The 144179-nt window shown below is 37.0% G+C and overlaps 2 protein-coding genes across 8 annotated transcripts; both read left to right on the top strand.

The window, feature by feature from the left end:
- The first annotated feature begins 29565 nt into the window (after positions 1–29565).
- Positions 29566–34813, top strand: LOC104609425 (uncharacterized). Its single transcript, XM_010275739.3, has 2 exons — positions 29566–30387; positions 32839–34813. The coding sequence occupies exons 1-2, from the start codon at positions 30102–30104 to the stop codon at positions 33207–33209; spliced, it is 657 nt and encodes a 218-aa protein (XP_010274041.1). The 5' UTR covers positions 29566–30101; the 3' UTR covers positions 33210–34813.
- Positions 34814–53116: 18303 nt separating this feature from the next.
- On the top strand, positions 53117–119434 carry LOC104609424 (Sec14p-like phosphatidylinositol transfer family protein). 7 transcript variants are annotated; one of them, XM_088899843.1, is made up of 17 exons: positions 53117–53198; positions 61277–61325; positions 61423–61720; positions 77460–77559; positions 81909–81989; positions 88478–88744; positions 88833–88910; positions 88997–89098; positions 89189–89238; positions 89358–89457; positions 92459–92548; positions 92652–92765; positions 94154–94238; positions 98781–99178; positions 99310–99384; positions 118877–119107; positions 119200–119434. In XM_088899843.1, exons 2-16 carry the CDS (start codon positions 61319–61321, stop codon positions 119069–119071), a joined length of 2040 nt encoding a protein of 679 aa, XP_088755969.1. In that variant the 5' UTR covers positions 53117–53198; positions 61277–61318; the 3' UTR covers positions 119072–119107; positions 119200–119434. The 7 variants fall into 7 exon arrangements, with proteins under 7 accessions (XP_088755969.1, XP_088755968.1, XP_088755972.1 ...); XM_088899842.1 differs by lacking the exon at positions 53117–53198 and adding an exon at positions 60586–60948; XM_088899845.1 differs by lacking the exon at positions 53117–53198 and adding an exon at positions 60594–60948 and having other exon boundaries at positions 118921–119107.
- Positions 119435–144179: the final 24745 nt, after the last annotated feature.

The raw sequence follows: 144179 nt of genomic DNA, 5'->3' as shown, positions 1-144179 counted from the left end.
GTAAAAGATAAAAGAATTCTTTGTATTGCTTGACCTATCAACCAGGTTGAGATGGGTATGGTATATATACACAAAGAACAAAAATAATAAAAGAAAGTAAGAATAGAATAGGCAGTTGCCTATGTACAAAGATTATAATTAATTCTCTTTCTAATTTAGTGGTTGCCAAATCTGTTTGAGAGCCTTCATTAATAACTGCTATTCTTGGAGGAGAGCTTTCATTGGTAGCTGCTAAAGATCCTTTATTGGTAGCTGCTAAGCTGGACTAAGAGCCTTCATTGGTAACTACCAGACTTGTGGAGTTACCTTCTGGAGAGCTTTCCTTAATACGCCCCCTCAAGCGAAATTGGGTTGGAAACACATAAAGTTTGGACCGGAAAAAATCATATCGAGCCGGAGCAAGAGGTTTGGTAACGATATCAGCCAACTGATCATCAGTAGAAATATATCATACGTCCAGATTTTTACGGAGAATATGATCACACAAAAAATGAAAGTCCACTTCGATGTGCTTGGTACGAGCATGAAACACCGGTTGCACTGCCAAATATGTGGCGCCAATATTATCATAGTAAAGAATAGGCGGAACAGACTGACAAATACCCAAATCCCACAGTAGAGACTGAAGCCACAATAATTCAGTGATGGTGTTAGCTAATGAGCGAAATTCGGCTTCAGTGCTAGAACAGGCAATGGTGGGTTGTTTCTTCACACTCCAAGAAATTAAATGAGACCCAAGAAAAAAACACCATAGCCGCCAGTAGATCGGCGGTCATCAGGGCAACCGGCCCAGTCAGCATCTGAAAAAGCGACTAAATACCCAAGAGAATTAGATGCAAAAAATAGCCCATACTCAATTGTGCCTTTGAGATAACGTAGAATGCGTTTCACTATCGTCCAATGATCATTGGTCAGGTTCTGAAGGAATTGGCAAGCCTTGTTCACAGCAAATGCCACATCTAGTCATGTGAGTGTAACATACTACAAGGCCCCAACAATGCTATGATACTGAGTAGGATCAGGAAGCGGGTCCTCTTGAAATTTAGACAATTTGGACGTGGGAGCCATAGGCGTGGTCAAGGGTTTAGAGGCTTCCAGATTAGTTTTTTTGTAAGAGGTCCAAAATGTAACGCCTCTGAGAAAGAAACAACCCAATCTTGTCTCGATGAGCTTCTACTCCAAGAAAATAGTGTAGAGATCCGAGGTCCTTAAGAGAGAAACTCATGAGATAGATCCAAAATGAGTTGAGAAATATGAGCAATAAAAGAACCAGTAACAATAATATCATCAACATAAACCAAAATATGTAGAGAAATATTATTTTTTGTGTAAATGAAGAGAGAGGGATCACATTGAGAGCTTTTGAAGCCAAGATCATGAAGTCTGCTATTGAGTCGAGAGAACCAAGCCCGAGGGACTTGATGAAGACCATAGAGAGCTTTTTTAATCTTGCAAACATAATCTAGACGTGTCTGATCCTCGAAACACTCGGGCTGTTTCATATAAATATTTTCTTGAATAAATCCATTCAAGAAGGCATTGTAAACATCTAGCTGCTTAATATCCCATCCTTGTGAGGTGGCCAAAGATAAAACCGTACAAACAGTGGCTGGCTTAACAACAGGGCTGAAAGTGTCAGTGAAGTCGACACTAGAAACTTGAGAGAAACCCTGAGCTACTAGTCTGGCTTTGTATCATTCCACAAAACCATCAGGTTTTCTCTTAATTTTGTAAATTCACTTAGAGCCAACAACATTCGTAGATGGATCATAAGGAACAAGTTGCCACGTAGCATTCTGTATGAGAGCAGTTTGCGCATGGTGGGAATTCATGGAACTAGTAGTCATAGAATGTAATTGTATAGCCATCTGATATACAAAAGGTAACTCCCCATTGTCAAGACACTCTATCCCATCCCCGCCCCATCCCTAGTGTCACGCGGGTTTAGAGCAAGGTAACCACTTCTCAATGTCGGGCGAGTTCAGGGGCAAGGCACCCCACTCCTCATCAAGGATGGAGAATCTTTGAACTTCCCTGCCCTATCCCTAGTATTGGGCAGGTTCAAGTAGAAGAGTAAATTGGGTTGTGCTGGGTCGACACGACACGACCCGCATGTGGCCCGCACAAAGTGCGAGTTGTGTCGTGCTGGCCCACCAGGCTTCCCGGGCTGTGCCTCCCTCCTCTAAGATAATTTGAGGGATCGGTTCGACACGACCCCCGGCTCGAGCCCGCACGAGCCTGTGTCGTGCCGTGGATCGGGCTGGTCCATGGGCCAGGCCATGCCACACACCAAGCCAAGCTCAAGGCAAAGCACCCACTCCCAGTCCAAGATTTTTAAAATTGGACCGAATAGGGAACTGTTCTAGGGTCGAACAGTCTGTCTGTCGAACGGATGACCCGCTCTGACAAAAAAATAAAAAATTAGAAAAACAAAAAAGGCCAAAAATTGTTGTCCGGGTTGACAATTTGACCGCCCAGGTCGACGATTCACTAACCAAATAAACAATTTTTGGACAAAAAATGGTTTTGAGGTGAAATGGTGTCCAATTCCCAATTTTTTGGTCTAACCATCTATTTTGGTCAAGCTTTAAAAACACTGTCCTCATCAACCCAATATTCAATTTGATGATAAAAATGATCAAAATGATATATTGAGTATCAACCACATGGAAATTTTCTAAACACTCAAAACCCAGATTCTAATATAAACTAATTTATCTTATATTTTCTAATATAAACTAATAAATAATTTCATTTTTCCAATATTATACTAATTTATCTTAACAATCTATGTAATCATTGGTTGAAATTACAGTTTTCCCTTCCCATACTCATTTATCTTTAATAATTTACACTAAAAGTTACATAATTTTTTAATAGTTTTCCAAAATCTATGAAATGCAATATGTTTTCCTAAAATTCCTAAAATATTCCTATAATTTTCAATAATTATTTAATGCATTTTAAATAATCTTTCAAAAATTTTATATCTTTTAATTTCTAAAATGTTATTTTATGATTTTTTTTTTTGAAAAAATTATTACATTTGTGTAGTTATGGAGATTTATTGAAAATTATTTTAAATTGTTTTTAAATATTTATTTTTATTAAGTAGTTTACTAACAAAATTACACTAATTTATCTTTTATTTTCCAATATAAATTATGTAATAATTTCATTTTCCAACATTATAATATTTTATTCCCCCATCTGCATTTGGTTATTAACTATAATAATAGCAATAACTAAAATTGTATACTTTTTTATAACCGTTAAATATAATTCTCAATTTTATAGAAATTAGTTAAAGAGTTTTCAATATGAAATGTTGTTAATTAACATGAATATAACAGTATTTACCCAAAATGCTTTAAAAAGTCATGATGAATTAATTAATAACAATATTTATTAATTTCTGGTAGTTTACTAACCGTACTAATAAGAATATTTAATTTTTGGTAATTTACTAACCGTATTTATTAACTTTTAGTAATAACACTATTTAATAATCATTGAATAAGGGTTAGATTAAATATTAACTGTGTTTAACCATTTGTTAGTTAATATTAATATTTTAAATGAGAGAGTGGATATAGATTGGGGGAGAGATTTTAGGAATTGATTGGAGAGTGGGGTAACACGATATGTTCCTATAATGGCTTAGAGGAGATACCTTAGGAGAGATTCTAAGAATATTTTTAGGTAATTGGATTGGGAATGGTGACATGGCTTAATGGGAGTGGTGGGAAGGGGAGAGCAGAGAGAGTAAAGGAGAATGCAGGGTGGGGTAATGGAGTAAGGAGAGTCATGCCGATGTGGGCCGTCTTTAAATTGATTCAATAACTCTAAGCCAATCGTCTTTAAATTATTGCCTTTTGCTAACAAATATACCTAAGGCAACAATTTATAAGAAAGAATAATGCATCTATGTTGGCAGTTACAATCACCGCCTTAATGACATAAAATATATATCTATGGTGGTGGTTTATATAGTAACTTATTCTTTGGTAAAGTGTAAGCTTGTAAATGGTTTGACTATGTCCCTAAGGCGGTCTTTGTCCTCTAAGCCAACACCCATGACTTAGGACATCACAAACATGGATAGCGGCCATTAAACCGCCAGCTCGTGTCTATGCCGACTGTTTTGTGACCGCCAGCCTAGCGGTCACACCCATGCTCGTGTATTGAATCCAGTCTATGAGCTGGGAGTTTCTTATTGGATCTCCTATTTAGTAATGAGGAAGAGAAAGAATTGATGCTTGACGAGAGGTTAGAGAGAAGGGTATTTTGCGATTTAAAAAAAAAATTAAAGTGCATATGACATCACATGCTCAAGATAAGAGATGGAAGGCTAATGACTAGACTTGAGTGCATATTTCTCAATATTCAGGGTTACTAAATGTTGCACTTGAAAGTTCAAGGCCTTAAGTGTCACTATCCCCAAATTAAAGTATATGATATCTATTTATAATTTATCCTTTTATTTTTTTGATAGTGTAATTTACCCTTTGAAATAAATGAATACATGTGACCGAGTTACACGTATAAGTAGGGGTAAAACTATAATTTCACCTTATGGCTTTCAATCATCATCTCGACCAGAAATAACCACTCCAACAACCAATACTAGAGCGTGGTTATTCATTTTGATTTATCTTTCTTTGATCTATGATTTCTAATTTCTGTTAGTGCATCATTAGACTTGGGGCCTGTTTGTTTGTTCTGAAGTCTGACATCTGAAAGTGCAATAATTACATTAAGAGGTATATTGGTATTGGTAAACTTTTCTTTCCTCTGAACTCTGAATGTAGAGAATGTTGTTTCTGAATTCTGAATTCTGAAAATTATCAAATATCCATTTTGACCCATATATGAGAATTTTTGTTTATCTTTTTGGGGGGTATCATTAGAAAACAAAAAGTTGTATGATTGCACTTTAAGAAATAAGAGATAAGAGGAAACGAACAACCATTTTTCTCTTAAAGTTTAAAAGATTCCTCTTAAGAGATAAAAGTTAAGAGGAAACAAACAAGCCCTTAATCTAATTCCTTTGTCAGATATGTTAATGGATAGCATTCTGAACATTGATTTGTATTCTTACATGTGGTTTCTTTCTTACCAATACTCTATAATAACGAAACTCTTATATGTAATAATGATATTTACCATATACCCTTTCATGGTCCAGTGTCAATTAAAGCCTCAAATTGGACAAGTTTGTTATTTTTCTTTCCCTAAAGAGCAATATTTTGCAACTTGAAAGAAAATCACCATAGTTTTTCATAAAACATTGCCTACTTCATCAACCTACACTAAGGGTTCATTTGGTTCGCAAATAGGATCAGAATCACCTACTCCTATGCATTCCGTTTGGTTGGGAATTGGAATTGGATTACAATTGTTGTTGTTTGGTTCATTTGGAGTTAGAATAGGAATGAATTGAAAATTTTCAATTTTTTATTAGTCTATTTATTACTTTATTAATATTTTATGAATATATAGTTATTATTTAATTAATACTTTGTTATTATTATTTTATTAATATTTTACTAATATTTTATTAATATTTTAATTGTTAATATATTCTTATTTTATTAAATTTTTTATGGAAACCGAAATGTGCTACACAAGACGGGGCGGGGGGAGGGGGGTAGCACGTCCCCACGAGTCTACAAAACAAATGAGAGACAAAGAAGAGGGAAGATTAGAGGGGTCAAGAGAGAGGGAGTCTCCCATGTTATCTAGCGCTAAGTGGGTTAAAAGATCTACCGCTTGATGGTTCTCAGGTCACCCACATTCCTACTAAATGGCAGCTCGGACAAAGGGATGCTGAGGTCAGAAGACCAATATGCAAGACATATGAAGTCAGAGTACCTAGGGTTTGGACCCGGGCTTGGCACTTCGATGCTTAAGTTAGTCGATTTGGTTTCAAGAAAGTAGAGAATATGAGAGCAAGAAAGTATTCTTAGTTTGCACTTAATCGCACATACCTTGTGAAGGAGTGGAGCCTTTATATAGGCTTTGAGGTCCAAGAGCCATGTCCAAGATATCCGAGAGCGATAGGCCTTATCTCAACTTGTTATCTTTGGGGCACATTGCACTGGCACTGGCACTGGCAACAATCCTCATCCAGGGTCACCTTTGCTAGGTGGGCGACATGTCGTTGTCGGTTTTGGAGCCAATAGTTATGCTAACTAGATAAAGACAACTTACCATGTAGGTCGGTACTCCAAAGGTCAATTGGCTACTTAAGTCGTTCGTTGCCCAGGTTGGGGAGGTCAAACAAGCATCCGAAATCATCAACTTGTTCTCCCGTAGTGATGTGCTTCGCTCAACTGAAGGACAACATGCTATTCTTCCTTGTCAAGATGTAGGTCGAGTTAGTCAGTTTAGGTCAACCTATCTCTATCAGACCTATCCCCACATGACACCAAGATGTCAATAGTCATGTGTCCCGTTGTAATTGGTTGGCCAAATCACCCCTCATCAATTATCATATTATTACCTTTCATAATATTTTATTATTTAATTATTAATGGTTTATTATTATTTCTTGAATTGTTTTTATATTATATTATTATTATATTTAATAATTAATATCTTTGTTTGTTATTATTGATTCATTAATATTTTATTAATATTAAGGTTTGGGGTTTTTGTCATGAATTCCTTACTTCTTGATAGACTCTACAATGGGAATCCCTTTCTCTAGGGGGGGCTTGGAATGGCCATTCCTCCAAGAATGAAAATCAAAATTCCATTCCTGCCAGACAAACAGTTGGAATCGGATTCCAATTCCAAGCACCTATTCCAAAAAACCAAATTAATGGACCCTAAATTTTGTAAAACCACAAGGGCAAAAAAATCTATCACATAAAACAATAATCGGAGCAAAAGCAAAATTTTCTAACATTAGATGATATTGTCGTTTGGTATTCACTTTAACACTTAAACAACATTCTCGTCCATGAATTTGGTAATGGAAAGTATAGGAATTTGAATCCATTGTCGGCATTATTTTTCAGATTGAGGTATTGGTATTTTTGTGTGTTCCTCGTTTGAATTGTAAGAAAACATGAAGAAGAAGAAATGAGTAATGCCAAACACCTCACTCAATATATGAATTTTAAGAATTTTCTAGAATTGATGCATAATAGGACTAGCATCTTAATTTGAATTTATCTATATATACTTCCTCCTGTCCCACTTTCTACTCTACCTTGGAGCTTTGTGCTGATTCACTATTTTCAATACTTGGTTTAAGTTTTGCACATCAAGCCCTCGGACGAACCATGCAGTATCATCTGGGCTTTGAGTGCTTCGATATGGTTGTTGGAATCAGTATTCCCGTTGTACTTGTCGAACTGTGGTGCCTGCCACTATGTAGGGGGAGCTCGTCCAAGATCTCTTGGACGAAGGGTGGCTCCTTGACGGGCTGGCCACTTAGTTGCACGGGCTGGTCTACGGGTAGCGCCACGCTCCTCTGGGCTTGACTGCACTCCAACTCGATCAAGCGTTGTCGGAGGTTTCGGATCTCTACATCCCTATCATCTAGAGCTGCGGCGTGTGTGGCTCTTTCCTTCTTGGGCCACGCTAGGCGGTCTTTGACCGAACTGGACTCGACAACAGAGACAACCTAGGGCAGCGTCTGTTTGTCGAGCCTTTCCTTGGCTGGGATCCAGGTAGTCTAGCGAGTCCTGCTACAGTTGTCGGGTTCTCGAGATCGGGTAGAGGAGATGGATCTTCTCACGGTATCTTGCTTTTCTTGGTCATACCACGTTCTCTTCTTGTCCAACCAATGCATTTTGGGGTCCTCGGGGCAAGGATCAGCCTTCGTATGTGTCGGGGCAGGAGGGGGGACAGTCTAAGTGGGCGCCGCCGCAGATCCCAGCAACTGCATCATCACCAAGATTTGGTCGACCTTTTCTTGCATCGCTTGTAATTGAGTGGGGTCAACCATGAATGGTTGTGGTTGTTGGGTTTCCTGGTGCGGAGGGCTGCGACGACAGGATTCCCGAGATGGGCATCGGCCAATTGAACGCTCATAGTGGTTTCTTGGCATCTTGATGGATTCTTGACTACGCAGCGAGAGAGATTTAGGGAAGGATTTTTGTGCGTATCCCACAGACGATGCCAATTTGATGCTGCTCGATCCTAGGTAGTGCAAGAACCGAGGTCACAGTTAGATGATCCTTGCCAACTGGGTGGAGCCGAGGTGGAAGGACGGAACCGTGCACCAAGATCTGCGAACACAAAGTCAGTTAGAGGCCCGAGGAGTTATCCCCGGGTAGATACTCAGATGCTCAAGTCAGTAGAAAAAAAGGGGAATCGGGCCAAACAGTTGGAGGACAGTGCTGGTCCAAGCAAAGTAATAGTCGAGAGTTGGAAATTGGATCATTTACCTTGAGTGGAGGTACCTTTTTATAGCCGAAGATCCGTGTCCTGGTCGGATGAGGCTTCTGGGGTTGTCGGGATGAGGTTAGTTGTTGAGGTCTTTGGGATAAGACTTAATCCCCAACGGAGTTGCCCCCATCCTATCTCCTGTCTTGGTCGTGCTTATCCGCATGTCGTGGGATCGTCGTGGCTGAGGTGATTGGGCAGCCATTTGGTGTCCGGAGCCAGTTCAACCATGACCCAAACAATTATTAATTATAATAATAACAATAACTAAAATTTTATACTTTTTGATAATTGTTAAATATAATTCTCAATTTTATAGAAATTAGTTAAAGAGTTTTCAATTTCTATAAAATGTTGTTAATGAGTTAATTAATAACAATATTTAATATTTGGTAATTTACTAACCGTATTTATTAACTTTTGGTAATAACACTATTTAATACTCATTGAATATGGGTGGGATTAAATATTAACCATATTTAACTATTTATTAATTAATATGAATATTTTAAATGAGGGAGAGTGGATATAAATTGGGGGGATGCATTTTAGGAATTGATTAGGGAGTGGGGAAACATGATACTTTCCTATTGGTTTAAATGAGATACCTTAGGAGAGTAATTATAGGAAGTGGTGGGAAGGGGAGAGGAGAGAAAGTTAAAGAGAATGCAGGGTGGGGATAATTGAGCAAGGTGAGGCATGGTAACAGGGACCCATGTGACGTAGGGGCTTTGTTAAGCGAAAGTTAAACAATAGAAATACATAAGAGTATATAATTGTTTTATATTTTAACTTTTTAATAAACAATCCGATCAAACTCAAAGTTGGTTGGTTTACTGGTATTTCAGATCGGCTTTGGTTTAATAAATACATATTAATATTTTATATTTTAAATTTAATTTTTTAATACGATAAGGTAGGAAAATTCCCATATTTCTTACTCTAAAATATTTTATATCATAGATTTAATTTTTGTAATTTATTTTTTAATAATATCATTGTAATTTATAAAATTTAAAGTTAATTTTTAAGTTTAAATCTTTTGAACAAACAAACTAAACTGAAAATAGACCCAAATCGATACAACTCGAGTTGGTGGGTATTCACTAATGGTCAAACTCAACCCGATTTGGTCGGTTTTCTGGTATTTCAGATCGGCTTTGGTTTAGTAAATATATATTAATATTTTATATTTTAAATTTAATTTTTTAATACGGTAAAGTAGGAAAATTCCATATTTCTTACTCTAAAATATTTTATACCATAGATTTCATTTTTGTAATTTATTTTTTTAATAATATCATTGTAATTTATGACATTTAAAGTTAATTTTTAAGTTTAAATCTTTTGAACAAACAAACTAAATTGAAAATAGACCCAAATCGATACAACTCGAGTTGGTGGGTATTCACTAATGGTCAATCGGTTTTGAGTGACAAACTGCGGACTTGACCAGATCGATTTGGTTGGCGAAACAGCCTGCAATTTTACTGAACCAATCATTGAACACTCCTAATTTCAACTAAATTTATAGTCTAATATATAATAAATAGCAATAGTTTAATCTCCAATAATTATTGAAAATTTATAGTAAACGTACAAAATCATTGAAATAAGTTTATAATGAAAGTATAATAGATATATAATAAAAATACAATAATTACTAAAAATATACTAAATTTGTCAATTAATATTGTAATCTCAAATAATAGTTTAATCTCTAATAAATATTAATCTATAAATTATAAAAAATATATAATTAGTAAAAATGAATTTATAACAAAAATACAATAAATACGATAAATTAAATTTTAAAAGTTAAATCATAGTTGTTTAATCTCCAATAACTATTGATAATTTTATTTTAAATAACAAAATAAAAATAGATTTATAAATAATTACTGAAAGCATATTTATAAAATACAATAAATAATTACTGAAAATAAAATAAATATTAATTATAGTATATATAAATACATAATGAATATACACTATTATTGTAAAATTATTACTAATAAATATAATTTTGTTGATAGTTATTTTCCAAAATTATTAATTGATATAAGTGAAATTAGTTATTTACAATATTATTTAGTTATTGAAATAATATTGTTATTTAAATTCTTAAAATATTAATTATTTATTGAATTTAATAATCCACAAAATTATAATTGTACTATTATTACATAATTCATTGTTAATTTTGTAAAATATTAAATTATTCATATGAATATTATGAATTCTATTATAATCGTTTTTCTACTTTTAAGATTTTTTTTAAATTTATTACATAATTTCGTTATTTTAACTATTTACAATTTTTTCATGTTAAATATTTTGTTATTTAAATATTTAACTAATACGTAAACTATTTAAAAGCTTTCATTATTTTAATGTTATTATGTAATATTAAATATTTTGTTATATTATTTAGCTATTTTTAATGTTTTTTATTTAAGATTTTTAGTTATTGAAATATTAAAATAATGTTCTATATTTTAGTGTTAAATTTTTGTATTATTTGAGTAACATTTAAATTGAATAATTCGTAAAATTATAATTAATATTGTTACTGCATAATTTCAAGATGAATTTTGTAAAAATATTGATTTATTAATAATATGAATATTATTAAATCTATTAATTTTTTGTGTTTTGAATAAATATTTTAAATTTAGTATATAGTTTCCTTATAACCTTTAAATAGTTCTTAATTTTTTCTAATTGAAACTTTCTTTAGATAGATTTAGATAAAAAGTGGGGGAGAGGATAAATAGGAACTAGAGGTAGTTTAGGAGAGAATCTCTCTACTAAATTAGAGATAATTTAAGAGATAAATAGGAGTTAGAGATAATTTTGGAGATAAATAGGAATTAGAGACAATTTTGGAGGAAGTGGTGCCACTTGGCTAAGCATTAGAAAAAACAAATACTTCTTTCTTTATGGTTGTTAGAAATATTTAAGCATGTGTGATTTCCTTATTGGTTTAATGGGTAATTATGTGGAAATAAAAAAATAAAAAATTCAAAAAATGGAGAAAATAGATAAATAGCTTCTCTCAAAGGAGAGACATGATGACATGAACAGACCAATTTATATATATATACTAGCAAGGACCCATGCGATGCACGAGAAAATCTAAAAGATTTAATAATTTTATTTTTCATTTAATGTTAATTTATAAAAAAAAAATTATTGTTAATTGAATATGAACAAATATTTTTAATAAACTTAGTTTTATTAATAATTTGTAGTAATTTTAATAAATTTTATTCTTTTTATTATTTTTAAATGAAATTTTGATTAATTTTAAAATAAATAAAAATAATTATAAAAGTTTTATTAATTCCACTAATAATTAACAATTATATAGGAATGACAACATGGTAGGTTCAAGGCAAGGCACCCCATCCCTTTCCCTGCCCCATTGTCAAGACACTCTATCCCATCCCCGCCCCATCCCTAGTGTCACGCGGGTTTAGAGCAAGGTAACCACTTCTCAATGTCGGGCGAGTTCAGGGGCAAGGCACCCCACTCCTCATCAAGGATGGAAAATCTTCGAACTTCCCTACCCTGTCCCTAGTATTGGGCGGGTTCAAGTAGAGGAGTAAATTGGGTTGTGCTGGGTCGACACAACACGACCCGCATGTGGCCTGCACAAAGTGCGAGTTGTGCCAGCTGGCCCACCAGGCTTCCTGGGTTGTGCCTCCCTCCTCTAGGATAATTTGAGGGGTTGGTTCTACACGACCCATGGCTCGATACCGCACGAGCCTATGCCGTGTCATGGATTGGGCTGGTCCATGGGTCAGGCCATGCCACACACCAAGCCAAGCTCAAGGCAAATCACCCACTCCCAGTCCATGATTTTTAAAATTGGACCGGATAGGGAACTGTTCTAGGGTCGAACGGTCTGTCTGTCGAACGGATGACCCGCTCTGACAAAAAAAATAAAAAATTAGAAAAACATAAAAGGCCAAAAATTGTTGTCCGGGTTAACAGTTCGACCGCCCAGGTCAACGATTCACTAACCAAATAAACGGTTTTTGGACAAAAAACGGTTTTGAGGTGAAATGGTGTCCAATTCCCAATTTTTTGGTCTAACCATCTGGTTTGGTCAAGCTTTAAAAACACTGTCCCCATCAACCCAATATTCAATTTGATGATAGAAATGATCAAAAGGATATATTGAGTATCAACCACATGGCAAATTTCTAAAAGTACACTAAATTGTCTTTAATATTGAAAAATGTAATTTTATAAAAATTTTGAAAATTTATTATGCTTGTGTAATTTTGAAAATTTATTCAAATTTATTTAAATTTTTATTAAATAATTTATTTTCTTTTTAAATGGTTTACTTACAGAATTATACTAATTTATCTTATAATTTCTAATATAAACAAACCAATAATTTCCTTTTTTCAATATTATACTAATTTATCTTAATAATTTGTGTAATTATTTGTTCAAGTTATAGTTTTCCATTTCCCATAGTCATTATTGCAATGAAAATTACATAATTTTTCAATGGTTTTCCAAAATCTATCAAATGTAATAAATTTTCCTAAAATTTCCAAAATATTCTAATATTTTTCAATAATTATTTAATGCATTTTAAATAAACTTCCAAATACTTTACATCTTTTAATTTCAAAAATGTTATTTTACGAAAATGTAGTTTTATATAAATTTTTGAAAAATTTATTACATTTGTGTGACTATGGGGATTTATTGAAATTTTTTTAGGTTGTTATTAAATATATTTTTTTATTTGATAGTTACTAACAAAATTACACTAATTTATTTTTTATTTTTAAATATAAATTAATTAATAATTTCATTTTCTAACATTATAATATTTTATTCCCCCATTTGTATTTGGTTATTAATTATAATAATAACAATAACTAAAATTTTGTACTTTTTGATAATTGTTAAATATAATTCTCGATTTTATAGAAATTAGTTAAGAGTTTTCAATTTCTATAAAATATTGTTTAATGAGTTAATTAATAACAATATTTATTAATTTTTGGTAATTTACTAACCATACTAATAAGAATATTTAAATTTTGGTAATTTACTAAATGTATTTATTAACTTTTGGTAATAACACTATTTAATACTCATTGAATATGGGTGGGATTAAATATTAATCATATTTAACTATTTATTAATTAATGTGAATATTTTAAATGAGGGAGAGTGGATATAGATTGGGGGGATGCATTTTAGGAATTCATTACGGAGTGGAGCAATATGATACTTTCCTATTGGTTTAAATGAGATACCTTAGGAGAGATTATAGGAATATTTTTTTGGTAGTTGGGTGGCATGGCTTAATGGGGGTGGTGGAAAGGTTGAGGAGAAAAAGTCAAAGAGAATGCAGGGGTGGGGATAATGGAGCTAGGAGAGGCATGGTGACGGGACCCCTGCTTTGTTAAGCGAAGTTAAACAATAGAAATACATAAGAGTATATAATTTTATATAATTGTTTTATATTTGAACTTTTTTGATAAACAATCCGATCAAACTCAACCTGAGTTGGTCAGTTTTTTAGTATTTTAGATTGGCTTTGGTCTAATAAATTATATATTAATATTTTATTTTTAATATGAAAAAGTAGGAAAATTCGTTTATTCGTTAGTCTAAAATATTTTATATCATAGATTTAATTTTTGTAATTTATATTTTAATAATATCATTGTAATTTATGAAATTTAAAGTTAACTTTTTAAGTTTAAATTTTTTGAACAAACAAACTAAACCGAAAATAGACCCAAATAGATACAACCCGAGTTGGTGGGTTTTCGTTAATGGTCAATCGGTTTCAAGTGACAAACTACGGACTTGACTAGATCGATTTGGTTGACGAAATAGCTTGCAACTGAACCGAACCAATCATTGAACACTCCTAATTTCAAATAAATTTATAGTCTAATCCTTAATAAATAACAATAGTTTAATCTCCAATAATTACTGAAAATTTATAACAAATGTACATAATCATTGAAAATAAGTTTGTAATGAAAATATAATAGATATATAATAAAAATACAATAATTACAAAAATATAATAAACTAGTCAATAAATAGTGTAATCTTAAATAACAGTTAAAATCTCTAATAAGTATTAATCTGTAAATTATAAAAAATATATAATTACTAAAAATAAATTTATAACAAAAATACAATAAATATGACAAATTAAATTTCAAAAGTTGAATAATAGTTGTTTAATCTCCAATAATTATTGATAATTTTATATTAAATAACAAAAATAAAAATGCATTTATAAATAATTATTGAAAGCATATTTATAAAAAAACAATAAATAATTACTAAAAATAAAATAAATATTAATTATAGTAAATATAAATATATAATGAATACACACTATTATAATTTTGTTGGTAGTTATTTTCTATAATTATTAATTGATATAAGCGAAATTAGTTATTTACAATATTATTTATTATTTAAATAATATTGTTATTTAAATTCTTAAAATATTAATTGTTTATTGAATTTAATAATCCGTAAAATTATAACTGTACTATTATTACATAATTCGTTATTAATTTTGTAAAATTTTAAATTATTATTAATATGAATATTATGAATTATATTATAATTATTTTTCTACTTTTAAGAATTTTTTTAAATTTATTACATAATTTCGTTATTTTAACTATTTAAAATTTTGTCATGTTAAATATTTTGTTATTTAAATATTTACATAATATGTAAATTATTAAAAAAATTTCATTATTTGAATTTTATTTATTTTAATGTTATTACATAATATTAAATATTTTGTTATATTATTTAGCTATTTTTAGTGTTTTTTACTTATGTTTTTTAGTTATTGAAATATTTAAATAATGTTTTATTTTTAATGTTAAATTTTTATTATTTGAATAACATTTAAATTGAATAATTCATAAAATTATAATTTATATTGTTACTACATAATTTCATGATGAATTTTGTAAAGATATTGAATTATTAATAATATGAATATTATTAAATCTATTCATTTTTTGTGTTTTGAATAAATATTTTAAATTTAGTATGTAATTTCATTATACCATTTAAATAGTTCGGAATTTTTTTAATTGAAACTTTTTTAGATAAATATAGATAAAAAGTGGAGGAGATGTTAAATAGGAGTTAGAGATAATTTAGGAGAGAATCTCTCTACTAAATTAGAGATAACTTAAGAGATAAATAAGAGTTAAAGATAATTTAGTTGATAAATAGGAATTAGAGACACTTTAGGAGTAAGTGGAGGAAAGTGGTCCACTTTGCTAAACATTAGAAAAGCAAATCCAATCTTTCTTTATGGTTGTTAGAAATATTTAAGCATATGTGATTTTCTTATTGGTTTAATGGGTAATTATTTGGAATTAAAAATTAAAAAAAAAAACAGAAAATTAGGAAAGGGTGTTTGAAGCAAGGAGAGGGTTGCTGACATGGCAGGACCAATTTTAATATATATACTAGCGGGGACCCATGCGATGCACGGGATTTGGTAAAAAAAGTGAAATAATGCATTTATAAATACTTCTAATTAAATACTGTAATTAATTAATACTGTATTTTTTAAAATAATATTAATTATTAAAAATTAAGAATAATAATGCAATTGTAAATACTTCTAATTAAATCATTTATAGCTTGTAATTTTATGTTATTTATAACATAATAGATATCACCAATGTATTTTACATTAAGCTTAAGGCCATAACCGACTTGAACGAAGTGTTTCTTGGTGGAAAGCGCACCTGAAAACCAAGCTGAAATGGAGAAGAGTTACCAAAGTCTCATTTCAGAATCCAAGGAAGAAGAAAAACAAAAAACAAAGAAAAACCACACTAAAATGAAAAAACGATGCATTTTAAAAGAAAAATGAAAAACAAAGAAAAATGAAACTTATCTCTCCAACTTACTATAAGATGAAAAACAAAAAACAAAGAAAAAATTACTAACCTAAAACTTATCTCCAACGTTCTCACTACCAATATGTAAACCTCTTCAAAACTTTATTTCCAACGTACTTGAAACTATTGAAATAGGATTTATCTCCAACGTTGTCACAGAGTTTACTTTCTGTGAACACAATACAGAATGATAAAAATCTAAAGAACGATACATAGTTTACTTTCAAAAAATAGGATTTAACCCCTAGAAAAATGGAAAACATAATCTAAAACATACCTGATATGTGTTCACTGATAAAAAGCTGGAGGATGTGGCTTTATTCTTCTGTGTTCACCGATCTTAGATTTTTAATACCTGAGGTGGCTTTGTAACTTTGAGTGAGATGCACTGGAAGAAGAAAGGAGAAAAGTGTTGACATGGCATGTCCAATTTTAATATACTGGTAATTTCTTGGCTAAAACTAATTAAATATAATTACCTGATAATTATGTGTAATTTTATGCTATTTATAGCTTAGATTATAATTACTGTTTAATAGTATGAATTATACTACTGTTAATTAATAATTAATGTTAATTAATTAAATGTAATTTTCTGGTAATTATAATTTATAGCTTAACTTATAATTACTGTTAATTACAATAATCAGTGTTAATTACTATTAATTAAAAATATATTATTTTTTAAGATAATGTATTTATTAAATAGTGTAAATCAAATAATGTATTTATTAATACTGTAACTATTTATATGTAAATAAATGTAATTTTTTGAAAATAATTACTGTTAATTATTAAATTACCATATGTTGATTTTTGTTAATTATATAAATAATTACGGTTAATTTTGTGATAATCACTGATTATTATAATTAAATAGTGTAAATTAAATACTGTTAATTAATAGAAACAGTATTTTTTAGAATAATGTTAATTATTCCAAATTATGAAAATACTGTTAATTATAAAAAATAATTACTGTTAATTTTCTTTTTTTGAAAATACTGTTATTTAATAAATACATTGTTTTTAAATAAATAATGTAATTAACAAAATACTTTATTTATTAAAATTACTGTTAATTAATTTAATATTGTAATTAATACTGTTAATTAAGAAATACTGTATTTTTAAAATAACGTTAGTTACTAAAAATTATAAAAATACTGTAATTATGAAAGGTGTTGTAATTAAAATAATAGTGTAATTATTAACGTCAACCAATAAATAATACTGTAATTACAGTTAATTACAGCATTTATTAACGTTTGGACGTTAATTATCTCACAACCAATCCACGTAATCAACATTAAATTTGTTGACGTTAACAAATACTGCAATAATTACAGTATTTATTAACGTTTGGACGTTAATTATCTCACAACAAATCCACGTAACCAACATTAAATTTATTGACGTTAATTATTGTTAATGTTAATCAACATTAACTATCGTAATTAACCGTGTAATGGAGGGTTGGTGGAACCGTCCTAAAATGGTTGGGGTTCGGACGTACCCGATATTCCATCGAAAACCCGTTTTCGTTGTCTTCTTCGCCCGACGGTTGAAACGGGTTCTGCGACGACCCGGTTAACTTTGTTTTTCATTTTTTAATGCTTTTTTTTGTTGTTTTCTCTACTTTTTAATGAATCGATTTTATTTTTGATACTCAGCATCAGAAAAACACATAATAATTCATCCAAAAATGCAAAAAAAAAATCACCTAATCAAATCTATTTTTCGCAAAAAAAGTCTAAACAATCAAATTGGAGATTCGAATCTAATACTTGAATAAAGTCAGAAAGAAAAAACATGCACGAGAGTCCAACGGTTTTTGTAAAGAAGCTTGAAACTCCAAAGTTCATAGGCTTCCTATAAGATAAAATTTAATGGCAGACGTGGGCGGGCGGGGCTTTGGAAGTCCAAACGTTCCCCAGGCTTCCTAAAGACTGATTATTACATGAATTAACAAATTAAGAAAAAAAAAAAACAACACAGTAGAATAAGGGGTTTCCAGCAAGAGAGACCTGACATGACAGCACAGTAGAATATATATATATATATATATATATGGTGGTGGTTTATATAAATGACAAATTCCATCTAAATTGGCGATTGTGACCGAAATCTAATTGTTTAAATAGGAAAGTATGAAACCAATACTGGCGGTCAGAAAGTAATCTGTTTTTTGGTGAAGTGTAAGTTTGTGAATGGTTTGATTAAGTCCCTAAGGCGGTCTTTATCTTCTAAGCAACACCCATGATCAAGGTTTAAAATTTCGATACTATACATTTGATACAGAATATATATGGAAATCGGGGGCGTATTGGAGATGTATGGGGACGTATCGATAGCTTATCGACGAAAAAGATACAGGCAAAAACTAAAAAAAAAAAATTAAAAGGGAAAAGCAACCTTCTTGTCCCTGAAATAAGCCTTCTTTTACCCAAAAATGACTTAAAAACTCCAAACTCCATTCCTAGAGTGTTAGATTTGCAAAACTTTGCAAAAAACAAGTGTGAATTATTAATATTTTAAAGATTTTTCAAAATTTGAAAAAATATGGCAAAAATAGGTAATTTTTTTCAATCTTTTATAATATCTTGTGATTTCTTTTTTTTTCTTGAATGTTTAAATTTATGTTGATCTACATTTCTTACATTCAAAATCACAATTTTTTTTTTGTGTTATCAGTAGATTTATGAAAATTTCGTGAAGATATTTGGGGAAATATAAATTAACAAAAAATTTGAAAATATAATTTTTTCTCTACCTATAAAGATTAAATATATTTTAGATCCATGGATGATATATCATTTCTTCTTTAATATATTTTTAGAATTAAAAAAATAAATAATAATTAATTATCTTTTATAATTTGATCACAATAATTGAATATATTATAATTCTATGGATGATATATCATATCCATAGACCAATTGAAAGTTCTTTAATAATTTTTTTTTATTTTTATATTTTTAGAATTAAAAAATAAATAAACAATTAATTATATTTTATTATTTGATCACAATGATTGAATATACTATAATTCTATGGATGATCAATCATATCCACAAAGCAATTGAAATTTCTTCTTTAATAACTATTTTTTGAATATATTATATAATGTTTATTTATTTTTTAAAATTTTGGAATGAATAATAAATAATAATTATTTAAAAAATAAATAATTATTAATTATATTTTCACATAGAAGTTGTGCCAATGCATGTTTCATGGTTGGATAGGAGAGTTGGGTTTTTCTCATACCATAATACATTGAAACTTAAGAATTATAATTTATAAATTATAATTAAGCATAGGATTTTTAATGAAATTATAATTAGCTATAATATATTTCTTCATAAAACTATTAAAATATAATAGTTTAATGTATATACACCTCATTGAGGTCTTATATTTATTGTTGTTGATGTATTTTTATGATTTATTAAAGTATTTATAGTGTTTCTAAGTGTATCTATGCGTATCTTATTTTTTCTCCGATACGCATGCGTATTCAAAGCGTATCCCGATACATCTCTTAAAATTGTCATTCCAACACACTTGACGTTTCCGATACTTTGAACTTTGCCCATGACTTTGGACGTCACAAACATGGATAGCGGCCACTAAACCACCAGCTCGTATCTATGCCGACGGTTTTGTGACCGCCAACCTATAGGTCATTTTTCTTGTACTGAATCCAGTCTATGAGGTGGAGTTTCTTATTGGATTTACGATTTAGTAATGAGGAAGGGAAAGAATTGATGCTTGACGAGAGGTTAGAGAGAAGGGTATTTTTGGGATTCAAAAAATTTTTAATGTGCATATGACATCACATGTTCAAGATAAGAGATAGAAGGTTAATGACTAGAGTCATTAACGAATACATGTGACCGAGTTACACGTATAGGTAGGGTAAAACTATAGTTTCCACTATAAGTTACAACACAATTCGATCATTTGATTAAAAGCCCTAGTCCCCTTTCTTCTTCTCACAGCACGAGAGACCAAAACTGTACCCTATGGCTCTCAATCATCTTGACCAGAAATAACCACTCCAACAACCAATACTAGAGTGTGGTTATTCATTTTCATTTATCTTTCTTAGATCTATTATTTCTAATATTGTTAGTGCATCATTAGATTTGATATAAGTCCTTTGTTAGATATGTTTATGGACGGAATTTTGAACATCGATTTGTATTATTACATGTGGTTTCTTTTTTACCAATACTCTATAATAATGATACTCTTAGGCCCTGTCTGATTTTTGGTAAGTTATTTATTCGGGTAAATGCAATTATCTAAGTAAGTTTTTTCTAGAAAATATTTACCTGGGTAAGTACGGCCATGTTTGGTTCAATTCTCATTCTTTCTCATTCTTACTCAAGATAAAATTCTAAAATGGAAAAGAATGGGTAAAAATAGGCAGAGTGAGAAAATATTGCTATGAATCAAACACTTTTTTTTTCTAAAAATAAATTCTTTTCAGACTGACAAGTGTCCTATGTTGCTCATTTTCATAAAAGTGCTCTCATAAAAGTACTTCCATAAAGTACTTTCATAAAAGTGCTTTTACAAAAGTACTTCCGTAAAATTGCTTTTATAAAAGTACTTCTATAAAAATGCTTTCATAAAAGTGCTTTCGTGTAAAAGTACTTTTACAAAAGTGCTTTCATAAAAGTACTTTTATAAAAGTGCTTTTGCAAAAGTAAGCATCTATGAAAACAGTTTTATAGGTAGAGTTTCCTCAAAGAATGAAATGAGCAAGATGGGGCATGATTATTTTTCATGCTGCAAGCTAATCAATTTTTGTGCTAGGAGCTGATTTTTCATTCTTAAAGGAATGTGGTCCTTGGAAAGAATTTTATAACCAAACACTAATTTTATTCATTATTGCCTAGAATGAGCAAAAATTAAGAGAATGAGGCCCACAACAGTGAACCAAACATGACCTACATTTACCTATATTCTTTTATTTCCTAGGTAAATAAGGTAATGACCATTTTAACCATAAAAATTCATTACTAAAAGGTGCATTTTTGTCCCATTCAAGTGTTAGCAACTTCCCCCTAGGTGGGAAAGTTATTTACCCGCCTAGGAGATAAACTTTCCCTGCTCCCCACAAAAATCTGAAAAAAGAACATGAGATTCTTGGTAAACTTTCCCCCCTCTCAAAATCCGAAAAAAGAATGCCCCCTCATATGTAATAATGACATTTACCATGTACCCTTTCATGGTCCATTGTCAATTAAAGCCTCAAATTGGACATGTTTGTTATTTTTCTTTCTCTAAAGAGCAATATTTTGCAACTTAAAAGAAAATCACCATACTTTTTCATAAAACATTTCCTACTTCATCAACCTACACTAAGGGCCCATTTGGTTTGCAAATAGGATCAAAATCACCTACTCCTATGCATGTCGTTTGGTTGGGAATTGGAATTGGAATAAATAAAATTGTTGTTAGGTTCATTTGGATTTAGAATAGGAATCAACTGAAAATTTTCAATTTTGTTTTAATCTACTTATTACTTTATTAATATTTTATGAATATATAATTATTATTTAATTAATACTTTGTTATTATTATTTTAAGTATTAATATATTCTTATTTTATTATTATTATTGATGGTACTTAGGTCACCCACGTTCCTACTAGATGAAAGCTCGGACAGAGGGATGTTGAGGTCGGAAGACCGATATGCAAGACAAACAAAGTTAGAGTACCCAAGGTTTGGACCCGGACTATGCACTTTGATTCTTAAGTTAGCCAAGCTGGTTGCAAGAAAGTAGTCTTAGTTTTCACTTAATTGTGAATACCTTGTGAAGGAATGGAGCATTTATATAAGCTTCAGGGTCCAAGAGTCGTGTTCAAGATATCCGAGAGTGATAGGCCTTATCAACTCATTATCTTTGGGGCATGTTGCACCAACACTAGCAATAATCCTCATCCAGGCTCTTCGAAGCATGTGAGGACCAGGGTCACCTCTGCTAGGTGGGTGACATGTCGTTGTCGGTTTTGGAGCCAATAGGTATGATAATTAGATAAGGACATCTTACCACGTAGGTCGGTACTTCAGAGGTCAATTGGCTACTCAAGTCATTCGTTGCCCAGGTTGGGGAGGTCAAGTCAGCATAAGAAATCATCAACTTATTCTCCCAAGTTGATGTGCTCCGCACTCTGTTGAGGGATGACATACTATTCTTCCTTATGTCAAGATGTAGGTTGGGTTAGTCAGTTTAGGCCGACTTGGCTTTGTCCGACCTATCCCCATGTGGCACCAAGATGTCAATAAATGGTTTGGATTAGTCATGTGTCCTGTTGTAATTGGTTAGCCAAATCACCCCTCATCAATTATCATATTATTACTTTCATAATATTTTATTATTTAATTATTAATGGTTTATTACTATTTCATGAATTGTTCGTTTATATTATATTTAATACTTAATATCTTTGTTTGTTATTATTGATTCATTAATATTTTATTATTTTATTAATATTAAGGTTTGGGGGTTTTTGTCATGAGTTCCTTACTTCTTGATATACTCTACAATGGGAATCCCTTTCTCTAGGGGGGCATGGAACGACCATTCCTCTAAGAATAAAAATCAAAATCCCATTCCTGCCAAACAAATAGTTGGAATCAGTTTCCAACTCCAAGCACCTAATCCAAAAAAAAAAAAAAAACAAATTAATGGATCCTAAATTTTGTAAAACCACAAGGGCAAAAAAAATTATCACATAAAACAATAATGGGAACAAAAGCAAAATTTTCTTACATTAGATGATATTGTCGTTTGGTATTCACTTTAACACTTAAACGGCATTTTCATCCATGAAATTGGTAAAGAAAAGTATAGAAACTTGAATCCATTGTTGGCATCATTTTTCAGATTGAGGTGTTAAGAAGAAGAAATGGGTAGTGCCAAACACCTCACTCAATATATGAATTTTAAGATTTTTCTAGAATTGATGCATAACAGGACCATCATCTTAATTAGAATTTATCTATATATACTTCCTCCCGTCTCACTTTCTACTCTACCTTGGAGCTTTGCACTAATTCACTATTCTAAATACATGGTTAAAGTTTTACTAATATTATTATTTAACTCTATGTGTTAATATATATTTAACTATTTGTTAAGTGATACCAGGAAAATGATTGACATTTATTAAAGTGATAATGGTCATACCGGGCTAGGGGTCCAACCTAGCCCAGTCCTTGAGGTGGGAGATTTCTTACTGGATCTCCCATTTAGGGATGAGGAAGAAGGGAAAGAATTGAAGCTTGAAGAGAGGGTGAAGAGAAGTATAATTTTGGGATTTTTTTTTTTTTAAGTGGATATATATGACATCACATTTTGAACATCATTGGATTCGATCTAGCTTCTTTGTTAGATCTATTAATGGCCTCATTTTGAACATCGATTTGTATTCTGAGATGCAATTTCTTTCTTACCAATACTCTATAATAATCATACTCTTATATGTAATAATGGTATTTACCCTATACCCTTTCGTGGTTCATTAATTGTTAACTGAAGTCTAAAATTGGACAGGTTTGTTATTTTTCTTTCTGCAAGGCTGTGTTTGTTTTCAGTGTAAATATTTATGGATGTAAAAATACATCGAAGGAGTTCAACACCGATCGATTTAAATGAGTGAACCATTGTAACTTTGAAAAGTGTGTTATCAATATTTTATTTGTATCGATTATCAATGTAAAACTCTATCCTGAGTGGAGTTTATATTGATTATCAATGTAAAACTCTATCCTAAGTAGAGCTTACATTGATTTTTAATGTAAAACTATACTCCATCCAAACGCCAACAAATATGAACTGAGAGTAGAAATTTACACCGATATGTCTTTACACTGAAAACAAATGCAACCCAAAAAAAAAACAATATTTTGCTACTTAAAAGAAAACCACCATATTCTGTTATAAAACATTGCTTGCTTCGTCAATCTACACTACATTTTGTAAAACCATAAGAACACATTTTAACACTTGAAACAATAATCGGAACAAAAACAAAATTTTTGAAAATTAAATGATAATGCCGTTTCATATTCACTTTAACACTTAAATGGCATTCTCATCCAAGAATTTGGTGAAAGAAAAGCATGGGAACTTGAATCCATTGTCAACGTCATTTTTTAGATCGAGGTTTTGATATTTCAATGACTTTCTCCAATGAATGAGTGTTCTTGGTATTTTGGTATTTTTATGTATTCCACATTTTAATTGTAGAAAAATATGAAGAAGAAATAGGTAGGTAGTGCCAAATGCCCCACTCTTATATGAAAAAATGAATTATAAGGGCATCTGGAAGGCCATGTCTAGGAGTTCTTATGTTAAAAATAAGTGATTAAAAATTAAAAACAAATGCTTATTCGAATAAGCACTTATTTGCATTTGGCACCTAGCTTTCTTCAAGTGCTCATTTTAAAAAAATAAGCATTTATTTTATATTGGGTGTTTTGTTGTCTTTTTTTTTTTCTAATAAACACTTAAATAAGCACTTGTGACTCTTTTGTCCTTCATTTTATTTCAAAATTTCAAAATATCCAATCCAAAGTGAATGAATAAAAGTACATCGATATAAGTGCTTGTGTAAAAGTGCTTTTGTAAAAGTACTTTTATAAGAGTACTTTTGTAAAAGTGCTCTTATAAAAGTACTTTCGTAAAAGTGCTCTTATAAAAGTACTTTCGTACAAGTGCTCTTATAAAAGTACTTTGATAAAATTACTTTTACAAAAGTGCTTTTGTAAAAGTAAGTACTTTCATAAAAGTGTTTTCGTAGTACTTTTATAAAAGTTTTTCATAAAAGTACTTTTATAAAAGTTCTTTCATAAAAGTACTTTTATAAAAGTTCTTTCGTAAAAGTGTTTTCATAAAAATGCTTTCATAAAAGTACTTTGTTTCTTAAAAGTAACAATATTGTTGTTAAAAGTAACAGTATTGAAATGGTATAATTGGTATTCTAAAAATTTTTGGGGGATAATTCTTGGAGAAAAATTTTGAATAAGTACTTATTGTATGAGCACTTAAAAAAACTGTAAATTTGGGCTTAAAAAATAAGCCCTTATTTTTAAAATAAACACTTATTTCAGGCTTATTTCCCAAACACCAATAAGTGCTTAATGATCTGATCCCAACCCAAATAAGCACTTATTTTTAAGCACTCCCAAACATGACTTTAATTTGAATTTAGTTATACCTCCTCAGGTCTCACTTTTTTCTCTATCTTGGAACTTTGCATTACTTCACTATTCTCAATATATATATATATATATATATATAAACTAAATTAGAAACATGCCACCTCATCACACCCTTCTCCCTCTCTCATTTTGACATTTCAACATGCCTGGTCCGTCCCTTTTTCCTCTATGTTTACCCCTTTGGATATCCCTTCCTAAAACTATTCCTAAAATCTCTCTCTACAAAATCTAATCTAATCTAGCCAAGTGGCACCTCTATCCCCCACTTTTCATCTATATTTATCAAAAGAAAGTTTGAATTAAAAAAATTAAGAATTATTTAGATATTATAATGAAATTATGTAATGAAATTTATAACAAAATTATCTACTAACAATATAAATTATAATTTTATGAATTATTCAAATAATAAAAATTAAAAATTAAAAAATATTATTTAAAATTTTCAATAACTAAATAGTATAAATAACAAAATACTAAAAATAGATAAATTTTATATAAAAAATATTTAATATTATGTAATAACTTTAAAATAATGAAAATTTAAAAAAAATGAAATATTTAACATAACTAAATTTTAAATCGTTAAAATAACGAAATTATGTAATAAACTTAAAAATTTTATTAAAAGTAGAAAATCATTATAATAGATTTCATAATATTTGAATTAATAATAATTTTATATTTTACAAAATTAATAGTATAACTTATAATTCTATGGATTATGAAATTCAATAAATAAGTAATATTGAAATAAATAAATAATGATATTATTTAAGTAGATAAATAATATTGTAAATAAATAATTTTAAATATTAAAAAAATTAATAACTAAATAATATTTTAATTATTATTTAAAAAACAAATAAAATATATTACATAGAGAAATTATGTAATAGCCTTAAAAATTGTATCAAAAGCACAAAAACAATTATAATAGATTTAATTATATTTGATAATCTTGTCGGGTTGGTTTGGTTTTTTATCGATTTACAAATGGGTAAACCGAAATTGACCCGACCTGGTTAGGTTGGGAAATTGTTGAACCAAAATCCACCAGAAATACTAAAATTTTGACCAACTCGAGTCGAGTTGGGTCGTGTTGGTTGGTTTCACCGATTTGATGAACAACCTAGCTGAAATTAACTATATTGTTATTTTTGTATTATAAAAAATTATTAAAGTAGTATATAAAATATAACTAATTATTAATTATTTAAATGTTAAATTATAAAACAATTGCCTACTCTTACGTGATTTTATTGTCTAGCCTTCGCTTAACAAAGCATATGCATCACACAGGTCCCTGCTAGGTGCAACTTGAGTGGGTTGGGTTGGGTTGATGGTCAATCCAATCTTAAGTCTCAAACCTGAGTGGCTATTGGGGGCCAACAACCTTTTCTGTTGAGAGAGTTTCTGGGTTGGGCACGTTACCATAAGAGTGGGCAAATTAATAATTGCCTTTTTGAGTAAAAACAAAAGCATTGGCGTGAATTTCCATGAACGTGCCCAACCCAGAAACTCTCTCAATAGGAAAGGTTGTTGGCCCCCAACAACCAAAGTTAACTCGAGTTTACCAACCTAAGCCCAACTCAACCTTAACTAAGCATCGGCTTAGGGGTGGAAATTTCTATCCTACTTGGTGATACCCAACTATCTACCCCTACCTAGCTCGACGGGGCGGGATTTTTTGTTTGAACGATAGGTTTTGGGCAAGGATTGAAATATTGATATGATACGTCTGATACAGGGATACGCTATGACCGGAGATGTATCTTTCCAGTCATGCATATCAGGTCAATACGGGTGTGTATCAGTTCGTATTACACTATATCGGCTGATAGACCCGATACATATCGATACAGACTGATATAGAACGATGCACTACCATCGAGACGCGGATGTGCATGCGCATACTCTTTTATTAAAAAAGAAAGTTGGAAGGATTCAAACCCGCATCAAGAGCTAAAGGAGCGGTTAACATCTACACCTGTAAGCCACTAGGCCACTCCATCTTTTGTGTTCATGAATAAATGAATATAGCTTTTATTTCTTTATTACTTAAATGCAGTTCAAATAAATAATACATATTACAGTTAACTCCAACTAAAAAATTAAAAAAGTAATATTTAAAATCAGTATATTATAAAATAATAGAAATAAATAATATATCAAATCCACATTTATATCAAAATATTATTTGAATCTCACAAAATTTATAAAAATATAATATTAACAAGAGAATAATTATTTTAGTACTTAAAATTTATAAATTTTCACATGATGTGTATATATATATATATTTATACATATATGTATGTATGTATGTATGTATATACTAGTTTACATTACATAAAATCATATTTATTATTAATAAAATAAATAAATTGTTTACAAAATATTGAATATAATCTTAAATTGAATCTATCAAATCTACTAATCTACATTTATACCAAAAAAATATTTTTAATTAGAAAATTATAGAAATAAAAATATAATAATCGAATAATCATTTTAAAAGTTAAAAAGTATGAATTTGCATATGATATGTATCTTAGAAATTTTAATAGATTTGATATATTTTAAGTTGAGATTATACATTTTATAAATTATTAATGGATATCTTAATTTACATAGACAATTAGTAAAAATAGTAAAATAAAAAATAATTGATATAATAATTAAAATATAATAGGAAAATATGTTTTGTAGTTTGGATTTTTGATTGATACATTATCAATAAAATTGTATGATATCTATGCATCATATTATATTAATTGTAATACATTTTTTTCATATACACCATTAAAATATACATTTTCTATATATTTATATATTATTTATGATTATTTGACCTTAAATTTAATATTATTAGTGTATTATGAATTTTATGTGTTACCCTAGTGTATCCATATTTTTCGTCCGTATCCATACCCGTATCCAAGTTGTCCAATATGATACTTGATACCAATACTTTAATACTTGGTTTTGGGATTCTACAACCTGCACATTACGGGTGGGGTATAGTATTAGGATAAACTTGACCCCCCTCAACCTACATATTGTTGGAAAGCATATAAACTTCATGTACTAGGTGTTGAATTTAATAATATTTTGAATTAGATGTAAAGGATAATTGATAGTTTATTTGTTATTTTACATCTTAATCAAATAATTGGAAACTTTGTTGTTTATTTATGTCATTTTACTTATTTATTGCTTTTATATAACAAGAGATAATAGGAAATTAGATGCAGGTTTTAAACCTAACTCACCCCTACCCTTGAATATAGGGAGGGTTTTGCATTTTCATGTGCGGGGATGGTTTGAATTCTCAAAATCCAACCTGCTTGGCAGTTAGAGTCTAGAATTTACAAAACCCTCATTGAACCTATTCTATTGCCATCCCTGCTCGAGCTAGGCTTGAGCTTGGGCATAATGATCTTTGTAGCTCAATTTCCAAATAGAATATACTGATAATATATATTGTAAAATGTTAGACAAACTTAAATTATATTAGATGAATACTCGAGGCCTCAACGTAAGCTCAATCTAAGTTTAGGTTTTTATTTTTTATTTTTAACTCAAAAAGCTCAAAAACTCAAATCCAACTTGTACAAAAATTTTAATTAAATCAAGTCGGACTTGAATTGAATACATCCAGCTTGCACCCCTGACTAGATTGTTTGAAATTGTTTTAATAAAGCCCTTACATCGCACAGATACTTGCTAGTAATTGTTTAAAGTTTTATTAATGTTATCATTCAACTCTATGCGTTAATATTTAACTATTTCTTTGTTGATACCAGGATTCCAGGAAAATGATTAACATTTATTAAAGTGATTATGTTGATTCCACTCGCTTTATTATTTAATTGTGCATACAGCAACATCCTTTATACCGACATTAGTACCATACAATATGAATTTAGTGAGGCTAAATATTATAATCTGCATTAATTTGTTAAACCTAAGAGCAAGATTCTTTTAAAAAAGGCAGGCCAAAGGCAAAAGCAAAAGCTTATTTCGTCAGGAATGAAATGTTCCAACTTCCAGTCGCCCCTCGCCCTCTTTCTCATTCACACACTTCTCTTCTTCACTCACATTTCCTCGACTCCTTTACGCCTACTGTATGTTTTGTTATTTGATTTTCAGTGTTGATCTAACACCCATTTCTTTCTCATCAACCCTTTTGGGCTATTACCAAGAACCCATCTCCAAATCAATCTCTTTGCTCCAAGACCCCATGGGATTTGGAGAAAGCCCATGAAAAGGAGAAACAGAGAAATGGGTCTTATGCAGAAAAGGTTCTGTCTTTCATTTCTAGCGGAATCTCCAGATCTGTGGACTTAAATCCCATTCATAGAAGCAGAAAACGAGTTTGAGTAGTGGGTGTTTATTATTCTTTCTCATTGTATCTAATTTTAGAAAAAAAATGGCGATTTATCTCTATTTCTAGTAGGAGATTGGAGGATTTTTAGCGGATTTGGCGGGAGTTCGTTTGAGCAGAGATATGATTCAGCTATTATTTTTGGTTCTTTTTGCCGAAGGCATTGTAGCGTTTCTTCTAATGGTGAAGATCGGGCCTTTGAGGGACCTAGTGATGAAGGGTATGGACCAACTGAAGACGGGAAAAGGCTCAGCCACATTAAAAACCATTGCTGGCACTATGTCAGTAATCCTCGCATCAAGCATTATCAGCCTCCTTAACATCCAGAACAAGGGAACGAAGCTCGGTACGGTGACACCGATGGATCAAGTCCTCTGGAGATCGCACTTGTTAGAGGCTTCGCTCATGGGTATGGTCTCGCCCCAGCCTGTATTTTTGCTCTTTTCTTTTCTCTCAGTTGGTTTCTCAGGTTTCATTCATGGTAACATTTTAGATGTAAAATATTGCTTTTTCTTCTCTGGGAATTTAGTAGAAACCATGTTGGTTTTTAATACAAGGAATTTAGTAGAAACCATGTTGGTCTCGCCCCAGTTGCACATTGGGAACATCTCCCCATGAATTTAAGATAAATATACAGGAGCTATTGCAGATGGGCTGTTGGATTCTGTGTTCCCAGAGTTTTTGCTTTCAGGATATGAAAATTTGGTCCCCTTAAGCATCTATAACTGCTAAATAAATAGTATTTAAGGCACAATGGCATAGATTTTGTGTTGGCTTCCTTCTTAAGGGTACACAATAAAGGGTCCCTCCATTGATTCAACAATTTCATCACCATATCATAATATTCATACCAAGTAATTGTTTTGTGTTGGCTTGAAAAGGACTTGGGTTGTAAGTAATAACAAATGATTATTTATCAAAAAAAAAAATAACAAATGATTTGGCCCATAATTTAACCATGGATATGACACTGAGCAGAAAGTATGTTTTTGAAAATACAGTGCAATAAGAAGCTATCAATTTTGAACAAATACAGGTCTGTTGAGACTATGTTATAGACTTGAGCAAAAAAACTCTAATGTTATTTTTATAATATTTAACAGAACTATTAATAACATACCTTGTTGATGGTATTTCACTATTGTCTTCCATTGCCAGCGATTCTTTTGGTGTGCACATGGTATTTGAATATCAAGAACATCTAATTTGGACTTAAAATAATTCAGGAACTAACATAGTTTTATGTTGTTCTCAGTAATATATTGAATCACCATCCCCTTATATAATGGTGTGTCATAAAAAAAATGTCAAGTTTGTACAATTTTCTTTTGATTGGAAAGTTAGAATTAGTATTTAGTAGGTTTGTGGGTGATAATGTGTTTCACATCTTGGCACCTGGGTATCAACATCCCCAAGATTCTCTAAGTTGTCAAGGCGTAGAGGAAAGAACTTTTCTAGAACTAGCTAAATTTTTGAAATTGATCAAGCAATTGAGCAAGTATTCTCTCTTTCTCTCTCTCTCTCTCTCTCTCTCTCTCTCCTCTCTCTCTCCCTCCATAGCTAAAGTCTGTCTAACCTCATAAGGAAGATTTACAAAAAGGTCATTCTTTCCACTTGCTCTGCGCCATTCTTTTCTAGAGCATCAGCACATCCATTTACTAACCTAAAACAGTGCTGTAACATTATCTCCTAGTTTCTGTTCAGCAGAGCCAGCAGTTCTTGGAATAAATGGATGAACTTCTAGTTGTGGCATGTTCAGTTTTGTAGAGCAATTTTGGTTGATAGTGAGCCTGATTGGATGATGACCAGGCCTTCAAGGATTACAAATAGTTCCAGCTACAGCAATAGTGGTGATTCCCACATGGATAGAGTACCCTCCTTGCCTATGTCCCAGCATTTCTTAGAATAGTTCTTTAAGTTTCTGTTAACCCTCTATAAGCTTATCCCAGCATTTTGTTTAGGGAGAGTGACTGATCAGTCCAGGTCAGAATTTTTTAGCCCCACCATACAGGGGGGGGGGATGAATCCTGACCATGAATTGATGCCAAATTCACAGCAGGATGCGGTTTATAGGGGGGGGGCTACTTGTAGACTATGGGGGGCTGTCATTCAGAATTCTGCATTGGGTTGCAGTGTACACCCTTTTGTTTATCTATGTACTGTAGTATCTATTTAACATCCCACCAAAAATTCTGGTAAATTTCACATAAATACTAGGAGATGGGTTATGTCAACAAGATGACATTTATCTGAGGGAAAAATACATATTTTATCATTAATCATAAAAGCAATTAAAGTATTTTTCAGACACATGGGACAATTTATCCATTGAAGCTGAAGCCTTCAAGATAATATCCAAGTCCTCAGGAAAAAGTGACTGCTTTTTCAAATGACCAACACACATAAACAAAATGTTAAGAGATGATGACTACTTTTGCAGTTTCTCCTCTACTGCAGAATTTTGTTCATCGTCTGGGCTTATTGATGAATTAGCACTTCGTAGTGCTTCATATGTTAAGAGATGCTGATTGCTTTTGCAGTTTAAACTCTACTGCAGACTTTCGTTCTTCTTCTGGGCTATAGATGATGAATTAGCTCTTTGTATCGGCTTCATTTCCTGCTATAAGTATGTGATGCATTATATTTCACAGAATATTGGATGAGATCATTTGGCCTGATGAGCCTCATATCCAAAACCATGGGGTGACAAACCTGCAGGATATTGGCATGTTGCTGGAAGACCTTAATACTCATTATTAATCCAATTGTTGTTGGAACCATTGATGACTAGTCGATATAATTTTTTTTTAAATTTTTGTTAAATCATATTTATCCCAAGTTCCAAAATTTAATTTTGCAGGTTGCTCCTTATTTCTTGGATTTGTAATTGATCGCATACACCACTATCTTCAAAAACTAATTGCGTTGAGGACTGCAGCCAGATCTTCCAAAAAGGAGGTTGAGAAGCTCCAGATAGAGCACATACAGCTCAAAGAGAAGGAAGAAAAAGCTTCCTATGAAATAAAGTTACTTCAAGAGGAAATTTCTAGTCTAAAAGAAAATCTGAAGAATCTAAAACTACAATCTGATGAGAAAGATAAACAAATAAAATCTGCGGAATCTCATGTCACTGCACTTGAGAAGCAAACTGAGGACCTACTTCTTGAATATGACCGCTTATTGGATGACAGCCAGCATCTTCAGGCCCAGGTTGTAGGATATAGGGGTTGAGACAGTGGTGGGATTTCGTCCATTTAAGCCAAGGGTTTAAGTTTGAATGCTGATACTCTCGATCCAATCTCTCCTTGATTGCATTGTAAGTTTGGAGCTTGTACAGATCAGCAACATTTATGGGGGGGTGTTTGGAGGTGAAGGTGGGTGATTCCTTTTGCAAGTTTTTGAAAATTTATGAAAACAAGCACCAAGAGCATGGCATAGCCAAATTGATGCTTACTTTGTTGAAAAGGTTCATGAAAAGCAAAAGTGATCATATTTTGATGTGAAGAAACAAGGTATATATGGATGATGTTCTCATTGTTTCTCTTTATATTGATGACTTGGTTTTTCTTGGAAACAATATTAAAATGATTGAACATTTCAAAAATGAAATGATGAAAAAATATGAAATGAGCGATATGAGACTGTTACATCACTTTCTTGGTATTGAAATTTATTAAGGTGATGATGGTGTATTCATTTGTCAAAGCATGTACGGTGAAAAAGTTCTAAAAAAATTCAGAATGTTTGGATGTAAACCTATAGCTACTCCACTGGTTGTCAATGAGAAATTAATGAGGGAAGATGATGGTAAAAGGTGAATGAAACCTTGTATAGAAGCTTGGCTGGAAACTTATTTTATCTCACTGCTACAAGGCCAAACACCATGTTTGCTGCAAGTTTACTATCCAGATTTATGAACAGCCCCAGTCACATTCATTTTGGAGTTGCAAAAAGAGTGCTAAGGTATGTGCATGGCACCATGGATTATGGAATTAAATATGACAAAGGAAATGAAGCAAGATAGATTGGTTTTTGTAATAGTGATTGGGGAGGATGTGCTGATGACATGAAAAGCACCTCCGGTTATTGTTTTTCCTTTGAAAGTTGTGTGTTTTCTTGATGCTCAAATAAGCAAAAATCAGTGGCTCAATCTTCAGCAGAAGCAGAGTATGTTTTTGCCTCAATGGCAACATCTCAAACAATTTGGCTTAGAAGAATTATGGAATATATTAATAAAAAGCAAGAGAATGCTTTGGTGATCCATTATGACAACAAATCTGCCATTGCTGTGTCAAAGAACCCATGCTATCATAGTAGAACCAAGCATATTGCTCTCAAATATCACTTCATTCAAGATGCCATTGAAGATGGAGAAATTGAACTAGTGTATTGTAGGACCCAAGAGCAATTAGCTGATATTTTCACCAAGCCATTAGCAAGAGAAAAGTTTAAAGAATTTAGAGAAGCATTAGGGAGATTGGCTTCAGTCAATGCAAGGCCCGTTCGAACAGCCTTTACAGCCTTGCATTAAGAACATTTTCGTACTTCTGTGCTTTATTTCATGGGGAGATATTCCCAATGCAAGGCTATAATGACTGTTGGAACGGGTTCTGCATTGACTGAATCCAGTTTCAGCACTAGGAGTCCAACAACAACACATTAAGGGGGAGAATGTTATAGTTAATGTGCTAGAAAGTTAAATATTTTATTTTTTATTTGTCTTTTTCTACGGCATGTAAAATGTAACTTTAGTTAGGTCTCATTCTACTTTTTGTAAACTTGGGTTAGTTGTAAAAGTGTACAAAAGAAGCTTATATTTGGCTTGCTTAGAAAGCTATCTTCTAGTATTACTCTTTGCAAGAAACCAGAATACGTATGAAGAAGATTTTCAGAAAGCTATCTTCTATTCTCCACTTTGCATGCACCCACAGTTAGCTAAAACTACAGCCAACACCTAATAAAGCTCAGTTCAGTTTCATCTTCACTCTTCAAGTCAAGACCTTTGTTCATCTTTCTCCCTCTCTCTCTCTCTCCATCAACCATAAGGTTCATAACCAACCTCCTCTATGTTTTCTTCTAAAATAGAAGTCACTACCATTGCCGACTAGTTTGAAACTCCCAACGGCTAATTCTAGTAAGCCCTCTAAAACATAGATTTATTTTGTTTTCATTACTGTATTTCCAAGGTTTATACTTATTTTGTCCTGATTTTAATTTCCCCATTTTTTTTTTCTTTTGGAGCAGCAAGTAAACTTAGAGAACAAAAGTTGTAGTCTTACAGAAAGAGGTTTCATCCGTGAACTACACATAGAAAGATAGGTATGACCCTGTTCTTCTATCTATTCATAGTTTCACTTCCACTTGGGGATTCAAGTCTCTGATGGGGAACCCATCCCCATTGGGTGTTGGGGATGGAGGACCATTTCTTTCTCGACGGGGATCGGGGATGGGATGGGGGATGTTTTAGAAATTGGGGTCGGAAATGGGAATGTAGTCCCTTCCCCGAACCCACCCCATTGCCATTCATAAGTTGCACCCTACTTCAAACCACTCAATCTAAAACTACTGAAACTAAAATCCATAGAAGCAATCCTTATAACGATGAGAACTCAACTATAAATAGTCATCACCTCCCCTCTTCACAAACCATCTCAGTGTAAGTACATAGAGTTAAACATTACAAAACCCATAATAAAGGTCATGTCCACTACCGAAACATTGGTGTGATCGTGTGCCCGAGAATCAGAATCGCAAATCTACATATCTTAAGAAACTCAGAGCAAATATACACCAAAGTCTATGATGTGCACAAAAATACTAAAGTTTGTAATATGCAAAGAAATACCAAAGTTTGTGATGTCGCTTACGACACCACACTGCCCTTCCAATAGGTATCAAATTTCTCCAAATGAACACTCAAGTATACCACATAGCAAGTGATAAATTATAGAAAATTGCAATGCAGCACTAAGACACATTCGCTGCCCTAAACACATTGCTGTCTAGTCCAAAATCATAAGATCCGCTAAGGTAACAATGCAACACCGCAATACTCTCACATCACAGCACCGTGACACTCGCATCACAGCACTTGTGGATGCCGCTACAGGAGGGATCATGTCATACAACAATGAAAAAGTTTCTAGAAGGGGCTATAGTTGCAAACACACTCACATGAGGACTCTAAAGACGGGATTTCCTAATCTCAAGGGATTCTCATGGACACGTGATGAAACCCCGAGTCTCTAACTTGTTAAGCACCTAACGAATTTTAACTACCTCCCCACAATGGGAAAGTTTCCTTGGTCTCTCCCTTGCTCTCCTCTCAAACCCTAGCCTTTTATCTATATAAGTAGGAAAGGATCATATCTTTCCAGAGAGGAGAGAACCCTCTTAGACTCCCATGTAAGACACCACTCTACAACCCTAACCCTAGGTTTTTTTGCTACATCTTTTCTCCCTTTCCTTTCTCTTCATCGCCATTTTCTTTGGACCTTCGGAGACTTGACTAACCATCGATCGGAGTCTATAGCACCTACACCCAAGAAAGTCCAAATGATCCCAGAATCAAGTTGATTCCAAATTCAAGTCATTAGAGACCTTTTTTCCTAGATTCATGTCCTTCTACCTATTCCATGGATCCCTTTTTCATTCAAGGCATTCAATTTTCTTCCATCTCATCCCATCTTTCTTTTACCCATCCAATCCAAGGCATTCCAAACCTTCTAAATATTCCATTGATTTAATTTTATTCTCAATTCATCTTAGTCTAACTCCCTTAAAACCTCCATGTCCTTCTCTCATTGTTTGTTGTTGTCTCACAACTTCAATTAAAACCTCAAATATTGGCACCTATTTGAAGTTGTTAAACTCTACACGTGGAATATTACAATTTTAATCAATTCAAATCTATTAAAAGTATTCCTCCTATAGCTATAAACAAATGCTCATCATGGGTACAGAGGGAAATTGAACTCCCTATCTCTTTTTTTTTTTCCTTATTTTTAACCTTCGTACATTTATAGACATTCATTGATGAGGCTAAGAAGCCATTTCTATGCATTTATAGAAGAAGCAACTCCATCGGCAAGTCTGGTTTAGGCCTATGTTCCATAGCTTGGGAAGTTCTATATATCCAAGTTAAATGCCTTCTCTATCAAGTGTGTGCATTCAGAAGATTTGGTTAAATATTGCATATATCCACTTATCTATATCACAACCATTGTTTTCGTTTTTCAAAGATCTTTTGCTAGAACAAGCTCAAACACGCTATGCATATTCAGCCACAACTTGTTGGGGAGGGGCGGAGCCAGGGGGTGGTAGAGGGGAGCCATCCCCCCCCCTATGCCTTCAAAATCCCCATAGTAGCCACTTAAATCTCACATATATTTTGCCCCTCCTACCCATGTTTCTTATCTTTTGTCCCCCATCCATGTTTATTATACTTTGGCCCCCACCAATAAAAAAATCCTAGCTCCGCCCCTGTTGTTAGGTGTGGGTTCAATCCATATGAGTGGCCTACTCCACTAATACTTGCCTACAAAAGAGGCATATTAAGTAAGCAAAAAAGGTTTTGGCTTGACTAAGTCATTCCAGACATTCCAGCCATTCCATATTTATATGATAAATATATAATATTATACATGTGTTTGAATGTTTTTTTTTCAAAACTGTATGTATTTTTTATTTTTATATTTTACATTTTATTAATTTTTGTTATTTATTTATGATATTAAAGTTTAATACATTTAACCCAAAAGTTGCACTATTTATTATTAATTTTTATATTTCATTTTTGGTCAGTTTTAAATTATGTATTTTATTTTCATTATCAATAAACTAATTATTTTTATTACATTTATTTTTTAATTTGATTACATAAATGTGTCTAATTTTTCTACATTATTTTTGCAATTTTATGTTTTATTTCTATTTTAAAAAATTTATTACCTACTATGACTTTGTACATTGATCAATTTGATTCGGATGGTTGAATTGCTTAACCACCACTTGGATAACAATGGTTTTGTTTTTTCGTCAATTTTAAAATATATGGATTTAAACTGTTAAAAAATATTGACATAGATCTAATTAGTAGCATTTGTTAGTGAAAAATAACTTAAAAATATAGGATTTAATAAGAGAAAATGGGATTTAATACCTTAAGTGTAAGACTTAATTAGAGGAGATCAAATGAGGTCGAAAGTGATAATTGAAGTTATATTTTCAACCCTTACAATTAGATATGGACTAAATATACAAATATGGATATTTTAGTAGCCATTAAAGCTGACGTTAAAGCTAAAATAAAATGACTTTTATTCCCTTTCTCAAGCAAAGAAAATAGAGAGTAATTTTAGTCCAACAAACGTATAACTATGAATGTATTGTGGAAGTTTGTTATAAGTATGAATGTATTCGGATATCCCTAGTCCGAATCTTTGAATCGGGTCAAATCGAATAATAGGATCAAAAAGAAAACTGGATGGAATTCGAATCACTCCCTATCCGATTTGATATATATATATATATATATTGCATTTTGTAAATTTGTTATTTTATTTATTTTTTTTATAAAAAATGTATATATATGATGAAAATAGTTGAAAAGATGCTTTTATTTTTTGTTTTTTATTTAAATTGTGATATTTTAATTTTCTTTTAATATTTTATTATTATTTAAATTAATTTGGAATGGATTAGATCTAAATGTCTAACTTCCTCATCAGATTCATATTCAAATCCATGTTTATAAATGCAATTGGATCTACTATTAACAGTATTGGATCATATTCGGATATACCCTAATTTGAATCCGATCCAATCCGTTTGCATCAATACCAAGTAGGTAGGCTTCTCAATGATACCTGGAAGGCTAAAACTTCATAACTCAATCCAATTACCACATATTTGGATGAAGTGTTTATGTAATCAGATTTCAATTTTGTAATCTACATCCGATTAATAATAAAAAATATAAAATATACAAACAAAAAAACATAAAAGTTTATAGAAAATTTTGGATATACTATTACTATCATTATCATCATCTAGAATTATCAAATTTAGTAATGCTTTAAATTTGAAAACAAACAAAGGCAAAACTGTTATTTTACATCTTCATTTAGTTATGCTTATTTGATTAAAAGACACAAAAGTACTTCTTTTGTTTAGCAATTAGAAAATAAGTTATGCCAAAAATGTCATTTTACAATTTTCATTTAATGCTTATTTCTACTATTATTAAAAGTGTGAATAATGGTGTAGAACTTTTTGTTTAACTAAATTATGCCAATTTTTGAATTTGGTCCTTGTTTAATTTTAAGGATGGAAATGTAATTTGAATCCCTCTCATTAAGTCTCATATTTCAAGTATTAACTCCCATTAACATTCATTGAATCATTTTCTTAACTAGAATACCCTTAATTTTGAATTTGATTCCTCTCTAACCATAAGGGCACAAAATTTAATTTGAATTACTACATTTTTCCTCATTCAATTTCCTCTCATTAAGTCTTATTTTAGGGTATTAACTCTCATCCTTTTATTAAATCCTATATTTAAAATATTTTTTCACAAGATAAAAACATATAAATTTTACCAATTATAAAATACATGTTTTTTTTTTAAATTTACCAAAAAATGGAACCATTTTTCCATCATGGTAGCGAGTAAGCAATTCAACCATCCGAGTCAAGTGAGCTAATCTATGATGTCAAAATTACATAAAAAACTTTTAAAATATAAATAACAAATATAGAAAAATTGGGCACATCTCTAATGTTTTATATGTATTAATCATATTAAAGAAAACTAAACATGATAAATAATAATTATTCTTATTAATGTTGGAATGAAATAAAAATTTAAAAGCAATCCAAAAAATATATATTTTGTTTTATTGTGGCAAGTTAACAATTCAACTTTTTGAGTTAAATGTATAAAACCTTGATATCATAATTAAACAAAAAGAGAAAAATATAAAAACACAAAAATATTATGTAATAATACAAAATGTTATAAATAACATTTAGGCACCTATCTAATGTTTTATATTAATCATACTAAAGAAAAAACGTGTGATAAATAATAACTACTTTATTGTTATTGGAAAAAAACATAAAATTAAAACAAACCCAAAAAATGAATTTGTTTTCTTAGTGGTGGGTCAAGAGTTCAACCTTTTGGGTTATATGTGTCAATTATTGATTTCATAATTAAATAATAAAAATTATAAAAAAGATAAAAATACAAAAAAAATGAAAAAGATAGAAACTATATAGAAAACATTTGGACACATCTTTAATATTTTATATTAATCATATTAAAAACTAGATACAATAAATAAGAATTGTTTTTTATTAATGATATAAATAAAATACCAAATCGAAAGCTAACCCAAAAGTGAAATTGTTTTCCTGTTCGGTGGTAGATCAATTCAATATTTCAGTTCAAATGTGTCAACTTGTTAAGTTATAATTAAATAATAATATTTTAAAAAGATGAAAACACAAAAGTATACAAAAAAATATATAAATTATGTAGAAAACACTTGGGTATTTCTCTACTTAATAACCATAATAAGTGTGACAAATAAGAATAATTTTATAAACATAGTGATGTTGCCCGATCTCGATGCTCCCTGTTGGAGGTGATCTGGCTTCCAGGCGGACAACGGATTAAGTTGATCTGCAAGAGAAGGATCAGAGAACTTGGGGTTGCTAGCCCGGCGAGGTCGCTCTGATGCTTAAGTCAGTAAACTAGTAGCAAGTTGAAATAGCTTAAGGATGTAGGAGAGCTAGAAAGCAGAGAAATCACACGTACCTTGAACCTCTGGGGGTGGAGCCTTTATATTGTCGAGTCCTCGCGGGTTTCGCGAATCAGTTCCGGGATCTTCGTCACGATAGGACCCGTTTCCGTGTTACTTGGAAGATAACACTGCCAACCGATAAGGTTCATCACTTCCGCCCGAATCGGTCGGGGAGATAATGCTAGTTGTTACGTGACGTGATCCCGTGAGGCCCAGGATCTGTTGGAGGGGTTTTCGGGATCACCACGTAGTGGCATGTCGGTATCCCCAAACTGATGTCTTTAAGTCCCGAACTGGGTTGAGTGCCGAAGTGCCTTGGCATCGAGGTGTTCTTGTTGTGATCTGGTACCGAGGCAATTTCATCTCGAGGTGGCCTTGTCCCGAGGTGATTGGGTACCGAGCTCGATCTGCTGCGGACTGGTTATGATAAACTGAGTTGTCATCTCTTGATCAGGTTGTGTCCACGTGTCCCCTCTTTACTAGGTCGGGCCAAATCACCCTTCATCAATTGCCCCCCACTCCCCGAGCCAGGGGTCCCAACTCAGTGCGGGGAGTTCATGACGAGACAAGTGGATTTGGTCCGAGGTCTAGGCGGCTTGTCGGACGAATTACTGGTTGGACCTATTCAGCTATCCGGCTCAACCAGGAATAACCCAAGTCGTGTCTGGTTCACGTGCGGATGTCACGCAATCTCAACCGTTGATTTTCGGACATACCGACTATAAATAAGGGGCCCGAGACTCATTTGCTTCACCATAAATTCGCAAATCTTCGTTTTGAAGTCACGTTCAAGCTTCTTAGCTCGGTTTCTCCAGTCCGGTGTCTTCTTTTAGTTCAGTCTTTCTTTGGTGAGTCTTCCCTAGCTCTCCTTTTCTGATTGTCTTTTCTTCACAATGTCTAGTTTTAGTTTAGATAGTCTTTTAGATGAGAGCGGTGAATTTGCTGGGGCTGAGGTGGGTACCTCGGCTCAGGTCGTAGATCGCCTTACCGAAGAAGGTACTTCGGGTCAAAAGCGGTCCGTGGTCCTCCTAAGGTGGAATCACCTCGGGAAGCGCGAGAGGCCTCCGGTGGTCTGGCGTCCACCTCGCACTGAGGTCGGCAGCCAGATAACTTTGGCCCATCGACGATGACAGCGGACAGGCTCCAAGCCTTAGTAGCTCGATATAGGCTTTCGACTGATCTTGTCTACAGTCTTCCGATAGGTAACTTTCCCTAAGAGCACGATCACGACGAGATCGTGATCTTCGAGGAATAGCTCGCAGCTGGTCTTCGTCTTCCATTTCACCCTTTGATCGTCGAAGTCATTAAACTCTTCTACACCACCATAGATCAATTGCACCCAAACTCCATCCGCAACATAGTAGGAACCATCTCGCTTTTCCACGACTATAACCTGCCCCTTAACCTTGACATTTTTTCTTCAATCCTTTCAATAAAGAAGAATTCCTCTTATGTACTACCCGAGCACAGGTGGACTTACTACTTGTCCCCACGCCCGGGCTACAAGCTCTCTCACGAACTCCCAAACAGGATACCGGCCTGGAATAGGGGCTACTTCTTAGTCCGTAACACTGAGGGGTGGCCTTTCCCGACCCACTGGAGGGCAGCCATCCAAAACCCGGTGTCAAGCTGGACTTGAAGACAAGGGAAGAGCTCCAGTCCTAGGCGGAGCTCAGTCTCAAGTTCACGGACTATGTGACCGAAGACAAGCTCGTGCAGGCCGGTTTGAGTCCTGCTAGGTCGTTACTTTTTTATTGCCTTTGTTTTATTTGATGTTGTTTCTGATGTTTTGCTTTTGTTACAGCAACCATGAAGCTTCCTGCGAATGAGCTCCTTGAAAGGGTGAAGGGGAAGAAGCGAGTTGTCAAAAGACCTCGCGTTGAGTCTCCGCAGGCTACCGTCCCTGAGCCCGAGCAGCCCTCCACTGTGCAACCTTCAGTGATCGATCTAGTCGAGGAGGAACCAGGAAGGGTCTCCCCGCCCCGCACGCCCGAGGAGGCAACATCTCGGAGCCCGCCCCTGTGGCTATTACTTCTTCGGGCAACGAGGGGGCAGTTCAGAGCATCCTAACTCTAAAGTACAGCCTCCTCAAGAGCAAGAGCACGGTATACATCGAGGAGGTCGCCAACTGGGCCGAGCTGTCGGTCGCTCAGCTCAGAGCTCGAGCGACTACTCACTGTATGGTGGTAAGTTGTCTTTACTTCTTCAATTTTGTACTTGAAAACTTTTCTTGTACTAACTGCTATTCTTCTCTTGGTAGGTGAACTCTGTTGTGCACGTTCTAACATACCAGTCCGAACTGCACCTGAAGCGAGCTATTGCAGCTGAGTCCTCATCTTGCGAAGCTCACGTCGAGCTGAATTTGGCCCGTAATGAAATCAACCAGTTGAAGAATGATGCACGGGCTCAGTAGTAGCTGATATCACTACTGATGTCCGAGAAGGAGGAGCTCGCGAGGGAGAATGCGGCGTTGAAGCGGGAGGTGGAGAACCTCGAGGCCAATGTCAAGGAGCGAACTGAAATACTCCTCCAAGCAGTGGAGGAGGCCAAGGCCAAAGCCGTCGAGGAATACAAGACCTCAGAGGAGTTCCACAGAGAGTTGATTAAGGCGGGAATGGAAGGCTACCGTAAGGGCTTTAAGCTTAGTAGGTGGCTGACCCGACATGAATTTCTGTAGCTCGATCCCAGCGCCATCACCACCTCAAGGGTCACAGATGAGATGGTTGTCGAAGCTGCCGAAGATCCGGACTCCGAGGTGGAAAGTGACAGCGAGCTTCTCATCGACGTCGAAGAGACTGGTGCTAACGAGAGGGCGAACCTTCCTGTAGAAGCCTCGGGCCAGGGCGACGAGCGCTCAGACGAATAGACTTCCATATTGTATACCCCGGGCCTACGAGCTCGGTCTATAGTAGAAATCTTTTTTTTTTTTTTTTTGTAACGAACTTCTCATATTAATGAAATACACTTGTCTTTTTGTCAAATATTCCAAGTGCAAATAACTCCCTAACTGGTGAACTAACCAAATAGGTATAGGTTACCCCGAACCGTCGAGCTACCGAGCTGGACTACCAGTAGGGGTAACTTCGCACGATGTACGCCGAGGTACGTGGACATTGTAGGGCATATACCCAACTTGTCTACGAGCGGGCTACTTGGTAATGTTAGTTGTCCCTTTGCTGGGGTTCAACTTTTTCATTATATGTCGAAGTGGGCTAGACATCGTAGGGTTTATACCTGAGTTGTCTATACCTTAGGCATGAGGAGATGAGTTGCCTATGCCGAAGAGGCAATTAGGTCTTGTCTGCCCATGCCGAGGAGGCGACTGGGACTTGTATGCCCATGCCGAGGAGGCAACTGGGACTTATGTGGTGCTGAGGTCTTTTATCAGTTCGGCACTTTAGCCTTTAGGCTCTGAGAGTGACTCGCAGTCCACTCTCCTTACCCTTGGTTTTGCCCATGCCGAAGAGGCGACTGGGTCTTATGTGCCCATGCCGAGGAGGCGACTGGGACTTATGTGGTGCCGAGGTCTTTTATCAGTTCGGCACTTTTGTCCTTGGACTTATGGGAGTGACTCGCAGTCCTCTCTCTAGTTCGGCGATCACAGGTAGTATCATCTCAGGTTGCCAATGTTCCACGCTCGAGGTACTTGTTTTCCTTCCAAGTTCTCGAGCTCGTACCTACCTTCCCCGAGTACCCGTCTTACTCGGTACGGACCTTCCCAGTTCGGTCTGAGCTTACTAACACCAGGCTCAGGTACCATAACTTTCCTAAGAACCAACTCGCCGATGCGAAAGTGTCGTTTCTTGACCTGGGCGTTATAATACCGAGCCACCCTTTGCTGGTAGGCTGCAGTCCGAATGTATGCCAGGTCTCGTACTTCTTTTACCAGGTCGAGGTTGGTACGAAGCTCGTCATCATTTGCTTCCTCGTTGTGGGCTTCCAAGCATAGTGTAGGCACCTCGATCTCTGCTGGGATCACCGCTTCCATGCCGTAAGTGAGGTTGAAGGGGGTCTCTCCCATGGCGGTCTTAACGGTAGTACGGTAGGCCCATAACACACTGGGCAGCTCGTCTACCCACAGTCCTTTAGCTCGGACTAAGCGAGCCTTCAATCCACGGAGTATGGCTCTGTTCATGACCTTTGCTTGCCCATTTTCCTGAGGGTGTGCCACCGATGTGAAGTTCTGTTGTATCCCCATCTCGGCACACCAATTCTGCAACTTGATGTCCTCGAACTGCTTTCCGTTGTCGGAGATGAGTACCCGAGGTAGCCCGAAGCGACATACTATATTCCTCCAAAAGAAATTTTGTATGTTGTGGGTTGTGATCGTTGTTAGGGGTTCCGCCTCCACCCACTTCGTGAAGTAATCCACTGCTACCACCAGAAATCTCCTCTGTCTTGTCACTGGTGGGAAAGGGCCAAGAATGTCGATTCCCCACTGTGTGAAGGGCCACGGGCTGTGAGATATTTGAGGTCGGCAGCAGGTCAGTGGTGGATGTTGGCATGCCTTTGACACTTATCGCACTTCTTGACGAGATCAAGTGCGTCTGCCTTCATTATGTGCCAATAGTACCCTCGCAGTACTTTCTAGGCGAGAGCACTGCCCCCCAAGTGTTCGCCACACAAGCCTTCATGAGTGTCGCGGAGAACAAGCTCGGCCTCTGAGGGTCGCAAGCAGCGCAAGTAGGAGAGCGTGAAAGATTTTCGGTACAGCTCTCCGTCTATAATGACGTACTTCGCTGATTGGTACTACAGGAGCGACCTCTCCTGCCCTCCCCTGAGAATGCTATGTTGGGGCCGGTCCTCTATGTACACGGTCCTCATTGTGTTACTGCTTGTGCTGGCTATCCGGGACAAGGCATCGGCCTCAGCATTCTTGGATCTCGGGATTTGCCTGATGAAGTAAGATAAGAAGTTGCGTAGAACTTCTCTGACATTGGCTAAATAAGTAGCCATGGTAGGGTCGCGGGCTTCATATTCTTCGTTTATCTGGTTGACCATGAGCTGGGAGTCACTACAGATGATGAGGTGTTTAGCTTTCACTTCCTTCGCTAAGGTGAGCCCGGCTATCAATGCTTCGTATTCTGCTTCATTGTTAGACGCTGCGAACCCGAACCGAAGTGCATACTCCAGCTTCACTCCGCTTGGACCGTATAGAATAATGTCTGCCCCACTTCCTTGTTGATTGGATGAGCCATTGACATAGAGGATCTAGGGTTCCTTGTCCCAGGTCGGACTTGCTCGGACCAGGATTGGTGCCGTGCTGGTTGAAGCTTCCTCTGCATGTCTGAGCTCAGACAGTTCAAGGACTGCGGTGGTGAAGGAACATTTTGCAACGAAGTCGGCTAAGGCTTGGGCCTTAATCGCCGTCCGAGGTTCGTACCGGATGTCATACTCACCGAGTTCAATGGCCCATTTCGTCAGTCTTCCAGACACCTCGGGCTTGATTAGGATTTGCCTCAGAGGTTTGTTGGTGAGGACGACAATGGTGTGGGCTTGAAATTAAGGACGAAGCTTCTGAGCTGTTGTGACTAGTGCGTATGCCAACTTCTCAATCTCCAGTTACCTTGTTTTGACATCCTGCAAAACCTTGCTGACATAGTAGATAGGTCGTTGGACCTGATCTACTTCTTTTATTAGTACCGAGCTGACTACCTCATCGTTCGCGGAGAGGTACAGCTTTAAAACATCTCCCTCCTCGGGTCGGGTCAAAACTAGGATGCTAACTAGGTATTTTTTCAGCTCGCCTTCGACGAGCTAACATTATGCGGTCCATTCGAAGTCCTTGCTTTTCTTTATGGCCTTAAAGAAAGGCAGGCAGCGATCTACCGACTTGGACATGAAGCAACTCAGAACGGCTATCCTGTCGTTTAGTCTCTGAACCTCCTTTATTTTGCGAGGTGGCTTCATATCTAGGATGGCCTTTATTTTCTCAAGGTTGGCTTCAATGCCACGTCGGTTGACTATGTAGCCCAGGAATTTACCCGAGGTGACACCAAAGATGCACTTGTTGGGATTCAATTTCATTTTATACTTACGCAAGATTTCAAAAACACTTTGCAAATCATTCAATAAAAATTTTGAAAACTAGGACTTTATGACCATATCATCTACATAACATTCAACCTTGTTGCCGACTAACGGCTCAAAAATTCTATTTACAAGTCTTTGAAAGATCGCCCTAAAGTTTTTTAGCCCAAAAGGCATAACCTTATAATAATACAGGCCGAGCTCAGTTACGAAGGCTGTTTTTTCTTTATCGGCAGGGTCCATCTTAATCTGGTTGTATCCCAAGTATGCGTCCAGAAAGCTCAGCAACTCATGCCCTGATGTCGCGTCCACTAGGCAGTCGATTTTAGGGAGTGGGAAACAATCCTTTGGGTAGGCTCAATTCATGTCAGTATAATTGACGCACATGTGCCATTTACCGTTGGTCTCTTTTACCAGAACTGGGTTAGCTACCCAGCTCGGCTAATGGACCTCCTTGATGAAGTCGGCCGCTAAGAGTTTCCCGACCTCCTCATCGACTATCCTCTAGCGCTCTGGGGCGAGGTTGCATTTTTTCTGTCTAATGAGCCTGACTAAAGGATCATAATTTAACTTATGAGTTAGGATTTTGGAATCTATGCCAGGCATTTTTGCCACGGACCATGCAAATACATCTAAATTTTTAATTAAAAAACTTACCAGCTGAGAACAGAGTGGTTCCTCGGTCGAAGCGCCGATCTGGAGAGTTCTAGTTGGATCTTCTATTGAGACCGGAATGTGGACCGTCTCTTCCATTGGCATAGCTCACTCTTTGGGATACTCCACAGGTCACTCGAGCTCGATATCAGCCGCAAGCTTGGCTTTCCCTTAAGAGCGGCAACGTAGCATTTGCGAGACTCGAGCTGGTCACATCGCACAACCCCTACTCCATAGTTTGTCGAGAACTTCATGGCCAAGTATTAGGTGGATACTACCGCGCGTAATGCGTGGGTAATAGGCTGACCTATAATGGCATTGTAAGGAGAGGGAGTCGCGACCACCAGGAAAGTGTGTTCGAACCTTACAATGTTAGGCCATGTGTTGACCTCTACAGGTACTGAGACTTGCCCTAGCGGTCTGACCTCTTTGCCACTGAAGCCTACCAAGGGTGTATCTGTCGGCTTGATATCGCTTTCTTGGAGTTGGAGCTTGTCATAGGTGTCCTTGAATAGAATGTTGGCCGAACTGCCCGAATCCACTAGGACGCGCTTCACTTCGAAGTCATTCAGTCTCATCTTTATCACCAGGGCATCGTTATGGGAGTACTGGATCCCACGTGCATCATCTTCTGTGAAGTAAATGGGATCTTTGAGCCTGGGTTGTTTCAGTAGATTCTGCTCTTCATGCTCTAGTTCACGAACTGAAGCTTTACTCGCCGCTGAGGTGCAGCCCGCGATGATGGACCCGCCAGTAATCATGTTGATTACTCCGCGGATCGGCCTTTCTTCTGGTAGATACCTCTGTGGCTGCTCATTCTACCTGCTACTGGACTCGGGAGCATTTCTTCTTTGCTCCTCTTGCCGATCTGCTTGGTTTTTATTTTCTTTTTGTATGAAATTTTTTAGATATCCGCGACGGATGAGTTCTTCGATCTCATCGCGGAGGTTTCTACAATTTTTCGGTACTATGACCGTGGTCTTTGTGAAAGTGACAATACACGTTCCTGTTTTTGGTGGCGGGGTGCCCCCTCAATCGAGGTGGCCACTTGACGTAGGAGGAATCCTTAATTGCCATAAGGATTTCTCCTCGCTTCGCGTTGAGAGGCGTGTAGCTTGTCTGTTCAACTGGCGGAGTTGGGGAACGCCGACCCAACCTGTGAGATTGTGAAGGAGATCGACTCCCAGACTTGTTTCCTCCCCTAGTCGGGGACTTGCTCTTTCTTCGGTTGCTGCCATCGTTACCTGCGTTGTCAGTCTTTCGGTTGCTCTTTCTGCTGGATTCTCAATCTTTTGGTTCATCTCTTTCTTTGTCCCGATGAACTGATCGGCGAGCTTGAGGAATTCCGTGATGTCCTTCGGCTTATTGGCCACCACATGCCACTTAAATTCTCTGTGTGTTATACCTTTCTTCGCCGCCATGAGCCTCACTACTGGATTTGGATTGTGGATCTGCAAGTAGGTGTCATTGAAGCGTTTGATATAGCTTCTTATTGACTCCCCTTCTCTCTGAACTATGTTTAGGAGGCTTTATTGGGACCTCGGACACTTCTTGTTGGTGATAAAGTACGAGGTGAACAACTCTACGAACTGCGCCGAACTTTTGATCGTCCCTGGCATGAGGTTCCTTTACCACGTGCAAGTTACTCCTTTAAATTTTGTGGAGAAGGCTATGCACATGCAGGACTCATCAGCCCCAGCTAGGTGCATCTGGGACTAGAAGGAGTCTACATGATCATTCGTATTGAAGGATCCAACCTACTTGTCCAGAGGAGGCATTTTAAAATCTTTTGACATAGAGGCTGCCAGGAGCTCGGCGGATAGAGGAGACGACCCGGACAGGAGAGGAGTAGTCTTGGAGCAGTCTTTGTGGCCGTTGAGCTTGCCTCCTCTTTACCGTTCACTTGTTCTAGTTGGCTGGGAACGACGAGCTGGCTACGAGCTATAGTTTGTCGTGCCTTGCGACGCTTTTGTTGCTCCTTCTTGACCGGCTCCACATTAGTGCTGCTGACTTCCGTATGATCTGGAACCGTTATGGCGCGAAGTGGCTCTGGGTGCTGATCCTGGCTACCATGGATGGTTGGGCCTTGTTTTGAGTCCACGGCCAGGGGCCCGAACTGGTTACCTGCGAGTGAGCCCTCTTGATGAGAAGGCCGAGGTAACGTGGCCCTAGCGGGCTGAGCATCTCCCGATCTGTTCAAGTTGCCCTAAGAAGCGGGGGGGGGGGGGGGTGACTTGTCTGTCCTTCCTGCTGCGAGATGAGACCTGACTCCCAAGAGGAAGTGGGACTTGGGAGGTCTCACCACGGCGGGGAGAGCGATTCTGCTGACGACGGCGGGGTTGATTCTGCTACGCCGTCGGATGCCGAGGTGGAACCGGCTGCGGATTTTGCTGTAGCGGAGGGAACTGCTGCTAGTACTATTGCTAGTAAAAGTGATGGAGGACTTGTTGTTGATAGTGCTAGAACTGCTAGACCTATTGCATTTGGACCTGGATGGCCTGAACGCAGTGTACCAGGTCGTCAAGTTGGGATTGCCCGACTCTAGAGGGAACCACAGATGGTTCAGCGAATGTCGCGCCGACTACAGGAGGGAGTAGTGCGTTCACTTGTGAAATCGCTTGGGGCATGGTCAGTGTTGGGACCCCAGCCGTAGTAAGCGGTATGGTAAACTGACCTATGCAAACAAACGGGATCTGAGACTGCCCCCCGGAGACGTTCGCCTCGTTGTTTTGTCTGGCGTTGCTGGAGGAAGCCATGGATTTGATTCTGTTATTGATGGTGGAGAAAGGCTTTTTGTAGCGTTTCCCACAGACGACACCAAATGATGCTGCGCGATCTCGCTGCTCCTTGCTGGAGGTGATCTGGCTTCCAGGCAGACAACGGACTAAGTTGATCTGCAAGAGAAGGATCAGAGAACCCGGGGTTGCTAGCCTGGCGAGTCGCACTGATGCTTAAGTCAGTAAACTGGTAGCGAGTTGAAATAGCTTAAGGATGTAGGAGAGGTAGAAAGCAAAGAAATTACGCGTACCTTGAACCTCCGGGGGTGGAGCCTTTATATAGTCGAGTCCTCGCGGGTTTCGCGGATCAGTTCCAGGATCTTCATCATGATAGGACCCATTTTCGCGTTAGTTGGAAGATAACGCTGCCAACCGATAAGGCTCATCACTTCCGCCCAAATCAGTCGGGGAGATAATGCTAGCTGTTACGCGGTGATTCCGTGAGGCCCAGGATCCATTGGGGGGTTTTTGGGATCACCACGTGGTGGCATGTCGGTATCCCCGAACTGATGTCTTTAAGTCCTGAACTGGGTTGAGTGCCGAAGTGCCTTGGCATCGAGGTGTTCTTGTTGCAATCTGGTACCAAGGCAATCTCGTCTCGAGGTGGCCTTGTCCTGAGGTCACTTTAGCCCGGTGTGATTGGGTACCCGAGCTCGATCTGCTACGGACTGGTTATGAAAAACTAAGTTGTCATCTCTTGATCAGGTCATGTCCACGTGTCCCCTCTTTACTAGGTCGGGCCAAATCACCCTTCATCACATAGAAATATAAAAAATTATAGAAAATTTTGTAAACATATTGTATACTATCATCATCACAAAATTTGCCACGTGCAAAGCAAGTATACAAATTCTATCTTCCTAAAAGTCTCTCATGAATCATCCTAAAATCTCTACCACCCACCCCAACCCACGTCTCCCACTCTCGCTATCTATAGAATTTCCCTATTTAATTAGCTCAATATATGTTTTAGACTAAAATCATCATCTTTCTCTAGAATGTACAAATTTTCCTATTTATTTAATTTTAAATTGTAATTCACTGTTATTTTAAAATGTCATTTTTAGTAAATTAAAACAAATAAAAATTATTTAATGGAACTAATTTTTAAAAAATACGAAAACAAATAATATTAATATTAATTATCAATAATTTTTATGGTTGTTAATTCTCTACAATTTTTTTTCTGAAAATTTCAATTTAAATATTGAAAATTATTTCAGTAATTGATCTTCAGAAATTAAATTCTGAAAATTTCAGATAATTAATTCACATAGTTTCTGAAAATTTCAAATAATATTGAAAATTATAAAATAATTATTTAAGTTTAAAAAATGAAAATTAGTACAATTTCAATTAATATTGAAAATTATAAAATAATTATTTAAGTTTAAAAATGAAAATTATTACAATTTCAGATAATTTCCGAATAATTTCATTTATGTATTTTCTGAAAAGTATTTATTACAATTTAAATTATTTATTTATTACATTTTTTGGAAATTTTTCATTTTCGAAAAATTATTTATTAGTTTTGATTAGAGAATAAAAGATATATTAGTGTAACATTGGAAATGTTATAACATTTATGCATTTTGGAATATTATTGAAATTTTTTACAATTTTCATTGTAGTTTATCTTAAATTATTTTTGCGCATAGTAATTAATAGGAAATTATTTCTAAAAATTTATTTTTTGATTACTGTTAATTAAATTATTAACAAATTTATGTAATAATTATTAGTAAATTTCTGTAATAATTATTAATAAATTATTGTCATTAATTCCAGAAAATTATAGTAATTGCTTTCAATTAAAAAATATTGAAATTTATTACAATTTCAGGTCATTTTTAAAATTTAATTTGTGTATTTTTTGAAAAATATTTATTACAATATGAGATAATTATTTGTTACAATTTCATATAATTTCTGAAAATTTCATTTAATGTATTTTCTAAAAAATATTTATTACAATTTTAGATGATTATTGATTACTTTTTACTATTAATAATTATTAATAAATTATTATCTTTAATTTCTAAAAATTTTAGTTAAAAATATTGAAAATTATTAAAGTTTCAGGTTATTACTAAAAATTTTATTTATGTATCTTCTAACATATTCATTAAATTCCATTTAATTAGAAAATAAAATGTATATTAATGTAGAATTTAGAAAATTTGTAGCATTTATGTATAAAATTTCCATGGTTTACCCCTCTCTCTACCAAGTATATCATTGAAATAAATTCACCTTGTCTCTAACACTTGATATATCCTTTTCATCATTTTGTCATTGATGAACATACAATTTATCTATAATTTTTGAGGTTTTTGCATGGAGTCTTATGCCGGTTTAATTCAATTTTGCCCTAATTTAGTTCAATGTCAAGAAAGAGTTCAGGAGTAATCAATTCAAGAAAAAGAAGGCCAAAAATTGCCAATTTCAGCCTAGCTCAACCATGGAAGCAAGAGAGCATAATTCGGCCCAAGTAATGCAAGTTAATTCCTTGGGAAAACCTAAGAAAAGAAGCCTAGCAAGGAGAAAATTTAGGCCCAGCAAGAGGAGGACCATTCTCAGCCCAAAGAACAACATAGAATGTAGCTAATATGTGCTAAGAAGGAGCTTAATTGCAGCCCAAATAGCAGCTTAAAGGAGCTAGGGGTGGCAACCCTCAGAAGGTTCTTGAGAGAGCACTCTAGAAGGTTCAAAGGGGGTGTAATACACCCCATTCTAGAGGCTTCAAGAAGGGGCAAGAGCTCCCTTGAAAATGTATATAAGGAGGCCTCTAGAGGGGGGAGAGGTGTTCAATTGCTTGAGATCAGGGCTCTCCCATTCCTAGAGGTTCAAACACCTTGAAGAGAAGAGAAGAGAAGAAGGGCTAGGCGCAAGGAGGAGAAGAAGAAGGGCTGAATGAGTTCAAGTCAAGCTAGCAAGAAGAGAAGGTGAGTTCGAAATTGGGGGTTTTTGATTCAGAGATTTATTGTAATAATTCCATTCTAGTTTCATTTTCCTTTGATTCGATTCAACTTCCTTGTTGTAATTTTTTCTTTCTCCCTCTTCCATTTTTTCTTGATGTAATTAAGTTTGTAAAATTCCATATCAGCAATCAATTTCTTTTTGATTCATTCGAATGGGTGTGAATTGCTCTTGAAGTTTCTTGAATAGGGGTTAATTGTAGATCAATTCAGCCAATTAAACTTTCAAAACTCATATATGAATTCTCAGATCTGAGATTGCAAGATCTGAATTTGCTTGAAAGAGAATTCAGATCTGCAAATTTTCAGATTGGCCGAATTGATCTAAGCTTGGAATTCTTAGAGTGCTTGAGAAAGATTCTAGGAATTCAGATCTACTATTCAAGAACTGAATTGGATGCAAGGTTAGATATAACTTGCACAATTCAATTGGTGATCAATTCAGATTTGAATTGATGTCTTACATGTGTTTGAAGAAATGCATACATGAATGATTAGATTCTTGCTAGAGATAGAAAAACCGTCACTCATGCATGGGATGAACATGCGCTTGAGAGAGGCTGCTCATGACCTTGGGGTATACCAAACCAAGGCTCAATCACAATCTATTCAAATGATTCAATTTGATTTATTGTTGAATTCTGAGATTAACATTAACTGCTTACTCTTCTAACCTGAATTGAAGGCAATTGGGCCAATAATTTAGATGGATTTTAGTTTAGAATTTTTAGCTTTCGAATAAAGTTTTGATTTATTGTTGATCAGATAAGAAGTGCCCAAGTTAGTATTGGTAATTGTTTCCTAAATCCTTGTGGGAACGATACTTTATTCACTACTTTACTACTTAAACGGCTAGTGCACTTGCTAGTGTCACAATGAGCCACATCAAGTTTTTGGCGTCGTTGCCCGGGATTTAAGGAAACAATATTAGGAAACATTGAGCATTCTTAATCCGGTCTCATTCGGCATTGCATTCATAGTTGGTTTAATTTGCTTAATTTTACATTTTAGCTTTTTTTGCAACTGTTGTACTACTGTAGTTATGTTTTTTTTTTTTCTTTAGTAGATTACTTTCTTTTTCTTGTTTCAGTTTCATTTTAATAAAGGTAGACCTGATTTACTTTCTATCTTGAACTTATTACCTTCTAAGAAAAAAAAATTCACAAAAACATGAGTGTTGTAGATCTGAGTTGTATTCGGCACTCAGATTAGTAGAAATCAGACCTACAACACTCAGCCGAAAAGATTTAGTTGTGTTTCAGCCCTTTATTATTTTTTTTCCTTCTTTACAAAAAAAAAAGAGAACCATATAAACAAAAGAATGGAAAGTAAGGATTCGGATCAGAACTCAGATCTGAGTTCTGCTAAAGCAGATCAACATCAGTTCAGATCTGAGTTTCTCTAAACTCAAGCCTGAACTGATGTAAATTTGAGGATAATTGGGGGTCATCACCACCCCAATTCACCCTAGGACACATCTTCTATCCCCTAAGAACAATTGGTTAGCCATGGTTGATGAAATTCAGATCTGAAATAACATAGATCTGAACTGTGGTTGAGAACATATCTGAAATAACACAGATCTAACTAGTAATATATCAAGGGAAATTGTTTAAAACTCACCATGAGTTTTCAACATTTCTCTTAAACTCACCACAACTTTTCAAAATGCATAAAACTCACCATGTTAGTAAGTTTTTATTTTCCAAAACCCACCTTCTGTTAGTGCACCATTAATGCTTCTTAACAGAGGTGTCCATGTCAGCATAAATAACAATTTTCATGGCCAAATTACCCTTGAATAGTGAGTTAGAGGGAAAATGGTCTTTTCAGTTTTCAATTTTTCATTTTTTTGCATTTTTAGTGTTTTGTTATAATTTCTAATGTTTTTTATTTTTGTTATTTATTTATTTTCTGATTTTGTTTTGTTTTTCAATTTCTATAGTTTCTATAATTTGAAAATAATTTTTTATTTTGTTTGCAATTTCTATAATTTTTTATATTTTTTTATAATGTCTATGTTTTTATGTATTTTATATTTGAATATATTTTTTTGAACATTTTCCTTTTTTCATGTCTAAATATTAAAATGGTAATATACTAACACCCGTTAATTTATTCCGTATATATTTTATATTTTTCTATGAAGGTTAAAATGGTAATATATTAACAACCGTTAGTCTATTTAACGCCAAGTTAGCGACATAGTGAGTTTTAGACATTTTGAAAAGTTGTGGTGAGTTAAAGAGAAATGCTGAAAACTCATGGTGAGTTTTAAAAAATTTCCCATATATCAAACTTTAGCTTCGGCCCTTGATAACCCCATAACCTCCTTATAAATTCATTTACTAAAAGACAAAACAATAAGCCTTTTAGTTTAATGACTTCAATTCTTATCAAACAGCCCTTAACTCTAAGACTTTAAATAGGTTCAAAGAAGAGGGGGAGGATAAGAGGAGACAAGGTTGTTTACTTTTTTTTTTTATATTGCAAGGACAATTTGTTAGAAAATGAATTTTTATTTTATTGCTCACTTCTTTGACCATTATATTTTAAATATCCATCTTCAATAATTGGAGAAAGAGAAACATTATCATTTATGTTGTAAAATGCCTTAATTTTAAATACCTTTGATATTATTATACAATAATTTATATTTGTATTACTTTTTAGTTAATGAATTTTCTAATTGTTATAATAATTTAGTTAATTTAATATTTTTAATTGTTTAATTATTTGTAAATTTGTTAATAAATTTAACATTTTTATTATTTGAATACTTTTAAAAGTCATTATTATTATTTTACAATTATTTTGATGTATATTATTATTTATCAATGTATTTTACATATTTTATATTTATTTTGTTATTAAATTTTAAATAATTTATATTCTTCAATTAAAATTGTTAAATCATAAATGCATTAATAATTTTAGTATTTTATTTATTTTTCAAACAAACTTTTATAATTTTAAATGCCTTTGTTATCATTTTACAATTATTTAATATGTATTACTTTTTGTGTAATGTACTTTGCATATTTCATAACAGGGTAACATACAAAAACCTCCCTTGAAGTTTCTGACAATCATAAAACCTTCCCTATATTCCATTGTAATAAATACCTCCCCTGAACTTTTGAAAAACTCAACAAAAACCTCACTTCTATCATTGACCTAGACGGAAAACATATACATTTACAAAATCACCCCTGTGGCATCATTTAAAAAAAACATAAAATACCATATTTTCCCTGAGCAACATCTCTCAATTTCCCTAATTTCTGCTAATGAATAAGCACGAGCTGCCTACATCCATGGCCATCAAACCACTCTCATTCTAATGAAAGAGGAGATCCTCAGCTGAATTTGTTTATTTTCATTTGAATGAATTCTTTCTCCCACTTAAGCTCAAACATCTACCGTCCAAAAGATATACTGGAATACGTTTACCATTGATGTCACGCATCTGCACTTTCAAAATTTCAAAATCTTTAACCCATTTGGCATCATCTCCATTTAATTTGTTAGTCTGTGCTTTCTTCAGGGCTAACCACTACTCAATAATGTTGCTTCGTATTTTTTTTTGGAACTTCAAAAAGGCGATTAGGGCTCTGATGATAATTGATAAAGTCAACGGGAACTGATCAATTAGTAATTGTAATCAATACTAAAGCCATTGGCTAATTCAACTAGTTTGCTGTGCAAAGGAGATTTTATGAGCAAAGAACCCAAAAAATAGACAGGATATGGTGTATATCCTTAGTAAAATGGTGACTTGACAAACTAGAATCTGATGGCAAAGTTATAACAAAAGCATTATCTTTACTTTGGACTTCAAATCTAAAACTTGTATAGGAACAAAGAGGCCAATACTCTCACCAAACAATGAATCTGATGTGGTTGTATAAATTGTTTGGACCCTAGGAAATTGCTTACCTAGGTGTTGTATAAACATTCAAAATTATCTTTAGTGTTCAGAGGAATTGAGGTAGTGGCTAAGAAAGAATGATATGTGATGGTGCACAACCTGGATGTCTTGCCCCCTAGTAACACTCATGTCAATAGCCTTGCCGGTATCCACTGAGTACAACAAAAAGTGAAGGTAAGTTGGGACTTAGCTTTTATGTACCGTATCCCACAGATGGCACCAAATGATGGTGCATGACCTAGATGCTCCTAGCTGGAGAGTACTGTCGATGTTACTTGCTTAATAGGACGATCAATCTGCAAGACGAACAGATCAGAGAACCCGGGGTGGCTAACCCAGCGAGGTCACTCCGATGCTTAAGTTAGTATTCGGATGTGCGAGCTGGAGATTGAGTGCTAGAGAGCTAGAGAGTAGTCAGATGTGCGTACTTCGATTTTGGGTGGTTGAGGCCCATATGTATGTGGGTGACTGTAGGTCTCGCGAAACGCTCCAGGATCTTCGCCCTAAGTTGTTGGGATCTGTTACTGGAAGGCGGGGATTCCGCTAACTGACGAGAGTTACTACTTCCTTTCGATTTGGACAGGATAGAATTAATACCTACGGTTACGCGATGTGTTGCCGAGAGGCTCGAAGATAGTTGTTAGCCTTCTAGATATCTGCCACATGTCACCTTGATAAGCTCGGTCTTCTGGGATACTTGGGCTTGGGTATTAACTGCGGTGGTCGAAGTTCCCGAGGTGGAGTGACCTGCCAAGGTGATCGGGGTGTAGACTCGACTTGTCGAGGTGATTAGGCACGCGAAGTTAGTCTGCTAGATAGCTGACCTGATCGAATCCATGTGTCCGTTGCTTACTAGGTCGGGCCAAATCACCCCTCATCAGTATGGTTTGCACTTTGAAGCAATAGTTGCAGTTTTAGCATCTTCCTTACTCCATTATCTTTCAGAGTTGGAAAAACAAGAATGATATAGGGCCATTACTTTTAAGTCAATAAAAACGCAAATTGATTGATATGAACTCTCAAATTGTGCTTGTACTTTACTGCTTTAGTCTATTTAGTCTGTAGAAGAGAAGAAACTATTTATGGCGGGCGTAACCTCAGGCAGAGCGTACAGAGGAACTTACAGAGTTTGTGTTCCACATATTTCTTTCCTTCCTCAACGTTCTTGTAATCAAGTGTGGGTGAGTATGGATTCAACTAGTTAGCCATTGAGTGAGACATCTTTTTTTGTGTTTACTCAACCTAGGAGAATAAAACAAATGCAAAGAGAAATAAGGTAGTATGGGTGTGGCAAAGGAAACGAGGATGTAGGTTTGTTCTCTCGGCAACAGAGTTCAAGAGGAAGCTTGCAGTCATTGACGGCATTTATAATGGTGGAGAGACGGCAAGCGAGCTTTTTCTTTTTGGGCTTGGACAAGCCAACGAGGAAGTGGTTGGGTTTTCCAGCTGGTTCGATGAGGAAGAAACATATCTAGATTTGAGTTTGACTTGGCCAATGAGAAGGAATAACGCAAAGACCTGGCCTGATCTTGGTAGAAGCGATGGTGCCTGTGCTGTTTTCGCATAGGTGGTTAGTGACACTTTCCATTTGGGTCAGTAATAAAGGGTAAAATTGGTATTTAAAAAAATTATGCATCAGTTAAGGTTTTCTGTCTAGGTCAATGATGGAATGGAGGTTTTGTTAAGTTTTTCAAAAATTTAGGGGAGTTATTTGTTACAATGAAACTATAGGGGAGGTTTTTATGATTGAGGCTTTTGTATTTTACCCGTTATAATAAATTAATATCAATCAGTTGTCAAATTTATTTCACTAGTGATTTTAACAAGTTCATTATGAGAAACCCTAGAATGGAAATTTGATATTTCATCAGGGATAAAAGTGTCCAAAAAAATTATAACCACACCTCTAACCACATTTAGTGGTGGGGTGATGGAGAAAATAAAAAAATTTCAGAATTAGGAAGTTAGTTCAGATGGCATTATCGAACAATCCCTAGCTTACCTGAACCGCTGAACCTTTGTTTCGGTAGAAAACCTAACTGAACCTAGGCCCTTTGAGAGGGCTGAGCTGAAGATTCAACTAACTTATTTCAGCTTAATCCGAATTAACTCACAGAGACTGCATAGTATGCTTTTTTTGGTAGGTGTTTGGAATTAATGCTGTTTCTTAAAAAATGGTTTCACATCATTGTCATGCCTGAAATTTGATTTTTCAGACAACGCCTAATGTTTGGTTATATTTATGTGTTGTTGGGAAAAATGTTTTATCATACCATATATTAGAAATTGAAAAATGTGTGACGTGACATTGAAAAATACCTATGAAGCAATAATAACAATGGTACTAAATAGAAAAAACAGAAAAGTAACATACCAAACAGCTGATTTGGAATTTCCAGCTTTTTGACTTGTCTGCCAAACAAAGCTTATAAGCTGTTTGTGTATAACCCATGAGATAAGCCCTGCAACGCAACGGGCATAAAATATTCGGGCGCTTAAACGGTTTAACCTGCTTTGTAAACCCGATTCATCCATCCACCGATCTGAAAATGGTGTAAGGTAGGGGTGATCATTTCAGCCCGGTCCGGAAATTCCGAACTTGGGCCTGGGTTTTGTGTTCAGCTCTGGCCTGGGCCCAGGCTCACATCAGGCCCGCAAATTTTAGGGCTGGGCTTGGGCTTAATACTTCAAGTCCGGCCTAGGCCCAGCCCGGTCCAGCCCACATATATTTAAACTTACACATTTTGTGTATAATATATATATATATATATATATATATATATATATATATGTTATTTTACATTACATTATATATTATATATAAATATTATAACATGACATGTATAATTTATATTATATATAGTATTTTATATTATATAATGTATAAAATAAATTTATATGCATATTATGTCATTTAATATAAAATATTATAGATATGTAATATTTTATATATGAAGATATTGACCCAAAATCAGACCTGGCCTGGCCCGGGCCCGTGCTAAGGCTTATGTTTCAGGCCCGGAACCTAGACCGGGCTGGGCCCAAGCCTAATGTATAGCCCTTAAGTGTAAAGCTCAGCCCGGACCCGGCCCATGATCACCCCTAGTGTAAGGGTGCAATTTTTTTAGGTTAGAGATGAAAATTTATCAAAATTTCAATAGGCCCAACTGAAAGCCTGAGCCCAAAACAGTGTAAACTATTAACTCGGGGCAATCCGACTCGCAGCCCTAATCTAGTGGTGGTGGGCCTAGTGGCTTTATCTCTGACCATCCCAGTGGTGTGCCTTTTCAACCGAGTTCGGCTTCTGTCGGGCAAATCGGTGCTTGCCCTGACCAAGCCGGACTCCTTTCTACCCAAAAGAAATCCAGTGTTGTGCCAAAAATAAAAAACATTCACGGGCAGCGAGTCAAGAGCGTGAACCTGTCCGCTCTGCGGTCTCCATTTCGTTAACTAACGGAGTTTTACCAGAGTGAACAGTCCACCAAGGCATAAAGGCTGAACTCACGGCGCCGTCTCTGTCCCTGTAATGCGGCCGTTGTACGCCACGCTCGCTCGCTCGCTCGCTCTCTCCTTTTTGAGAATTGAGAGAGACCTGACCTCGTAACAAAAAAGCAACCAGCGAGCTACATACACTTTAAAAACACTTCCTAAATGTTGAACTGTTCACCGATTGGGGGAAGAGGAGAGATCGATCTCTCCGTCGAGATCTGAGAGAGACGAGCGTAATTTTCCGTTTTGCAATTCGTACTACTACCTTGATCCTTCTTCGGTTTGATCCATTCCAAGGTACGATTCGATCTCCATCCATCTATGGAAAATTTTGGATTCCGAATTGTATTTAAATGTGAGAACTTATGATGTGTTCCCGTTTTCTGATCTCGAATTCTGGATCTTTATTTTTTGTGTTATTGTACATCTGGGATGCTAGCTTGAGCGAATGAAGCTGATTCTTTGGGGAATTCGGTTTCTGTTTGATGGATTTTTCTCTTTTTCTTTGTTTTCTTTTCTGGGATTTCAACTGATTTTTGCCTTTTGTAATCTGTTTAGTCCAAAATTCTGGTGAATTTTGTTGAGTTTCTTTCAGATTTTGAGTGATTTATTTTTCTTGATGCAGATATCCGAGTGTTCGGATTGATTTCTATGTGTAAAGGACACAATGCCAGGTAATTTGAGTTTGAATTAGAGGAGTTTCGGATAGAATTGAGTGGAAAATGTTTGTTAATTGTCTATTTACCATGGTGTGCAACTGGTTGGTTTTAGGAGGGCTTTCAGTTCAAGAAGATGAAAGAGCAAGGAAATCTGATATTGAGACCTCCGAGGATGAGAGGAGAAGAACTCGGATCGGATCTCTCAAGAAGAAGGCAATGCATGCTTCGACCAGGTTTACTCATACTCTTAGGAGGCGGGGAAGACGGGTAGGTGACTGCCGATATACTTCTGTTTCGATAGAAGATTTTCGAGATGCAGAGGAGGAAGAAGCAGTAAATGCATTTCGCCGGGCCCTGCTCAAAAGAGATCTGCTTCCGGTTCATTATGACGATTATCATACCATGCTTAGGTAATTATATTATTTCGTTCTCTTTCCTACTTCCCACCTCATGCGGGTGCAGATAACCTGCATTACACTATATGAACATTTATTTTATGGAAATGAATAGATTGTGTTGGTTACATGTTTTAGTTATTGGCAGAAGGAGGTCATTCCCTTAAAGCAGCAGTATAATATGGTCTCTGGTTGGGAAATGTGGAACCTTTCTAGTTGTTTATCTATCAGAAGGCTTAGGAACATAGCCTTATTAATTGAATGTTCAATTGCCTGATAAAAGTATTATTGAATTGTTGTGTTGTAGTGTCTAGAAACAATTCAACTTAAATGACAGGTGTTCACCTTTTCTCGAAACTATGATGCTACAACTTATTTCTCTTTCCCATGATGAATGCGGTGCATAAAATAATCATGTTGTTTTCCATGGCCTTGTTTTTAAGGATGTGTACTAGCTGTGACTTCAGACTTTCACATGTTTGTAGAAGTTTATTACAATGTGGACACTGGACCTGTTATATTAAATCAACAATCATGTGCCACCACTTATAATGACTGAGAAAAGGGATCAAAACCCTAGCAGATCAGATCTGATTAGATACAATAAAGGAAACTAGCAGATCCGATTGGACCCTATAAAAGAGATATGCAGAAGAGAAGGACTTAGACGATTCAAACCTTATGGTCTTGAAGAGATTAGACCACATGAAGAAGGAGAAATATGCAGAAAAGTCAGATCTGAACCACAGTTTCAGAGAGTTGAAGAGCTCAAGAATCGAATAGAAAGATTGCTTCTTTCTCCAAAAATACAGAGAGAATATAGTGTTGAGAACTCTTTTAACATACCTTGGCTGATTGTTGTCCAGCAGAGATTCCAAGCTTGATTCCATCACAACCTAGCAACCTGCTATGATACCATGCCAGAGAATAGATCGAACAGGACACTAGGGTTGTACAGGTGTGTCAAAGTGATGACATCACCCATAAAACTGATTATCTATATATATGATAATTCTCTCCTTAGAAATAAAGAATATGAAAAATAAGTACAAGAGATCTATGATAAAGCAGTGCTCCCAAAGAATAAAAAGGCAAGATTAACCCCCATCACTCAATATTTCTTACAAAAGAAGCACCAAGAAAGATTTGTGAAGGTGAGAAGTCCAATTCCATTTCAAATTGCAAAATCAACTTGGTTATATTCTTACGTTCAAGTAATCTGCTTCTATCTCCTTTTGGACTTGACAGTTTGGATAAGATTAAATTCTTGGAAAACATAGGAAAACTTGTTTTCACAGTTGATTATCTTGTTAATACAAGGACAGGGAGTTGTTTTTTTTTTTTTTTTTTTAATTTGTAGTGATGGCCGTTGTACATCCTCTCATGTCATTCAGCTCAAGGTTTAAAATGTCAATGTCAGTGGAAATGTTGGTCATCCAAATATTGGCAACATGTTGGAAATGTAAGAAATATTGTAAAAATTATAGACATGGTGGAAATATTGCAAAATTATAGAATGATATTCTATGAATTATAAAAGGAGTGTAGGGATATTTTTTAAATCATTAAACAAATATAAGAAACTAAGGTTATAGAGGAAATAATACATTTTGATTTATCAAAAAAAATTATCCAAAAAAGAATACATTTTGAAGTTGTCCCGTAAACCTTGAGTCAAAACTAAATGATCAAATAAATGAGTTCAAGCAATATTTAAACTCATTGAAAATCCAAATGTTCCTAATAGATCAACCAAGTAATTTATTGCACAAACACAAACTTATATTTAGCTTCATGTTTGAAAAGAATATTAAGCTGGCTCAAAGTGGTACTTGTGTCCATTAGGCAGGCAATAAAATTGCTATTCTACATATCTACAATATTGCCACCAACTTATGTTATAATACTATCTCTTGTATTCCACATTAATGCCAGTGGTGTTTATTGGGGAATATGTCGATTCTAGTAAAATGTCGCATTGGTGCCCATGGAAATGGAAATATGTTATAGAAATATTAGGAAATTTATGGACATTGTAAACTATGGTTCAACTTTTGATATGCAATATAAATCAATTACTTTCTGAAGAAAAGGGAAAGTGACTCAATATAGTTCTTTCTCGTTTGTGCTTTCCTTTATTGCCTACTCTCAACATTAGTTTAGAACTCAAATAACCAGCTTTTCAACTTTGATGTAATGTTTGGATTCTGTAGGTTACGAAGGCCAAATTGTATAGGAAACATATCTTAATGTTGATTCTATTTTCCTTCTAGAAGAGAGAGGAACGAGAGAAGAGAGGAGAAAAAAGAGGAAGAGAAGAAGAGAGAGGGAGAAAGGTTTGAGAGTTAAAAAGTATTGTTGGCGGCGCCCAACTTCTTATTTATAATAACTTAACATAAAATAAGTAGAAGATTACATTTATACCCTTGGCGGCACACCCTAATAATAAACTAATTTAAAAGAAGAAAAGAACAAGCCAATAGCATCCTAGGCTGACATCACACTAATAACAAATATAAAAAATAAGTGAATACCACTAACAACACTCCCCCTCAAGTTGGGCTGAACATGTCTATCATTCCCAACTTGTCACACAACTCATTGTGCTGCGAGTATGGAAGCCCTTTTGTGAGGACATTAGCAAGTTGCTCCTTGGAGTTGACATAAGGAGTGCAAATTTCCCCTTTCTCCAATTTTTCCCTTAGGCTGTGTTTGGAAGCGATGCAAATGGAGTGTAAATCCCGGTTCAAGGTAAATTTGCACTTTGGTTCACTTAGGGGAATGCATGAATTGGCTTAGGACCCCAATTGAATAAGCAATGTCTAGATGGGTCATGGACAAATAAAGCAACCTTCCCACTAACCTTTTGGAACTGTTTCACATCTTTTAGATGTTCACCATCGCAATCACCCAATTTATGATCAACATCCATGGGAGTATCTGACTATCTGCTGGCCTTGCACCTAACTTGCTTGTGTCTTGTAACGGATCAAGGGTGTACTTCCTCTAGGAAATGAAGATGCCCCTTTTTGAGTGGGCAGCCTCAATTTCAAGAAAATACTTTAGTGGACTTAGATCTTTTACTTCAAATTGAGATGCTAGGAATTGTTTCAACTTTTGTATTTCTGAGCTCCAATTTCCTGTAATGATGATATCATCCACATACACTATCAACACAACAACCTATTCCTGACATCTTTTCACAAAGAGATTGTGATCAGACTGACATTGCTTGAATCCTACTTGCTGGACTGCCATATGAAACTTACTGAACCAAGCCTTGGGAGATTGTTTTAAAGCATAAGGAGACTTTCTCAGCTTGCACACCTTGTTTTCACTTCCTTTGGCACAAAATCCTAGGGGTTGGACCATGTACACCTCCTCCGCTAGGTCATCATTTAAAAAGGCATTCTTTATGTCCAGTTAATGCAATTCCTAGTCAATGTTAGCAGTCAATGATAGAAGAACTCGAATTGAGTTCATCTTAGCTATTGGAGCAAACGTCTCATCATAGTCAACCCTATAGACTTGAGTGTACCCTTTTGCCACCAATCTTGCTTTGTACCTTTCAACTGTCTCGTCTGCCTTGTGTTTAACTGTAAACACCCACTTACACCCCACTAGGTCTTTCCCCCTTGGAAGATCCACTAACTCCGAAGTTTGATTTTTATGGAGGGCATTAATCTCCTCCTCCATAGCATCTACCATTCATGGTATTTTAAGGCTTTTGCAACATTTCTGGGTATAGGGATGCAATCAATTGCAGATAGGAAGGCTCAGTACGAGGGGGAAATGCAACCATAAGAGACATATCGGGTAATGGGGTGTTTGGTAGTGCATGACCTGACTCCCTTTCTTTGAGCAATAGGAATATCAAGGTCATCCAAAATAGGAGCAGGGGTATTAATAGGTGCAACAGGGCCTAGTTCATTTGGACTTAACTCTTGGGAGTTTGAAGGTGTTGGTTGCTCAATGTTTGGTAGCTTCACACCTTTGTCAGATTGCTGATCTCTATGGCGTTTACGTTGGAAGACACGGAAGGGGGCAAGGTCTAGAATAGAAGGAACTTGACATACCTGGACCTGCTTCTCCTCTTCCATGCTACTCTCCCTTTGAGGAGAAATAGGGAAGAATGGTTCAAACTCAAAGAAGGAAACATCCATAGAGACGAAAAACTTATGACTAATAGGATCGAAGCAGCGGTAATCCTTTTGAGAGTAGGGATACCCCAGAAAGATGCATGGAATAGACTGAGGGTCTAACTTACCACGAGACGGAGACAAATCATGGACAAAGGCACGACAACCAAATACTCTCATGTGAATGTAAAATAAAGGAGATTGAGGGAACAACAACTGATGAGGGGCCATGTAATTCAACCTCTAGAGGGCGTGCGATTGATGACATAAGCAGCTACAAGTATAGCATCCATCCAAAATCTTTTGGGTACATTCATGTGTAACATCATCTCTCGTGCTACCTTAAGGAGGTGTCTGTTCTTTCTTTTTGCAACACCATTTTATTGTGGTGTTCTTGCACATGACTCCTATGAATGGATCCATGGGAGGCAAAGAACTCATTGAGTTCACCATGGAAATATTCCTTTGCACTATTGGATTAAAAAATATGGATTTCAACATGAAACTAAGTAAACACCATCCTTTGGAAGTCTTTCACAATCTTTGGAACTTTGTCTCTATTATGCATGGGAAATACACATGTATAGCGGGAGAAATCATCAATCAATGTGATAAAGTACTTATACCCACCCTCAGAGGTTATAGTAGTAGGCCCCCATACATCAAAATACACAATATGGAAAGGGAAACATGATCTTTTATTACTTGAATGAAATGTTGTTCTACATTGTTTGCTCAATTGATATGCTTGACATTTTTTTTTTGATCAATAACACTTTCATTAATTCATCAATAGAAGATTTACAAAAGGAAGACAAACACGCTTATCTTCCAAGAGCAACAAAGAACCTCAAGAAAAGGAAAAAAGAAAGAGAAAAGAAAGAAAACACACTAAAGTTACAGCTTGGCCCAAAAAGGTGAATCCCTTTTTGCCCCTTGTTTAGCTAAACCGTCAGCTAGGGAATTAGCCGATCTTTTAACCCAACGTATCTTAACTTCCATCTCCCGCACCAACCACTTGAATTTCCTCCTCTCATTATTGTACTTCCATAAGCCATTGTGATCTTTAAGCAACCACCCTATCACCACCTCTGAATCCCCTTCAATTAAGAGTTTCTTGATGTTCAACTCCTTAGCTTTTTGGACTCCTTCCATAACTGCAAAGATTTCAGCTCTAAGGGAGTCACCCACTCCAATTGGGCCCGAGAACATGGCAGAAATGACCCCATTTCCATCCCTAAAAACACCCCCAGTCCCCGATTGTCCCGGATTTCCCCTACTACACCCATCAAAGTTTAGTTTCACGAATCCACTAGGTGGAGGGGTCCAAGCCACACTCATTACTGGCTTAGTTTGTGTGCAACTTGCAATTTCACCCCACTTCCTCAACATGTCATCCACAGTGTAATCTGTGAAAAGCTCCAAAGATTTCAGCCACTGTACCGCCCTAATATGAATGATAGCCCTCAGATCTGCTACTCCTCTCTGAGCTTCTGAGAATATCCTGGAGTTTCTTTCTTCCTAAAGTGTCCAACATACTGCAACCCTTAGTCCTCTCCACATTGTCCTTCTCCTTTTTATCCGCCACCTGAAAAAAGAAGGGGAAAAAAGGCCTTGCAAGTCTGATGGGGGGTTCTAGCAACAACCAAATAGGGACAAAGCCCATTCCCAAATTGACCTCGCAAAATGGCAAGACACCAGTAGGTGAAGACCAGTCTCCCCATCCGCTTTACAGAGAACACACCACTGAGGTGACAAACAAGTATTGGGTCTCTTCTTTTGGAGTAAATCACCTGTGTTGATTCTTTCCAGATAGGCTTCCCAACAAAAACTACCAACCCTAGGAGGTATTGCCTTGCACCAAACCTCATCAACAGGAAAAGGAGGGAAGGTAGGACTGGTGGACTGACTTAAGACTTTGAAGAAAGAAGCACAAGTAAAAATGCCATTGGGAGGTGTCCAAATTCTAGAGTCCGCCCTAGTGGGGTCTAAGACAACGTTATCAAGCGTTGCAATAAGGCTCAAAATAGTGTCAAATTCTATGTCCCTCAAATCCCTTCTTAGACCCAAGTTCCACCCAATCCCAGAAATGGAAGAGGATGGGGTGGTAAAAGACGAGATTGGCTCATTTTTCAAATCAGAAAGAGCAAACAAAGAAGGAAACTGATCCTTTAGAGGGGCACTCCCCACCCAGGTTTGTTCCCAAAATTTTATGGAGTTACCGGAATTCAAATCATACCTGATATTAGGGGAAAAAACTGGAAGTAGGTCATGAATGGCTTTCCAAGGAGAATTGCTTGTGGTCCTAGCTCTGATTCCAGCGTCCCATCCATTAAGCTCCAACCCATGAATACTTGCCACTATTCTAGCCCAAAGCTTCTCCTTCTCCACTGGGAATCTCCACAACCACTTTCCCAACAGAGTCATATTCCTTCTCCTAATATTCCCAAGCCTCAAGCCACCACATGCCTTACTCCTACAAACTATCTCCCAACTCACCCTATGATCCCTCTTTTCCTCTCCCGGTTCCCACAGGAAATCTCTCATTAACTTCTCCAATCTATTAGCAACCTTCATTGGGATTTTAAACACCGACAGGAAAAAGATAGGTAAATTAGCAAGCGTGGCCTTAATAAGAGTAATTCTCCCACCAAGAGAGAGGTAGTTCTTTTTCCATGACACCAGTCTTTTTTTGAACCTTTCCACCACCGGGTTCCAAAAGCTCTCTCTCATGGGATTATCCCCTAAAGGCAACCCTAAGTAGTTCGAAGGCCAACCCGAGACTTCACACCCCAACACTTCAGCATTCTCCGTGATCTCTCCCTCCTCCAAATTCACCCCCACAACACAACTTTTCTCAAGTTTAACTTTCAAGTTGGATATTTGCTCAAACAGTTGTATCACTGACTTCAAATTCCTAATAAAACTCACATTACCGCCTTCACAAAACAGAATCGTGTCGTCAGCAAACTGCAAGTGAGTAAGAGGGGTTTCCGCCCTCCCAACTCTTCAGCCTCTAATGAGCCCCCTAGAATCTGCTCTGTGAATCAATTTCCCCAAAACCTCCGCAATTAGAATGAACAAGAAAGGAGAAAGGGGGTCTCCTTGTCTTATACCCCTACTGGCTGGAAAGAAGTCTACCACTGTCCCATTCACTAGCACTGAGTAATGACAATTCCGGACACAACCCATGATCCACTTACACCATCTAGCCCCGAACCCGAATTTAGTCAAAACTTTCCTCAAAAATTCCCAGTCCACCAAGTCATAAGCCTTTTCCAAGTCCAACTTACAAACCACTCCCTTCTTCTTATCCCTCTTAAAGTTCTCCACACTCATTAGCAATTAAAATCTGATCAGTGATTTGTTTTCCATTCACAAAAGCTCCTTGGTAGTGTGCAACAATATCTGGCAAAACCTTCTTCAGCCTTGAAGACAACACTTTTGCAATGATCTTATACAAATTATTAACCAAGCTAATTGGCCTAAAATCCTTCGGGTGGGAAGCATCTTTCTTTTTTGGAATTAAGGCTATAAATGTGGAATTCACACCCGGATTGACAATTCCTCTCCTGTAAAACTCCTCAAATACCTGCAAAAGATCATCTTTTAAAATGTCCCAACAGTCCTAATAAAAACCCATAGTGAACCCATCCGGCCCCAGGGCTTTTGTTCTATCCATAGAAAATACAGCCTCCTTGATCTCTTCTAAACTAAAGCTTCTCTCCAACCTTCTCCTGTTCTCCACCCCTACATCTGGCCAGTCCAAACCTTCTACCCACACCCTTCTACACACATGCCTTCTTAGGATAGACTTGAAGTGCTCCACACAAGCCCCGACAATCTCCTCTTGATGCACTAGCTCAACTCCATCTACTACCAATTTGGAGATCAGGTTCTTCCTTCTCCTGCCTTCTGCTAGAGAGTGGAAAAACCTAGTGTTTCTGTCCCCCTCTTGCACCCATTTACACTGAGATTTTTGCCTCCAGCTAATTTCCTCCTTGTGCAGGCAATCCTCTAACTATCTTCTTAAATATCTCCTGAGCTCAATGTCTTCCTCTCCAAGTTCTCCCCTTTCTTCTTTAAAGTCAAGGCTTTCAATCTTATCCAGCAGATCTCCCTTTCTTTTTTCTATCCTCCCAAACTCCACCAAATTCCACTCCTTGATTTTTGCTTTCAAAAATTGAAGTTTCTTATGGAATTTCATCCCCTCCCATTCCACCAATGGGTTACACTCAAACCACCACTCCCTCACTTTGTTGTTAAACCCTGGGTGGAGTAACCACATATTTTCAAATCTAAAGGGGGTAGGACCTCCACACCTTCTTTCCTCCTTACATAACACTATGGGCCAATGATCGGAGGTCACCCTTGGAAGAGCTCTAGAAGCCAAGGTTCCCCAATGGACTTCCCAATCCAGAGAGAACAAGAATCTATCCAATTTAGAACAAAAGGGTCTAGATTGGAGATTTGACCAAGTAAATGTCTTATGAGCTAGGGGGATCTCTTTAAGCTCACTCATCCACAAAGCTGTTAAACTTCCTCATGCTTTTTGTCACTCTCTGGTTAACTTTATTGGATTCCTCCGAGAATCTAATCACATTGAAGTCCCCACCCATGCACCAGGGCCCATCCCACAACCCTCTAACATCCGCCAATTCCTCCCACAACTCCTTTCTCTTTCTGTAGTCATTTGGTCCGTAAACATTTGTGAGAACCCACGTAAAATCACCCTCAAGCTGCTTAAACTTCACGGAAACCGAGAACTTTCCGATCAACTCCTCCAGGCCTTCAACCACATCCCTCTTCCACATTGTTACAATCCCCCCGGATGCACCCCAAGAGGGAGCAACCACCCAACTGACCCCCCTGGCTTTCCAAACACTCCGTGCCCAAATGTTATTAAACTCCATTCTCTTAGACTCTTGCAACAACACAATGTCTGGGTCAAACCGTTTTATTACCTCTTTTATTGTCACTCTCTTCCTTGCACTCCCAATTCCCCTCACATTCCAACTGAGGATTTTCATTCCACTTCTTATTTAAACCCCTTGCCACCTTCCACTACTTTCCCCCTTTCCTCCTATCTCCTTTTACCCTGAGATTGTTGTCTCCTACATCTCTCTTCAATCTCTCTACTTCACTCAATCTTCTCTTCTTTGTTCTGATCTCCTTCTTCCTCTTCTGTAAACTTTCTTTCAACACATTCAAATCTTCCAACCTACAACCAAACTTCTCTATAAATTCAGCTAGCAAGTCTTCTCTCACCGAGTCCTCCACCCCTACCCTTCCTACAAAAACCCCTCCATCTCTGCCCATCTGCCCGTTCTTCCTCTCCCCTGGTCCCACCTTTGTTCTTTCCTCTCCATCCAACCTCCCTCTCCTATTACTTCCCTCCTTCCCTGTTCCTTTCCCTCCATCTCTACCCTCAAACCTTTCCCTCCTCTCCACTAGCCCCTCCCCTCTTCCTTCCTCACCTTCCCTTCTCCAACTCAATTTTCCTTCCACTTCCTTAAACAATTTTTCAATGATTTCCCACACTTTTTCACTCCTAAACCTTCCTTCCCTCACCTTCCCACTTTCCTTCATCCCCTTCTCCCCCTCCTCGGAGAGCCCACCTTCTATTATGGCTGCATACTCATGGGCTACAGGACATGGAACAGAAACGGAATTTGGAACCAAAGACATAGGAGACACATTAGTAGCACAAACCGAATTCACTCGGTTACCTGGGATTGGTGGACAGGCTAGAAAAGGATTGCTCCCGGCCTCCCTCTCATGTTCCAGAGGTTGGTAAACATCTGTCTCCCTTGGTTGGTTGGGAAGTATTTCTGTCCTTTGGCCAACCTGGTGATCTTTCCCCTCTACCCCTGGTTCACCCCTAGATGGTGTGTTCCTGCTCAGCTTCCTGTTCTCCCGGTTTACCCCTTCTGATAATCCTTGCACACTCTGTAATCTTGGAAATGAGTTGACCCGATTGCAAAGTGTGGGAAACAAAGACTTCACTATTTCAAATGAAACATGACCTAACCGACTATGCCACAAACAAAATTGACTCTTATTTGATTGACTATATGACTCCGAGGATGACACCGAGAGACCAACCTTGTTGTCGAGAGTGTAGAGACCATCCACTAAGCTTCCTCTACCAATCGTCCTTCTAGAAGTTAGATCTTGAAAGACACATGAACTAGGAAAAAAGGTTATGCTACAGTTTAAAGAGCTTGTGATACTACTAATGGAAAGCAAATTGATAGGAAGTTGAGGGACATGTAACACATTATTCAGGTTAAGACCATGGGGAAGGGATATCGATCCTTGGCCTGCAATGGAGGAGAATGATCCATCTGTAAGCCTTACATTATCCCTTCCTGACAAAAGGCTATAAGTTTGAAAAAGATTTCGCTTACCGGTCATGTGGTTAGAGGCCCTTGAGTCAATGATCCAAGGGGAATCAGTGGTAGTGGTGACGTGGAAGGTAGAAGCCGCATCACTTGATGTAGACGCAAATTGTAGGAAACTGTGGACCCTACATTAAGTGTATTCATGTCTCAGCCAAAGATGTACTTAGATTTAAATTGATTAGGATCAACTTTCCTAGTAGGATTAGTTTTATTCTATCTTATCTAGGATTAGTTTTATTTTAATCTTATCTTTTATTGCCATGTAAGCATTAAAGTTCTTTTATAATTAGGAAACTATGTATATAAATTAAGGAGTGGGGTGGCTGTTTTAAATACACCAACCACTCCCTTCTTTCTAATACCTCTCCACGAGTTCTCCCTCTTCATCTCTCTTCTTTTTCTTCTCATCTTCTCTCTTCCTTTCTTTATTTTCTGTTCAAAACCTAAGAGATATTTGTAGTCTTGTATGAATACTTGGTATCGGAGAAAGATCTAGGGCTTCTCATGTGGTTTTGATCCAGCCGACCACATGAGAATTGCCTAGGGCTGGAAAAATAGAAAGATCAGTTCTTCGACTGATTCTTGGAGGTTATCTACAGCAATAGTCCAAAGATTGGATCGATCCTTAATAACCAGGAAGAATCAAAGAAGGATAAGAGGATCAAGATCAGTTCTTGATCAAGACTGGAGGCGGCTATCAGAATTTCAGAGGAATTTTGGTTCGATATCAGAATTTCAAAGGAATTTTGGTTCAAGATCAGCCTTCAAGACTGGAAGAGACGATCATAATTTCAGTAGTTCCTTCCTTGGTGAGATTTCAATCTCTCTTAAGATCGACAACAAGAATAACTTGATCTAAGAGGTACAGTCAGAGTTTTTTCTCCTTTCTATATTTTCTTTTGGGGTTTAAGAGAAAAACCCTCGAGATTCAGGACTATTATTATTTCAGGGAGGTAATCAGATTTGTCTCCCTTGTTTTAAAGTTATTCTTTACTCTCTGGAAGACCCAATAGAGTTGTTTCAGCAGGACTGTTACACAGATACTACAGATGAGAGACATCCAACCATGGAGCCTTCACCTTCATTCAGTGACCTTGATCTCCCCATAGCAGTTCGTAAAGGCAAACGCCGTTGCACCATAGCTCACTGCATTTCTCAGTTCCTATTCTATGATCATTTGTCTCCCTCCTACAAGTCTTTTCTCGCATCCATTGCTGATATTCCCATTCCCAGAACAATTCAGGAAGCATTGGAAGTACCAAAATGGAAAGATGCGTTAAAAGTAGAAATGGATGCCCTCATCAGAAACAATACCTGGGAGATAGTTGATCAACCTAAAGGAAAGAAACCGGTTGGATGTATATGGGTATTCACTGTGAAACATAATGCTGATGGTTCTGTTGAAAGGTATAAGGCCTGATTAGTTGCAAAAGGATTTACTCAGACATATGGTATTGACTACTTAGAAACTTTTGCACCAGTAGCAAAGATGACTACTATCAAGGTACTATTATCTCTTGCAGCTAGTTACTCTTGGCCATTGTATCAGATGGATGTTAAAAACACCTTTCTCAATGGAGACTTGTAGGAAGAAGTTTACATGCAGTTGCCTCTAGGATTTTATGGTACGGAGACAGGAAAGGTTTGTTGGTTGAACAAAGCTCTATATGGACTAAAACAGTTCCCCAGAGCATGGTTTGACAGATTCAGACGAGCCCTTGATAGGTTCGGATATGTGCAGGCTCAGTCAGACCACACCTTGTTTATTAAGAGAGTGGGTTCCTCCGTAACCTTTCTTGCCGTGTATGTGGACGACATTGTAGTAACCGAGAGTGATACTAGTGAGATTATTGAGTCTCTTAAGCAACTCCTTCATCAAGAGTTTGAGGTAAAAGATCTGGGGGAACTACGATACTTCTTGGGCATTAAGATAGCTAGATCCAAGCATGGGATCTTTGTCTCTCAACAAAAGTATGTTTTTGATCTACTAGAAGAAACTGGAAAGTTGGGAGTTAAGCTTGCAGACACACCTATTGAACAGAACCACAGGATTAGTGCAGTGGGTGGAGAGCCTATTGAAGATAAAACTATGTTTCAACGGTTAGTTGGAAATCTTCTCTATCTTTGCCTCACACGACCTGACATCAGTTATGCAGTCAGTGTAGTTAGTCAGCATATGCACTCTCCTAGAACTACTCACCTCCTTGCGGTTGAAAGGATATTAGCATATTTGAAGAGGTCCCCAGGCAGAGGCATTTTGTTCAAGAAAAATGACAACATGAAGATAGAAGTCTACACAGATTCTGATTGGGTTGGGTGTGTTGATGACCGAAGATCTACCTTTAGATATTGTGCCTTTGTAGGAGGTAATCTGGTCTCCTGAAAGAGTAAGAAACAAAGTGTTGTTTCTCGTTCAAGTGCTGAAGCTGAATATAGATCCATGGCAAATGGTGTGGCTGAGATTCTATGGTTGAGATCATTACTTGAGGAATTGGGTATTGTTTATGAAAAACCCCTAATGTTGTACTGTGATAATCAGGCTGCCATCAATATAGCCCATAATCTAGTACAACACGACAGAACTAAGCATATCGAAGTGGACCGGCATTTTATCAGAGAAAGGGTTACATCTCAAGAAGTATGCCTTCCCTACATCACCTCCGACATGCAGCTTGCAGACCTACTCACCAAGGCTGTTTCAAGAAAGAAGTTAGAAGAAGATCTATGCAAGTTGGGAATGACAAATATCTACTACCCAACTTGAGGGGGAGTGTAGGAAACTGTGGACCCCACATTAAGTGTATTCGTGTGACACTCAAAGATGTACTTAGATTTAAATTGATTATGATCAGCTTTCCTAGTAGGATTAGTTTTATTCTATCTTATCTAGGATTAGTTTTATTTTAATCTTATCTTTTATTGCCATGTAAGCATTAAAGTTCTTTTATAATTAGGATATGTATATAAATTAAGGAGTGGGGCGACTGTTTTAAACACACCAACCACTCCCTTCTTTCTAATACCTCTCCACGAGTTCTCCCTCTTCATCCTCTCTTCTTTTTCTTCTCATCTTCTCTCTTCCTTTCTTTATTTTTGGTTCAAAACCTAAGAGATATTTGTAGTCTTGTACGACTACTCAAATGAAGTGTGAGTACCAGTAACTGAACTGCCCATCTGTCTCAAAGCCCCACCATATGACTCCAAGTGATTATGGAAGGAATTCATGATATCTTCCTTGGGGTCAGAACTTGTGAAGTGGTCCCAAGTAGTACCAACAGACTGAGTATCTTGGGTTGCCACATTTGCTGCATTATATGCTGTATTTGGCTTCTTCTGACCTTGCACTTTACCATGTTCTTGGTTTCTCACAGCCCACTTTGGCTTCCTATGAATCTCCCAACATGTGTCACGTGTATGTCTTGAACGGCGATAGTGGGTACAAAACAACTTGTCCTTATCATCAACCTTCTTGGAGTCACTTTTTCTTTCCTATATTTTTACTACCCATTGCAGCTAATGCTACTTGTTGCTCCCCCTCAGTTGTAACCATCACACTCCACCTACTTTCCTTAGATTGAATCAGGGCATACACTTCTTGAACTGAAGGCAACTCTTTACTGCCTAAAGTCTGAACTGTAAGAGGTTCATATACAGGTTTTAGCCCCAACAAGAAGGCAAAAACCTGCTGCTGAGAAAACAACTTCTTATAAGCCTTAGAATCATCATCATGTTTCCATTCTATAGCTTGATAGTGGTCCAACTCCTTCCATACTGAAGTAAGGGCTGAGTAGTAGGCTGACAAACTACGGTTCCCTTGTTTACATGTAGAGGATTCAGCTTGTAATTGGTAAATCTTGGCATAGTGTCTTTGCTCATTTTAAGTGGTTTTGGCTTGTTCCCATATCTCACTAGCAGTGTCTACCCACATAAAATTCTTCTTCACATCGAATTCCATGGCTGCAAGAAGCCAGGACATCACCATACTGTTCTCTTGGTCCCACCTATCGTATTCAGCAGTCCCACTCTTGGGTTCTTTCACCCTTTCATTTATGTAACCAGCTTTTCCCCTTGCTGTTACATAATGTTTTACCCCCTTAACCCACTCCAGGTAGTTCAGGCCATTTAAAGGGGTAATTGGCATAGGAATGTTTTCACCTTCCATACCAATTGATCCACGGGTTGATGTAACCCTGGATGAGACAAAATCATCATTTGCCATTGAGAGCAACACAAACTACAAGTTAAGAAATTGATCTATAGATGCATACAACCAGTCCCCACTGAACTAGTACCTTTCACAGTCTCAGTCCAGGCACTAAACAGTCTAAACACCAATTCAATCACTACTGAAATGCACAACAGCACTAAACACCAATCCAATCACTACTGAAATGCAGAACAGCACTAAACGGTCCAGAAGAAAGGCAATAAAATACTGCTGAAATTCATTGATAGCAATCAAACAGTCCAGAGATTTAAATCTCAGTCCCCATTGGGTTACCCACTGCACACACCAACAAATCACAGCACATACCTGTGTCAAAGGGGATCACACACCCTTGTACAGAACCTGTCTGAAGGTGCAAATCCAAGAAAACAAGCCTTCACAGCATCGGCCAAGGAGAGAACAGGGTCTTCATAGCACCGGCTCTCTCCTACTAGGGTTACCTTGGTACTACGACCAAGGAAGAACCCAGAAGAAAACAGAAACAGTGATTCTACACAGTTTGATTAAGGTTTCTTATCTTCAATGTCCAAGAAATCAGAAAACTAGGTGGATGAATGTGATTCTGAGGAGAAAAAAGGACTCATATCACCCAGAACCTAGCTCTGATTCCATATTTTCCTTCTAGAAGAGAGAGAAACGAGAAAGGAGGGGAGAAAAGAGAGAAGAGAAGAGAGAGGGAGAAAGGTTTGAGAGTCAAAAAGTATAGCTGGTGGCGCCCAACTTCTTAATTATAATAACTTAACATAAAATAGGTAGAAGATTACATTTATACCCCTGGCGGCACACCCTAATAATAAACTAATTTAAGAGAATAAAAGAACAAGCTGACAGCACACCAACAGAAAATATAAAAAAGAAGTGAATAACACTAACAACAGGTTCCTTTCATGTTTCTTTTCAAGTTTTGGATTGTCTTGTGCATCATCTTCATTATTGGTTCTTTTCATGTTTCTGCTTCATAAAAAGACTTCTTGTTGCTGCAGATTTTTGAAGGCAAGAAAGTTTGATATTGAAAAAACTGTCCATATGTGGGCAGAAATGCTCAAGTGGAGAAGAGAGTGGGGTGTTGATTCTATTGTACAGGTAAAATATACTATAATGATCTTATTTACCTTTATTTTTAGCAGATGGCACCAGTCCTATAATCTGTAATTGTCCGTTTAATTGAAGTAACAAAGCATATACATGTTTAATCTCGGGTTCTCAAATACACTGTAACTGTGATTAAAAGGGCCTGAACCAGCAGAATTAGGTGGGTTGTGTTGTTTCAGTGGGCTAGGATTGGTTGAAGGATATAAGCTAAAAGAGCATAATATTTTATATCTTTTATTAGAGGGGGGGGGGTTACATTTTTAGTTTTCTCTTCTTCTTTGTTTGTATTTCTCTTCTTTTTCTAGATAGTTAATGAAGTTTAAGGCATGCGCCTTGTTTCAACCCAAGCACAGCCTCTTTCAAAAGCCATGTTCCTGGTGCACCTTGTGCATTCACCTATACTTCAACTTTTATAAGTTTGCTTTTTTGGTCACTTTTTTTTGTAATTCTTATATTGTTTGACATATTTGAAATGGTCAACTGACTTCTAAATTACCTTTTTTATTGGTGCTAGTCTATTAACTTTTAAAAGAAACAAAAAAGAAAGACCTTTTGAATACTTGAAGCCTTAATTATTGCAGATAGGATCTCAAGTGACAAAATCTTCACTGGATAAGTGACAAAAATACAACTGGTCAGTGGCATGGCTTCCAAACCCTCCACATAGGTTTGTTTGGACTTGTCTGAAGAGGCCTTGAAGAGATATCACTATGGCATTGTTGCTGCCAGAAATTGGCAATAGATAAGAGTGAAGAAAATTGAGAGTTGAATGATGCGAGTAGAATGTATGAACCCAGATACCTCCATTGAGGCCTTAAGCGTCCATACCCTGTCCTTTACTTTCCTTGCCAATCCATCCTCCTCGGCTTGGTCCAGTGTCTCTTCGTCCGTTTATTGACTTAAGCATCAAAAGGTTTGTAGAGATGATGGGCCAAATGGGCCATAGTTCCTTGTTTTTATTTAATTCTGTTTATGTTTTATGTTTGTGATTAGTGGTCCTTAGTTATGGGTCTGTTTTCTTTCTTTTATTATTGCTTTTAGTGCTGGCCGCCCTACTAAGGGCATTCATGTAATTGTACTCACTTTACAAACAAAGAATAAAAGGTAATTATGGGGTATTGGAGAAGGTTTGATTGACTCTCTTTCTTCTTTCCTTTCTTCTTCTCTCTTCATCTTCTTTTTATACATTTTCTCTCTTCCGTCTTCTTCAATCTTCCTCTTCATTTTTACTTTATTTTAGATTTTTACAGGTGGGGTTTACAACATGGTATTAGAGCAAGGTTCCTACCTTGTTCCTTTTTTCCCTTTTTAATCTCATACACAGGTTGTATGAAGAGTTGATTGGTTGATTGGTTAACAATCACTCAACCCAATTAGAGGAGGTTTTTGGAGAAGATTGCAGTGTTTGTTTGAGACCCAAGGTAGGTTCTTTGAAAGTTTCTTGAAAACCCTAGCTAACTAGAGAGTTTTTGGATTAAGGGGTATAGAGGGAGTTTGGAAGTGGCGCTTGGGACTAGAATAGAAGGTTTTTGATTACGTTTGAGATCAATCCAACTTGGAGTGATTTCTGGAGCCTTTGGTAGGAGCGACTAAACTTTCTCCCTTTCTCTCAAGTTGCCAGGTCCAATGAAATCTTATTTTTGATTGTTTGAATAGCAGTTCTGGCCTTAGGGTAGTGAGTCTTGACTAGTAACACTCTAATTTTATTTTTGTTTATTTCCGTTTGACCAATGGAGCAAATTGGAGGTGAGATGGAACAACTTATAAACTTCGGGTTTGGCTTGGGAGTGTCTGTGGAGACTCTATTGGGTGTAGTAACCTTAATGAAGTTACATGAGACTAATTATTTGGCATGGTCTCAGTCAATTAAGATCCATGTTTGTAGTAGAGGGAAATGGGGGTGTAAGTACATATAAATCAACATCGTAGAGATTGCGATGACACAGAGGGAATTACCAGAGCACCTGCGATGAATGTTATAATTGTCGACGAATTTGATGGATAAACACAATCAGTGACATTTGCAATGATGGAGAACCACTCTAAAGTGAAACACAATCAAACACACCTGGGATGCCCCTCACACATCGCCCACCACCATTCAAAGGTCTAGCAAGCGGAGCCTGCCTCATACCTAGTTGTGATGAGCGGTGGCGATTCGCCCCGTCACAACGAACCATGTCACCAAGACATGTCATCATTCTAGGAACCTTCTCCTTGACGTGATCGTGAGTGAGCCTAAAGAGGGCTGTAGCTAGATACATACCACATGAGGGTTCTAAGGGAAAAAGGGAATCCTGATCCCAAAAGATCCTCACTGGAAACATGATGAAACCTTGGCAAAGCTTACTTGATGGGTACCCAAAGAATCATGATCTACTTCCCTAATAAGAAAAGCTTACTTGAGAGCCTCTCTATAAAAGGGAGAGACTCGAACACCCCTGCACGAGATTAGTCTTGAGAGTTCTTGCTTCCTAGTCTTTCAACTCTTTCCCTCTTGCTACATTGCAATTCCCTTTCCTCCAAGGCCTCCTTCACACCCTTACTCGTGCAAACTCACGATAATCCTTTGTCTTTCAAAGAGACCATCCCTTGTTGCCTTACCACCCTGCTTATAGGGGATGCATCACTGGGAGTAGACCTGGCAATTGGGTTGGGTGGGTCGGGTTCGGGTTGGGTCATGGTACTTTGGGTTGATTTCGGGTCGGGTTGTCAAATGCTAGACCCTAACCCTAAATGCTCGAGTTAGGGTTGATCCATGGGTCAATTCGGGTCATCCCAAAAAATAATTGAAATTTAAAAAAATAAAGAAAAATTACATGAAAAATGTCAAAATTAAAAGAATTAACCTTAAAATTCCAAATATAAAATAAAAAACTTGAACATTTAACAATTTAAAGAGTAAACAATAAAAAGCAAAGACTAAATAGAAAAAATTAAAGAGTGGAAACTTCTAACAATGCATAAATAATCCCAATTAGACTTGACAATCGGGTCAGCGGGTTGACCCATGACCCAACACAACCAACCCAGCTTTTTTCTTTTTTTTTTTAGGTTGGGCCGGGTCAGGTCATTTTCACATTCGGGTAGCTAAATATGAGACCCTAACCCTGTTTTTTCGGGTTGGGTTGGGTTGGGTTCGCGGGTTGGGTCAACTTTTTGCCAGGTCTAACTAGGAGTATGAAACAACCTAAGGAGGATGACCTTGCCTATAAAAGGTGGATAGGAAAATTATACAGTTGTAGTATGGATGGATACTACAACGGAGGTGTGGGATAGAGTCATAGAGACTTGTTCCCAGAAGTTGAACATTGCGAGGGCTTACAAGCTGAAAAATGATTTGAATAATCTAAGATAGGGGAGAAGCCTTTAGCTGTTTACTTCTCTATGCTAAAATCTCTTTAGCAGGAGATTGAGCTAATGAAGACTGTTGTGTGTGGGGGTGTACTAAGGATGCTAAGACTCATAGGAAGTTAGTGGAGAGGAATCGGGTTTTTAAGTTTCTTACTGGACTCAATCCCAATTATGATATCGTCAAACAAAATATTCTAGCAAAGGATGAAGTCACCTTATCCCAAGCTTATGCCATGGTTAATAGTGAAGAGAGTAGGAGATGGGTGCAAGTTGCAAAAGTCCTAGTTGATCATTTTTCCAATGCTGCAATGAAGCCAAGGACTACCACTAAGAAGAAAGATGTGGTGAGTGAGTATTGTAAGAAACCTAAGCACATGAAGGATACTTGTTGGAAGCTACATCTAGAGCTTATACCTCTTAGATTCAAGAACAATAATAGTGGGAAGAAGAATGGGAGTGGAAAAGGTGGCAATACCAATGTAGCCACATCTTTTGAGGTTGAGAAAGGTTCTAGTGTTGAAAAATCAGTGGGGGAACAACTTGCAGTCGCCAGAGCAGAGTATGGCAAGTATGTTCGACTCATCATCCACTTAGAATCTACCACTATAGCTACTACCTCCTCAAGAAATGGTTCTTCTCTACTTATACTCATTCAGGTATTCGTGCCACTACAAATCATGTTTCTATCTTAGGTAATCGTAAGATCCCTTGGATAATCGACTTTTGTGCCTTTGACCATATGACTAGTGTATTTCATTTATTTTCTACTTACCAACTTTTATCTGGATGGATGAGACAAGATCTCCCTTGTTGATGGCTCTCTTGCTCCTATCTTTGGTAAGGGAAACATAAGAGCGTCAAATACCCTCGTCTTATCTTCAGTTCTTCATGTTCCTAAGCTTAATGCTAACTTGCTTTCAGTTAGTAATTTGACAAAATCCTTGAATTGCAGTGTAACCTTTTTCCCTTCTTACTATATTTTTCAGGACATGAAATCTTGGAAGGTGAGTGGGAGTGGCCATGAGGCGAATGGGATATACTTGTTGGATATGCCTAAACAAAGTCAAGTATCACCTCAAAGAGCAACCTTTGATTCTAGTGTGTCAGAGCCGATCAATCGTATTATGTTATGCCATTATCAATTGGGCCATTTTTCTTTTTCTTCATTGAGTCTTTTTTCCAACTTTGTTTAAAGAAACTAAGTTGTTATGTCTACATTGTGAGTTATATGAGTTGTCAAAGCATTGTAGAAATTCTTATGTTACAAGTAATAAAAGATCTACAATTCTTTTTCATATTGTTCACTCTAATGTGTGTGAGCCATACCGTTTACCTTCATGGGTGGTTATAAATACTTTATTCTGTTTATTAACAACTTTTCTTGAAAGTTGTGGCAAGTAAAAGGTTGCATTTTTCTGTTCAAAAAATTTCCAAACTAGGGTTCAGGAACCCAAGAATAGAACAAGAGAATAGCATAATCACATGGAAGAACTATTTTTTCTCCTTAAAATTGATTTTGGGATTTGAACCATGTCAAATTAGATCCAAAATTCAGAGGAAGGTTGGAACTTTACTTGATAGAAGAGTCCTCACAAGTGCAAGAACACTGTGGTGTTCACGCCCAAGAATCCGATATTTCTCTATCAATCCAATCTAGCTGAAGATGGCACAACTTTGGTATTGAAGAGCTTAGTCCTTTGAGATCACAATAGTATTTAGACAATCAAACCACTTCTAGTAATGGAGGATTTCTACTGTAGAAAATCCCCAAAAATTCCCTCTTGATGCTGGTTCAAAGTGGTGAAGACTGGAGGACAAAATTGCAATGTCGGTGCTAGAAGACTAGGGTTTTGGGCTGAATAGTGTGCTCTACAAGGTCAAAACGAGTCTAGAGTTTTTCCAGCCACTAGAGGTCTTTTAAAGACTTCTATTAAGTCTGCAATAAACCCTAGAAAAGTTCTAATCAAATTGGTCTTTGGCTGGTTTTAAATAGAGAACTATTCAGCCCAAGTTTGACTAGTCAAAACTAGTCAAATTTCTACTCTAACTATAAGTCTTGAAATTTTGTTCTAACCACTTCCAATAGGTGTTTAATTTCTCAAAGGATAAAAGAGAAGACATTCTTGTATGGTATGGGACCCACATGCCAATTGGATCAAACCATTATTGGGCCTTCTCACTCTCTTGAAGTGAGTTGGGCCTACTAGGCCAAATTTACTCTAGTTAAAGAGTGAATCACCTACAACGCTACCGGATCGAACATTTCAGCCCATTAGCATCTAATACTTAATTATTAGTATCAAATACTAATTACTTGGGCCTTAACCACCCTATGAGATCAAGTCTAATGGTCCTAACCCAATTATATGTCCATTAGGGTTTTGGGCCTAATAAGACACTTAACAGACAACCCAATGTCATACCCTCTCATTAGTGGACCCCGAGAAAGAATTATTTCGCAAACACCTTTTACAAAATAAACTATTTATAAATGCATACATATTATTTTGTAAAACTGATTTCAACAATGTTTGAAATCCACTGTCGACAGTTTTGACTATTCATTGAAAGAGGGAATGTTCACAGATATTCTTTTTGTCCCACAAAGTGGATAATCATATCACAATGATCACTTGCCTAGATACCCCTCTTAAATTGTCCAACATACCCAAATGTTGATCCCAGAAGGATCTCACTGATTGGCATATCAAAAGCAACTTAGATGGATATCCAGTTGAGTACTATTATCAAGTCAGGGATCACAAGCAACGGTTCAGCTATTCCACCTATCCAAAAGTCCAGGAACAATATGAAATTTGGTCTGGTTCAGTATTTCAAGTAGACACCGATTCCCACACTTTGAGTTACAATCCTAGCAGATAAGACAGTCTATTCCATCACTTAGGTAGTGTGTGAATGTCAACCTTGTTAGGATTAAACCACCCAAGTTTATCCACTAGTTAAGAACATTTAGACGACATACTGAAAATGTTGTCTCAAGCATAATCTTCAATGTTGTTCAAAGGTTAATTAGCAAACACACTACAGGACACATGAAATAATTGCACTTATTCATGATAAATGTTAATTACAAACACTATTGGACTTGAGGGCATATACTGTCGAACATTTCTTGTTTTTCTTGGCTTTACCTTATGCAATCTCATGTTGAAGTGCCTAAACTTGTGAAACAATTTCATGAATTTGTGCTTACCTAGTTTGATAACCACATCAAAATATTCTGAATAGACAATACTAAGGAATATTTTGAGAATGACCTTACTTAATATTTTGACACACAATAATTGCACTTATTCATGATAAATGTTAATTACAAAACACTATTGGACTTGGGGGCATACACTGTCCAACATCAAAATTTGTGAAACAATTTTGTAAGTGCCTAAACTTGTGAAACAATTTCATGAATTTGTGCTTACCTAGTTTGTTACCTACATCAAAATATTCCGATTAGACAACACTAAGGAATATTTTGAGAATGACCTTCATATTTTGAGAGATTCGGGATTGTACATCAGAGTTCTTATGCTCATAGAACAGAGCAAAATGGAGTGGTAGAGAGAAAGAATCGACATGTTGAAGTAGCAAGGTGTATCCTTTTTGCCTCCCTTGTTCCAGTGAGATTTTGGGGTGATGCAATTATGACAACTATATATCTTATTAACTGCATGCCTTCTCGAGTCTTAGGGTTCAAATGCCCCTTTATTGTTCTGTTCATTGAGAGTGATGTTTTTCCTATTCCTTTCCGTGTCTTTGGTTGCACATGTTATGTTCATATTCCTAACTCTTAAACACATAAATTTGAACCCAAGGCTCGGAAGTGTATTTTTTAGGGTATTCCACTACACAAAAGGGCTACTACTTTTTGATCCCACTAGTGGCACCCATATTGTTTCCATGAATGCCACTTTTGCCGAGCCACTTCTTTTTTATGGTCATTCTCTTGGGGGGGATCATTCTATTGAATTGTTTGCTTCACCACTTCCTCTACCATTTCCTTTTGACCTTGGTGTTGAATCCTCTATTGCTCCTTCTGTCCCTTTAGCTGTGTCCTAATCTCCTAGTTCTCACATTCCTACTCGACCTACGAGTCCTTTAGTTTTCACTAGTCATATTTAGAGGTGGTACTAAAGACAAGGGCTACAGAATGAACAAGTTGTTCTCCCTTCTACAGTTAAGCCTCAGACACTCCTAGTTCTTGAAGAGAGGACGGGTCCTTTACCACTTGCTCTAGCACCTTCCTTCCTAGACTTGGACATACCTATAGATGTGAAAAAAGGCAAGAGAAAATGTACAACAAGTTGTATCTCCAAACACTTTTCTTAGAGCCTATTGTGACTTTCATATTATTCTTTCCTTGCCTCTATTTCCTCTCAACCTATACTCAAGTCGATTATAAAGGCCTTGTCTAAGCCAAAATGGAGGCTATGAGAACTGAAATAGAAGTACCAATGTTTTAAAATGTGGAGGCGTGATGCAAGGCGTTCCACTACCTAGAGGTGTGAGGTGTAGTTCAGAACGCAAGAGGCGTAAGCCTCCTTAAGAGGAGCGGGGTTAGGGGGAGGAAGGGGGGATCTCATTTTTTCTTTATTTTTAATAAAAATCTTTTATGTTAAGAAGAATAAAATACCACTTTCTTTCCCCTTATCTTTTCTTCCCTTCCCTTTCCTTTTCTCTTTTTTTCTTCTCTTTCTTTTCCTTTCCTTTCTTTTTTTTTTTTCATTTTTCTTTTCTTTTTCTGTCTTTTTATATAAGATGTGCATGAGGCGTACTCCTTAGAGGTGTCAGCACCTCTGGCATACGCCTCAGGGCATTTTGGGAGCCCCTCGCCTCCAAGCGTATGCCTCCCACGCCTTTTGAAACACTAAGAAGTACTTTGCAAAAATAATACCTGGGATGTAAGTGGGTGTTCACCATCAAGTATCATGTTGACGGTACTATTGAGAGGTATAAGGCCCAACTAGTTGCCAAGGGTTATACAAAGGTGTATGGAGTTGATTATATGGAGACTTTCTCCACAATTGCCAAAATGACCTCAGTGAGAGTTTTGTTGGCAATGAGTTATGATTGGTTGTTATATCAATTTGATGTTAAGATTGTCTTTTTAAATTGGGACTTTACTGAAGAGGTTTATATGTCACTCCCTCCAGGCATGTATGGTAAGTAAATGCAGGGCAAGGTGTGCAAATTGAAGAAATCCCTTTATGGCCTCAAGCAATTCCTATGAGCTTGGTTTGGTAGATTCCAAGTTGTACTTGTTAAGTTTGGCTACACTCTAACTCATACATAGTTTGACCATACTCTGTTTGTTAAAAGGACGGTACTCAGGTTACCCTCCTTATTGTTTATGTTGATGATATTATGGTTATAGGTAGTGATATAAAGAAAGTTTAGGTGCTCAAGAACTTCCTTAATTTAGAATTTGAAATTAAGGATTTAGGGGAATTGATATATTTCTTGGGAAAAGTTGCAAGGTCTAAAGATGGTATCTTCATCTCCCAACGAAAGTATGTGTTAGAACTTCTTATTGAGACTAGGAAACTTTGGTGCCAAACTTGCCTCTACACCTATTGATGCCAACCATACACTATCAACTAATGATGGTGAGCTCTTGGCAGACATGGGAGTGTTCTAGAGACTTTTGGGGAAATTATCTTTGGATAACATGACCAAATATTTCATATGCTGTTAGTGTGATTAGTCAGTTTATGCATGCCCCCAAAGACTCACATATGGCTGCTGTAGAACGGGTTTTGTGTTACTTGAAGGGAACTCCAGGAAAGGGTATTCTCTTCTGTAGGCATGAACACATGAAGCTAGAGGCTTATAAAGATGCCGATTGAGCTAGTAGTATTGATGATAGAAGATTTACATCTGGTTACTATGCTCTGGTAGCAGGGAATAATGTCTCTTGGAGAAGAAGCAACCTGTGGTAGATAGATCAGCTGAGGCAGAATATAGACCATGACATGGAGTTTCAGAGTTGTTATGGCTCAGGTCACTTCTAGAGGAGATGGGCATTGCATATGATAAGTCCTTAATGTTGTACTATGATAACTAGGCTGTAATTAACATAGCTCACAATCCAGTTCAGCATGAAAGGACAACACACATTGAAGTAGACAAGTATTTTATAAGAAAAAGAGTGGCATTCAAAGAAGTTTGTCTTCCTTTCATTGCCTCAGAACAACAATTAGTAGATGTTCTGACCAAGGGAGTCCCTAAGGCAAGGTTACAACATTATGTAAGCAAACTGGGCATGATTGATATATATGCTCAACTTGAGAGGGAGTTAAGAGATGATGGGATGAATGGGTCATAGTTTCTGTTTTTATTTAGTTCTGTTTATGTTTTATGTTTGTGATTAGTGAGCCTTAGTTATGGGTTTGCTTTCTTTCTTTTATTATTGCTTTTAGTGTTGGCCGCCCTACTAAGGGTATTCAGATAATTGTACTCACTTTACAATCAAAGATAAAAGATAATTGTGGGGTACTGGGGAGAGGTTCGATTGACTCTCTTCCTTCTTCCCTTTCCTTTTCCATCTTCTTCTTATACACTTTCTCTCTTCCACCTTCTTCAATCTTCCGCTTCTTTTCTACTTTATTTTAGATTCTTATAGGTGGGATTTATTGGATTCTTCCCCGGTGACACACCTCAAGGACCTCTAATTTTGTGGGTGTTGCAGGCCTCTTTGGAAGTAGCTCGGTTCATACTTTTTCTTTGGCTCGTGCAGCTCTCGATTTTCTTCACTCGTATCAGTTGCCAGTTTTTGGCAGCAACAGGCACCGACCTCCTAGGATTAGGAATGCAAGATATTTGACATCACAGTAGCTACTTAAAGTAATGAAACTAGGAGATAGACAAATATGTTAAGAGTTTTATATGCTTGAATTGTTGAATGTTTGAATCTCTTTTGTGCAATCCACATTTGTTTGCTCTCACTTTCACTTGGAATTTCTCTTATATGTCATGCATTCTTATGTATTTTGATTTGAAGTAATGAGCTTTTTAAAATATTTAATGTTATTTCAAATTCAAGTTTTCATATTTTTAAGAACTAATGTTTTTATTTATTTTTATTTTTTTTTTCAAAAATTTGTACCTTGCTTTGGGTGCTTAAAAGGTGATAGAAGGCCATTTCACTTTTCTCGTACCTCTCTCTTTTAAGACACTGACTCTCATTAAAGGTACATAATATTGTGCTTGGAATTACCTGAATTAGAAATTTCTCAATGGCTATGTGGCATCTCCCAAGCACCTAGATAGTTCTTACTGAGTCAACTTACTTTGGCCTTCTTATTGAGACTTGAGAGGCTTTTTGGGCCGGATTATTTCCTTTGTTTGTTAGACTAAGCAATTTTTCATACTTTTATTGCTTTTCATAATAAAGAACTTAGATCTGGTTAATGATAAGATGATTAATACATTGGAGTTCACATATGATTGATTTCCTTTACAAGTGTATTATGTACTATGATTTGAATAATTATCTGAGCATTCTAACAGATATTGTAATACAACAAACTGTGGTTAGGACTTCATATTTCATGAGTTTGAAGAAGTTCAATGTTATTATCCTCATGGCTACCATGGAGTGGACAAAGAGGGAAGACCTGTTTATATTGAAAGACTTGGAAAAGTTGAACCTAGTAAGCTTATGAGTGTAACAACTGTGGACCGGTTTCTAAAGTACCATGTTCAGGGGTTTGAGAAGGCCTTTCTTGAGAAATTTCCAGCATGTTCTATTGCGGCTAAGAGGCATATCGACTCTTCAACAACGATATTGGATGTGCAAGGAGTGGTATGATCTGCTACACTGTATCCATATTGCCATTTTTGTATGATATTTTCCTGGATTACTTACTAGTCATGGCTTGTATATTTTGCAGAACTGGATGAGTTTTGGCAAGGTTGCACATGATCTTGTCATGCGCATGCAGAAAATTGATGGTGACAACTATCCTGAGGTTTCATTCTTTAACAAACACAAATCTTCAACATTCCTCAAATTCTTATATGAAATATGCTATTGATATTAGCTTATCTACTACAGACATTGCATCAAATGTTCATTGTTAATGCTGGTAGTGGGTTCAAGTTACTATGGAATACTGTAAAAAGTTTTCTTGATCCAAGGACTACTGCAAAAATACATGTAAGTGGGCATGCAATGCTTCTGTTTCTTCTAACTTTTCTGGGTTTATGAGATTGAAAAAGTGTGATTTTTTTTTTTCTGATTTCACAGGTTCTAGGAAATAAATACCAGAATAAGCTGCTAGAAGTCATAGATTCCAGGTTGGAGTTTCTTTGTTGCTATTATTGTCTCAGTATGTTAAGTGTTGGTCCATAATAGGTGGATTTTTGTGCACATCTTTCTCCAAGACTCATTTTACATGCTTTTGTTTTTTCAACAGCCAATTGCCAAATTTTCTAGGTGGCTCTTGTGCATGCCCAAATGAAGGAGGGTGCCTTCGATCTGATAAAGGACCATGGAATGATCCAGAAATAATGAAAGTATGACCCTTGTTCTTTGATTGCATTCTTCATTCATGCACAGTAGACTGATTTCAGCCGTATAAACACCTAGGATTAGTCCAAGAAAAGTGGAAGGAGAGAGTAAGCTACAAGGAAGAAGAAGAGAAATCATGGGGTTCATTAGAGTCCCCACTATCTTTTATATTCAAGTATAATATGAGATGAAATTACATCTGTACCCTTAATAAGGCGGGAGCATTAAAGAAATAAAAATAAAGAGGCCCATGGGCCCAATAAATGACATAATAAAAGCCCACAGACAAAAATATGAATAGGAACAATAAAAGTCCAAATAAATAAAGAAAAAGGAAAAGCAGTATAGCCAGCTTGTCAACACTTCCCTGCAACTTGGGATTAATGTCTAGCATCCCCAATTTACCAAGAGTAGAATGTAACTTCAACTTAGGTACTCCACCAGTGAAACATCTTCTAACTGTTGGTTTGTCTTAACATAAAGAAGGCATGCTTTTCCAGATAGCACCCTCTTCCTAGTAAAATGCTGATCAAATTTAATGTTCTTATTGCAATAATGCTAAACAGGATTATGGGCAATATTAATTGATGCCTTCTTTTTTGAAGAAAGATAATTTATATTCTATTCAAAAGGAAGGAAGAGTGTATGTGAAAGGATGTACAAAACCTCTACAAGAAGACAAAAAGAACAAGAGCCAAAAAAAAATCCCTTCCTAAACTAGATTTTGCTAACCCAGAAGCCACCTGATTTAGATTTCTGGAAACTCATTTGAGGCTTCATATCAGAGGAAGAAATTTCATGGATTTCATGTAAGAAGTTGGATAATTTCCAAGGATCTGAACCCTGTTCTTTATTTCACTTAAATGGCATTTCTAGAGTCACCTTCCAGTGCAAAGGAGCTGACCTAAAGAGCCTTGGCAATCCTAAGAGGGCATGGGTTTCAGGCTTTCTGCTACTGATGCTTTTTCTTGTGGTAGGTCCACTGTAAACCCAATTTATCCCCACTTGAGTTGTAAAATAGGTCTCCAATACCAGCAAAAGAAGGGGAGTAATGCTCTTTCCTGAAACTTCCATCAAATTGGAGAATTATGTCACCTTCCTGCCTTGAAGGGAGATTATAAGAGTGGGGGTGAGCAGGTGAAGTCTGTAAGCATTCCAACCAGCACCTTTGCAGGTCCCCAAAATTAACTCTGGCAAAATCCTTGTTGGTGATCAATCCAAGAGTTATTTCTTGGAGAGGTGTTGTTGTTGAAGATCCTTTTATTTCTTTCTTCCCAAATTCCCCACATTACAACATGAGTTATAGCTCTCCAATACCATCTTTTGTCCAACTTGTAACACTTCCACTGCTTAATGAACTCACCAACTGAACTAGGAGTCCAGCAGTAGCTACACTCAAAGATCATGCCAAAAAAGAATTGCCAAAGACTTCTAGCAACATGGCAATTGATGAGCAGGTGGCCAATGGATTCCCCTTCTCTGATACACAACTCCCTTTCTTGTTCTTCTGGGATGTCATAAGTATTCAGCTTCCCCTAAGCTGCCTCCCAAAAAAAAGGAGACTCTAGGGGCAACTGTAGAGAGCCATATCCTGTTTCCTAGAAACGGAGTGGAGAGAGAGCTGGAAACAAGTTTATCAAAACAAAGGACTTGGTGGTAAACGTGCCATTTAGCGTTAGGGACTGGACTTTTTTGTCCAAAAAGGAATGAAAGATATAGACCTCTGAGGGCTGGAAAATCAGATGGTGGGTCCATTAGAGTCCCCTCTATTTTCTATATTCATGTATAATATGAGATGAAATTAGGTCATACCCTTAATAGAGTGGCAGCAATTAAGAAATAAAAAATAAAGAGGCCCATGGGCCCAATAAATAACATAATAAAAGCCTGCTAACAAACATAAGAATAAGAAACATAAAAGGTCCAATTCAGCATGGGGGCATGGTGAGTTCAGAAATGAAGGCAGCAGTATTTGGTGTTGAAAAAGCTAAAGAAATGGGGATTCACAGATTGATTATTGAAGGGGACTAAAAAATTGTGATAAAATGGCTGAAGAAAGGAGAAGGAATAATTTGGCAGTTAAGAAATGAGCTCAGGTGATTAAGCAGGCTTCTAAAGAAATGATGATTCAAATAAGGTGGATTAGAAGTGGGTGACTCCCTTAGAGCTGAGATATGTGCAGTTATGGAAGGAGCCCGAAAAGCCAAGGAACTGAACATCAAGAAACTTATAATTGAAGGGGATTTAGAGGTGGTGATAGGATGGCTGACTAAAGATCAAAATGATTTATGGAAGTATAATAATGAGAAGAGGAAATTCAAATGGCTGGTGAGGGAGATGGAAGTTAAGACATGTTGGATTAAAAGATCAGCTAATTCCCTAGCTGACGGTTTAGCAAAACAAGGGGCAGAAAGGGATTCTTTGTTTTGGGCTAAGCTGTAACGTTAGTGTATTTGTATCTTTGTATTTTCTTTTTTCATTTCTTGAAGTTCTTTGTGACTCTTGGAAGATAAGTGTGTTTGTCTTCCACTTGTAAATTTTCTACTGATGAATTAATGAAAGTGTTATTGATCAAAAAAAAAAAAAAAGGTGGATTAGAAGGTCAGCTAACAGCATGACCGATGATGGCCTTGCTAAACAAGGAGTTAGAAAATCTATGTTTTGGGCTATGTATATGTTGTAGTTAGTGGATCTATTTAGGGTTACCTTTTGGGCTGTGATGTAATCAAAGGAATTGTCCTTTGGATTCTGTTTGGGGCTGTGATGTAATTAGTGGGACATATTGGACTTTTTGACTGCCCACAACTTCTTGTTGTACATAATTTTTTAAATTAATGAATCTATTCTGTGTTGCTGATCCAAAAAAAAAAACATAAAAGGTCCAATAAATAAAAGAAAACAGTATAGCTGACCTGTCAGCATACACTATAATGTCAAACAGTCCTGAGCTATTAGTTACTTCCCACAAAATACTTGGGTTATGTCATATCTCAATCTTGTCTGCAGCTGTTACATACTGGAGAAGCAGCATACTTGACAAAATCTACTGATGTTTCTGATGAAGACAATATGCTAATCAAAATTCATGCCTCTAAGGTGACATGCAGATCAAATGCCTGATTTTTTTTTTAATTTATTTTACATTTGTAGCAATCCTTTTTTTTTTATTTTCATTTTGTTCTTTCCTTGATTATTGCAGGCTGTAGGAAATGAAATATCAGCTGCAGAGTCAGGCTCAGACATTGAAGACTTCCGCTCTTCAACTGGGAGAAGGAATTCTGGATTCACACAATTAATTCCTCTTCATGAAGAAGTGCGCTTTCTATCTTTCTTTTCATTACACTGGTTTTCTTTTTTTTTTTTTTCTATATCAATGTTGATATAAAAAAATGTGATAGTTTTTGACACTTAGTTTTCAAATACTTGCCTGCATGATACTGATCAAGAAAAAAGTTGCTTGGCCACATAATTAGTCATAAAATGATTCTTTAATCAGTGATCAGTGTAATAATAATCAATAACAACCATCTTATCAAGCAGAGGATTTACTTGGAAGGTGTTGCTTCAGTTGGGATCAATTACTTGGAGAAAGTAAAGTATTCTTTCATATGTAGGCTTTCAATCCATCAGCAACTTATGTTGGGTGCAAAAGGAAAGGTGCATTATACTGGTTAAAACAATGCTTATTTATTTCTCCAGTTTGTCCAATTTGAATACATTTAGCTGAACATTGTCAGTTTCTGGTCCACAATCCCTCAGGAGAGAATTCATAATGGTTCCAGGGCATCCCTCACAATTGGAAGCTCAGTTTCCTAACCTTTCTGTTTATAGTTGGAGAGTATAGGTTAGAATCTTAGGTGGTTGTTCCTCAAAAGAGATCATTTCTTGTCATTCCTTGTCTTGAAAGTGAATCAGCCAAAGTATTTTCTTTTTCTAAGGAAGGTAAGGTAAATGTTTCATTAATAAGAGATCATTTCTTGTCACTCCTTGTCTTGAAAGTGAATCAGCCAAAGTATTTTCTTTTTCTAAAGAAGGTAAGGTAAATGTTTCATTAATAAATACCAAAATGTACAATGTGCCTTTGGGGAATCCCAAAAAGTACAACGAGTTTCTGTACATCAAACTGTGGCATCCCAATAAAAAATAATCAAAATCACGAATATTTTGCCTTGGGGAATCCCTAGATAGAGGGTGAATGCCAACAAAGAAAGCAACAGATCAATAGCCCTGTTGAAGATATCCTCCACTGGTTTCTTCCGCTGCTGAAAAACACACAAATTCCATTCCATTCAGACAGACCAAAGAACAGCCACGTGAATTGAGCCCTGTACTATTTTAGCTTTCTTGTCCCTTCACCAACCAGTAGTCCAGAAGCCCTTCAATCGACCTGGATGGGACCCAGGTCCTACTCCCCCCCCCCCCCCCCCCCAGAATGTGCAGTCTTGATTGGCATTAAAAAAGGTTGTCAAGTACAAAATTGGAAAAAAGTTGTCCTCCACTAATGTTGAAGACATAAGAATTATTCTAAATTGTTGTCAAATTTTAACCGGAATTTATTGAAACAATGGTTCGGCATTTGGAGTGTCATTGTATAAAATGGATGTCTGTTCTCATCTTCTAATCTACTAAATTCATTTAGCATAGTAGCATGCAGAATATCAATTAACTTGTATCTTCTTGTTCTGTTTGAATTTTTCTCAGGAAAGAAGGGATAATTCTGGGCCTCCCCAAAGCCAAGATGAATCAATTAGTGTTGGCACTGCAGTTCAGGTTGTTGGTCCAACAGGTAGATGAACTATGCAGATATCTTATAATAAAAATTTCCTCTTCTCAAGGTTATTATTCCATATTGTGTTATGTACTTTATTCATCTTACATATGAAAAAAGAAATAAATTCATGCATGTAAATTTATTCCAGCTATAAGAATAAATTGTGATAGTATGTAGATCCAGTTGAATCCTGTCATTGCAAAGATTACATATCGATCTTTTTCTTTTTAATAAACTTTTTGGATGGGCAATGGATCAAATGTTTATCTTTTGGTAGTTAGGATTGAAGGAAGTATTCAATCCCACCTTTAGGTTTCAACTTTCAACTACCCGAGACTTTACCAACTAAGCTAGCTGACACCTTCAAATTGTCACAATCATCCATCTTCATTGGACTATCTTGTACCTTGACCATTTTTATTCTGGATTTTGAACTGATTATGTCTATGGACTATTATAATTTTTAACTTGGTTGTTGATTCTAAGAAAGATGATTTTTGCTAATGAGGATCTGTTATGGCTAGCAAAGCAGCTACTGGCTACCAATTCAATGGGGGAAAACAATTCCTGAAAGTATGTAGATTGTTTTAGGATGATGATGATGATGCACGTTGTCTTAGTACCCAGTTTACTCTTAATGCTCAATATCCTATCTCGGATTATCTCTCTTGTGCTTCCTTATCTCATTCATACTTTACCTTTGCTATTTCACTCTTTGTTCTATTCTATGCCTAAAACTATTACAGAGGCTACAAGCCATGGACCAAGAGATTAACACTTTGGGAAAGAATCAGACTTGGCAATTGATGAAGCTGGTGAAGCTTCCTTCAGGCAAGAAACCGATTAGGTGTGGATGGATATATGCTGTGAAGTATAACGTAGATGGCTCCATTGAAAGATACATCCTTTGGTAGCAAAAATACATTGACATATAGGGTGGATTATTAGGAGACATTTTCTCCAGTTGCTAAAATGAACATAGTTTGAGTATTGGTCTCTTTGGTTGCCCAGTTTTCATGGCCATTATATCAGTTAAATGTTAAAAATGCCTTACTGAATGGTGATTTACAGGAGGTTTATATAGAATTGGCTTGCTCAAGTAGGCAATTTATGGCCTAAAACAATCTCCAAGAACCTAGTTTGGTAGACTCAGGGAGCTATTCAGAGAGTTGGATACAGATAATCACATGCTGATGATATCATTTTTGTTAGGAGAAATGGTGATTTAACGGCTATACTTGTTTATGTAGGTGATATGGTGACAACTGGCAATGATATAGCTGAAATCTCAAGATTGAAGTAATATTTGGCCATTGAATTTGAAATTAAAGATCTTGGGGAACCCAAATACTTCTTGGAAATTGAAATATGCTTTTAATGTATTGAAGGAAATAGGCAAACTTGGAGCTAAACTGATAAATACTCCTATTAGTCCCCAATCACAAGTTATGTGGGAATCTTGGGGATGTTTTGACAAATAGAGGGAAGTATCAACGACTAGTGGGCAAGTTGTTGTATCTTTGCTTGACCCAACCAGATATTTCTTATGCAAGTGTGGTGAGGCAATGCATGAATCAACCTTGGACACCTCATTTAACTACTGTAAGAGAATCCTTTGCTACCTTAAAGGCACTCCTAGTAGAGGTTTATTGCACTCTCATCATGGTCATCTCAAGTTGGAAGCCTACACTGATGCTAATTTATTTTGAAGACAATAGGATGTCCACTTCTGGATATTGTACTTTTGTAGGTGGTAGCATTTTTTTATAGGTAGCCATCAATTAAATATAAATAGTAGTATGTAAAAAGTTTACATACAACCTTTATTAGAGAGTAATCCCTACCACCCCTCCCCTTACATGAATTTACCCTTGATCCCAAAACAATTGATCTCTAGCCACATCTTGTTAGAGCATCAGCCATACAATTAGCAGACTTTTGTGCCCATTGGATTTTTACTTGAATGCTTCTAGTAAGCCATGCAAACTTCTTGATCTCATTTTTATAGGTCTACATAGCTGTTTCATTATGCATAAACCACCTTATCACCATCTTTGAGTCACCTTCCATGATAATCTTCTGAAGTTCATGTCTCTTGCCCATTGTACACCCTCTGAAACAGCCATTAATTTTGCCCTTAGGGATTCCTCTCCAATTGGGCCCAAAAGTATAGCAACAACATGATCCTCTTCATTCCTAAACACAGTTCCCACACCTCAAGGCATTGGGTTCCCCATGCTACTGCCATTGAAGTTAAGCTTAATGAATGTGAGATACAATCTTTCTTGAAGATGTTTCCACCAACGATTTAACCCAACGAACCACCCTAACTGTAATTTATTCAATTATTTCTTCCTTGCTTTTGTCTTGCTCCTTCAATATTCTTGCATTCCTGTCTTCCACTATTGTCCAAATAAGTGCTGCCCGAGTGCATCTCCACATGGTTTTTCCCTTTTCTTTGGACAAACAAAGGTTGATGGTAAGAATAATCCAGCCATGCATGATGGGCAAGTCCCCAAACAGAGAGAAAAACCGTCCCAAAGAATACACCAATTTTGGGATAAGCTATAATTAGTAATTACTATTAGCTTCGTAAAGAATACACCAATTACGGGATAAGCTATAATTAGGCTTCCTTTTCTGTAGCAAATCAAAAGTATTGATTTTTTCATGGAAAACCTCCCAAAAAAATGCAACAATTCTAAGAGGTATTTGACTGCCCCAAACATCTTTCATGGGAATATTGTGTCATGGAGAAGCTAGTAATCAGTGGTGGCAAGGTCAATGATCAAGCTAAGTTTAGTGTAGCACATGGTGTCTAGGAGTTACTGGTATTATAGTTACCAGGGCGATGCCTAAGAAACAAGTCACTTATGGATGGTCACCTTGCTTAATCACCTATCTATTTTGTACATGTCGCTATGAAAAACTCTTATGTTCTTTTTTTTTCTGATATTTGAATAATTAAATAGATATTATTAAGCTAAAATATACATTTTTTCAGTTTATATAATAGTTTCTTGTTATTATGTTCTTATTTATTAGGGTTCAATCAACACACATGTTTGTGTATGCTATCAGGAATCCTCAAAAGCATCAAAACCTGAACCAATAAGCAAGGAAGAGCTTAAAATTCTATCCAATCAAAACATTCTTTATCTTTATCATCATCATCACCACCCCTTTTATCCCTTTTCCTAGACAAAAATAGGGGTTCAGCATCTGTACTTTATGAATTTTCTTTTCTTTCTTCTTTTTCTTCTCATAAACATGTCAATTTTCTATGTTTTAATATGAAGCTCATACCTTTTATGAAGTTTATAAATAACTATCAGTGAAAGATGGTTGCTGGTTGTTATTAGAACCTAGGGAATTACCTAGGGTTCATGGTTTTTATGTAAAAAGTTCCATCACGGCATCACCTACGCAACTAGGTGAGAAGAGTGGTTCCTACTAGCTCCCTTGATGATTAAAGTCTGAAAAATCAGAGACTTTTTTATTTTGGTTTGCGTAAACAGCCAACATTCTTAATGGAAGAAACACACAAATAGATGTACCTATCAAAAGAAATATATGTATAGATGCACATGGAAAGCGTCAAGGACCCATATACAAAAAGGGGGATTCTTGAAAAATAAAAACAAAGAAAAACAGAAACTCTATTTATCTGTTTACTAAGGAAAGGTGTTTCTATGGTGTAATTGTGGCTATCTATTTCTGAAGAGTTTAGAGAGGTCCAATTCCAAAAATGTTTCTCAACAGAAACTCTGTTGATCCAGTGGGTGTTTATTATGTGTAGGCCTTTATGTTAAAGTCCCTCATTAGGTAGTATTTTTTCACTGTATTTTATTTCTAGGGAGTCTATTCTTCAGTTGTCCCTTTTCTGTATTAATTCTTTATTTTCTTCAAATAAGATCAAAAGCAATTACTTTTGACTATTCATGAATCCATTAACATGGATTTCCATCTACTTTGTTGTTTCTGTGGAGTTCTCACATATATTTTATTATTCTTTTTATGTGAAAACCCTAAACCTCTATGTTTCCTCTTCAAACTCCACCAAGCTAAGAAAATAGGCAATAGAGAGGAGGAATAGGATTTTTATTGAAAAAGGGTATTTATTAACCTTCTTCTGATTTTTTCTCTTCTGGTTGCTTATATAACCTAGGCTAAAAAGGGCTGAAATAGGTATCAACTTACAATTCTACTTTATGCTAGTGATAAAAAAAAATGATCCAACCTACTTTGTTTGATAGAAACCCATCCAGGTGAAGAAAAACTGGGTTGGGAGGTTGGTCCAAACAAATATAGGGCCTGGATTGATAGTTTATACATTTCAATCATGTTATCCGATCTTAGCTTTGGAACATTGCTTTTGTGCCTAAAGATAATGTTCTGTTAATAAAAGAGCAATAGTAGCAAGATTAAATGTCAATTTTTTGTTGGATTTATCCATAGAAGCTTCAGAGTTTCTTCCTTATTAATTAAAACTGTCTGCTTCCATCTATTGCCTTTATTCATAACATGTTTCTGACAAATGTTTCACATTGATGGCAGATGATTCAGTTGATAATCTTACTGAAAGAACGCTGCCAAAGTTATTTTTCCCTCATATAAAAAGCTTAGCCACTTCATTTGTAGTTAAGCTATTGGCAGCTCTAGGCATTTTTCTCAGTAGTTTGCGGAGAATGGCTGCAATGCATCATGTAGATGAACAGTTGGATATCCAGTTTGATCAAGAGGTGCTTGGTTCAAGTTCTCAAGATGAGCACACTTCTCCAGCTGCAGGAGAGGGTCTCATTTATCCATGTTTGCAAAGGCTTCAAAGGTTAGAAGCATTGGTAACCGAGCTGACCAATAAACCTGTTACAATTCCTCCAGAGAAGGACGTCATACTAATAGAATCGTTGAACCGTATTAAATCGATAGAACATGACTTACAGAAGACTAAAAAAGTAAGATAATTTCTTTCCCTGTTGTCCCTAATCTAGCTAAGTCAATTGATTGTAATGTGCAGATCAGGTGATTTTCATGTAGATTAGTTGGTTTAGAACTTACTGTTTCCAGCTGGTTTCCTTTTGGATAGGCACTGCATGCAACAGCATCAAAACAAGTGGAGCTTGCAGAATCTTTGGAGAATTTGAAGGAACCCCGTCTAAATGTAAGTCCTCTCATCCTCAGAAATGAGCAATTAATGCACTCCAGTTTCATGAAATACAATGGTAATGCTCTGCTTGGTGTAGGATAATCCAATTCAGAGTTTCTTATTTGGTAGATTTTAAAGGCACAACTAGGGGTCGAAATGAGATGAGGCTTAAGTGAGTTTTAATGCTCATGTAAATGCTGAGACTCAGGCTGGTAGGAGCAAAATTGTGTAATTTGGTTAGAGTTTTAAAGACTTGTAGAAGGGACTGGTAGGTTGTTTAAAATTAATGGTTGATACTATAGCTGAGAGTAGAGTTAGGTAAAGGTGGAAATTGGTAATTTGATGAAGGCATCAAAGGGCACTGCAAGGCCATTGGTTAGAACCAAGGCTACAGTTAATGAATTGATTCCATTTGTCAGATTGTTAGAGCTAGCCGAATAAGGGTAGATTAGTCATTTTATTTCTGTTAAGTTATGTGCTTATGTGGCAGTTTTAATAGAGACTTCCTGTCCCATACTTAAGTGGGGGCAGTTTAGTCTTTGTACTACTAATTAGAGGCTAATCCATATTAGGGTCGACTGATAGGGTTTAGGCTATCAGGTTCGACTGTTCTCTTCTTCTTCTTCTTCTTCTTCTTCTTCTTCTTCTGCTCTTCTCCTGGTTCGAACTACTGTAGCTACAGGACAAACATGGTATCAGAGCAGGACGTTGCTCTCTAAATCTCCTCCCCTGCTCCTCTCTGTTCGTGACCTCATTTTTTTTTTCTTTCTTCTTTCTGGGCTGAAAATGGAGAACACAGATTCGACCTAGGCCTGAGAACACTTTAGTCCTTCTTCCTCTGCGCAGAACTTGATTGTTTTTCAAGAAAAAAAAACAACTTCGGACTTGATTGTTTTTCAAGAAAAAAAAAACAACTTCGGAAGTGGATGGTTGACTGAAGCTCTCCATCGGAGGTTGGTTACCTTTTTTTTTTGTACTGTTGGTGTTTCTGGGTTGAAAACCTTCAAAATCTGCTTGGACTGATCAGAACCTAAAGAACTAGGTTATTTGTAGCCTTGGTTCTTGGAAAAAGGTCCAAGAACAGGCTGTATTTATAGTGGCCGAATGGTGTAAGGGTATGTCTGACCCTTTTATGTGGGTCTGTAGTTGTTTTGAAGCCTTTGTTGGTCACAAGTGACCTGAATTGAATGACAGGTTACTGCAGTGGCAGTAGTTGATGTTTTCTTTGGACTTGTAGTGCCCTCTGAAAAGGTTAGACAGATCTGTACCATGTGTGACAACTATGGTTGTGTGGTGGTGCTTGTGATGCTCAATCTCTATTGAACAATTTCAAGAGGGCTTGTATGTGGTTAGTGAGTTGCTGAATTAATGTCAGTGTGATTCATGGTTTTGTGAAATCAGTAGTGGTGTGAACAAGAACAAAAGTTTGTATACCTATCAACTGTGTTTGGGGACAGCTGTAGTGTCTGGGACATCTGTGTGTTTGGGGACTGATTGATTGTGACTGGTTGTGAACAGTGGTGATTGATTGTGACTGATTGTGAGCTTATCATGTGTTTGGGGACTGCTGTAGTGTTTGGAACATCAAACTCCTGACAGCAATACTTAGTTGGCGACTGGGAATTCAGATTAGAGGTAGCATTGGAAGAGCATCATGGCAGCAACTGGAGATGGTTGTAGTGATCAGAAACCTAGTGTGGTGATTCCCTCTGACTATCTGGGTGTGTAGATGGCTTCAATTAAACTTAATGGTTTGAACTATGTACCATGGGCCAAGTCAGTGGAAGTTTTCTAAAGGCAAAGAGGAAAGTGAAGCATGTGAAGGAAGATAAACCACCAGCTGACTCTTTAGGGTTTGATGACTAGGAACAGGAAGATGCCCAAATCATGACATGGTTATGGAATAGTATGGAACCTAAAATAAGTGCCAACTTTATGTTCGTAGATACAACTAAGGACATATGGGAACATGCCAAAAAGCTTTATTCTGGGCAGGATAATACTACAAGGGTATATCAGCTCTATCAGGAGTATTTCGATCTGCAGCAAGGGAATAAAACCCTAGAAGAGTACTATGCCAGTACGAAGAACCTCAGAAATGAACTCAATGTCTATCATCCCCTCACTCCAGATGCTAAGGTTCAGCAACAATAGAGGGAACAACTAGATGTCACTAGGTTCTTAGTGGGGTTGAAATCAGAATATGAACCAGTTAGGGCCCAAATATTAGGGGGCTCTACTCTTCCTACACTTGAGGTAGTGTTTGCACGACTTCGTAGGATTTCTTTGGGACCTACAGAGAATCCCACACAGTCTGACAGATCAGCATTTGTGATAGCCAGAGGAGGTGGACGTGGTACTAAAGGGGGAGGACATGCCTCCTGAGGAGGTCGTGGTGGTTCCATATTTGGCCGTGGTGGTGGTGGAGTTGATGTCAGTGATAACCAATTTGGTGGAGTTGATGTCAGTGATAACCAACAGGCAGATCTAACACCTTCCACATCTACATCTGTTTCCGGGAAGGAGATGGTGAGCGTACCGTGTGATGAGTATGAGAGGTTCATCCAAGCTACTTCGCAGCATAATACAACCACCCTTGCCCACTCAGGTATAGCTTGTCTGGCATCCAAACCCTCTCCTTGGATTATCGACTCTGGAGCCTCTGATCACATGACCAGGACTTCAGGTGTGTTCTCTTCCCTCTCTGAAACTTCCACATCTCAAACTGTTACCCTTGCCAACGGTTCCTCTTCTCCCATCTCTGGTGTTGGTAATGTTGACACGACTTCTCTTTCTTTATCATCTGTTCTATATGTCCCTAAGTTTCCATTCAATCTTATGTATGTTAGTAAATTAACCAAGACTCTTAATTGCTTTATTACATTTTTTCTTCCTTTTGTGTTTTTCAGGATCTCAAGACGGGGTAGAAGATTGGTGGGGGGCATGAGGCTGGTGGATTGTATTACCTTGATGGTGGTGGATCGTCAGTTGCATTTCAGACTTCACTCATTCCTCTACAGTGGCATTGTCGACTGGGACATCCATCTCTCAAGGCACTCAAGATACTGGCTCCGTCTTTGAGTCATTTGTTGTCTTTATAGTGTGAGTCGTGTCAGTATGGGAAACATCGTCGGGTTCCCTTTAGTCCTAGAGTTGATAGTCGTATGTTGAGTCCTTTTGCTTTGGTTCATTCAGATGTTTGGGGTCCGATTAAAATAGTCTTATAATGGTTACAAGTATTTTGTCACTTTTATTGATGATTGTTCAAGGATGACATGAATTTATTTAATGAAAGAAAGGAGTGAATTATTTTCCATTTTTCAAAAATTCCATGTTGAAATACGTACACAATTTGGTGTTCCAATCAAAGTTCTTTGTTCAGATAACAGTCGTGAATACTTTCTTACTTCCTTTCAACAGTATTTAGAACAACAAGGCATCATTCATCAAACTTCATGTGCATCCACTCCTCAACAAAATGGGGTGGTTGAACGAAAGAACCGTAATCTCCTTGAAACTGTTCGGTCTATTCTTCATCATATGAGTGTTCCTAAACGATTTTGGAGTGATGCTGTACTTACTGCGTGTTTCCTTATTAATCGGATGCCCCCCTTCATTCTTCATGGTCGGTCTCCCTTTCCATTAACACCCCGCATCTTTGGCTGTGTGTGCTTTGTTCACAATCTGAGTCCTGGGATAGACAAGCTGGATGCACGCTTTATTAAGTGTATCTTTCTTGTCTACTCTCGGACTCAAAAAGGGTACAACTGTTACAATCCCATTACTCGGAAGTGCTATGTCTGTCATGATGTCACCTCTTTTGACTCTGTCTCCTTCTCGGGACCTGAAGCATCGGTGTCTCCACCTTTGCTTCCTCTTCCTCTTCCAGTCAGTGATCCTATTCTGGGTGTTCCAGTTGGGGTTGACCCTTCACCTCCTCCAGTGCAGATCCCTACTGAACGACCACCAATCCGGCACGTGTATACTCATCGACAGACACCGGTTTCTCCTCTAGCTTCTACCTTGTCTGCGGATCCTGTTATTGCTCTTGTCCCACAACCTTCAGGAATTGATCTTCCCATTGCTTTACGGAAAGGTAAACGTTGTTGTACCCTCCATCCCATTTCCAATTTTGTTTCAGTCTCTCGCCTTTCCTCTTCACATCGCCAGTTTGTTTCATTGTTGTCATCTATTTCTATACTTAAGAATGTCCAAGAGGCTTTTAGCTCACCTGGGTGGTGGTAGGCAATGGAGGAGGAACTCTTTGCCCTTCAGCATACTCAAACGTGGGAGCTCAGTACTCTTCCTCCTGGTAAGCATGTTGTGGGTTGTAAATGGGTGTATACTATTAAATACTTGCCGGATGGTAGTGTGGAGCGTTTGAAGGGGAGGATGGTAACCTTATGGAGGTTGCTCCATATATACCTCCTCCATAGGAGTTCAGCAACCACCTGGGTTTGTTGCTCAAGGGGAGGATGGTAAGGTGTGCAGATTAAAAAAGGCAATTTATGGGTTGAAACAATCGCCTCGTGCTTGGTTTGGGAAGTTTAGTGAAGTGGTAAAGAATTTTGGAATGAAACAATGTCAGGTTGACCACTCGGTGTTCAACTATGATCCAGAAGTCAGAAAGATTTTATTAGTGGTCTATGTGGATGATATTGTCATAACTGATAGTGACAAATTGGGGATCGATAAACTAAAGGTCTTTCTGCAAAATCATTTTCAAACAAAAGACCTTGGGACATTGAAGTATTTCTTGGGTATAAAAGTTGCTAGGTCAAGACAAGGTGTAAACCTGTGCCAAAGAAAATATGTTCTTGATTTGCTGGATGAAACATGACTGTTAGGTGCAAAACTGGCTGAAACTCCCATGGAGCCAAATGCTAAGTTGAGCAGTGATACAGGGGAAATATTTGATGATCCTGGAAGGTATAGACGGTTAGTGGGGAAGTTGAACTATTTGACTATCATGACAGCAGACATCTCCTTTGCAGTCAGTGTGGTGAGCTAATTTATGTAGAATCCTCGGATACCTCACTGGGATGCAGTTCTTAGAATTGTAAGGTACCTGAAGGGAGCTCCAGGCCGTGGGTTATTGTACAAACCAGGAGGAAGACTTGAAGTAATTGGGTAAATAGATGCAGATTGGGCAGGCTCTGTGTCTGATAGAAGATCTACTATAGGTTACTGCACATTTCTTGGAGGAAATCTTGTGACATGGAAGAGTAAGAAGCAGACGGTTGTGGCAAGGAGCAGTGCTGAAGCCGAATACAGAGCCATGGCACACACTACATGTGAATTAGTATGGCTGAGGAATCTCCTACAAGAAATCGAGTTCTCCATGGATAGACCTATGAAATTGTATTGTGACAATCAAGCTGCACTCCACATCTCATCTAACCCTGTTTTTCATGAGAGAACAAAGCACATAGAGATTGGTTGCCACTTTGTGAGGGAGAAGGTCCTTATTGGAGAGATAAGCATTGAACATGTTGGCTCAGGTGATCAATGGGAAGATTTGTTTACAAAAGGCTTAAGCTCAGGGAGAGTGAACTATATATGTAACAAGCTGGGATTATATGACATATATTCTCCAGCTTGAGGGGGAGTGTTAGAGCTAGCCGAATAAGGGTAGATTAGTCATTTTATTTATGTTAAGTTATGTGCTTATGTGGCAGTTTTAATAGAGACTTCTTGTCCCATACTCAAGTGGGGGCAGTTTAGCCTTTGTACTACTAATTAGAGGGTAATCCATATTAGGGTCGACTGATAGGGTTTAGGCTATCAGGTTCGACTGTTCTCCTCTTCTTCTTCTTCTTCTTCTTCTTCTTCTTCTTTTGGTTCGAACTACTGTAGCTATAGGACAAACACAGGTAAATAGGAGTTACACAATGAAACAATGGGAGATAGTAATTGAGAAAAGGTTATGATATGAAATAAGTATAGAAGCTATCTTTTTTATCCTAAAGACTAGAGAGATCAGCCATGGAAGCTATCTTTTTTATTGAGAAGATTGCCAAAAAAAGTTTTAAGGATACGTAGAGAGATCTTTTCATGGTATTCATTGATCTGTAGAAAGCATATGACAGAACCCTTGGAAAGATAATTTGGTGGGTTTTGGAAATAGAAAGAAGTACCAAATAGGTGCTCAGACTTGATTAAAGTTATATACATATAAGGAGGCAACTATGAATATTAGAACATTTGTAGGAGATACATCAGAGATTGCAATTACAATAGGACTTCTCCATGTCTCAACAAAGGGCAGCCCAGTGCACGAGGCTCCCGCCAATTTGGGGCCTGGGGAGGGACTGCCTCACATCAGAGAGGGGTTCACCACCTTCTTCCCCAAGCTTATGATTACTATCAAGTAGAGTATTTGTTGGCTTAACTCCAAGTTTACCAGTGTCCTGTAGGAGGCCTAGGATGTACTTCCTCTAAGAAATAAATATGCCCTTATATGATCTTGCAACTTCAATCCCAAGGAAGTACTTTAATGGACCTAGATTTTTAACATCAAATTGAGCACCCAAGAATTTTTTTAGTTTTTGTATCTCTATTCCCAGTTCCCTATAATAACAATGTCATCCACATAATGATAAGAATAAGCACCAGATCCCCTTCTGTCTTAACAAAGAGAGATGTCATCCACATAATGATAAGAATAAGCACCCTTCTCTCTTAACAAAGAGAGTATGATCACTCTGACATTGTTTGAAACCAACCTATTTGACTGCACTATTAAATGTATCGAACTAAGCCATTAGAGGTTGTTTTAGACCATACAACGACTTCTTGAGGCAGAAAACCTTGCCTTTTGTTTCCTCTAAAGCAAAGCCTGAAGGCTGAAGCATATAAACTTCCTCCTTGAGGGAAGGTGTTCTTACCATCTAATTGATGCAACCACCAATCAAATATTGAGATGAAATGAATAGAGTTCATTATGGGAACTGGAGCAAACGTCTCTGTCTAATCAACTCCATATGTTTGAGAGAAGCCCTTGGCCACTAACCTTGCCTTATACCTTTCCACTGAGCTGTCAGCATGATGCTTAACAGTAAATAGCCACTTGCATCCCACAAGTTTTTACCCTTAGAAAGGTCAACAAAATCCCACTTGCAATTCTTATGAGGAGCAGCAATTTCCTCTAGCATAGCATTTTTTGACTCAGGAGAATTTCGGGCCTTTGCAATAGACTTGGGAACAAAAATGGAGTGCTTAGTAGTGCATGAATGGGTACCTTTTTGAACAGCAATAGAGAGATGAAGATCACAATTAGGGTCACAAAGGGAAACACTACTTGGTTCAATAGGGGATACACTACTATTCAGATTTTCCTCCTGAGAAACCGCAATCTTAGGAGATGTAGTCTCAAGTTCATCTTCACTTGGTGATGTATGTTGATGTGGCAGGCGATGTGGAGGATGGGAATGAGATCTAGAGCGAGAGTAAACACACTGGACAGGAGCACAAACAGGAGAATGAGTATGACGTGGAGCAACGGGGGGAACCGAAGACTCAGGTACAAGATGGGAACAAGAATCTACTCCTCCAACGTACTAATCTCCCTCTAAGGAGAAGCAAGAAAGTCTTGACAGTATAGAATCGACTGGAAATAAGAGAGAAGAGAAGAGAGGAAGAAGGGAGAAGGTAGAAGGTAGAAAAGAAGAGAGATTGGCGACACTAGAATAGTTTTGGCAGCGCCAGATTATATTAATATTTATAGGGCGACTAAAAAGAAAGGGAAAAAGACCCTTTTGTTCCTGCTGTAAATAAAGTACAATAACAGCAATAAAAAAGACTTTAAACAGACCAAACAGACCCTAACAAGACAAAAATAATAAACAAGAAATAAAGTAAACTATTTTAACCCTCCCCCTCGAGTTGGAGCACAGATGTCAATGATGCCCAACTTGTCACACAAATCATTATGCCGCACATGATGAAGACCGTTGGTGAAGATTTCTGCAAGTTGTTCTTCTGAGCTGACATATGAAGTGCACACTTCTCCACTCACAAATTTTTCTCTAATAAAATGCTTGTCCACTTCAATGTGTTTCGTCCTATCATGGATGACTGGATTAGCAGCAATGTTGATAGCAACTTTATTGTCGCAATAGTGACATAGGGTTGTTAACTGCAAAACCTAGTTCACCTAACAGGTTTCTTATCCACATGATTTCAGCAACTCCATGAGACATAGCTTTGTATTTTGCTTCAACACTGGATCTAGCCACCACACTTTGCTTCTTACTTCTCCAGGTGACCAAGTTTCCTCCTACAAAGGTACAATACCCACTCGTAGACTTTCGGTCATCGACTGCCCCTGCCCAATCAGCATCAATATACACTTCCATCTGGTGAACTACTAAGTGGAACTTACTAAACCAGGCCCGAGGTGATTGTTTCAACCCATATAATGATTTTTTTAACCTACACACCTTCTGCTCACTGCCTTTGGCACAAAAACCTGGAGATTGAGTCATGTACACTTCCTCCTCTAAGTCACCATTCAAGAAAGCGTTTTTAATGTCCAACTGGTGAAGTTCCCAGTCAAGATTTGCTGCCAATGAAAGAAGAATCCTGATAGACTTCATCTTGGATACTGGAGCAAATGTCTCTGCATAGTATACTCCATATACCTGTGTAAAACCTTTTGCCACCATTTTGGCCTTGTACCTTTCAACAGTTCCATCAGCTTTATGCTTCACTGTGAACACCCACTTGCATTCCACTGGTTCCTTCCCTTCGGGAAGATCCACCAACTCCCAAGTGTCACTTTTGTGCAATGCATCAATTTCTTCCCTCATTGCATCTGTCCATTCAAGTTTCGATAAAGTTTTTGTCATATTCTCAGGAATAGAAACACTATCAATGGAATAGAGGAATGCATGATATGAAGGTGAAACATGGTCATAGGACACAAAGTGAGAGATAGGATGATTAGTAGTATAAGATCTAACACCCTTTCTCTTAGCAATAGGAACATCAAGATCATTAATGATAGGGGGATCAATATTGAGAGATTCAAGCATATCAGTGGGAACAAGTGTACCTGGTTGATGAGGAGGATCTACCTCTAGAGAATCTAATGATGTTAGTTGCACAGTTTCAGGTTCCACGGCTCTTGAACTCTGCTGGCTCTTGTGGCAGTGAAGAAAGACACGAAATGGAGGAGGATTAGGAAGAGGAGTTAATTGAGTCTGAGCCTTGGTGTGTTTCTCCTCAACCCTACTCTCCCCCTGAGGAGAAACTGAGAAGAAAGGAGAAGATACATCTACAAAGACATAGTACTTGCGTGAGGTGGGAGCATAGCAATGATAACCCTTTTGAGATAAAGGGTAACCAAGGAAAACACAAGGAATAGCACGAGGATCACATTTACCGTGAATAGGGGGCAAGTCATGAACAAAGCAATGACACCCAAAAATACGCATTGGAATGGGGGACAATGGAGCTGTAGGAAACAAAGTTGTTGTGGGGCCTTATAGTCTAGTAACTGAGATGGCATACAATTGATGGTATATGTAGCACACAAAACAACATCAATCCAAAAGCATTTCGGAACACTCATATGGAGTAATAAACCACGAGCTACTTCGAGAAGGTGACGATTTTTCCTTTCAGCAACACCGTTTTGTTGGGGTGTCCTAGCACAAGAGCTTCGATGATGAGATCCACACGAAGCAAAGAACTCTGTGAGATCACTATGGAAGTACTCTTTTGCATTGTCCGACTGGAAAATATGAATTTCAGTTTCGAACCGAGTGAAAATCATGCATTGAAAGTCTTTCACAATCTTTGGCACTTCATCTCTAGATTGCATAGGGTAAACCCAAGTATATCTAGAGTGTCATCAATCAAAGTAATGAAATACTTATGTCCAACCTTAGTAGGTAGAGTAACAGGGCCCCAAACATCAGAATAAATAATATGAAATGGAAATTCAGATCTTTTATTTCTTAAAGGAAAAGAACTTCTACAGTGTTTGCTCAATTGTCATGTCTGACACTGCAACTTACTAACTGACAAAGACTTAAATAGTTATAGAAACAACTTTTAATGATTCAAAAGAAAGATGACCGAACCATCAGCCACTCTCACCTTATATCTCCCAGAAAGGAGGTTATATGCCTGAAATAAATTTGACTTACTAGTCATGTGGTTTGAGACTCCATAGTCAATTTTCCAAGGGGAATCAGATGTATGAGATGACACATGGAAAGCAGTGGCAGTGTTACTTGGTGTAGACGCAAAGGAGGTAGAAGGAGTAGGACCAGAATCTATCTGGCGAAGATTCCTACCATATAACTCCAAATAGTCATGAAAGGAGTTGATAATCTCTTCCTTGGGGTTAGAACTAGGGTGCCTTTCCTGAGTTACCATGGGACTAGTCTCTTGAGATGCCACATTAGCTGAGTTATATTTTTTTTATTCTGCTAGATTGGTTTCTTACTCTAATCAGTTGTTGACTTCTTACTCAATTTCTGTGCCTATTTAGGTTTCCCATGGAGGTCCCAACATGTATCTCTGGTGTGTCTTGCCTTCTGACAGTGAGTGCACCAAAGTTTACTCTTGTCATCCACTCTCTTCTGAGAATCACCCTTCTTAAAGGAGTCTCCGCCATTTGAATCTATACTTCCTTGGACAGCTAGGGCAACCAGCTCCCCCTCTGCACAATTCTGCACAATTCAGCTACACTTCTGGACACAAAAAAAAAAAAGCTTGGTTCTCACTCAAGGAAATCACAGCTGGTCCCTCACCATTACTGTTCTCAGATTTCGGCCCTACTGAACCCTTTAAGACTGATCACACACCATTCCAGATGTGTAAGTAAGGACTATCAAAAAAAAGATCTGACCATTCTCTCCAGCAACAAAACAGCTTTCACACAGTAACTTAGCTTCTATATGAGTAGAAGAAGAAAAAAAATCGGCTGTCACAGCAGTTACAGATCTGTAACCTTGAAGTAATAACACCTTTCTGGGGAAAAAATGGATCACTCTATCCACATACAATGAGAGAAAATACTCCCACACCAGCCGCAGGTCATTGGACCCACATAACCCATACATCGGGGTACAAAAAAGGATCAGTTCCACAAAAAGAGGAAAAAAAAACTAAAAAAAATAACTCACAGTATTTGATTTTTTTTCTTTCTGATAGTTTCTGGGCTCACGACCAAGAAAAAGGAACAGTCTTGCAGTGAGTTTCCTCACACGCCCACCAGAGATCTTGTTCTTTGGTTCGACCACCAATAGACAGAAAAGGAAAGAAGCGCTGCCCTGGTCCTAAGATTGGATCTGCCGCTCTGATACCATGTTTTCTTGGTGCTGAGATGGTATGATTCCAGAGCAGAGAGAAGAGAAGAAGGAGAAGGGAGAAGAGAGACAAAATTGAAAGAGGCAAAAGTCAACTGGCAGCGCCAGTTTATTTTGGTATACATACTAGGGCGACCATACATAAAAAATAAAGGAGAAAATTACAAAGGTGCCCTTGCGGCACTAAAGTTAAAATAAAACTAAGTTATTTCAACAAAGTACATCTTAACTTATTTTTGGCAACTTCCTTAGCCTTCATCCCTACACCACCCTTTTTATTTCCACCACCTCCCTTGGCCAAGAGTGCAACCTGCTGCTCCCCCTCTAGAGGATTCATGGCTATCCTCCTACTTCCCCATGACTAAACCAAGGAGTACACTTCCTAAAGTGATGGGAGTTCCTTACTCCCTAAAATTTGAACCTGAATTGGCTCATAACTAGGGTTAAGACCGGCCAAGAAGGCAAACTCTCACTGATTAGTTTGAAAATAATAATCAAGTTCCTTCCACATCAAGGTAAGGGAAGAATAGTAGGATGACAAACTTTTCTCCCCCTGTTTATAAGTGGATGACTCAACTTGTAGCTGATAAATACAAGCATAGTGTCTCTACTCAGAAAAAGTAGCCTTAGCTTGATCCCAAAACTCCTTTGCAGTATCAGCCCACATAAAGTTCTTCTTCAGGCTAGGGTGAATGGAGGTTACAAGCCAAGACATAATTAAATAATTGTTCTGATCCCACTTATCATGAGCTGTACCGGCCTCCTTGGGTTGAGGGACATCACGAGACAAATATCCAAGCTTTCCTCTTGAGCCCACATACAGTTTGACACTTTTCGACCACTCCATATAATTCAGTCCATCAAGGACAGTAATAGCAACAGGGAAACCCTAGCTTTCAGCCCCTGGACTGACCATATTCTGACTTCCAGTGACTTCGGATATGTGAATAATCAGTAGACATTGCCCAAACACAACAAATGCAACAACCACACAAACAACTTGTACCAGAAGATAGAAATAGCACCAACAAGAGAAGAAAACAGGTCTGTTTGTCTGTTAACAGCACACTTCTAGTGACCGGAAGACAAAGAACTCCTTCCACAAGATAGAAACAGTAGTACTAGTAGAAAACAACTTCAAATGCCATCATTCCAAAACAGGAAAGAAAACCTTTCAGTGGAATCTCACAGGTTATATACTGCCAAAAAAACTTGATTTTCAAGGGAATAATAGGCACTTCAAACATCAAATACAGCACTACTGATATCACTTAGGTTGGAACTTGATGTGAAATCCATAAAACAAGGCACACCACACAGCCGAATGGATCTCTGACCACAGAACCAGAAAACAACTGGGAGCTACCTCTCCACAAACTCAAAACCCCATCACAGGATATGAGAGACACTCAAACAATCACCCTTTTGGTCCTATGACCAAAAGGAAAAAAAATAATAGCATAAAAACCCTTACTCAATCAGATCATTTTCAAATTTCAAAAGTTTCAGTCTTTTCCAGAGAAAACAGAGAGGGAGAAGGAAAAAGAAAGATCCAGTCAAGCCTCAAACTGCTGTCAAACCTGCTTTGATACCATCTAGAATGGAAGAGAAAGAAGAGAAGAGAGAAACAGTAGAATAAAAGAGAAAATTACAAGAGTACCACACTGCACACTAGTGAAGCCACCTACAATCACAATTTTCAGCAATACCCGTTGCTGATTTCTTCACTTTCAGCACCACAAAACTATCACACAACTACCTGAATACACACCATAGCACTAGCAACTCACCAACCACTTGATTCACACTAAAACACACATATAGCTCCTATTTGGTCACCAAAAACCAACCTGACACTCGACTGTCCACTGCACCACCTGAAACAGCCCCCTTCGTACCATCGATTAGAGGGCTTCCTACAAACACCCATTAAACCACTGACAGGAAGCATGAAAACCTCCAAAGGGAAAGGGCAATCACTCCTTTTCAGCCCTTTTCCCTATCTCCAGCGGATGATGAAGGAAACTGTAAAACCCTAGGCTGAATGGCGATAGAACAGAATTCTGGGCAGATATGATTTTGTCACAATGGCTCTGATACCATGATAAAGCTCAGACCTGCACTAGAATTCTGTTAGAAATAGTATTAGAGGAAGATTAGAAGAGATAGAAGAGAGAAGAAGAGAAGAAGAGAAGAGAAGAAAGGAGGTGAAAACTGGTTCGAACAAGAGAGAAAAGTCACTCTCTCTAGTAGGCCAGGTTATATTTATATGTTTCTATTAAATAAAAGAAAAGACTATTATGTCCCCACTTAAGTATGGGACACATCACTTAACATAAACATTACATATCAGCTTAAACATAAATAGAAAGACTAAACTACCTTTATACAGTTGACACTAACAGAAACAAACATGATAAAAATTATTAATACACAGCTTGGTAGAGGGAAAGAAGGATAAAAAAACTTTTATGACATTTAACATGTTAGTTAGGAACCATTGCTTGGTGTAATGGTAAAATTTCGGGAAAAAACGTTTATGACATTTAACATGTTAGTTAGGAACCATTGCTTGGTGTAATGGTAAAATTTCGGGCTGATAAGCGTGAGAAAACTGAGAATACAGGTTCTGAGTCTGAGTGCAGCTGTTTTGTGCGAAAAAAAGTGCCAATATTAGGTCCATATCCAGTCTATCCCTCCCAAGTCCCTAGATACCTGGGACCAACATTGGGTAATGGTCTTTTATATGTAACATGTTGGTTCTTAGTTCTGGATTATGTTAAATAAATGGAGGAAGAAATTGGAATTTCATTCTGTGAATAACCCTATTCAGTTCTAGGTTAAAGTAGAGAAGAAGAGAAGAAGAAGGAGAAGAAGAAGGATTCTGCCAGTAGAGGAAAAGTTAACCCTCACTAGTCGACCCACTTGTATTTATATCAAATAAACTCAATTACAAGAAAGACAATATTGTCCCTTATAAGTGATGGGACACATAACTTAAAATTGAATAAAACAGACCTTTCACTCTCAAATAGATAAACCTAAAAGACCAAAATACCCCTGTTCTGTGAACTCTAACACTCCCCCTCAAACTGGAGAGTATATGTCATATGTCCTAGCTTGTCACAAATATAATCTACTCTGCCCCGAGACAATCCCTTTGTAAAGAGATCTGCCCACTGATTTTCTAAGCCCACATGAGATGTAGTTATCACTCCACTGATCACTTTCTCTCTTACAAAGTGACAATCGACCTCAATATGCTTTGGTCTCTCATGGAAGACTGGATTAGAAGAGATGTGAATAGTTGCTTGATTATCACAGTATAGTCCCATGGGTTTGTCAACTGAGAACCCCATCTCTTGTAGCAAGTTCTTCAACCATACTAGTTCACATATGGTATGAGCCATAGCCCTATACTCAGCTTGTGCACTGCTCCTTGCCACCACTGTTTGTTTCCTACTCTTCCAAGTTATAATATTGCCACCAAGGAAGGTACAATACCTTGTAGTTGATCTCCTGTCTGATATAGAACCAGCCCAATCAACATCTGTATACCCTACTATCTCAAGAGTCCCTCCACTTTTGTATAGCAAACAACGACCTGGAGCACCCTTCAAATACCTAACAATCCTTAGAACTGCTCACCATACTCACACAAATGATATATCTAGCCGGGTAATAGTTAGTTCAACTTTCCACCAACCTCCTGTACCTTCCAGGATCATCAAACTCTTCACCTACATCAACACTCAACTTGACATTCAGTTCCATAGGAGTTTCAGCTGGTTTAGCACCTAACAGTCTTGTTTCTTCAAGTAGGTCAAGAACATATTTTCTTTGACATAAGTTAATTCCATGCCTTGACCTTGCAACTTCTATTTGCAGGAAGTAGTTCAGCTTACCCAAATCTTTTGTATTGAAGTGGTCCTGTAGGAATTTCTTCAACTTGTCAATCCCATTACTGTCACTCCCAGTTATGACAATATTGCCCACATACACCACTAGCAAGATTTTCCCATCTTTTGAATCATGGTTGAACACAGAATGATCTACCTGACACTGTTTCATCCCAAAGTTCTTCACTACTTCACTAAACTTGCCAAACCATGCGCGTGGAGATTATTTCAGTCCATAAATTGCCTTTTTGAGTCTACAAACCTTACCATCCTCCCCCTAAGCAACAAACCCTGGTGGTTGCTCCATATACACCTCCTCAATGAGATCACCATGTAGGAAGACATTTTTGATGTCAAGCTGTAAGAGAGGCCAATCATACATAGCGGCCAATGAAATCAACACCCGAACTGAAACAAGTTTAGCCATAGGAGAAAATGTCTCCATATAGTCCACAGCCCTTGACCACTAACCTGGCCTTCAATCGTTTTACACTGCCATTTGGAAGATACTTCACTGTGTAGACCCACTTACACCCAACAACATGCTTACCAGGAGGAAGAGTAGTGAGTTCCCACGTGTGATTGTGTTTGTAGAGCATATAGTCTTTCTTCCATTGCTTCCCACCACCCTAGGGAGGTAAGGACTTCCTGGGCAGTTTTGGGAATGGAAACAGAGGATAGCAATGATATAAAGTTGCGATGGGAAGCAGAAAGGTGAGCAGCTGAAACATAGTGTCAAATAGGATGAGAAGTACAAGTGCGTTTACCTTTCCGCAGTGCAATAGGAAGATCAAGGTCCGAGGGAGAAGGTGCAACCACAGGATCTGTCGACGAGGACTGAATTGGAGGAGGGGCCGATGCTCTTCTGTAAGTATACACTTGTCTGATTAGTGGCCTCTTAGTAGTAACTAGCACGGGAGGGGGATCCGCAACTGGAATAGCAACGACGGGAAGAGGATCCTCAATAGGGATAAGAAGTGGAACTACAGGGGAAGGAGAAGGAACCACAGTGTTCGAGAAAAATGGGACCGATTCAAAGAAAGTGACATCGGAACACACAAATGACTTATGAAAGTTAAGGTTATAGCACTTATACCCTTTTTGAGTCCTGGAGTATCCAAGGAAGATGCATTTAGTAGCTCGGGCATCTAATTTGTTTAAACCAGGCCCCAAATTTTGAACAAAACAAACACACCCAAAGACTCTCAGGGTGAGAAGAAACGGAGACAGTGGGAAACAAAACTGAGAAGGGGGATTGACTTCCAAGGATGGACATGGGCATCCGATTGATGAGAAAACATGATGTGAGGACAATATCACTCCAAAAACGTTTTGGGACATTCATATTAAGCATCATAGACCGAGTAGTTTCAAGTAGATGTCAATTTTACCGTTCAGCTACACTGTTCTATTGTGGGGTGTAGGAACAAGAAGTTTGATGAATTATCCCATGGTGCTCTAAGTATTGCTAAAATGGTGTTGAGGTGTACTCTTTTGCATTATCGGAGCAAAGAATTTTAATATGAACACCAAATTGGGTACGTATTTTAGCATAAAATTTTTGAAAAATAGAGAACAATTCACTGTGATCTTTCATAAGATAGAGCCATGTCATCCTTGAAAAGTCATCAACAAAAATTACAAAATACTTATAACCATTGTATGGCATTACTTTAATTGGACCCCAAACATCAGAATGAACTAAAGAAAAAGAACTCAAGACACAACTATCAACTCTCGGACTAAAAGAAACTCTATGATGTTTCCCAATGACTCACGATCCAACAATGAAAGATGACTTAAGGAAGGAACCAACAACTTCAGAGCCTTGAGAGAAGGATGACCAAGTTTGTAGTGCCATTGAAGAGGAGTAAGAGACGACTGGAATGCTACTGAGTCTTGAGATCCTAAAACACACAAGAAGAGGGATAAAAGGTTATGGAACAATTAAGTGGCTTGGTTAATCTGCTAACAGACATAAGGTTAAAAAGGAACTTGGGAACATATAAAACAGATGATAAAGATAAAGGAGGAAAGATCAACATCACCAACACCACAAATAGGAGATGTAGAACCATTAGCAAAAGTAATTGTTTGAGATGTGGAGGACAGAGAAAGTGAAGAAAATACATTTGGCGTCCCAGACATATGATCCGAGGCTCCAGAGTCGATGATCCAGTGTGAAGGCTTGGAAGCCAAGCAAGCCATACCTGAATGGGCAGGGGTAGTTGTGTTCTGCTGAGAAGATGCCTGAAGGAACTGCTCATATACCACACATGGTACACTCACCATCTCCCTCCCAGAAGCACTAGTAGATGTGGAGGGGGTCTAATCAGTTTGCTAATTTTCACTAGTTGTACCACTACCCCTAGTCACAGCATGGTTAGCCCAAGTGTTGGGTGGACCATGTAAATCATAGTAGAAATTATTAGTGTGTCCCTCTAATCCACAGTATGTACACTTCCTAGGAGCATTACTTCTTCCTTTATCATGACCTCCTGAGTCTTGACCTCCACTTCGGCCACCAGCACGGTTAAACACGGGACCACCTCGGTTACTTGGAAGTTCACGACCACCACCTCTATTTCCACAGCCTCCCCCTCTAGTCACCACCAAACCAGATCTGTCTGAGAGAGAAGAATACTTTGTAGACTCAATAGATGTCCTCGTCACCACCAAACCAGATCTGTCTGAGAGAGAAGAATACTTTGTAGACTCAATAGATGTCCTCCTAAGACGGGCAAACACTTCTTCAAGTGAGGGAGGAGCAGACCCCCCCCCCCTAAGTATTTGTGCTCGAACGGGTTCATATTCAGCCTTCAAACCCACCAGGAACCCCGTCACATCAACTTGTTCTCGTTGTTGTTGCTGAACCTGAACATTCGGTGTCAGTGGATGATATACGTTAAGCTCATTTTGGATATTTCTCAGACTTGCATAGTATTCCTCCAAGCTTTGATTGCCTTGCTTCAGATTAAAGTACTCTTGGTACAACTGATACACCCTAGCTGTATTGTCTTGTTCGGAATACAGTTTCTTAGCATGGTCCCAGATTTCTTTAGTTGTATCTAGGAACATAAAGTTCACACTGATTTTAGGTTCCTTGCTATTCCACAACCAAGTCATAATTTGAGCATCCTCTTGCTCCCAATCACTGAACCCTAGAGAGTTAGAGGAAGGTTTTTCCTCTTTCACATGCTTTACCTTCTTCTTGGCCTTTAAGAACACCTCCACAGACTTGGCCCACAGCACATAGTTCTCACTATCAACTTAATAGATGTCATTTGAACATTTAAATAATCTGGAGAGATCATAACACTAGTTTTGTTGTCACTACCATCTCCGGCTGACATCATTTTCAACCAAATCTCCTCACTTCACAAAGGAATCAATTTTATAGACAAGGTTTTTACCTTCAACTATTCCGAATCAATCCACACACTACTACAGCATAAACACTACTACACTACTGCTGTCGTGAACTTCAGCAACTGGAAACCCTACTTTCAACGCACATACCCAGGTATAAACAGAGGAAAAAGGGACAGATATGCATACTAATCACTTCACACCACCACAGAAATATATTCTAGACCAAAACACAGCATTCGCAGTCCACTACTTGGGCGAAAAAAAGAAAATTGTTCATACCTGTCCACAAACAGCCCTCTTCGTATCACAGAATAGAGGGCATCTAGTACACCACTTAAACGACCACCACCACAGCAACTGGAGGCATACTTACCTCCAAAAATACAAAACGACCACTCCTTTTTGGCCTCTTGTCGAGCTTCCAATCAGGCTAGGAGAAAATTGATGAAATCTGATATGGCTGGCGGCGAACCCAGGAAGAAGAAAGGGTGATGAGGAAAGAAGAAAAAGAAGAAAGTAAACTGGGTTTTATTGCTCTGATACCATGTGAATAGCCCTATTCAGTTCTAGGTTAAAGTAGAGAAGAAGAGGAAGAAGGAGAAGGGTTCAGCCAGTAGAGGAAAAGTTAACCCTCACTAGTCGACCCACTTGTATTTATATCAAATAAACTCAGTTACAAGAAAGACAATATTGTCCCTTATAAGTGATGGGACGCAAAACTTAAACTTGAATAAAACAGACCTTTCACTCTCAAATAGATAAACCTAAAAGACCAAAATACCCCTGTTCTGTGAACTCTAACACATTCAACATATTACATTTCCCTGCTTATATGGATTTCAAATGTATTCCTGCCTCCTTTGCCCACTCCTCTCCCTTTTTATTATTCTAATTTATTTTGTTCATGGTTTATAGCACCAATTGCTCAAGTTTGCTGATAATATACTTGTCAATCACAGAAGAGAAACTCTTGCTGGTCAGGAGATTGCAAGTCTCTTCCGCCTGGTAGCTGAATATATTGTTTGGAAAGATTGGATGCCGAAGTTGTTGGCTGAGCTTCCTTCTTTACCTAGAGTATCCAGAATGCATACAACGGCCACAAAGAGATAAGGATCTCTTTGAACAGTTCCCGGTCACTAAATCAAGGTTCTTATCATTCTGAGTAGCCCTCTCCTCTCTGTTGGTAAATCCAATAACTTTTCAATCACCTTGGAGCACCATGGTTCCTTCTTTTGCAGGTTTGATAATGGGAAGGTGCACACCTATTAACACAGCCCCAAATGGAAATGCACTATGTATCCTTTAAAAGTGTTAAGAGGAATAGGCATCATAATGTCATATATTTATGCAACATTGCCTTTGCATCAATGTTCTTATGGTTATTTCTTCTTCTTTTTGCAATGTTCATATGTCATACTTCATTTGTATTCAATGATAATATAGAACATATGTTAATAATCCCCCAAACAAAAAGCCATCTGTTAATAATCATGTGTGCAAGGTAGTCTAATTTTAGAAGCAGAAATATTTGCTTATCAAAACCTACTAAGCTGATGTCTATGCTGAATGTTTACAAATTTACGTTACTAAAACATCCTGAAAACTTCTATTTCCATCTTAGAATATCTTGATGTGTGAAGTAGTTGATGTTGAACAACATCAACCATTTGATTTGTGGGGATAACAAATCATAGATACAGGTTCTGGTGGTGCATTACATATGCGAGCATGAAAATATTGTTTTGCATATGCAGCCAAGGATTTGATGGCACCAAAGAAGAGAAAAATAGGCGATGACAGAACAAGCACACAAATGTAAAGATTTATGTGAATTGACAAAATGTATATTTCTACAGGTGAAAATGATCAAAGAATTCTACTTTATCAAAAGGAAATTATATCGAGGGACCAAACCTGACAAGAATGATAAGGAAAAAACTTTCTTCCTAAGAACAATGTTTTTCCCTAAAACAAATTTCTTCTCAAAAGACTACTATAATATCTTATAAAATTAACCTTACAGCATAAAGCCAACTATTTTTTGATGATCCAAAATAAAAGCCATGAACTTGAAACATGGGATGTAGTCATGCAGACATGTAGAAGAAACCCAAAAGCTTCTCACCATAAAACACCCCGAAGGCATACATTTGTAATAATATAAGATCTCTTTTCCTTATACAATATTACCTGAAAGAGACTTGCATTATTTGTAAATGGGCACAGAATTCTAACAATCTCCACATTGTCTTAAACTACTGTTGTGTTTGGTATCTTTGCCGTTTCTTTAGGTTGGGGTTGATCAATAGAAATTGGTGTCAAAATATGAATTGTTATCTCAGGTAGTCACAACGTTTTGGGTTAATAAATAGAAATTGGTGTCAAATATAAATTGTCATGTCGCATAATCAGAAATATTTTGGGTTGGTAAATACAAATTCCTTTATTACCTGAAAATGTCAAATTTGTTGTTTCAACTCTAATCAGCAAAAATCAGGCCCCCACGTGCTTTTTTTAGGCCCATTGCAAACTTCTGAATCCCACGTGTTTATTTTAGGCCCCCACGTGCTTGTGAATTGGCATCAATTTCGAACTAGCACCTACCCCAAATGTATTTTGGGCCTAAAATTTCTGACCCTGGGCTGAACTGTCATTCTCCTTTTTTTTTCAGTTGAAGTGACTATCTTATGTGATGTGACAACTTTCTTGGTCAGCAATTTCTATTGATCAATTCCAATCTTCGAAACAATATATCGTGCGAGGGTAAGGCTGTGTACATAGGGGTGTCAATGGACCAGTTTTGGATTGGACCCTGTGTAAACCAAAATCAATTTGAACGGATTGGACAGACCAACAAGACATTGAATTGGATAAATCTGGATTTAAGGTCTAAAGTGTTTATTGGATCAGATTGGACCTGATCCGTCCGTAATGAATTTATATTCGATTAGGTTGGATTGAGACAATATCTTGTCGATTGATAGAAGATAAGAATATATACGGGTGCAAATGCATTGGACGAATTCGGATTCGGATCACTTCCCCTCCCTAATTGATTGAATATATATTTATATTTATAAATATAAATATATATAATACAAATATATATGTTATTTATTTATTTATAAATATATTTTTTATATTATATTTTTATAAATTTATTATATTATTTATTTTTTATAAAAAACATGTATATATATGATGAAAATAATTAAAAAGTACTTATGTTTTTTGTTTTTACTTTACTTAAATTAATATGTTTTATTTTTCTTTTAATAATTTATTAATTTTAAAGAAAACAAGTCGGATCGATTCAGATTCAAAGATCCGACTTACTAATAGGATTTGAATTCAAATTGAGTCCTATTAGATCCAATCGGATTGGATCCGACATGAACAGTGTTGGATCGGATTTGAATTCGATCCGATCCAATCTGTTTACAACCCTAAGAATATAGGTGTCAATGGATCAGGTTTAGGTTAGAATTAATCTAAATTAAAACAAATTTGAACAAATTGGATGGTCCAAACATTGAATTGGTCCATTCCAAAATGGTCTAAAACATTCATTGGATTGGGTTGGACCTGATCCATTTGTAATGGACTCACATTGGACCAAATCCAATTCAATTTATTCCCCTATGTGTACATCTGTCCCTCCCCAAACCCACATTGGCGAGAGTTTCGTGCATTGGGCTGCCACAACGACCCACATTAAGCAAATAAGAGTCTTCTATCATTTTCTTTACACCCACTTATGTTACAGAAATCAACTTTATCATTGATGAAGTCCACATTAACCTTGAACGATTCTGTAGAAAGGGGTGCTATCTTTAATTCTTTTCATAGATTATCATCTCCATTGTCTTGTGTAAACTTATTGGAGTCGTATGTCTAAAACTTTGATTTTCCATAAACCAAAGTTGTTATTTTCCTCAAGTTTTTCTACTTTGAATCAACGTTATCAGACCCAAATTGTTCACAAATTTGTAAAAGCTATTGGATTACAATTCAAATGGTTCGATCACTGGTTTTGATTCAATGAATGATGACATCATATTTACATTTATATTATAGCATATCTATAAGTTGTGGTCAGTTGGATATTGATTTTGTTTTCATATAGATAATTGAGGTATGACTTAGTGAATTTTGTAAACCACATTTCTATAATAGATTACTGTAGAGCTGGAAGTACATGTAGAGCTGTAAATTAGGCTGTGTTGGGCCAGTACGACATGGCCTGTGCTTTTGGTGGGCCATGCCATGCTAGCTTGCAGGCTGAGTCAGGGTGTGCTTCTCTTCCTTAGGATACTTTGAGGGGTCAGCCTGGCATGGCCCGAGCCCATACAGGCCTGTACTGGGCTGGTTTGAGCCTTTGGTCAGACCGGTTATAGATTGGGCCAAGCCATAAGAGGTATATTTAAAAAAAAAAAAATTAAAGTAAAAATATACAAAAGATTAAAAAAGGTCTTAAATTTTATTTTACATGAATTTTGATATATACAATTATTTATATAAACTTCAGGCCCAGTTGCATTCTAATGGTAATCGAAAGTTGGAAGCCCCCTTACGGTGCCCATTGGGAGGGCTGAAGCGCAGCTGCTTGTGGCTTTCTGAGGCGGCCTCACACAGATAGCCTATCAGCTATGTTTGGTGAAAAATGGGGGAGTCCAAATTGGCTGTAGTTCAATTATTTGATGGAGACTGTCTCCCAAAAAACTAAAAAAGAAAAAAAAAATCATTTGATGGGCTGTCCACTTTAACTTCTTTGAATAGTTTATTCTAAGCGCTTCAAAGCAGCTGAACAAATTTAGTTGAATCTTTAGCTAAGTTCTCCCAAACGGGCCCATGGTCATTTTTTTGACAACTTAGCATCGTAAAACATTTAAGTTACTAAAAAACCATAGGTTTCAATGGTTCATGTGGGCAATGGTGAGTCATCTAATTTTTAAAAAATTCAAAAAACAAAACAAAAAAGATTTACAAGGCCAATGGGTTCTGGTTTTGCTGATCTGACCCTTCTTTGAGTCCAACTTTAACAACAACAACAGTGCCTTACCTTGTAATGGGAACCTCATAACTGTCGAACCTGCGCAACCCGAGCTTGATTGAATTAACTCCACTTATAGCACAAACCTTCCGCGAAAAACCAAAGGAAAAAATGACGAATTTAAGATGTGATACATCTTAGGGGGTGTTCTTTTTCGGATTTTAAGAGGGGGAAAGTTGGTCAATGGGATTTTGGTTCCTATTGACCAAGAATCCTATATTCTTTTTTTCAGATTTATGTGGAGGCCATGGAAAGTTTATTTTCCTACGTGGGTAAATAACTTTCCCACCTAGGGGGAAAGTTGCACACTTGAATGGGACAAAAATGCCCTTTTTAATAATAGTTTTTTATGACTAAAAAGTTCCTTGCCTAATTAACATGAGAAATAAAAGAACATGGGTAGATGTACTTACCCATATAAGTGTTTTCTAGGAAAAACTTACCCAGATAATTGCATTTACTCGGATAAATAACTTACTGGAAAGCAAATGGGGCCTTAGTGGAAATACAATCACAAGTTTGATGGCACCACAATGAAATGAGAAAAATAGAAAGACGGATTTGGGTGGTTCAACAAAATGTCTGCATACGAGCGAAGATGATCAAATAATTCTACTACATTAAATACTTACAAGCATGGTAGAGACAACTCTGTTTGCAAGAACAAAGTAGCATTCCTCTCAAGCATGGTTTTTAAAAACGAACCGGTGATCGAACCGGTCAGGGGTCCGGTAATCAGTTTGAACGGTTTGATCGTTCGATCCGAATAGCTGGCCCGTTCTGACAAAAAAAATTGAAAAACTATCAAAACCGTTTGAACAGTTAACCGGCCGGTTCAGCGGTTTACTGACCAAAATCAACGGTTTTAGGGGAAAAAACGGTTTTGGAGGAAAACGGAACCGGTTACCTGACCGGTTCCTGGTTTTTCCAGTCCGACCATCCGGTCAGGTCCGGTTTTGAAAATAGTGCTCTCAAGTGACACTCTTATGATATCCTACAAAAGGATCCTTGCACCCAAAATGCCAAAAAAAAGGGTGCAAGTTGGATACTTGATTTAATGAATTTGTATTGCATCAAGGCTCGGGTTGTCAAGCTGGCCCATTCAAATTTTAACAAATGGTCAACCTAAGCCTGCCCAAATTGCATTCTTACCAACAACATAGAAACACGGGATATGGACATCGGTAGAACCCCAAAGCTGTAACTAGATACACCTAGAGGGTGTGTTTGGTAATAGCGGCACTGTGTTGCGATTTCAATTTGGGTTTATAAATACAAATTTATGAGAAATGTGTGTTGTCACGTTATATATGAATGCCATTTAATTTGGAAATATACATGTGACTGTTAAACATCAATTTGACATTTTAATAACAATTTGTATTAATCAACTCATAATCGTTTCAAAACATTTCAGGTTGAAAAATCTGTCCCTCACAGACAAAACATAATGAGAACGAAACACTAAAATACCAAATACCCCACTAGTGGATGACTTGCAATAACTTTTATACCTCCAATGGAATAATATTAAACATCTCCTACAAAACAAAATGTGTCAAAAGCATAGACTTGTAGATTTACAAGGGCCCTTTTCTTTACTACATGAATTTCAAAGAATTAGATATCAGTTTTCAAATTAGAAAACCCAAAAGTATTCGGGTGTAATGGGATAAGTAACCAACAATAGAGTTGTAAATCAGATCCTGTTGGGCTAGAACGATACAACTTTGCGGGCCGCTCATGCTTTGGTGGGCCTTGCTTGCCTCCTCTAGGATATTTTAGAGCCCTGCAGTGCCATGCCGCAGGCCTAAGTCGGGCAAGCTATGGACTGGGTTGTGGGCCTGGGCCAAGATGGGTCAGGCCGTGGGGCTAGGTTGAGCCAACTAGTCTTTTTTTTTTTTTTTTTTACATTTCTATTATTTTTTCCATTTTTTTATTAAGTGATACAAACTTTGGGGAAAATATAAATTTAACAAAAAATACTTGACAAAATACAAAATAAACAACAAATTGAAAATAAATTAGAAACCTTATTTCATTTGAATTTGAACAATACAATGGAATAAAATATAAAAACAAAATAATAAAATTGAAAATAAAAAATTACAATGGTATTGAAAAAAATAACAAATAATTTCAATAAAATTGAAAAACAAAATTTTCAATAATTTTAAAAATGATATACAATTATTGAGTATACAAAAATAATATTGACTTTATCATCTCCATCTCCTTGACCCTAATCATCATTTGCTTCTGGTGAAACATCAGGTGAAATGTCATGTCCTTTATCTTGTAGTCTATTGTCAACATCCAGCCAATCTTTCAAGCATATGCACATCTCCATGTTTTCATCATTCATGTAATCTTTTTTTTTTTTCTTTTTGTCATTTGGCACCCTAGTACTTGCACTAAAACAAGACTTTAATAGAATCGTAGACACCAGAGGGGTTAGTAGATCATGTGTCATGGAGGTAAGAACTAGATAATTTTTTCCACGTTTACTTCACTAGGCTAAAATATCAAAATTATTTATATCCTCCAAGTTGAAAGAATCATTTAAATTAGAAAAATTAGCTTGTAAATAAAAATTAAGTTTAGTAAGTAAAATTGATGATAAAGTGGCAACTGATTTCTGCCTTTTATTTATTAGAGACTAAATTTTTTCTCTTCCATTACTAGAACTATATATTTCAAAGGTGGAAATTGCAGTTGTTGTCCTGTACAAGTTTTCCTATGCCGTAATAATTGAAATTCATATAAATTGTACATTTTAAATAATAAATTATTATTTTCTTCTTTTATATTTCCAATTTCAATATTCATATTTTCATAATAAGATTCAAGTAAAACATTTAAATCATCTTTTCTAAACCTAGGATTTAATATTGTAGCTAAGCAATATATATATATGAGAAATATTTTTCCATATTTTATAAATTTAAATTCCATTATTTCAATAATACTTTTAAAACTTGAATTATTTCTATATTTTGCAAAATATTCACTATTTGGGTAATAAGCACCTGAAAATTTCATTAGTTGTATCATAAAAAAAATTGTAAAAAATATTTTATACAAACAGTCATTTCCTAGTTATCTTCAGTTTGGCATATCAAAAATAGCCCAATCCAACACCTAGTGCAGTACCATAATCAAGTCTAGAGGTTATGTATAACTTTCCAATTTTTCCTATCAATCTCCAATGGCTGAGAACATTCTAAACTAACACGAGTCTCATAAGTGTCTAGTTTAAGGGATAATTTCATAGAAACATACCAATATCAACATGAAACAATAATGTACTTCTATTCATTTATAATAAATGTATCTATACATCAATCTGATTGGAGCTAAGGGCATACACTGATGCTACATTTTCCATTGATGCTACCTTATATCCAATCGGGTACATTCCAATCGGATGAAACAATAAAGTCTCTCCAACGTTGATGCTACCTTCTCCAACGGTTGAGAACATTCTAATCGGGAACAAGCCTCAGTCTCATACTGTCCACGTGTTTCTCAAACAATTTTTATGTCAGTGGCTTAATCAATGGGTCTGCTACATTCTCCGCTAATGCTACCTTTTGAATTTGGATCCCTATAGTAACAATCTCTCATAGATCTAGTGTTGTCACACAATAGTGGAATGGGTGATATAATAGGATTCCAAATTCTAGGACAAATTTCTTCATCCATACTACTTATTAGGCAGCCTTATAGCAATGTGCTTGGCCTCGATCGTAGAATCTGCCGTGGACCCTTGTTTGCTACTTTTTCAACTAATTACACAAGACCCCATCATGAATATGTATCCAGATGTAGACTTTCTATCATCTGGTCAGATTAGAAGTCAGCATTAGTATATCCGACCATTTGTAGTGAACTATCATTAAAGACAAGACAATAGTCTTTAGTCCTATGTAAGTACTTTAGTATGTTTTTCGCATTAGTCCAATACTCTTGTCTTGGGTTAGGTTGGTATCTACTTACAACACTTACGGCCTAAGCAATGTCTAACCGAGTGTACAACATAGTATACATGATGCTCTCTATGGTTAAAGCATAGGAAACCGTTCTTATGCCCTTTATCTCCTCAAGGGTCTTAAGTAACATTCATTTGGAGAGAGGGACTCTATGCCTAAAATGGGCGAATCTCTTCTTGGCATTCTACATGTTCTATCTATTGACAATCTTGTCAATGTAAGTAGATTGCGATAATCCAATTATTCTCTTCAATTTATCTCTATAGAGTCAAAGTTCCAAAATACAGGAAGCTTCTCAAAGATCTTTTATGGAGAATTGCTACAGAAGTCATACCTTCGCTGTAGTCAACATTCCTTCGTCATTCTCAATGAGCACAATGTCGTTTACATGCAAAATCATAAATGTAACCTTATCTCCCAATGTCTTTCTATAAAGACAGGGTTCATCCAAATTCTACTTAAAATCAAATTGTTTGATTATTGAGTCCAATCAAAAGTTCAAACTTATGGAAGCTTGTTTCAACCCATAAATAATTTATTCAGCTTACACACCATGTGTTCCTAACCCTTAGCAATAAAGTCTTGCGACTGCTACATATAGATATCTTTAGTAAGATATCCATTCAAGAATGCATCTTTGACATCAATATGCCAAATATCATAGTCGTAGTGTGCAACTATAACTAATAGTATCCTTATGGATTTAAGCATGTCCACTTGCGAAAAGTCTCCTCATAATTGAATTTTTTTCTGAGTGTACCCATTCAATATAAACCAAGCTTTATAGGTTTCAATTTTTCCATCAAGGCCCTTCTTTCTCTTGTAGATATTCTTACAACTGATTGCTTTCACCCCAAGGGGCAAGTTTACGAGAATCCAAACTCCATTGGTTTTTATAAAGTCCATCTCGACTTTCATGGAATATACCCACTTCAGGGAGTCTATGTCCAACATAGCTTTTGTATAAGTTACGAGATCTTTCTCTTTGTTCATAGCTTCAATCAAGTAACTTTCTTGATCATAGTTGTAAAGTACTGGACGTCTAGAAACCTGGATAGATCTTCTAAGTTGGATATTATTATTTGGAATTCGTGGGTTATTTCCCATTACTATTGAGCTCTTTTCATCAAGAACAACTTCCTAATAGTGATTGTTCAGGATGTAGTCCTCCTCCAAGAAGTAGGCATATCAACTAACAATCACTTTTTGATATTGTGGGTCATAAAAGAGATACCCTATTGAGTTCTTGGGGTATCCTACAAATTAGCAATGACTGGTTTTAGATTCCAATTTGTCCGCACTTATCCTTTTGACGTGTATTGGACAACCCCGTATTTTTAAGTGTCTTACACTTGGTTTCTTACCGGTTCATAGCTCGTAAGGAGTCTTAGAAACTGACTTGGTTGGAACTCGGTTCAACACGTAAATTACTGTCTCCAATGCATGCCCCCAAAAGGATATGGGTTGCTCTGAATGGATGAGGAATGATTTGACCATATTCAATAGAGTTTGATATCTTCTCTCTGACACACCATTTAATTGTGGTGTAACAAGAGGAGATAATTATGATATAATCACATTGTCCTTACGTAGTTCATGAATTCATCGGAGAGATATTCACCTCCTCGATCTGATTGAAGGGCTTTGATTTGTCTCTCCAATTATTTCTTAACTTCTTGTTTAATCTCCTTGAACTTTGCAAAGGATTCAAACTTATGTCTCATTAAGTACACACAACCATACTGAGAATAATCATCGGTGAAAGCTATGAAATAACAGTGTTGGTTTCGTGTCCTAACATTCATGGGACCATATACATTAATATGTACAAGGTCAAGTGTGATCGTAATTCTTTGAGGCTTACCTGTAAATGGCCTTTTTGCCATATTGCCTTGGAGGCAAGGCTCACAAGTTGGTAGATCTTCCGCAGTGAGAAAAATCTAGGGAACCATCATTCACCAATCTTGTGATATCTTCTATGTTAATATGGCCAAGTCAGTAATGTCACAAACACGTAGGATTAATTGTATCATGTGTTCTTTTCTTGGGGATGTGCTCCGATACGATTTCGGTGACATTCGTTTCTAGAGAATGATGGAGAACATAAAGATCATTCCCAAGTTCTTCATGAGTAAGGAATTTGTTATTTAATTTAATGGTAATGTTATTACTGAATAAAACATAATAACCATACTTACATTACTTAAAAATCGAAATCAAATTTACTTAAGTAAAGGTACATAAAGACAATCCTTTAATATGACAATTCCTTCTCTAAAGATTAAATCTATTGTTCTGATATCAACAGTTGTAACAGTTGTAGTTGTCCCTAAGTAAAGCACAACATCGTCATCATTCAGTCTTCTACTTTCCTTGAACTCTTGCAATGTATTACATGCATGAGTGGCAGCCTTAAAGTCAATACACAAAAATGCAAAAGTGACCAACATATTGATCTCTATGACAAGAGATTCAAAATTACTTTCTTTGTTCTTGCGGGATTCCAGACACTAAGAATAATTTCCCTTCTAGTGCCCAATCTTCTTGTAGAAGTGACACTCATCAGATGACTTGTCTCTCTTATGCTTTTTTGGTTTACCTCATTTTTTTAGGCTTCTTCTTATCCTTTCTTTTATTCTAGTCAGATTTGCCACCTTAAATAAGCATGGCTACCAGATTATCCTTCTTAATCAGTTCTTTGGATCTTTGCAACATATTGTTGAGCTCCTATAAGCTAACTTTTAGTTTGTTCATGTTACAGTTCATGACAAACTGATTGAAGGATGATGATATATAGTTCAAGACAACATCAGTCTTGGTGTCATCATCAAGTTGGGAGCCAAGAGCCTCAATTCATTTATATAACCTATCATTCACATGACATGGTTATGAACTGGTTGGCTTTTTCGGTTATCCTCGTGGTTATCAACAGTTTGAGGACCTTTTGTCTTGTAAAACAACTCTGCACCTCATATATGGTTTTTAGACTATCCAGGATATCTTTGTAGATATTAATTTTGTTAAACTGTATTTGGATAGAATTATCCGAGGAGGCTATGACATAACACCAGGCAAGAGAATTTTTCTCTTCTCATTCCTAATATTCCCACCTTGCCTAAGAAGCCCTATCACCCAAATGTTTTGATATTGTATTTTTGGCATCCTTGTCCAATTTCTCGGATATGAGCACCAAGTTCAAGTTACGAAACCAGTCTGCATAGTTGGGTCATTTCAATTTGTTGTTGTCTAACAGTTTAGAAAACTATCTATGTATCATTTTTTATAAAAGGCATAATTAATTAATCCACTATTAATATCGTTTCATGTTATCTTTCATAGAATGGATTTTTATTTATATTCTATCTCCATTTGTTCATCTCTAAGATTTTTTTCCTATCTCAGTGATAGATGACATAGTTCATGTCTCTGGAAATGTAGGAAATCACATAGGTGCATGGGGTCAACTATTTCAACTACATAACCCCATCACTTTTTATGAAGGATCACATATCCACCCACCCAATAAGCTTTCCCTTTATCATCCATTAGCCAATGTTCATTGTCAATTTAGGTTACACCTTTCTAACTAGTAAGTGCAGACCTATCATATTGGGAGCTTCAAGGTACCATGGAAGAGTCTTCCATTTTAGGATAGGCCCCTCCTACTAGTCAATGACACTGTTTTCACCATTGGTAAGGCTATAGAGGTTGGTCAAGTCTTCGAAAGTCTGGAGAAGGTGACTAAAAAGAGAGAGGTCGTCAGGAAGAGAGAGGAAGAGAGGAGAGAGAAAGGAGACACCCCCTTGTGAGAAACCCTAGGTCAAAGTTATATTGTTATTTTTTCTTAAGGAAGAGTTGCTTTCCCTTTTTATAGAGAGAGAGTCGGGGCTATAAGGAGGACTTAAATGGATACTTTTCCTATTAAGAAAGGAGATGTGACTATTAAGGGAGTGTTATTGGGGTTTCGCCACGTGTCTAGCGAGAGCCTTCAAAGACAAGGTTTCCTTCCCCTTAAGGATTCTCTACGTATGCTACATCTTTTTGTGACCCTTTTATACTGATGTGGTGTAGGTGATGTTATTTGCATTGCTCGCCTTTACTAGGCCCATGGGGCGTCCTATCATGTGCGTATTTTAAAGACACGTGTTTCTGATATTTATTCCTGATCTACAATAATTCTATACCTGTTTGAAGTTCATCATTGTTTGCGCATGTCTAAGGCTCATCGCAGATCCGCATAGGACAAAGCTCATCGCAACATGTGTTTCGGGTATGAGTTCATTACAGATTTGCACGATGGGTTAGGGATTCATCAAAGGCATCTATGTAGTGTTAGTTTGATACTCTCTGTACTTTGATGGTCTTAGTGACCACTATGTACCTACATTATCCCACTTTTATCGATAAGTGGAAACTTACCGATAAGCATTTTGTCATTGTGTTTTACTTTGGGGTTTCGTGATGGGGTGATGAGGAATAGGGTTGTAGATGTTGTAGCATCCTGATCTTTTCGCATTAGGTCTGATGATCGTTCTAGTTCTTGATGAGATGCTTTGCAAATTTTGTGTACAAAAAATTTTATTGGGGTATGTTGATAGCCCCCCCTGCTTTACACTTGTCAATAAGCATTCTGACATTCGACTTACTAATGCTCTTGGATGGGAATCAAAAATGTTCGTTTTGCGATTCAACTCCCTTTCCTTTCTGATAAGGTATTATTTGTCGTGTTAACTTGTACATTTTTTCTGGGTTATATGAGTCATGTACGAAATTTTTGAAGATGTGATGATAAAATCATATAAGCATTTTTTAAGGTATAGCTCAATACTTCTTGTACTTAGCCCCCTTGTTTCTTAATAGAAGTCATTGTATCAAGAAACAAGTGAAATGAAAAGTTGGCTACTTTAATGTTCACCCCTCTGTATCTTGATAGAATGTCTTCTATTGAGAAACACTTAAGTGAGGTTTGCTGGGTGTGTGAATATTTGCCGTCTCTCTGTGTGAGTAGGGGGATGTTGCATGGGTGTTTCGTGGGCAGAGTACCCAGCCCCGGTTTGCTTTTATAAAAGGCATGAAGGAAAGCCCCCCATTTACAATGTAAGATTTTGGAACATGTTGATGCAATTTGAACTTTTGTTGTGATTGCTTTGCAGTTTGACTTGGTTATGTCATCGTGACTAAGTATTTGTGGTATTCCATCTCCCTTAGTTTTGCCAAGAGTTCTCTTTTTCCAAGGTCAATTAGTGTGGTTGGGATTTGTCGGATCTTTCCTGATCTAGTCAGGACGTGTCATCGCACTTGATTATACGAAGTACTGAGATCGATTGTCATGCCTATTGTATTGTCCTTGAGGTTTCTGAGGTCTTTAGTATTTGCCAAAATGTTTCAATGCAGTCAAGATAGCTAAGTGTCATTGTATTTGAAAATTTAAATGTCATCGCTTATGCGAAAGTTGAATGATACCGCAACTAAGGGTTAATTGACATTGTATTTGAGAGAGATAGATGCCATCGCATATGAGAGGTAAATGTCATCGCAAAGAATAAGGAAATTAAATTTCATCGCACCTGGTGTTGCTAGAATAATTTGTTGTACTTTGGAAAGCTAAGTGTCGGTGTATCTTATCGCTTTTCAGGATACTATATATTTTGTTGGATATTGCTCCTGGGGTTGTTAGGGTATGTAACAACATGCCTGGGGTTGCCAGGACATATAAGTGCACACCTGGGTTGCCAGGGCCTTTGCATAGGGCATGCAGCGTCGTGGAACTGGCCATGGCATCGTGAATCCAGCCGCGGCATCCTGGAATTGGCTAGGGACTGAGTGAGCGCGCCTGGGGTTGCCAAGGCCTGTGCATGGAGCATGCGGCATCGTGGAACTGGTCACAGCATCGCAGAACCGACCACTGCATCCTGGAACCAGCCAGGGAATAAGTGAGTGCGCTTGGGGTTGCCAGTGCCTTCGCATGGAGCATGTGGCATTGTGGAACTAGTCACGGCATCATGGAATTGGCCGCAACATCCTAGAATAGGTCAGGGAATGAGTGAGCACACCTAGGTTGCCAAGGCCTTCGCATGGAGCATGTGGCATCGTGGAACTAGTCACGACATCATGGAATTGGCCGCAACATCCTAGAGTCGGCCAGGGAATGAGTGAGCACACCTAGGTTGCCAGGGCCTTCGCATGGAGCATGCAACATTGTGGAATTGGCCATTGCATCACAGAACCGGCCAGGGAATAAGTGAGTGCGCCTGGGGTTGCTAAGGCCTTCGCATGGAGCATGCAACATCGTGGAACCAGCCACGGCATCGTAGAACCAACCACAACATCTTGGAACTAGCCAGGGAATAAGTGAGTGCGCCTAGGGTTTCCAAGGCCTTTGCATGGAGCATGCGACATCGTGGAACTGGCCACGACATCGCGGAATTGGTCGTGACTTCCTGGAACCAGCCAGAGTATGTGTGTGACAAGCTCCTGGGGTTGCCAGGGCTTAATACAACCAGGGTGTCTGCCCGGAGGCGGTGCCTGAGCCTAGTAAACCAGGCCTGCAATGAATGGGTTGTGCTATTGATCAGAATTTTTATGTAACATTGCAAGAAACATGTTAGTGAATTACAAGATATATGATGAATGGGTAATCGCTTGTTTAAAATTCATTTCAAAATTCACAAATTGATTCAAAGTCATATATCTTCACTGTAGGATAAAAAAATGGCCTTATTTGAAAACATATTCTCAATAAATACGGTAAAACATAATTTTAAAACCAAATAATATATTTTAAGAGACAATATTGAAAGTATGCTTTGAAAATAACTATGTAACAGAGACACCATGCTAAAGTACGTTTTCAAGGACACAAAGAACCGAGCTTACACATTTAGGGCTTTGGATCTAATTTGTTATAAGTTGAGACATACCTAAAAAGTAGGGTTAAATATGCTACTGCTCAAAAGAAAATGAACAAAGTCCATATACCAAAATCCATACCGAAATTAACTAGTAATCACTAATCACTTTAACACGTAATCTAATTAGAAAAGCATAATTAAGGTGACATGCGTTTGAGAATTGCAAAAAGCATAAAAAAAAAAAAGTTAAAATGTAAACCGCTAATTTTTGCAATGAATCAAATGTTCGCCCAAAACAGAAAAAATACTAAATAAGAATTAATAATAACAATGGACATTATTCAATGACCCGGGGTGAAGGGTGAAGGCCAATCAATGATTACGATAAGATCCATTTAACTATTTCGAAAAAAAAAAACATAGTTATTCTCTTATTGTTATATTTATATATTTTATATTTTGATGTTGATTTCTAATAATTAACGCCCCCTTTTTCCTTCTGAATGCTAAGGACAAGTGTTTATGTTGCCAAACTAATCTACAGAAATTGCCATATTTTGTGTCAATTCTTTCGCTTCCTGTTATTTTATCACTAACACGTATTAATTTCCAAAAAGAAGAAGAAGAAAGGTTAATTGAAAAAGTAATAGCTTTCTAAATAACAATGCCCCTCCGAGATTTTCAGTATTTATTGGAGATAATTCTTAAAAGATAAGATGTACAAAGATTTTCAACATTTATTTTGGGATTAATTTAAAACAATTGTTTAGGATCATTCACTGTTCGTACCTATTTAAAACCTCATAGTTATATTGTTATTAATTAAACTATTATTGAATTCACATGGCTTAATAAATCTTCGCCCGATCAGGAGAGGAGAGGATACCTGTGTTCAGGATTCAACAAAGATCTTCCAGCGAAACGGTGTCCTTCTTCAAAATGATGCCTTCTTTTGTTAAGTCTTTGGTCTCTGTTGATTCCTCCGTCGAAGCCATTGATCATTCAGCGGCCTAATTTGAGAGTTTGCAGCAGCAAAAAAAACTTGAGTTGTGATGTTAGACAAGTTCGAAATGATTCTACAATGAACCCTCTTTGTTTCAAGTCATCTTCTCGAACGATTTCAGTAACTTCGAGCCGTTTGCACCACGGTTCCGACAGAGTAGCGTTGCCAGTATTGGGTGTGACAATGATTCGCGGTCATCGCTGGTTATGTGAGGCCGAGCGGGACAAGGAATTTGATGACGCGAGTATTTGATTCGTCATTGAGAGGTAACAGTTTGATGCTGAATTCTACTTGTGACTTCGGGACCCATTTGCTCAAGTGAACTTGATAGGAAGGGGACTGGTTCGGACTCGGGGGGATTTCTCATTGCTATCGTCGGAAGAGGACGACGATGAATAGTGCCCCCTCTTTGGCCGACGGGAGGAGGGGAGAGAGACATCGCCGCCCCTATTCGGTGTTGGGATTAGGAAGATGAAAAATAGAGATTTTTTTTGGGAATTTGGTTCGAGCCAACAAGAACTCAAAGGTGCGGGACTTGTGCTCTAGAAGAAAAAAATCCTGATCTAAACTCTTCCCCGATTTTGTCACCGAATGTGTTGTTAGACAATGTATGTCCTTAGCTTCAATCATATTTATGTAATTATTGTCATTTATTGTAAATGAATAAAGTGCATAATTGATTCATGTTATTATGGTATGTTTCTGTGTAATACTCTTAAGTTGGACACTTATGAGACTCGTATTATTTTAAAATCTTCACAACCATTGGATAGATCTTGAGAGATTTATCCTGTCAGGGCTGACACTGATGTGTCGTCAAGTTGGTTGGAGTGGCTTGTTTCAGCTGCCAGGGTGAGACCTAAGTTACATGCAGTGTGGGTTTTCTTGAAACCCTGAACCGGACCAAATTCCAATATTGCCCTGGACCTTGGAGATAAATGGGCAAAACTTGAATGTTATACCTGATCCCTAAACTCGATTATGGTACTACACTAGGTGTTGGATTGGGTTGTCTTTGATATGCCAATCAGTGAAATCTTTTATCGAGTCAAATTGGTTTGCAAAATGTTTTAATTCTCGGGATCCATGTGAGTAGATAGTGCAACACTGTACCTTGCAGCCAAGAGAGAGGTCATCTCTTGTCGGACAGTGTTTGATCATTATGGACTGAGAGGTTAAGTGTAAGGCCATTGAGCTAATACCTGATGGGTTAATCTTGCATCTGCCCACAGTCCTTGGGTTTTCACAAAATGGCTCGACCCAATGACTATTTAGTGTAAATGTTGGGCTCATTAAGAACCCATGTTGATGGACTTAGGGGTTTGTTATTACTTACAGTGAATTCGGCAAGGCCTTATAACAAAGGCTAGGCTGAACCCATGTGGTTGATGTGTAGATCAATGCTAGGGTTCCACGCCATACAAAGAGAATCAAATTAGTCGGCACTTAATGGGTTAAGTAAGCAACATGACTTAATGGGCCTAAAGCCCATTTCGAACTGGGCTTAAATGATTTAATTAAATTGGGCCAATTTTGGATTTATAATCTGACTGGGATTAGCAGTTGGATAAGATAGGTCTTATCAACTTGAGAGTCTAAATCTAAATACAAGATTTAGATTAGGAAATCTCATTCCTAATCAGATTAGGAAGCTAATCCTGAATGGATTATAAATAGGGGCGAATTCCAGGAATATAACACACTCCTCTTTGTAGTCTCTTCTCTCCCTCAGTTCTTAACGCCATCCCAGTTGGATCTCCATCTGTTGGAGCGATCAATAAGTGTTATTGATATTGTTTCTTGGTAAAGAAACAATTAGAAGTCGTGCTCACATCACCCTATTTGATTCTTGGTGAAGAATCCAGGTTCTTGCTTTAGAACCATTTCTACTGATCCTGCCTCAACCTTCATTGTGTCATTTTCAGTGGAGGCAGGTTTTGTGTCCTCTTTGGGTGTAAACACCTATGTTGGGAATTCCTTTTAATTCTATAACAGGTATTTCCTTCTCTCTTCCTTTGGTTTTAGATCTGGTCTGGTTTTGTTTCAAGAATGATCATTGAAAATGTAATTTTCTAAAATAGGGAATGCGATTCCCAAATGGGAGAAAGAGAAATTTTTGAAATTTCGCCCAACCTTCTTGTAGGGTTAGGCTATCCATATGATGGATCTCTCATCCTTTGAGAAAATTTATTTTGAGAAGGATGAAGCATCTTTCATGCTAGATCTCCAGAGATTGGAGAAAAGAACTAGAGATTCTAATGTTTTCATCATTTGTAAAGCTATAGAGGTTGGTCAAGTCTCCGAAGGTCCGGAGAAGGCAATGGGAAAGAGAGAGATCGTGGGGAAGTGAGAGGAAGAGGGGAAAGAGAAGGGAGAGACCCCCTTGTGAGAAACCCTAGGTCAAAGTTATATTGTTTTTTTTTCCTAGGGAAGAGTTGCTCTCCCTTTTTATAGAGAGAAAGCCAGGGCTATAAGGAGGACTTAAAAGGATACATTTCCTATTAGGAAAGGGGATCTAACTATTAAGGGAGTGTTATTGGGGTTTTGCCACGTGTCTAGAGAGATCCTACGAAGACAAGGTTTCCTTCCCCTTAAGGATTCTCTACGTATGCTACTTCTTTTTGTGACCCTTTTATACTGACATGGCATGGGTGACGTTATTATTTGAATTGTTCGCCTTTAGTAGGCCCACGGGGCATCCCGTCATGCGCGTATTTTAAAGACGCACATGTTTCTGATATTTATTCTTGATCTACAGTAATTCCGTACATATTCGAAGTTCATCACAGGTCTGCGCATGTCTAAGGCTCAATGCAGATCCGCATGGGACAAAGCTCATTGCAACCTATTTTGGGTATGAGTTCATCGCAAATTTGCGATGAGTTATGAACTCATTGCAAACGTGCGATGGGTTATCATTCATCACAGGCATCCATGTATTAGTGTTAGTTTGACACCCTCTATACTCTGATGGTCTTATTGACCACTATGTACCTACAGACACCTTTATCATCTCATGAATCAATCCCATTGACTGTCTTAGTGAAATGGATAGCCTAATTTTTTGGTGCATCTCTACCCACCAATTCGGTCTGTTTTCATGCTAATGATGGAAGGCCTTTAGAGATATCATCTTATGATATCCCCTATCTCATTGCACTTATATTAATCATGAGAGAACATGTATTTTAGTCCCTAGGTCAGATTTAGGTTATACCATAGTGGCTCCCACTAACTTTTATAAAGTCATATTCAAATGGGCTAGGGTTCCCGTGAGGTTCCTTTTGGGAAAGAAGTTATTGGGGAGGACCATTAGGAAAGGAGATAATGCAATGATCCATGCATATCATAGAAATGATGTCCATTTAGCCATGATGATCGTGTAGAGACACATAAGTCAATACATGGGCCAAGCACTTATGGCCCATGATGATCACATCCATTCAACACATCACATACACATACATAATTGATTCATATCAATTTAAAATTTGTAAAACCTAAACCCATTTAGATTAACACATGATCATCCTATCAATGGATCAAATTATTTAATAATTTTGTATATAGCAGTCCATGTTGAAATGGGCTTGTCTTGATTTAATATAACATAAAAAGGGTTTTCAAGTATGGGTAGAATTGGTCCATGCAATAGGCCATCAAACCCCTGGCCTAGATTGATTTTGGGTAACTTAAACAATAATCCAAGGGGCTGTGATCAGACCCCAAAGAACTATAGGTTCGGCCCCAAAGTATTGGGCCAAAACTAGGTTAGATTGGCCTAGGGTTTGGTGTCCAAAGCATGCATTAATTCACATAGGTAATGATATGAAATTATCAGTTATTATTCACAATCAAATCAAAAAATAAATAGTAGATAATTAAAAATAAATGGCTAGGGTTGATAGTGTGATGGTTTGAATCCAATCCGAAAAAAACTACATCGCTACAAAACTACAATCTGTAGATCGATCTCCATTTGCAATCTCTGTCTTCTCTGCACGCTCTAATGATTTCTCCAATGTAAAGAAAAAATAAAAAAACCTAGTCTCTATTGCTCACACTAGGAAAACCTAATACATTCTTTCTAGAAAGGAAAAAATTATAAACCACGTAATTAAATTAATAAATTCGGTGTTCACAAATGTTTCCATCACCAAGAGTTCAACCTCCATCACATTTTCAGCCTAAGAATTCAAGAATTAATGATAAAACAAATCTATAATATTATATATATATAATATTATATTTAAGATATATATATATATATATATATATATATATATATATTTAATATATATATATATATTTAAGATCATTGGCCCACTCTGAGAACCGAGTTCTCAGGGATTTCTGCTAACTGCTCAGACCAACTAGACTAGTTCTTGTCGATTTGAGTTTTGGCTTAAATCTAGTTTAGTTCAGTCCAAGTGCTGAACCTAGTGCTCTGATACCACTGTTGGAAGGGTTAGAATTCATCATATGGATAGTTGAACCATCTAGATGTCTGGGTGAAATTTCAAAAATTTTCGAATCCTTTTGGGAATCAAATTCCCTGTTTTGAAAAATTGCATTTTTCTGGGTCGGTCTTGCATTGAACCAGACTAGATTTGAAACCAAACAAAGAGGGAGATGTATACCTGATATGGATACCACAAATTTAGATCCCAAGGTGGAAGTTCATAACCAAATTAGTCCTAAAACCAGCCTCTAGTGAATTTGGCACAGTGTATAGGTGAAGCTGATTCAGCAACACAATTTTCAGCAAAACTGCAACCCAACTGCTTGGATTGAGATAGGGAAGGTGAGCCTGATATCCCTTGAATGTTTCTTGCAAAAATCAATAAAAAAAACTTATCTATATTAGTCCTAGATAGCTAATGTCGAACTGGGAAAAATTAGATGACAAAAGGGTGCTGTGAGAATCAGGAAGTACAAAAATATGAAGCTGTCTTGGACTGGTCTGTCCCCTCCTCTTTTATAATCTCTTATGGAGCTATCTCCTAATCTAATTTGGAGATAATCCAGATCTATATCATAGATCTAAAATCTAATTAGAAATATACCTTATTTTCTTATAAGATTAGGTGCTTCATACCTAGATCCAAACCCAGATTTGCTGCATGGCAAGTTGTCTTGTGCCAACTTAATTAATCATATTATTTATGGGCCTTAGGCCCATCAGTTATACGCCTTACGACCCAAGGGTGTTGCATTGCCAACTTAGGCCTGATTTGTCTGGCATGGGACCCCACAATGACCTCACATAAGTCCATATGGATTCATCCCAACCTCTGTGAAAAGGCTTGGCCGAATTCACTACTAAATATAGTAAACCCCTGAGCACATCACTATGGGCTCAATATGGGCTCAACGTTTACACTTAAATGATCATTGAATTCAGCCATCCTATTAAGATCCAAGAATAATAGACTTAAGTAAGATAAAACACATCAAGTAATCAACCTTGTAATGGTCTCTTTCACTTAATCTCTCGGCCCATAATGATCAAACACTGGCTGACAGGGAAGGACCTCTCTCATGACAGAAAGGTGTAGCATCACTCTCTCTGATTCAGCAACACAATTTTCAGCAAAACTGCAACCCAACTGCTTGGATTGAGATAGGGAAGGTGAGCCTGATATCCCTTGAATGTTTCTTGCAAAAATTAATAAAAAAAACTTATCTATATTAGTCCTAGATAGCTAATGTCGAACTGGGAAAAATTAGATGACAAAAGGGTGCTGTGAGAATCAGGAAGTACAAAAATATGAAGCTGTCTTGGACTGGTCTGTCCCCTCCTCTTTTATAATCTCTTATGGAGCTATCTCCTAATCTAATTTGGAGATAATCCAGATCTATATCATAGATCTAAAATCTAATTAGAAATATACCTTATTTTCTTATAAGATTAGGTGCTTCATACCTAGATCCAAACCCAGATTTGCTGCATGGCAAGTTGTCTTGTGCCAACTTAATTAATCATATTATTTATGGGCCTTAGGCCCATCAGTTATACGCCTTACGACCCAAGGGTGTTGCATTGCCAACTTAGGCCTGATTTGTCTGGCATGGGACCCCACAATGACCTCACATAAGTCCATATGGATTCATCCCAACCTCTGTGAAAAGGCTTGGCCGAATTCACTACTAAATATAGTAAACCCCTGAGCACATCACTATGGGCTCAATATGGGCTCAACGTTTACACTTAAATGATCATTGAATTCAGCCATCCTATTAAGATCCAAGAATAATAGACTTAAGTAAGATAAAACACATCAAGTAATCAACCTTGTAATGGTCTCTTTCACTTAATCTCTCGGCCCATAATGATCAAACACTGGCTGACAGGGAAGGACCTCTCTCATGACAGAAAGGTGTAGCATCACTCTCTACTCAGATGGATCCCAGAAATTAAAACCTTTTGCAAACATTTTTCATAGAAACATTAATATATATTACAACCCAAGGGTGTTGCATTGCCAACTTAGGCCTGATTTGTCTGGCGTGGGACCCCACAATGACCTCACATAAGTCCATATGGATTCAGCCCAACCTCTGTGAAAAGGCTTGGTCGAATTCACTACTAAACATAGTGAACCCCTGAGCACATCACTATGGGCTCAATATGAGCCCAACATTTACACTTAAATGATCATTGAATTTAGCCATCCTATTAAGATCCAAGAATAATGGACTTCAGTAAGATAAAGCGCATCAAGTAATCAGCCCTGTAATGGTCTCTTACACTTAATCTCTCAGCCCATAATGATCAAACACTGGCTAACAGGGAAGGACCTCTCTCATGACAGAAAGGTGTAGTGTCACACTCTCTACTCGGATGGATCCCGGAAATTAAAACCTTTTGCAAACATTTTTCATAGAAACATTAATATATATATATATATATATATCATATAAATATATTTTGCAAAACAAAGTTTCAAACATAGTTGAAATCCACAGCCGGTAGTTTAGGTTTTCATTAGATGAGTGTTATCATTCACTTTCTCCAACAAAGGGGCCGATCCTATCACTATGATCACCTACTTAGATGAATTCTCAAACTGCCCTAACATACCCAGGTTTTGACCCTTAATGGATCTTACTGATTGATATATCAAAGATAGCTCAATTCAACACATGGTGCAGTACCATATTTAAGTCTAAGGGTTATGTGTAACTTTCTAATTTTGCCCATCAATCTCTAAGGTCTAGGGCATAATTTGAAAATGGTCTAAGTTTAGTGTTTCATCCAAACACACATTGCATGTGCTTTGGGTTTAACCCTAGTAGCTGAGACAAGCTGCCCCAATTTCTTTGGTAGCACATCAATGTCTGCCTTGGTGGGATAAACTCTCCAAGTTTATCCAATGGTTGAGAACATTCTAAACTAACACAAGTCTCATAAGTGTCTAGTTAAAGGGATAATTTCACAGAAACATAACCAATATCAACATGAAACAATAATGTACTTTTGTTCATTTATAAAAAATATATCTGCACATCAATCTGATTGGAGCTAAGGGCATACACTATCTAACACGTCGGACGTTCACACCTTGCACATTGTCCTTTGGCCCCTTGCTCTTCCTCATCGGTCTCCCCCTCGGCCTCTTCCTCATCAATGATCACCATGTGCCCTACGATGTACCACTACAGGACCTCTAAGGGTGTCACCCCTCAGCATCATGTACCCATTACTCTCATCATTGGAGCTTTCACTCCTTTGGTCACGCTTTGCCCCACAAGCTACAACCCTCCTCTACAAGACTTCCACCTTAAAAGGTTGAGAGGAGCTCTTGGACATGGTGATGGACGAGGTCTTACCTAAGCAAAGTGGACCAAAAACTCAAAAAGGTTGAACAGGAGTGGTGCGCTAGCCGAGGTGGTCTGGGAACTCCAAGAAGTTGCACGATAGAAAAATGATGGGGTTCCCCCTTTCTTTTCCTCTCCTTTTAAAGAAAAATGGATGACCTATATCTATTCCATCCAATAGTCACCAGTGCACCACCTCAACCATTTGTGTCAATGGCCACCACGTGGCACCGACCTCGGAATACAAAATGATGCCAAGAGGCCTGGTTTTGGTTCACTGGAATTCATCAACCCAGGATCCACCGAATCAGCGTGTCTACTCATCCCGGTCATGGCTGCCTACCGACAAATGTGCATGCCTCCCAGATAGCACTGACTCTCTCGATGGTCAAAGACTTAAGAAGATTTTGAGCTTCTTTCTACTCCCATTAACCGAGGCTGAGGCATGAGTGAATAATTAGACCTTGGCCTTAGGAGTGGGGCAAGTGATATGGGTATTATCGGCCACTTCACCATGTGATGACACGTGACACTACCCAAGGGCAATCTCATCACCTTGACCTTCAACTAAGGGCATTGTCGTAACTTCCCTGAGTCATTACTATGAAAGCATTTATTACAAGCATTATGATCTCGACTAAACTTTCTCCTAACGCACTTATGATGGGATAATTCTTGGTCGTTGTCCTTGTAACAGCCGCATGCATTCATGACCGAAATTTATAGGATGGTTACCAACTGCCCATTATTGAGTTCCCAAGCGACTCCAACTATAAAAGGGCACCAAAGCCTAATGTATGGACACACACACTTGAGTTCTCTCTTTGCTCTCTTGTTGTGACATCGACTTTCCATCAGTCCTTAGCTAACTTGACCGTCAAAGTCCTCACCCCTGGAACACTCTCGGGGCCTCTAACGTTTTTACCCTTTACAAGTGGGACCCTCAGCTATCTGATCTCGAAAGTTACCAAGCTGCCCTCGGCTCTAGATTTGGCAGCAACAGCTTCCATAGTGTGGGTTTTATGTGTTATTATATCTATGTTTAGTCCTTAATTTGCTGTTACTGTGATATTTTCTCTCTAACTAAGCATTATTGATTCTTATTGGCAGGTTACAATTCTATGCAAGGTAAGGCTGTTCTTTTTTTCTATTTTGATCCAGGATGATGGGATTGCAACATAGTGGGATACTGGGGTTAGGTTGCTGCTCGACATTACCAAAAAGTATATGTGATTTCCTCTTCTATTTCGTGTTGTTTTAGAGCTTTCTGAAACTGCGGTCGTAATAGCAATTGCTTTGGCATCACTCGCTTTTTCTCTACTCTCTCTTTTTGGTGCTTGTGTAAAATTTCATTAGTAGCAATACTTGTAAAACCTGTAATAGAAACATAAATCCAATCAATTAGTCTACAATTTTTCCTCATAGCTCTCAACGTTTCTGACATGATTGTCTTTCCTTGTATCTTAGAGAACAGATTAACCTTGTTCGATTTCTTCAT

Source organism: Nelumbo nucifera, chromosome 3 (assembly GCF_055504915.1).
Source record: "Nelumbo nucifera cultivar China Antique chromosome 3, China Antique-T2T, whole genome shotgun sequence".
NCBI lineage: Eukaryota > Viridiplantae > Streptophyta > Magnoliopsida > Proteales > Nelumbonaceae > Nelumbo > Nelumbo nucifera.
Note: the sequence above shows the minus strand (reverse complement) of the source record. Positions and strands in the feature narration are given on the sequence as shown.

What these genes read in the sequence shown, in the direction of transcription:
- LOC104609424 (XM_088899843.1), top strand. An exon ending in ATGGTGACAACTATCCTGAG is followed by an intron (nt 88,911 to 88,996) that starts GTTTCATTCTTT and finishes TATCTACTACAG; the next exon opens with ACATTGCATCAAATGTTCAT. An exon ending in ATGATCCAGAAATAATGAAA is followed by an intron (nt 89,458 to 92,458) that starts GTATGACCCTTG and finishes TCTTGTCTGCAG; the next exon opens with CTGTTACATACTGGAGAAGC.
- LOC104609425 (XM_010275739.3), top strand. Translation starts at nt 30,102, where the DNA reads ATGATTCAGCTATTATTTTTGGTTCTTTTTGCCGAAGGCATTGTAGCG. An exon ending in GTTAGAGGCTTCGCTCATGG is followed by an intron (nt 30,388 to 32,838) that starts GTATGGTCTCGC and finishes TTAATTTTGCAG; the next exon opens with GTTGCTCCTTATTTCTTGGA.